A 144,179-nucleotide genomic window follows, 5' to 3' on the forward strand; every position below is an offset into this window, starting at 1 on the left:
TGAAGTGTTGCTTCTGTAGCCTATTTTTAGGCATATTTTGTATGACTTTGTATGTGGGATGATAGTATGTTCAGGACGCTAATATGATTCACTTTTGACAATCAGTGTAACAATTGCACAGTGGTAGGGTGTTATTACTAGTAGTTAGGTTACTCCTAGATGGTGCACCAGTAACTCTGATGTTTAGTTTATTTTGGTGCAAATGAATGACAGGGAACATTTAGACAGTGACATGTCAGAACATGCCCTCATAGCCAATGGACATTGTTCAGGCTCAACTGACATTTGCCTTTAGCCCATAGAAAGCCCGGGCATGTGTCACAAGATGCAGCTTGGCCTATGGACCCTTCAGTAGCCACTATAGTGATTATTCATAAAATACTGATTTGACCTCTCCCTGAGGCAGACTGTGGTCATGATGGAGAAGATACAACCGGAAGTGGAGGAGGTAATGGCGGCCATATGTGTGACCTGCGTGTGCCGTGCGCTCACCTGATGCTGGTTGTAGTTGTTTCTCTGCTGAAGGAAGGCGCCCTGCTGCGGGTGCATCTGGGGGCTGACCGGGGACCTGCGGCTCTGGGGCGGCGGGGGCACGTTCATCTGCGGGGAGAAAGGGCCACTGAAGCCCTGCACGTTAATCCCGGGACACGGATTAGCTGATACCGGCGAGAAACTCTGGAAGAAGGCCGGGTTTATGGAGGAGGGAATGCCGGGGTAGAAGCTGTTGGAGTCTGAATCTGTGCTGGGCATCTGGTTCATGGTGTGCACGGGGTTGATGGGTGCGGGCGGGGGAGAGGAGCTGGTTTGGACCGACCACGGGGTACCGAAACCAGGAAGGGAAGGTGAGGTGGACCCCCCACTGGCGCTCTGCATCTCTTGGGTGGGGTTAGGGAAAGCGGCGCTGAGACCCCCGGATAACATGCTGGCAGTGCTGCTGCCATTGCTGTTGTGGTGGGCGATGGGGGAGTCCATTTGGATCGTTTTTACGGAAGTGGGCGATGGCGACGCAGCATCAGTTTGAGTCTCTTCCAGGGAAGAGTCAGCGCAGAGCCGGGTGTCTGTCTTCTCCAGCGGGGGGCTCAGACCAGGCTGCAGATGGATTTTATGACTGTGCTGAAGGTCACTGATAGACAGCGTCGTGTAAAAAGGCTCGGTGAAAGTAGTCCTTTGGTTCAGGAGGTTGTACACGGACGTGAACGCGCACAGCTGACTGTCAGGGCTGTGGCGGTGGTCCGGTCGTTTCTCGGTGGGTTTAGAGCCGCTGTCGCTGTCCTTCTCGTCGTTAGACGGGGGTGAGTGTGTACTGGTCACCCCAACAGGCTCATCCTGCATGTTTCGCGGATGCGCAGCAGCTGACACAGACAGCGGGGGCGCAGCTGAAGGGCGAACCGGGACAGAGCGTCGACGGTTCCTCCGGTTCCGCTGTGGTCGATATACACTATGTTAAGTCAGTGAATGTATTTCGACAGCGTTTGAAGAGCTCTTTGACAGTGCTCGCCTTTGAATAGTCAGTAGACAGAGAGGAGGGGGTCTGGCCTAGGCTAACACACGGCTCGTTCCTGTCGTCGTGTAGGCTTTGCTGGGTGATTTTTACGCGTCTATCTAAAGTCCTAGTGGATCGGGCCTGGTAGCAGCCTATAGCCTAGCTCCTGAGTTCCATCGGTGTCCGGTCCGGCCGTGCTACCCCCTCCTCTGTCACCTCCCGGCTGCGCTGCTGCGGCACTGGATTAAAGCTCCACGACGCCGCCTACGTCATGACCGCATCACGCTTCGGTGCGCGCGCCTCCAGCTCGAGCTGCATAGAGGACCGCATTGTTTACGTCATGTTTTCATTATTCATAAAGTGCAGAAGGCCTCCGCCCTCTTCAGGACCTGGTCCACACTGGCACTGGTCTACCCACAGAACACCAGCTTATTCACAGCTCTCATTATTATTATTATTATTATTATTAAGTGCGCTTCCTGGTTAGGGCAATATGGCAACTCTGCTCCCCCTAAATTTCATCTCAAACCAGAGAGAGAGATTCAAATGAAGACAATATAATAAGTTTGGTGAGTAAACCTGGCAGGGAATAATGGACAATATACACTAGGTGTAGAGAAGGACATGAGAGAAATATTCCCCCCTGATGCTTAGACACTCATGGTGGTGAAAATAAAAATCTCACCTACCCCCATCTCCACCCACTTTTCTACACTAATATGTGTTTATTACATTTTCTTTACTATGGGTCATATAAGATTAAACACAAAACTTAAACACAACAATAATAAATGTGAATCCACTTCTGGCTAGAGTGAACTGGTGAATGGACCTTTTAAAATTATTCAGCCATTTATCAATATTGCAGTTTACAACAAATAGGATGTTATAATACTAAAAACTACAGAAAATAGGCCTCTATATGTCCTCTCTAAAGCTGGGATGTTTGGGCACGATTGTCCACACTGGTGTTTGTGCTCTTTGCGATGCCTGTTGGAGTATGTCCCAGGCAGGAGAAAGGACATATTGATGATTGATGTGTCAATCATCAATATGTAAGAGGTCAGACGTGTGTCAACTACTACTGTAACTATTCACTCAGAGGCTTCTAAATGTTCAGATATTAAAATCTTTTTAAGCCTCTGTTTCACTTATGAACTTGAATCTTCAAATCACCAGTAATGCCACCTTTTCTTGGACTAAAAATGTAACAAATACATGATCATAGTTAATGCAGATGATACAGAAATAACAAAGGTGTTGTCATGTTATTATAACTGTCAGATTTGGGATGGGTGGCAAGCCAAAAAATCATGAAGTTTTTTAAAGCTGAGACCATGATTTTTGATTCAAATTGGGTTCTATATTTGTCAAAAATATTGCCAATATTGCATAGGAAAGTACAATGTTATCGATCGAAAACTGGCCCTTGGGGAGCTTCTGGGAGTATGACATTCTAATCTGAAGACGACTAATGGGTGATCAGGTTAAACATCTGTAAATTAACATTAACACTATGACTGAATATTCCCCCATCTCCATTAAATATTCTTACTTTGTGTTGTCATGTCAGTTGAAGCGCAGTAATAGGAGCTGCACATACAAACTTCATTCATTTCATTTATTTATTTGTTTGAGCCAGGTACAACAAAAATTCAAAAACAATAACAAAAACAGGGATATGTACATGAACATATTTGAGACCTGGTGCTCTAAAGGAGTAAGGTGAAGTTTAAACTTGCATATCATCTGAACTGTACAATCAAATATATATTCCTTCCAATAACATAAATTGTCAAAACATGTTGATGTTTTCTCCAAATAATTTTGCTCAAGTTGTTATATAGAAAGTCAATTTCTAAAGCTCTCTTGTAACCAGCAGGGTAGAAGTATCTCATTTGTACATCTGTATTCAGGCCAAAGTGCTGTGCGTCTGCTCCATCGTCACTTTACGCACAGACCCTGTGGCTAAATTTAGTTTTCTCTGTCAGCTCGTGTCAGGAGCAATGAGTCCTCCTCTTCTGAACCAAGGCTGACGAGAAATACAGACACTTAATCTACTTTAATGGTCACCAGCAACACTAGTATCATATGCTCCAAATACCCCAGAGAAAGTCTGATATACTGTAATGAGTTTGTTTTGGAAATGACAACAATGTGACGACATACATACTTTTACTTATGACACAACGGTCCAGAATGTCATTAAACAGCTATGCTACTAACCCAGCTCTAAATAGGCATTAAAATAAACTGCCCAAAAGTACTTTAAATTATTCACTTAATGGAAAAAGATAAATTTTTTTGTGCCATTGATAGATAATTTTACATGTCAAATCATATCTATTCAAATACACACAGCCTACAATATTCTTAATTCAGATAATTTTATATGATACCTACATTTCGCAGTGCATACAGTAAGGAAAGGAAGTGAGAGTTAATTGTCAGTGTGGGGAAATTGTCCTCCACCCTGTCAGGAGCAGCGGACAGGTCAGGAGCAGTGCAGCGCCTAGGGACCCTATCCATTTCTTGAGGATTTTACCTATTGGGCATTTTTTGGGTTGATGGTGGAAACTGGAGTGTCCGGAGGAAAGCCACTGAAGAAACATGCAAACTCCTCACAAAGAATATACACATTACTACATTACTACTTTTGAGTTATTAGGAGTATATCTTCACCATCCAAAATAATGTACTCCCTCGGTGCACAAGGTTCACGTATATGAGTGCATTTGGAGTCAGAGGCCATTTGTTAACACAGATAGTCTCTCTTTAGCTGGGGCTATATAAATGACTGGTCTCTTTTGGTGCGTGGAGTGTGCTCCTATAATGACTTAGACAGATACTACCGGAGCAGAGCAATGTGCCTGATCAAGCGGCCATCTGCTCGCTGCTAATGATGATGATGGCTTATCTCAGCACTATGGCTCCGCTGCTTTACGCCCTGCATTGTCACCTCCACAATAGTGCTACGCAATCAAAGTGCTACAGGAAATGCCCTAGAAGTGTCCTTGCAATGCTTATTTTAGTACATGGTTTTATTTGAGCTGTGTGCTAGAGTGTGCTAACATTTCAATTAAAAGGTTGAGTACATGATATTGGTTTCAACATATGAATGTATAAATAATAATAAAAACACTATTTTAAAACTTTACAGGAAATGTCCAAATTTGTCCCATTTATGCATTTTTAAATAAAACATGTGTATAGTTCAAAGTACATATGTGGTAATAATGAATATGTTAAAATTCAATCAACTGTAAAAAAAAAAAAGTAAATAAATAAATATAGCATTGTTCAATTATTTTCGACCCTTTGTAGTTTGTCCAAATACCAGCTGTGTTTGGGAGGGGTCAACTCTAATACAAGCAAGATTTTTATTACCATCATACCTTTACCACTTAATAGTGTTATTGGTACTAAAATTAAAATCTGAAAATATCTACAGTATATCCATCTATACAAATATTATTTATCTGTTCAAATAGACATGCATTTTTGTACATTGCTTGTGCCCATTGGACATGCCTACAGCATTACACTACCTTAAGAGAGATCAATGGCAGAACTGGCCCAGCTGTCCAGATTTCACTGTACTTTAGCCAGCTCCTGGAGGTAAAAGGACACCCCCTTGCAGTGTCCCTGATCATATGCTCCCAGATGGGCCAGTCCCACCAGTGAGGGGGCAGGTGTGGTGGTAGTGGTGGTTGGAGCTCCAGTGATTAGCCTGGGCCCACTAAGTGCTGGAGGCTGCCAGCTGCTGGTGTCTAGTGATGCAGGGGGGAGGGGGTCGTCCAGGGACAGTGGGGTGAGGAGACTGAGGTCCTGTCTGTGGCTTCCAGCTGCAGCATGCAGTAGTGATGTATCAATCCAATCGGTCCAATCAGAGAGAAATTATGGAGCACTGAGTTTGTACTTTCAAGCATGTCCAACTACATTATAAATAGGACTACAGAATTTGGCAAACATACTGAACTGAGTTTTTTCTGACAAGCATTTGATTCAATTTGTGATTCAAGTTTTATTAATAGGATCACATTCAAAGCGTCCAGAAGAAGTAACAAAAAAAAACTGAAATACGAACTAATAAACTAATACAAGAATCACATTTCAGAACGTGTTTGTGCAGAATTAAACTACAGGGTTACAGATTTTCTACATAATATTTTGTTGCTTGTGGAGGAAATGATGGTAATTCAAAAATTGCAGCCTTTGCGATTTGCTCATTAAGTCAATTCAAACTGTGATTTTGATTTGATTGCAATTAATCTCAAAGCCCCTGTTGTTGTCCAATAATATTTTGTCTTTCCTAGCTCTTTGTGCTTTCTCGTATTAACAGGATCATTTAAAAAGCACCTGAATGATGCCTCCATATCAGGTTTCACTTCTGTTTTGTTTCTGAATACAACTAAGCTGAACAAACCAGGGTGACTGGCCAGGAAAGTCAAAACCAAACCCAGACTAAACAAAATGCTCACAAAGGGACTAATCACAATCTTCAGCCTATTCATTTATGTTACTATAATTATTACAACATCACACACAATATGGTAACGAAGCTAGATTTTCACTTAAAACCAATCGATTGCTATTATCTTGTAAATGAATGTTTCAGTTTCGTCTTGTACCTCTGTTGTCGCATTTCTAAAACACAACAACAAGACATGCATTCAGATAAAGCTGCAACAATTAATGGCAATGATTGTGACTATTTTAAGAAATGTTAGTTGTTATTTGGTCTAAAATACATGCCAAAATACAGTTTATGACAAAAATCAACAAAAAGCTATTTCTAAAAGTAGTCTGTTTTTTTAAAAAAACACAAAAATGTTGATTGCAGTCCTTCCTATTATGTTGTCATAGTGAAAAATAGTCAAATAGAAATTCTTTGGGCACTTGTACATCTCACAGTTTGAACATTTTCCATCAGTTTTGCATCATCTTGTTATGCCTTGTACAGAGCCAATGGCAGCTGCACGTGAAGCTGTATGTGTAGTGTTTGATGAGGGCTTGACAGTGTGTGCGTCATAGGGCAGGGCACTGATCAGATCATCCTGTCTAACAAACCTATCAATCAAGAGGACGCACCTCTATTTGGGGACACATGGGGAGAGGGCCATCCCGTAATCTGCTTTAATCAAACAGGAAGTGTGCCACTCATCACCGAGTCAGGTTTCATACCTCTATAAACCCAGACAATGAGAGAGACAGAGAGAAATCTGATTTGAATGGCAGCTTCGAGAAGACTATACATATATATTATACCAGATGCCCTTTCTCTACAAATTCTATCCAAATCTGCCTACTGCACTGCTAGATGGTGGATCATTGAGTAGCAACTCAATGAATGACAATGGTTCACCCTAATACATTTCTGTGCACCAAATGAGGCGAAATTCATTTTTGCTGAAAATATTCTGGGGAAGCATTAGAATTCATTTGCTTGATGATAGGTGGGTTCTTTTTTTAATTTAATCAATCGCTGCTGTTTGGTCGTGATGTATGTAATGGGCCACTAACAGGGCTAACAGGTATATTAAGCTTTTCCCAAATCCCGTAGGAAGAAGGGCAATAACGTCTTTCCCCTTGATAAAATTCACCAAACATTCTCTTTGCTCCGGCTTTAAATCCTCGATCTCGGGAATCGTTGCCAACACAGAATATATGGCTCTTCGCTGATTGGCTGGTGCCCGGACTCGCACTTCCGGGGTTCTTGCAAACCATCTAGTGTATTTTGATTCCTGACCTAGTCACTGGAGAGAAATGAAATTGAGTGGAGGCACTAGGTGGCGCCAGCCTGGCTAACCTAGACCTCACTGGCCTTTGCCACTCACAAAGATTAATAAAAAAAAAAACATAATACTTGAAGAAATCAAACACTAAAACCAAAAGGTACAGATGTATAGTATAGACTTAACATTTTTTCCCAACAGGCCCTGAAGTCGAACTGTTTGTAACAAGTTTAATAAGTCGAGTCTTAAAGCGCCCATATTACATAAAATTGACTCTTGTGAGCTTATGCTGTTACCTCTTCAAAAACATATCCAGAGTTGTGTTTTGTTTCATTTACATTGAGTAATCCTTTATTTACATCTTAAAAGCTCAAAATGCTCTGTTCCACCTTGTGATGTCACGAAGCTACAGTTTTCAAGTTAACAGTTCCTTTTACCTTTAGTTCAGTAGAGACTGACAATTACGGGGCTAAAATTATTCAAATGATTCTAGTGAAGGTGTGAAGGTGTTATTTAAAAACACAACACTTACCACATGACATCACAAGGTGGAGTGTTTTCTGTTTGAGAGAAGAACTCTTAGTCTAAACATGTAGGATTTGTGTGTTAAACATGTGTGGATAAAAAAAAAAAAAAAAAAAAAACACAACTCCAAGTATGTTTTCAATGAGGAAACACTATAGCATCTGAAAATAGCGTGATAAATATATAAATATTGAAAAATATATTCCTGCACACAACACATGACTGTATACTGCTTTTACCGAAGTTTGGAGTCACCCGTGTGCAGTGCTAACAGCAGCTGATGGTCCTGATGCCCTGTAGGCCGGAGGTGTCTTTCTTTGTGTTAGTAAATTGTGCTTTTGTTGTGACTCTGTGGGCAGTGAATGGCTCATTGTGTGTGTGACTGATAAAGCTCTGTGCAAACACCATCTCACTCCCACACACTAATATGGCCGAGGTGTCACATACAAACCCCTATTAGGACGAGCTTATCTTGTATCTTAATTAGACCCACGATGCTGCTGCTATTGCTTCATCAATATAATGAGCTCGGCAGTTTATGATCTGTTTTATTTTGCCAGTATCAGAGAGAGGCACGTTTGCATTTTATGGTCCTCTGCAGAAGGCTGGATGCTCTGATTAGTTTCCTCATCAAAATTGGAGGACATTGGCCCATTCACATGCAAACCCAGTCTGCTTAATCATTTTGTGTAAGTCAATGTGCATTCTTCTCTCTGTACTTTATTAATTTACCTTCAAAAGACTTATTTGGATATATTTATACATTTCATATTTACATGCAAATCTTAGACTTAAACTTAGCCTTAGACAACAAAATATATAATATAATAGCAAGAGACTGGTGTCAAATATAGTAAGACATAATTATACAATCATTTGTACATGTAAAAATAAAGTATAGAAGTATAGTAATACAAAATATATACAAGAGGTGGATAAGGAGAAACAATGCAAAAAATGAAACAGTGACTGACATGACAAATCTGTGCTTAGCAACTTGAGCCATTGCAAAAGCTTCAGACAGCTTAGTCAGACATCTGTCCCTAAAGACATAAGCACCTTCTTTTGGAAGGAGTGGAAGTGTGGTCTACAAGTCTATCAGGCCATACGTGGGCTGCATATGCATAAGTATACGTTTTGCTCTTAACACAAACAAGCCAGTAGAATTAGAATAAAGAGCATTCATTAAGCAGTAGTGCCGCAAGACTTCATCTTTTCTGTTTCTGTTCTTGCTGCACCTCACCTGAAAATGTAACAGACCACATTTTCCAATTTTAGACTTTGTTCTACTTAAAAAAATTACATCTTTTTGGAGATTTTTTTGTTTTAGTATTCATGTTGACATTTGGTTAAATAAAAGAGATGAGATAAGCATCAGTTTCTCTTTGAGAGTAAACACTACTGTGTTGTTTTGCTTTCGTTACATTCAGCTCTCAACCTCCTGATCAAGGCTCTTGTCTCTAATCCTGTTCCTGCAGTTTCCCTGGAGGGCTCTCCACAGTCTACAGCACATCTGTCCCTTCTCTCGCTACCATCTCACAAAATGTCATCCTCACTTGACCTAAGAGAAAGTAGAGATAAACAAGGACGGTTTTAAAAAGGACTAAACCAGGTTTAAACCAGGTCTAAAATAGGTCTAAGACCAAACCAGGTCTAAACCAAAACTAAATCAAGTGTGAACCAGGAACAAACCAATTTTATATCAGATTCAAACCAATAAAAAAAAAAAAAAAAAAATTGGACTAAACTAAATTTAAGCCACGTCTAAACCAGGACTAAGCAGGTTAAACTAGGATTGAAAAAAGAAAAAATTATATTGAAACAGGACCATTATGTCCAAGATGTATGTGAGGAATGAACCAGAACTATACCACCCAGATAAATGTATAGTTAGAGCTTAACTGTATTAAATCAGAGAAACCAATGATCCACTACATTTGACAGACCACAACACCAAAGCAGATCTCAAAGAAAACTCTAAGTGAGCACACCTTGATATCTGAATAGATACTGCAGCAGAAGCCAGACATTTGTTGAAACAGTAAACATCCACATGTATGGTGCAGATAATAGCCCTGGGTCTTCTGCTTTCCAATAGACAATTATTTGCACACAAATACAGTGAACACCAAACAAACATGCCCAGACCACAATGTGTGTGTGTGTGTGTGTGTGTGTGTCAGGGGCAGCAGGCAGACGCGATGCACTAAGCCCTCTGTTTGAAGGGAAAATTACAGGCCTACACAATGTAAGAAATTTAAATGATTTTTGGGCAATTTGGAAAAATATTTGGAATAATATAATATATTATAAGTGGTCATTTTAATTTAGTTCTGTCTTCTATGGTTTAGTCTTGGTTTAGTTCCATTTAGTCCTGACCTAGTCTTGTTTTGAGTGGTTTAGTTCTGGCTTTCTCAGACCAGAATCCATAATTGAAACTGAATTGCCCAGCTGTCAAGTTTAGTTCAGTGAAGAGTTATCTAAATATGCAAATTGTGTTTTTGTAATATTGAAAAACCTTACTAATACATTTGTATTACAAGGACAAAAGGTCAGCCTGTCTCTGTAGACTATATGACATTACTGCAGGTAATGTGATTATCATTTGTGTTCTGTACAGAGACATAAAGAGACTTCCAGCTGGGGTCAGAGGTCACTGAGGACAGGTGTCTGTGTGAAACCAGCACATGGGGGAGGGCAACCAGCAAAATTCGCCCAAAATTTGCCCAATTCTTATTATATCTAATTATTAAATATATCTAATTATATGAGAATATTGTAGTAATGTCCTGAGTTTTCTCTTTTTAATCTAATCCTGTTTTCTTTCTATGATTCCTTTTCATTTGGAATTTTAATTAAATATTAAATCACCATGATGTTCCAGGGCTTTGTTGGCTCCATTGATTTGACTTGTTTGAACAGTGAATTGCAAAGATCATGTAGTGCACAGCTGTGGATAAAGGAGGCCTAACATATGTGGCTAACTCAAAAGGCTCAGGGATGTTAGGTTTAATTTAGTTATGTTTGGTCGGAAAGACAATGTTTTATTTTACTGTTATTGACCTAAAATTTATTTTTATTACCGTGAGTTTCTGACGTTGGAGTATTGATTTTTTGCAATAAAAACTCATTTGTGGCTGTATTTGTCATGGGGATCAAGTGAAATGTTACCCATTCCTGCCACCTAGTGGAAGAAATCAGATCATAGTATTACTCTCATTCAGAACAGAACAAAATGTGTATATTCTCTTCTGGCTTATTATTTACGGTGCAAGTGAGATAAGCAAACATGACAGAGTTTTATACGGCCTCTATACAGAAAAAAAACTTTCACTTCCACCAGTCCACCAAGTCGACCGCTTTTTCTGGACAATTTTAAAAATCTTGTACTGTTCTGTGTTTAAATCTCTTTTCCCTTCATCTATAAGTGAACCTAACACTCCATCATAAAAAAAATATTATGATAAGAGTTAAAAAATGACCAATATAACAAAATGATGCATAGTTTATTATCGTGATATAATAAGATAAATATTATAATATAGTCAAACTGAACTAGCACTCAATGTTATAAATGCAATGCCAATATAAAAATGAATTTGAACACCATCAGTGCTTAATTCTCTGTGTCCTGACCCATGTTGGAAATCATCATCTTGTATTCCTCCTCTGCAGCCTGCCTCTGCTCTGAGAAAACACTGGGGCACAGAAGCAGATTTGAGGTGTCCTGAAGACCTTTAAAATGACCAAACAAAAACACTCCACATGCTGATGATGAGTGTGACGCTTCGCTGTAGGACTTAATGTATGAGTCAGGTAGATAATGTTGTCAGAGATCCTGCTAAATGACTACTACTGTGTACATTAGACTTGTACATTTTGCAAAACTAATTGTGTATTTGAGTAAATTGATTTCATTGAAAAGTGTTTAAAGCATGGAAACACAGAATTGACGATGGTTTAATTCAGAGTAAATCAAGAGCATCAGTATTGTAGTTACCTAAAAGGCCCCCAGCCAAATGCACTTATAATAACAGCCACCAGGGAGCAGCATTTTTCTTCTGACTTCCACAAGTTGCATGATATTGCCATTCCAGACACAGCACTTGGACCAAAATGGGCAATTTCTTGCATTTTTGTATTCATATTAAAGTCATTGAAACATTTTCTTTATATTGCATTTAATTTATTCGTCTTGTATTCTAATAAACCCTGATTTATGAGCACTGTGCTTCCTTGGGGCCTGGTGTGTTGGACGATAATAGACCATTTCATATCAGTGTGTTTGTGCGGCTCTGTCTGGAATGGGATGTTGTTGCTGGACGGTTTAGAAATGTTTTACGGTCTGTTCCTGTAAAACGTCTCTTGGGACTCTCTCAAATCCTCTTCGCAGACATGGGACGCTCAGTGTTTTGGCAGGAACTCCCTCTGACATGCACAGAACAAATCTAATAAAGGCTAAAAACCACTTTGGGCTTTCAAGGTTGGCCCATGATCCTCCTGTTGCATTTTGAAAGATCATGGGTGAACACACTAATGCTTGGAAAACAGCTTAAATGTGCTCATATCAATGTTAGGAAGTGGAAGGTAAATCTAAAGAAGAAATAATGGGAAATTATACTGAAAAATTATGCAGACATTTCTGTATCCAACAAAATACTTACAACTAATAGGCTTCATACTTCATATAAATGGGTGTCACACAGGTGGAGCTTGGACTATGTCTCTCAGCTGGCCTCAGAACGCCTCAGGATCTCCCTGAAGGTGGTGTGTGTGGAAAGGAAGTGAGTGCTGAGCTGGCATGCTTCCTAAAGAGAAAGAGACTGTATGGATGGATGAATGGCTGGATGGATGGATGGATGTTTTTCATTTAAAACTGAAAAACAAAAATTGTAACAGATGCAACATGATTATTGTAGATAAAGAAAATGATAAAAGAAAATGAATATGTAAACCTGAAGTTATTAACATAAAGTTTGACAAAAAAAATGGCCAAATGGTTCAAAAATCTTTTGCATCTCCATCATCTGCAGTAGAGTGATGAAAGTATGTTTACCCCCCACCCTGCCTGAAGCTCCTGTGGTCTAAAGTTTCAGTAAAAAGCTCTGCACAGACTTCTGCGTAAAAGGGAAACTGCTCTCCCTGGGGATTGTGGGTAAATTCATGGTCACTGCTGCTCTCTAATTGGTTAATTGGAGGAAGTAAGAGGCTGATATGGCATTCGCCTCTCACTCATGTCTTCTTCATAGGTCTGGTTTCAATTGTGGATACGGGATTTTTTATGTCCTTGTCACATCAAAACAGACAAAACCATGATTTGCAAGTCTTCCCCTTCCTAACCCCAACATCCTGCTTTACCACTATCAATCCATCGCACTGTCTCATTTATATTATCTAATTAGGTCTTTTATTTTAATATAAAATCGCACAAAATTTAATAATAACAAGTAATTATAGAGAGCAGGGAGGGAGATTTGGAGACTTGCTAAACAAATCTAACTCTACCAGCTGGAATCTTCATACAGTCTTTTTTGTCTATCAGAGAAACCAGTGACTCCTTCTGCGCTTATCTCAAGTGCAGGCTAACAGCTGTGTGCACTGAAGGCCTTGGGGTAAAATAGTGGTAGAATTAGCTCACACAGGTTGACTTCCTCTCCTCCATCCTGCCTCCCTCATTCTTTCCCTTGAACCCTCGCCTCCTGTGGGTCCTCCCTATAGCTCAGCCAGGATGCCTTCACTGTCACTCAGAGATAACGGCACTCCTCCCAGATGAGCATTTGTGAAGAAGAGGACTGTCAAAAAACTGTGGGAAAATGGAGCTCAAGATTCTAGATTAAATATGAGTTAAATGGCAGGTTAAAGGCTGGTATTGTGTGTTCAGAGACAGACCTTCTCGCTGGTAAGGAAAGGCGGATTCATTCATGGGATAACTTTTTCTGGATTTTAGCTTAAATGGCTTTACAAATCTAAAGTAAGAAACAAGAAGAGAGACCTGTTCCATTGGGAGATGTGAAACATTCCCCCACCTCTCCTACAATATAAGTGACATCTTCATTTTCAACATGTTTATTATGTATCGCCTACACACACACGCACACAGACACGCACACAAACGAAACATGACGCTGTAAAATATGACACTGCAGCTGAGACTCACTCACACAATAACTGCACAATAGGGACAAAATGTTAGGTAATAGACGAAACATGAACCAGATTGATGAGACAAGGTTTGTTCAAGTCGACATGATTCTACACAGTCTGTTATTTGAGTGATGAGTTATGCGTAGGTTTCAGCTTCTTGCTCACAGGCCTATATCCTGAGGACTTTTGCCCATTGTTTGTGTGTTGCTGTGGTGATGTTGCTTGATTTTCCTCTCCCTGAAATGAAATAGATCCACATTTTGTTCCTTGATTGGCTTGTAAACCAGATTCTGACAGTGTCCATGGAGTGTGATTTGCATTGTCCAGCCCAGTGCAAATTCTTGCTCTAGTTCCAGTAATGGTCTGCACATATAAACACACATGTTACCAGAAGGGACTCGGTAGACTTTGTTTAGTTCATCAGATGTGAACAGTCTTTCACACTGTGTTTACCAGTGCTACGTAAACACTGACATCACACAAATGCAACAGATACATCCAATTACCATAATGTTTGCGTTAATGGTGCGCACACTCCATAACTGTGGCTTAACCAGAGGCAGATGTTGCTAATATATGTATATTAAGAAAATACAAGTTTCTATTTGGATTCATTGTTTTGTGTTTTGGAGCCTCAGCTGAGAGTCTTCTCTTAACTTTACAGTAAAAGTGTGTTAGGTAACATTTCTGATGGAAGATCCATCTACTTATGTCCAAGGGGCACAGGTGGAACCAAGTCGTTGTTTTGCAAGTCTCAAATAAATCTCAAGTCTTTGAACTCAAATCAAGTCAAGTTCCAAATTAAATACAGGCAAGTCCAAGTCGAGTCTCGAGTCACTGGCCCATAAGTCCAAGTCAAGTCCAAGTCATCTGCTTTGAGCTTCAAGTCATTTCAAGTCTTTAAACCAAATATATCTTAAATTTTTGCAATTTATATGAATTTTAAACAAAATTGTACTTAAAAACTATGGTATATTTTTGAGTATTTATTTAAGAGTTGTAGAAATGCAAATTTTTCCTTTTTAAATGTCTTGACAAGACCTTAGTGTGAATCATTACGGTCAGAATAGAAAGAATTCAGACTTAACAGTGCTAAATAACAGTTATGTTGTTAGGTAGTCTCCACTGAAATGGAAGGATCATGTTTTTGTAGTTTTTGTTTTACTGCATATTACTGTGTTGTACTGTATGTTACTGTAGTACATTTGAGGATACCACATCACAATACCTCAGTTACATCCAAAGTAACAAACAGAGAAGTGGGAGGGACATGTTCCAGTTTGTTCCTGTAAAATTGCATTTATCAGCTGTAAAGAGAAAAGTATTTTCTAAAAATATATTTTTTCAGGAGAAGGATCTCAAGTCTTCTCAATTCACAGGCCTCAAGTCACAATTCACTGACTTTCAAGTCCAAGTTGAGTCCCAAGTCTTAGTCCATTTTATCAAGTCAAGTCTCAAGTCTCAAAAATAGTGCCTCAAGTCTAACTCGAGTCCAAGTCACGACTTGCAAGTCCACACCTCTGCCAAGGGGATGTGTTTGCTTTGCCTGGAATATTCAACAACATAATTATTAAATGTATATATAGCATTTATTTAATTAAGGGTATTTCTCAAAAAAAAACAAAAAAAAAAAAAACAGACAGGGGTACCTCTCTATAGATCTGATCTGAAGCTTGACCTGGTGTGTCCTGCTGGCCTAAATGCCAGCCTATGTAACATTATAAGCAAAAAATAACCTCTCCATAAAACAAGCACCTACCAAAATCTTATATAGTGTTTTTTCAACAGACAATGTGATGTCAAGTCAGAACAATCAGATATTGACATTAAATCTACTTATTATTCAGTTAAATTTAATTAATAAATGCTTTTATGACACTATAAAAATGTATTTGTCAAAAATTATAGCAGTTAAAAACAGAAGTATAATTATTATTTTATGAGAGCATTACCTTACATGATAGTAACATACAACCCCCTCGTTGATCCCCTGCTGTGCCTCTCCACTGGCAGCATGTGGAGCGGGCAGGTGAACCACAGGGTGTAACTGAGGAGATAAAGGCTGCTAATTTGTGCCAGTGTAAAGGCTTTGATCCCTCCCTCTTTTTGTGTCAAACGCCTCATAGGGATTAGCTCTTATATTCATCTGAACAAAAACTGTCCCTCGCGGAGATACATTTTCCACTCTGAATCTTGTAGCTGGGTCACTCTTTGTCTATGTACATGTCCCGAGAGTGGATGCCTTTCTCACAGTTTGTCCTAATAGCGGCTATTTTAATCCCGTAGATGGGGAAACAATCAACCCACACCACTTACCACACATGGGCCAGGGCACGCTAATAGTTAAGAACAATGTGCAGCATTATACAAACACTAATGGCACCGGGAGGGACCTAGACCGCTTCTGCTGACTTACAATGCAGAAAGTGTCTTGCTCTGATTCATCCTGTACATAAATGCAGACAAGTAAAGTTATGAGAAAAAAAAAAAAGCTGAGAGGAGAATGAATGACCTTGATTTTATCCGTGGTGGACGCTAGATGACGCTGTTGCACTAACACTGCGAGAAGGTGACGCTCCAGGCCTTTTCTGACAGTTTGTGCTTGGGTTGAAACGTGCTTATTTATCCTTTATAAATTGCTTAACCTTGTAGCATTTAGATATTTTTTTAAACTGGCAGCAGACTTAAGTTTGCTGTGTCTTGAGCAAGTTTTCATACACGTGGTCCTATTTATTAAACTATTATAATCTATCAGATCAATGCAAAAACAGATGTAGGCTACATTAAAAACACACACAGGCCTAATCCGATGTCAGTCTTTAATAAATACAGTTTACTTGAATGCCACATCAATGCAGAGCCAACTGCAGAAGGTACACCCTAAAGGAAAATCTGCTAATTACCAAAAATTAGTAAAGCTTTTCTTTCCTTTGCCTTTTGTTCAACGTGCATTTTACGCACTAATCACCAAAACGTGTTGCGTTCAAACCAACGTCACCTGTCCGTTCTTATCCTGCAGTAGCCATATCAAATAACACACGAGCTTCTTAGCAGATTGGGGGGGGGGGTGTGTGAAAGTGGTGCATGTGAATGTCCCCCACCTGGAGAGAGAAAGGCGCAGGAAACGGCAGCATCCTTCTTTAGTGCGCATGCAGATTTTCCTCCCTGACCCCCTCCACTCCCTGCCATAAAAGTGGGGGTGCAATTCCGTCTGCATTCAAGTCAGTGGGCTCTTATCTCCTCTCAATATTTGCTTTCTCTGTGCTTCAAGACAATACTACAATGTCTCAGGGGATTTCCCATACAATTCTTTCCTAAACAAGGCCACATTAAACGCACGCTTCTCGCTTCTTCCTTCCTATTATGATTTCGCTGCACAACCAGGTATCAAGGCCGTGATAAAACTTGCCATAACATACATCTAGCCTGCAGGGTTGCGTGACTGTAACAGGGCGATGCATGCTACCCTAAGTGATAATTTCAAGGGCGCATCATAGGAAAAAAAAAGTATTCGGGGATTACCCTAATGCAGCGTAAATATGTGTACTTGCCTTACTCGTATTGTGGTATCTAGGAAAAGAAAGCGCCAGTGACTGCATTGACTTGAGGTTTTGTGTTGAAAGACAAAAAAGTGGGCTGGTTCAGCGCACTGGAGGCTTTCCTCGACTGAAGTAGAAACAAGAAGTAGCCCAGTAGAAGTTTGGGATCCAATCAAGAGCGGGTTTCAATAGCGAGCGCCTCGGCAGGGGAGGGACGCAACGCCAGCAGCACTCCAGCTAGGATCCCCTCTCACACTCACGCTCACACACACTCGCCTGCCCACTAGTGACCAGTTATATCCGCGTGAAAACTGCAAAGACGCACCAGAGCCGTATCCCGAATGATAGGCAGCGACAATAGAGCGACGCGCAAGTGAGAGAACTACTGGACGTAACGAGAGGACGACTTCTGTTTTGTTTTACGCATTCGTCTCTTACTTTTACGCACTTTTCTTGGTTGATTTTGAAGTGTTTTTGTTTTTTTTTACTTGAAAAGGAAGCGGCATCCCTCCTCGGAACATCCACAGTGGAAGGTAAGCTCTCACATGTAACGCACAAACATACAATTTAACTTTATTAAAAAACTACGGCAACACAGTGAAGACATTATCTGACATTTCTGAAAACTGTACACTTCAGATGAGTGATTAAAAGGTTTTGTTTCCCCATAGAGCAACTTTTCAAAGCGTTTCATAGGCTTAAGTTTATAGCGTAATAATTGCACAGTGGCGGATTGGCTTTGAATTTTCTGCCAAAAACTGAACCATGCGAGAAGAGGAGCAGAAGAGGATGAGGCTTTTGTGGTTTTTGTCAAGCTCTGGAAAGTTTTAAATGCTTTTCAATCACGTTTCAACTCGCATGACGTTATGTATTTTGGCTGAATTTTATGTTTTTGGTTCTATTTCCAACCACGCTTGAGATATTAGTACGATTTTTTTCATATTAAAGTCGTGTGCGCTACTGTAATGTATTTTTTTAGCCAAGTTGGCATGCGTCCTGTGCGCACCTGTAATAGCGCTCATTAGACGTGACTTTCCAAATTGTTTTCATACATGTCTTGTGTAATCACGCCTTTTTCAGATATTGATTGCTTGTATATGATTCTTCTAGATTATGTATAAGGAGTATTAGTTGTCAGGACAGTTTGTATTTCGGTAGGAGAGCAGTGGAACCGGGACTAAGTGTTCAGACTCCAGCTGTGAATGGCAAATTCCCTTTCAAACGCTCAACATAAGTAACTCCCATGTTATCTCACTCAATATTTCCCACAAGTATAATGAGTGAAAAAAAACTTGTGTACACAGTAGTACAGATTACATGGTAATACACTCATACCTCTTACAAATAAGTGTTATTTACTCACTTTAGAAACATACTGACACCAGCTATTGACCACTGCAGTGACTTAAAGCAACATATACAGTAGAACCTAAAATTCCTCATGCATTTCCAGCTCGAAAACCCAATGACAATCCTATGCTTCTAAACTATATATATATATATATATATATATATATATATATATATATATATATATATATATATATATATATATATATATATATATATAATATTGAACTTAACACAGACAGGCCTCTTAAGTGATGATTTCAGAGGTTTATGTCCAACTATGGAGAGCAGTTGCAGGCACCTGTGACAGAGGCAGGGGTGTATATGAGTGGAGTGTCCTTGACTTCACCACACTGGTTAAAGTGATCAGAGTGAGATAGATGCGCTTTGGCTCATTTTGGGAGTTGGTGTTTTTTAATGAAAGACATGCTCAGCCTTTTGAGGGATCTGGAATAACTGTATTTAGCAAAGCCACACATCACACTGCAGCCGCTTTCCCAGGAGAATGAATCATGAACAACAACAACAAAAAAACAAGGAAAAAGTCTCAGAAAATGGGAAGCGTTGCATACCGTAACTAAACCGTCATTTGCATATGAAAACTCCAAGCTGAAAGAATACAGCTCTGTGTGGCTGTAGCCTTTCCGCGTCCCCACCAATGTCACTGACAAGACTGGAGCTGAGTGCAGTGTGCAGTATCACTGTCCAAACTGGAGCTTATCTCAACCAGTGGGCAGGTATTACTGGTGGGACTTTTGTTATTTTTGTTTTGATTTGGTTATGGGAGTTTGAAAGCTGGTTTAGTTCATCTTTAGATCTAGTTTAAACCTTGGTTAGTTCAATTCTGGTTTGGAACAAGTTTAATCCTCCTGACTTAATACGAGATCCTGTTTGTTTCAGTTGTGGTTTTGATTAGTCTGAGGTTTTTCCTCCTTTAGATCTAATTTTACCCAGAATGCGTTTTGGTTTAGATGTTTATTTTTAACTTCTCTATTTCACCTCTGCATCACTTGTTTTATCTCGGTGTTGGAATCATTTGAACAGACCACGTAATGATTATAAAAAATAGCAGTGTATTTTCTTAGTTTAAAACGTGATCTCGTGTCTAAAAAGTTGCCTCTTGCGTTTCAAATTCTTCCCTCATACAACCTCCCTCATTATACAGGACACCTCACAAACATCCTATCCCCAAATGGGACTGTTTCTTTCCCACCAGCCGGGACAGCCCATCCCAGTGCCTTCTTCTCTCCCTGTGCCCCTGATGACGGGCAGTGGGTGGGTGACTTTCCCATGGGCCATTTGCTTTTCCTAATCTATAATCTCCCCCAGCGACCACAATGGACCAGCGCATAAGTCAGGAACGCCCCCCGCACTGTTTTTTAAAAAAGGAGCAGTTTTCAGAAGCAGGAAGCGAATCGGACTTGACCCTTGCTCTTGGGTTACATTTACAACACAATTAGTGGTCAATTCAGATTCATTAGTTTAGCTTTACATTGACAAGATTAGATTCCAGTTTGGAGGTCCTCAAGTGACCCGCATTTGAAAGAGACAACGAGACAGTGTAGTGGAGGCACGCACAGCAGCGGGGAGAATGGAAAGTGGACAATTGTTTTAAGTGATTTTCATTAAAGGCGCGCTCTGCCAAATTTAAACACATAATATTATTAAACAAAGCGCTCATGTTCTGTACTTGTTCTGTAGTTATATAATGTCAGGTTGTTTCTAATGGACTGTTTAACCTGGGGCAAGTTCTTTCTTTCTTTTACTTACTTTTATCAACTAAACAAGACATATTTGTTTTTTTCTGGTAACATAATGTAGATCTTTATTTTACATTTTGCTAATCATAATCTTCAACACTGATCTAAAATGGCTTCAGAAACAGGTCCATCCTGTTCAAAAGTGGAGATCTGAGAGAGCTGGCCTAGAGTGAAGTTTTAAGCATTTGGATTTTCCTTGACCTGTTTTTATAGTTAAAAATGGCTATGTGACATTTCCTGAATTTTATTAATAATTGCAAGTAAGTAAAAAGATGCAGGTAGACATAGGTGATAGGTGTAAAATTTTTTTTGAACACTTAAATGCAGGACAATGCTCAATTAGTCAAACATATGTATATTGAAATACAAGTTTGTCCAAGTTATTGATGAGGGAACACCAATGTAGCATGGTTAAAAGCTCATAAAAGTTCATTTTATATATGTCTGACATTGTTAAAAATAAAACTTTTCTACATTTTAGTTCATTTCTTTGACAGTTTTGAAATAAAACATCATATGTTGCCATTACCAAACCAGCCAGCCATTAACAGCAATCTTGAGTCTCTTTAATATGGGCACATTTGGCTTTTAACTTTAAATAAGTACTTATTATAGTACTTAGACTCTAATAGCTCTCTTATTTGCTCTTACAACTTCCAGAATAGCAAAATAAGGCACCCTTGCTTTCAGTGATTCAATGATAATAAGATATAGAAACCAGTTGACCAACAGAAGCTTGCATGGCATTTCTACTACTACCACCAGTTCATTCTTGCTGTCAGAGTAAATGCAGCCTCACATCTTTCAGAAATACTAGGAAGGTAGAAGTTCCAATTGAGTGGCAAAGGAAACTGGCCTTTTTCTTCCATTGTGCATCTTGTGCCAGTTTTCCTGCTAGTGCTGAGACTGTGAATGATGTTGTGGATGGCCAGGAGACAGATAATTTAAACTCACATACTCTCATATATGAACATACCAGATACAAAGCCTTCAACATTTGGCTGCTAGCCCTTTACCACTGCTCCTACCAACGCATTAATGGCCTGTTTTAGCCATCCAAGAGCACCAAAACCTGCCCCAAACAAGTCCAAGTAGTCCTATATCTTTCCATATCATGATCCCAGTTTTATCTACAAAGTGTTAGACTAAATGTTGGCTCAGGAAGTGACAGCAGTGATTGAGAGCAATAAGGAAGCCCCTATCATAAATCGTCACACAGGAGTTAAGATTTCTTGGCGTCTGGTCCGGAGGAATCTCTCTGTATTTGTGTTGAAATTAAACTGTCTTTGATGCGTCTGTGTTGTTGCTAATGAGCACCATGTGGCGGTCTTACAGGAGTCTTATGGGTTTTGACAAGGAGCTGAAGAAGAGAGAAGAGAGAGTGGAGGAAGGAGAGGTCAGGGGAGATTTATGCACACACGCGAACAGATCAAGAGAAGCTTTATAGTACATGATCTGTGTTTTCACTGATAAACACCTCCATAAATTGAATTATATAGTGTATTTTGAAGAAATATTTCAATACTAGTATCGGATATCGACACAGAAATGGAAAAATTTGCTGGATTGGATATCGGTTTCCAAATATCGTTGCAGCGATATCCTGGTTGGACAAATAAATTGATGCAATAAGATTATTTACTGGTTGTAGTTGTCTCAGAAAGTTTAATAATGTTTGAACTTTTATTTACAAAAACTGTTCTGCAGTTACTTGAGAGATAAATAACAGCTACATAACACATTTGGATCACTTCTGTCTTATTTTTATTTTGTTTAATGGAGATAAATGCTGCTTCCAGTCTCTCTAATGTTGGGCATTGGCAGATACTTAAAGCAATAGTACTGGAATCGGTATCAGAACTGGAAAAGTCGGTGCGTCCCTAGTTTAGAAGGTTGCATCTGGGAGAGCGTCTGGTGTAAAAGTTACAAAAAACATGTGAATATCTGCACACTGAAGAGACCCAGCTCACAAAGATCAATAACAATAGTTCGTGTTTGCATGTTCTGTGTGGGGAATGTGTAGCGTGGAAAAGTGGTTGACAACGTGCAAGCTGTGTTGGCTGAACAGCTTTTGAGGCTAGCGATATCTTAAATACGGGATTTATTTCATATGTAACAAAATGTGGTATTCATTTAGTCATAATATTATTTTATAGAAACCAAATTCAAGACCTGGTTTGGTTTGGATTGCCTTTGTTTAGTAATATTCCTATACCTATGTAAGAAACCACCAAGCAACTCTTAATTATCTGCAGTTAACAATATTTGAAAAGGCTTTTGTGCAATATTGTGTAATTGTGTGGTTTATTAAGACTCCCTGGACTCACGCTGTTTGTTTATTTCTTGGTCTCTTCCAAAAAGCACATATTGCTAGTTTGATTTTTGTGGGTGGGATCCAGAAGATGTACCGATAGTGCGCAGTGATAGCTTTGGCTTAGCACTTGGTTTCCCATTAGCCATGTAATCACTTGGAAAGCAGACAGGGTCAAAACTGTTATAGTCAAACATCACTTGAAAGAAAGCCATGACTTCATTATAATGGGCGAAGCTGATTAGTTCACTGTTGGACATTAAAACAGCATTTAGAAAAACATTCACCAGTGCTTTTCCATTGTAATCAACTATAGGCAACATAAAGTTTCCCACCAATGAGTAAAAGTGATACGAAAACCTTTGCACGTATAAATAAACAACGTTGACACCATTTTTGCGGGTGACCTTGCCTTTAAATTATCCCTCCTCAAATTGCCGCTGTACATTCCTGCTCTTTCTAATTAAACATGGGCTTTATTTGTTCCATATGCGGCGTTTTGAAGTGTTATTTTGGTAAAGGAGCGGTACGCTATGAGAGTCAGGGACGTATGTAAAAAAAGCAGGGCCAGCGTGTGACCATGTTGACTGTGTGCAGCTCTGTGAAACCGCAGCAACCCGGGACAGCGGCTCTAACAGGCACATGTCATCTGTGAGTGGTGCATTGTGGGATATGGGAGCGTGTGGGAGAGATACAGAGCAGTGTCATGTGGTGTGGATGAGAGGGCACGGTAAAGGTTTAGAGCTGTAAATCAAACGTGAGTATATGGTTGGTTTTGAATGCTTCTCATGATAAATATTGGACTGCATTTAGGAAACATGGGAAAAGACAAGTTCATCAAAATACATTAGAAAATCTTAGTAGTGTGCAGAACCAGGCTACACAAACCACGATTTCTGTAGCCGTTAAAGTTGAAGGATCTCAGCTGTGCTTAAGCAGTAATTTCAGTCATCATTATATGGTCATAGGCCAACCCCAAGTATTATTTTGTTAACACGTTATTACACTGTTGTTATTTAATCCTAAATATCGTTTGCCTTTTTTGTATCTATCTTTCCAAACTTCTTTGATTGCATACTTCTTTGATATCCATTTACCTCTCCATGGTTTTTTTTTTTCCACAAGAAATCTGACTTTGCATATCATAAAAAACTTTTAGTCCCTACCTACAATTAGATATGATTATTCAGTTAATCAGAAAAACTAAGGATGCACCAATCCGATACTGGTATTGGATATCGGCACTAATATTGAAAAATTTGCTGAAACAGATATCGGCTTCCAAATATCAGTTTTAGCCGATATCCCGGTTGGAGATATAAATTGATGTTATAAACTATTACTGATCCTAGTTGGCCCAGAAAGTCTCATAATTTTATTTATACAAAGTTTTTCTGTATTTTCTTGAGGGATAAATAACAGCTGCTCAACACATGGATCAGTTTTGTCTTATTTCATTTCTGTTTTAAGGAAATAAATACATTCTTTTACTTGATGCACTGGTATCGGTTGATATTGAGTATTGCCAAATATTTTAATAGTATCGGAATCGGTATTGGCATCGAAAAAGCTACATTGGTGCATTCAAGACTTGAACTTTCATCAATTGCCAGTCTTGGTTTACATATTATCATTAAGGAACAACAGGAAAAAGCATCAAGACACTCCACAAAAACATAGATTTTTTCCCCTTGTTTTTGTTGGTGTAAGTGATTGCGTATTGCTATCCAAAACTATAACACAAACCTTTGAAAGACTTGTGATGATTTGTTTGTATAAACGAGTAAAAGCTGATTTTGATCTTGATTAGAGGTGGTTCTGTCGTGACCCGCAGACGTGCTAAGCTAACTGTTACTGTCTGCGTAATGTGGAGTGGCACCAGCGCGGGGCGGGGCTCTCCGTGTCTACAAAGTGTTTAAGAGATGTGGGAATGACAAACAGCCCTGAACGCACCACCTCAGAGCTGTCCCCAGTATTAATAGACATGTCTTTGTTCAGGGTGACACGCTTGTGAAGTGGAATGAGACAAGTCAGAGTGATAAGGATCTTCTCTCTCTGTGTGAGTCAAAACCTCAAAGTGGCTCAAAGTAGCTCAGGCTTTCCTCTAGTGTTGTGAAGTGTGGCAGCGCAATTGGACGCACACACAAATGGACACACAAAAACACAAGCCTCTCCAGACTACTGTGTTAACTATAGCCACAAACATGTAGTTTCTCATGATTTTATATACTGGCAAGTTTGTGCTGATCCAAAGCCAGAATTGCAATTACGAGGACATACCAGATAAATTAACAAAGTTTTGATGGATTGATCCCTGCCATGTGCATTCTGCTGTCGGGTTGTTAAGCAAAATGCCCCTGTATCCAGAATATTAAAGTTGCTCTGTTTGCCACTGTTATTGGGTTTTGCTTTTGACCTGGCAACAGGAGGGATCAAACTCTCCATCAGAAATGTTACATAGTTAAACCTTTAAACCTAATTTGCAGTAATGCACTCTAGCATTGTGTTCTGTAGTTGTGTCTTTGGGCAAAGCACTTCAACCACCACACCTCCAGTGTCTGTGTGCATTGTTGCGAGAGCCTGATGTGAGTCTGAAGGGTGAATACAGCAAGAAAACTACAACAAATAGATAAAATTATTGTATTTTCAGTTGTTCTGCTCGGGCTAGTAAATGAATAAATTACTCTATGTTTAATCACACAGCTCTGGTTTTACTCAGTGGCACTGTTTTAGGATGTCCTGAGAGCCAAAGGGGCTAGGCTGTGTGTGTGTAGGTGTGTGTGTGCGTGTGTATGTGTGGACAAGTGTGAAGGAGAAAAGAGATTACTTGTTGCTGAGAAAACGTGATAATGGACAGACAAAAGGGGCTAAGCACAGAGCAGCAGCAGCGGAGGGGTCGTTAAGAGGACACCAGAGCTCCAAAGCTCCAAACGGCAGTAAAGTATCAGGCTAATCTGCCATCATTACGCTGATTAAATCACGGGGGATTTGCCGTTCCCATCAGCTACAATCAATGAGCTGAAATCAATAGACAGTGGATCCGTGAGAGCCATGGTCAGGGCTGAAGGCCAGATTAGAAGACTAACACTTCCACAATAAAAGTGAATGACACAGATTTGAGGATTTTGAAATCAAATGCTGTGGTCTCTAATGTCTTTTCCTTCACACATGTGTGTTTTAATCTAATCCTTGCTCCGGCCTGGATGTGGCCTGCCTGCGGTTCTCATCCACTCTGCTCTTAGTCGCTCACAGCAGCACAGATGGAGAGCGTGTTCCCAGACACGTTTAATGTACTGTTAATCACTGCAACAGGGAGCTTTAAGGTGAAAGCTCTTTGAGGAAGTGGTATTGTAAAAAGCGTTCAAATCCACTAGGAAACAATTATATTTGCCAGCTGCTGTTTCAGATGATTTCACATTTCTTAACATGGTCCAAAATAGTGATAATTTGAAAATTATAGTTTTTTTTATTTTATTTTCTGGATAAACTGTGGTGGCAGTAACAAGGTTATCTAGGGTGAATATTTAGATGCAGTGAAGAACAGGTGACTGTTTAGAAAAAGCCAGTAAGAGTAGGATTAGATTGTACCCTAAATATAATATAAACTATGCTATTATTAATTATGCAATCAAAATGAAAAGCAATATATGACAGGTATGAATTGACAAGGTCATAATTTCTCTTCTGAGAATTTTGCCCAGTGATTCTCAAGTGAACAAGAAATCTGAAACATTTGAGTGGACCCCAACATTGACCAGCTGTATTGTTGTGTGTCCTCAGAATGAGGCAGTGCAGAGGCTGGAGCTGGGTGCTGCCGGTGCTGTTGGTTCTGGGAGCAGTAGGACAGAAGCTGCCCACGCGGGATGAGGGCCTGTTCCAGATGCAGATCAGGGACAAGTCCCTGTTCCACGACTCATCTGTGATCCCTGATGGAGCGGAAATCAGTGGATACCTGTTCAGGGACACGCCCAAAAGGTGACATTCTACTCTATACCATCTATACTTCTATGTCCTGCGCCAAGTATTTAGGATTATCTTAGATATACAAATGATAAGAAGAACTAGGGCACAAAAAATTATTACTATTACCCTGGAGGATTTGATCTGGTAAAAAGCAAAAGAAACAAACAGACAAAAAAACATACACATAAAAGATGATTTGCCTTGGCCATTTGGGCAAACTGCTGATGCAATTTATACAATTCTGTCTGTGATTTCAAAGGTAGTCAATGTAAAAGCTAATTCATGTAGCAGTTTTACTTTTGTGGTTATTCAATCCCAGCTCAAGGATACTGATAAACTTGCTGATCGGCACTTACTGTAAAAACAGCAATGTAACACGAGCCGTGCGTTGATGCAGAAAGCTGAATAATTGATGAGAAAGTAGTCGTGGTAACAGAGTGTCTGTCAGCTCCAGGCCAAGGTCAGCAGCAGTGCTCCTATTTAGCTAATGTATTACTTAGTTTAGTATTAAACTATGATGCATTTTGCTGACTTCTGACTGTATTTGTTTATGTAGGTACTATTTTGTGGTGGAAGAGGACAACACTCCCCTGTCTGTGACCGTGACTCCATGTGATGCGCCCTTGGAGTGGAAGCTGGTGCTGCAGGAGCTGCCAGAAGAGGCCAGTGGAGAGGCATCAGGTACAAGTACATTTCAAGATATGAGCCACCACAAATACCTCAAATCTACAGTTTGAACAATACAGGCTGACTCAGAAAAAAATTAAAACTAACAATCTTGCCCTGTCAAGTCATGCTCTCCCATAGACTGTAAAGAAGTGGAGTGAGTGTAGGGTCAGCTCCAGCCAAATGAAGCTCATGATGTTAGCATTTATAGGGGCCAATTTGTTGCTCAGTTAATTATTAGGAATAGGTATATATTCATGGACAAAATAGTGAAATAAAAACACCACGGAGATGTAGAGTGGGTTAGTATGAACATTTTAAGACCAAAATGCCAAAGCTCACTGCAACAGTTACAGAGTGAGGGATCACAGTTTTTCATTTTAAAGTCAATTGAAGCCAGAGTCAATGGAGCTGCAAGGTCCCCCATGGTCACTTTCTTTTTGGAAAGCGGCGGCTAGCGTGTCCATTTATATATAGGCTACAGTGTAAATAAGATTTTTAGATCAGCTCAATACTAATTTGTCATTATTACATCTTAAGTTAAAGTCAAAAGTTTGTCTAAGTAACTGTCAAGTAGGATTTCAGTGGAGTTTAACCAGAACCTAAACTTACGCACCGCATTTTGAGAAGCAGTGGTGTAATGACATGTCAGGAGCATGTAGCCACTGCCCCCACACGCGCTCAGTTACCCCAGAGTGATGTTAGGCCTGGCGTTTCCATAGGTTTTAATTAAGTCAGTCGTAGTGTCTGCTCCGACCACTTATGAAGTCTGCCCAAGTCGCCCTCACGCCTATAATTTAGAAAAGAGCTTCAGTCATTGAATCAAAGCATTGCTCCCTTTAGTTAAGCTGTCTTTGTCTTCCTCAGGTACATCCAGTTCTAATTCCTCTCTTCCTTTTTTCTTACATCTTTTCCACTGAATGCCTGTGTCCTCTTTTTTCACCACATCAGAAACTTTATCCATCTGGTGTGTGTCCTTTTAGCTCTGCAAATTCCTGAGGTCCAACACTGAGGTTCCAACATAAGAGTGCTTATATTTGAATGTGAATATGAGGGCACCTGTGTCTCTCTCTGCTCCTGTCAGATCAAATATAACAGATGATTTATTGGGCTGTTAACACCTCTAAAGAAACAGAGACACATAATGATAACTTGGAGCACGGCACGTGCTAACCTGTAGGCCTGGCATTAAAAGTTAAGCTAGCTAACTCCTTCCTGCTTTTTGAGCTCTGTGACTGTGTGTCTCTTTAGGGAGCTGATCTTGGGGCTTTAATTTTCAGTACACCACAGTGCACACTCTGGTTGACAAACATAATATTATGACTTCTTTCCGAGGCTGGTGTAAGAGCAGAAACTGTCTCTCATATGGAGGAGGGACAAGGCGTCTCTGTGTAGCCCTACCGTGAATACTGGCCTGTGATCTTTGGGGATATTTGCATTGAAAACATGGCTGCCATGTGAAGGGCTAATCGTCCATAAGGCTTACAGAGCTTCACCCTGACCTTCAGCATCAACACATTAGCCACTTAAAGTGTCGACACTCAAGACAATATACATACACTCCCGAAAACATTTCTATCACAAGGATCACATTTAAGACTGTTTATAGAAAACAGTACAAAATCTTACATTTCACCCAAATATTTTTTCTCTCACAGGAGGTGGTTTGTGTGACATCTGAGTCATTTGTTTCAAATTCTTGCAAACACAACTAATGACTACAAAGGTTGTGAACTCTATCAAAGAGTCAACACATCACACTTAAGACTACTTCTTGTGCTTTGATAAAAAAGCGTGCCCAGTCACTTATGGTACACACTACAAAGTAGAAACAAAGACTTTTGTGTAACTTCCACTGGATATAAAATAACAAATAAAACAGAACAACATTTTTATGTAATAAAAAGCTACTATAAATTAAATTTTGCAGTCCCAGCCTAACTTTGTTGTCCCTGTGTGTTGCAGGTGAGCCTGAGCCGCTGGACCAGCAGAAGCAGCAGGTGACCGTGGATGAGGGCACAGAGCTCTTCACGTACAAAGGGAACGATGTGGAGTCATATGTGGCCACCAGCTCCCCCTCGGGCCTGTACCAACTGGAGATCCTCTCTACTGAGAAGGACAGCAACTTCAAAGTGTACGCAACCACCACTCCTGAATCGGACCAGCCGTACCCCGAGCTGCCCTACGACCCCCGTGTGGATGTTACCGCTCTGGGACGTACCACTGTGACCTTAGCCTGGAAACCCACCCCGACTGGCTTCCTCATGGGACAACCTGTCCAGTACTGTGTCGTCATCAACAAGGAGCATAACTTTAAGAGCATGTGCGCCGCAGAAGCTAAAATTAGCGCTGATGATGCATTTATGTTAGCTCCCAAACCAGGAAGAGATTTCAGTCCGTTTGACTTTGCACATTTTGGTTTCCCTTCGAACGGATTTGGGAAAGACAGAGGACTGACTAGTAACAAGATCTCCCGTGCGTACACAGTGAAGCCAAAACAATCCGACATCCAAAAAGTGTGCATCGGAAATAAGAACATTTTCACTGTTGCGGACCTAAAGCCAGACACACAATACTATTTTGACGTCTTTGCTGTCAACTCAGCTACCAATACTAGTACAGCATATGTCGGAACCTTTGCCAGAACCAAAGAAGAAGCACGCCAGAAGACAGTCGAGCTGAAAGATGGTAAAGTTACGGATGTTTTTATCAAAAGAAAGGGCAGCAAGTTCCTTCGCTTTGCCCCTGTGTCGTCCCACCAGAGGGTTACACTGTTTGTCCACGCTTGTCTAGACACTGTACAAGTTCAAGTGAGGCGAGACGGGAAACTTCTGCTGTCCCAAAACGTGGAAGGGGTTCGGCAGTTTCAGCTCAGAGGAAAGCCTAAAGCAAAGTATCTGATCAGACTTAGAGGCAGCAGGAAGGGTGCATCAACTCTTAAAGTACTGGCCACTACAAAACCAAGCAGCAAGCAACCGTTCCCCTCACTCCCAGAAGACACGAGGATCAAGGCTTTTGACAAACTGCGCACCTGCTCCTCCGCAACGGTGGCCTGGCTCGGCACTCAGGACAGGAACAAATACTGCATCTATCGGAAAGAGGTAGCCGAAAATTACGGAGAGGAGCAGAGGAGGAGGGAGCAGAACCAGTGCGCTGGGCCAGAAACGCGTAGGAAGTCCGAAAAAGTCCTATGCAAGTATTTCCATAGTCCGAACTTGCAGAAGGCGGTCACCACGGAAACCATTACTGGACTAGAACCGGGCAAGACCTACCTGCTGGACGTTTACGTAGTGGCACATAGCGGCCACTCGGTCAAATATCAAAGCAAACTGGTGAAAACACGGAAGTACTGCTAAAATGACTCTGCAAAGATAAATCTATTATAAATATATTAAATAAGTTTATTTAACTCAAAGTGATATTCTACTAAGGAGTGTATACAGACTTGACTACTCACACAGCTGATGGGCCTGTGGCAGTGACTATATTGTGTATATTTATGTTTACAATGGGACAGTGGCGTTGTTGGTCTGGGTGGAACATACAAAGACGCTATGTGTGACCAGACTTGTTGTAATGACATCACGTTGCCACCGGGGGACTTCAAAACGGAGATCATTTTTCACCGACGTGTTTCTTTGTTTGCTGCATGACATACGCTTTTGTCCGTCATACCTGAAGGGAGATACAGTAGCTACCTGCGTTGTATAGACCTCGCAACACACTTTCATGTTTTAGGTGGAATTTAAATTATTTTGTACTTTTTATTTTTGTCTGTTTTTATTGATGATAACAATGATATTCCAGTTTTTTGGAGACATTCCCCTGTCGTATCTCAGCCCACATGTAAATGTTTTTTTCTGTGCTGGAGATGTTATTATATCGCTGTGTGTGTGTGCGTCACGTGTACAGAGCTGTCCTGCCAATACTCATGTACATAAACACTAAATATAGAACAAGTAATCCCTGTGTCACTTTGGGTGTCGTATTCTTTTAACCTTACCAAGATGGCTGCCAGCGAAAAGAGTGCTCGGCTTAGCATTGTGTTTATGGGTTTAGACACCGAAATAAGAGTTGCATAAGTGAAACTCAAACCTCGCACCAGAACTGGATCTTTAAAAATGGTTAGTGGGTGTAATTTAACTTCTTGGAAACATATTTAAATGTATTTTTAAATCTGGCTTATGTGCTACAAATGGAAAACAGTATTATTTTGGCGTTGGGTACATGTGGAACTGGTTTAGATGCCTAAACAAGGACAAATCAATGCATCTGCTTTAAGAGGAACGTTATCTTATCTGCAAATGCTTATAATGTTTGCTGGTATTAGAAGTACATTTACCTCTTACCTCAACGTAAAGCCCATATGTTTTCTTTCAATTGTTTCAACATAAAGGGGCACTATAATGTGTTTTGAATCTTGCCCGTTGTACTTTTCTGTGATCAAGTACAAAGGAATGGACCGGTCATTGCATTGGCATTTTGTTCTAATGTACTGATACAAAGAGATAGTGATATTATTTGATATATTTTATTTTCAATCTGTGCATATATGCATTGCACAAGTCACATTGTGTCCATATTAAAGTAGTAATGCTGTAAAATGGAACAATAAAACGAAACAACAAAACATTCTCCATCATATCTAACTTTGTTCAGCAAAACATTGTCATATCAGTGCGGCTGCTTGTTAAGTGGTTAGTCCTGATTTATATTTTTAAATATTCACGGCACCAGGGTTAAATTTTTTCAAAGAAAAATAAGTGGTTTCAGGAAAAGCAACTTCAAGAGTTTACCATGTCGAATGGTGCGTCTATACTTATTTTGGTTTGGTCCTGGTTTGAGACAGGTTTAGTCCTGATGTAGACTTGTTCCTGCCCTGCAGTCCTGGTCTAGTCCAGGTTCAGTTCCAGGCATATTCCCAGTATATTCCCAATATACTTCAAATGTGGTGTGTGGTGGGCAAGTTAGAACGCACTTAATATGCCACGGTCACATGAGACAAATTGTCATTCAGTGAAAAAGAAAAATCTAAATATATATCTTTAAAAATAGTCATCAAATCTTAAATTATGATTTAAAGTAGTTTTGTTTTGCAAATACTGGTGTTGGCAATGCAAATTCCATTTAGTTCATGGTTAAAATCACTACAGCGTTTCTTGTGACTATTTCCAACCTCCTCAGAATAGACTCGGGATCTGGGATAATGGGTGGCTTGGAGCCCTGTTTAACCGTTAGGGCCAGTTAACCACATGTACGACGAGACACAATCCAGATCCACTTGGGCACACGTCCGCACACATACACATTAAGAGTAGTTTCAGGTGAATGGGAATGTTCACTCTGTTGTGGCCAAAGAAAGCAGTTTGTGAATGGTCGCATTTCAATCTTGACCCGGATCTTGGAAAGTTACAGTCCATATTCACCACCAAAACTCACTGTCAATCAAATGGGATATACAAGGAGGGCCCACCTGGTTTGGATTAACCTGCTGTTGCCCTGGAATAATATGGAGAAGCTTCAGGAGAGTCATGGATATGCCCGTAAACCGTCACCAATAAACCCAAATGTTACGACCCCATTCTGAAAAAGGACACTGTGTAAAACCCAGGGCTCTGCAAATCTTATGAGCAGATAACGTTCACATAAGAATATCACTTTTACTGTACCTGAATTTTTACACCAGTTCCATTTGAGAACATTGAAAATGAAATAATTTGATTATCCAGCCAAATAATTTACAGTAAATATAAGATGACATTCAAATGAACTGACTGCTGACACGGTGGGTGAGTGGTTAGTTTTCTTGCCTCACATCAAGAAGGCCCTGGGTTTGATTCCCAATGTTTTCGACTTCGGTACATAATTTGTTGATAGTGTTCTGATTTCAATTACCAATGCAACATGCAACTTAAATGTACAGTATGTGTTGTCCACAGTATGATAACTAAAGATAAATAGGTTTAAAGCCTTACTGTGGCAATAAGCAGATGGTTAGTACAGCTTTAAGACAATCCTCTATTCCAGACCAAGCTCTGAAACTGAGTTTACATGGAACAATGCATTCTTACTGTATTTTACACAGTGTCCTGAATAGTTTATTGAAAAAGTAATTTAAGGAATCTTTTTGTTGATAACATATTAAACAATTTCCTAAAGCAGAATAACAAATGTGGAGTTTACTTTAAAATGTCCTACATGTGTGAATGAGGCCTGCCTTTTGGAAATCCTCCGGTCAACTCCACTTGGTTCTGCATGGAAAGAAACATCACAGACACACGCATTTTGGCCAAGTTCATTCACTAAAACACATGCAAACATCCGCGTACAGAGAAGCCAGTATTCCAGCACTAACCATCTGCAGGGCTCTCTATGTTTATCCTGTGCGTGGTAATGAACGTGGGGCTTTGAAGTCTTAGTTTTGTATACATATGTGTGTATGGCGAGTGGAGACAGACGTGTAGCGCGCCGGTAAGTGGTGCAAGTAATCACAGAAGCGCACGGAAGAGCTGGCTCCAGCTCCTGGTTGGGTTGGTCTGACTACTGCCACTAGATTAGACTTGAGCGCAGGATGAGCAAGTGGTTTTTTGAAACTCAATATGATGCAAAGGAATGCTGTTTATAACGGCTCAATTTCAACTGACACAGAAGACGAAATGCTAACTTCACTCATCAGACAAAGTGGTTAAAATAGTCCCTTATGCTGCACAATGATATGGAAGAATAGAACTGAGCCTACACTCACCATGCTGAGCTATAATCTACTTATGAGAACACAGACTAAACAAAATGTGCATGAATAAGGGTCAAACATGTCTATAATACCTCTATTATAGGATTTGTGCCTTTTGCCCTTAATGGATGATAGAGACAGTACAGAGAGGGGGAAGGGTATGCACCATCACACATTCAGACTGTGTATTTCAAGTGTATGCATAAATGCACTGCCAGCTACAAATGTATGTTCTATTTGACATGACAGACGTAAGATGCATAACAGCAGGATGATGTAAGATCCTAGTGCTGCCACAGCTGCCCTGGGGCAGACTGACAGAAGCAAGATGGCCAATCTGCACCATCTGCCCTCTGACCACCACCAATTACTCACTCACATCATATTCATACTAGGTGAAGTGAGTCAATTGTCTTGCCTAAGGACATGACAGTATGCAGTGGTCTCCCATCCCAGTAAATCTAAAAAAGCTTTTCTGTTCACACTACATGCACATGTTTACACAACATAAGCACATCCACAACATGAGATGAACACAACAGTTCAGACTGTAATAAATACCTTTAGTGTAATTTCGTAATAACAGTCATTTCACACTCTGGCCCTAAGCCACCACCCTATGGTGGAAATACAAGTTCAATGTCATCACTGTCACACCAGGAAACCTGTTGAAAGTTGAAATTAAGAGATCTTGCGTGACAAAATGGTTAATTATATAATGACCACTCGCACAGTAAACAGTAGTTCTTAAATACAGATCAACATGACCTCTGCTGTCAATCAGCATGCTCTGTTCTGCCAAAGTGTCACTCAAACCATCACACCCTAAAAACATGAAGTACAACCTGCCCCTAAGTACTAAAAAGAAAATCTCAGCCCCGTTTTAAAAAGGCATGAATACACTTGCCTGCAATTTCATTCAGAGAGGGTGACATTGATTTAAGATATAGATTGATATATGAACACATGGAAGCATCCACAAAAGATTAGGCTCACTTGTCAGCTTACGCGCTGTTAAATCCTGGGGCACTAAACGCTGTGAAACAGCTTCGAGGAAAATAAGTCACTTTAATTCAGCAGTGACATTTCAGTGCTAGGGAATAACTTTGGTGGCACATTATCAACAGATACACATATAGCTCTGTGAAATATGCTGTTGAAAGGAACAGTATGTTCAGATAATATACTAAATGAACTAGCATGCATCTGACATTTACAAATATAACCTGTGTCAGGGTGTTAAAAGTTGAATGATTTGGGGTATATTTTTGTACACCTTATGGTTGTATGTCATATAGGTTTCTTAGTCTCTTTTTTAACTTTGCGTTGTTTGTCCATTTGTTTGAAATTCATTTGAATAAAAGTGGAGTTTATATTGAATGTGTGCTCTAAATGTAACAAAATTCTTATCTAACTGTTGTAGTTTTTCATGGTCACACCCCTGCCAAAAGCAAACACCACCCAGTTTCAAATCCTGGTTGTGGTTTTATTCTTGCATGGATGGATTTCATAAGGTTTTTAATGTGAAATGAAGCTGTACTAGTCACCAAATGTAACAAGACAACTTCACTTGGATATATGTCTCTTGTGTCTATTGAGTTTATCAGCAGGACATGCACTCCTGTCTAGGGACTGGACAACACATAATAATATCACTAATTGTGAAAAAAAACAAAAAAACAAAACATTCTTATCATGATAATTGTCAACACAGATAACTATCATTTTAAAATCATACAGGAAAACAAACAAACAACTACTTGTCAGGATGTTCTCTTCTAGATCATTGTACTTTTTACTAAGAACAAATCTATAATAGTTGTTTAAATACCAAATTATTCATAAGAGAAAATATTTACTTACATTTTCAAATGATCAAAAGTTTTAACAATCATGACTTGGGGATTTCTTGAAATTGAAATTAGAAATTTTGTGAAATGCAACTCCCTTTGGTTTATTCGTTCAGCCTAGAAACTGAATTTTGGATTGCAGTCTATAGACCCTGATGCCTGTGTATTGTTACAGTCAGTAATGTTTTTACTGGAGTTTATCTCTTTATTTATGCTGGGGAGAAGAAACTGCCATTCTGACAGATGGACTATTCACCCTGGTTCATGTTAACAAACCACGGACAAGGATTAGAAGCCATTATTTAAATGTAGTGTTGTGTTGTGCTGCTCCAACGCCAAACCCTGCTTCTTCTAAATTATGATTTTTTTGCTCTTAACACTCTCTTTAACACTCATACACACGGACAGAGTCTTGCCCCCCACCTGGGACATGGAGGAGTTGCCTGACATAAATAAGTGAATCCAGCGCATTGACTTGAGGCATGGATCATGGTGAAGGCTTTGGTCCAAAACCAGCTACATATTTGTGATTTAGCTGCAGGATCGGCAGGAACGAGAGGCTGATGTCCAAAACCACTGCGTTCCCAGGAAAGGGTGGAGAGCCAGGCAGCAGTGGATCAGCCCAGCGTCAGACGATTGGTGTTAGGATAAGTCTGTGAAGAATTCAAGAGAGCTGCAGTGATCCTGAATATGAGGTTCATTTAGACCACAGTATAATTTAGTATAAGGTCATGGGATTAAAGGCAGATCTAGAAAATATTAAATCCATGATTTAAGAAGCTGAGGGTCAATAGATGTGGGTTTGTGTGTGCGGTGGGTAGTGGTGTATTACATTTAGGCTGTTGCCATTTAGTTTTTTTTTTTACTCTTATTTGGTCATGTTAAAGGTACAGTATGTGACTTGTGGGAGGTGGCACATAAACTGCATGTTTTTTGGAAATACTAAGTTAAAACCACATTCTCAAAGTGTTGTCGGCCTGTAATGAGTGGAGCCCTTTAAACAAGACTAAAACTATAGCTGTTATACCTACATAATTCAGATGTAGATGCAGCTAAGTGAGGCAATTTGAGCTATAAAAAACTGTAATTCAAAATACATAAAAATCATTCAGAGACAGACCACAACAGGATCCAGACAGCCGTGGCCCTATATTACACAAAACTGAGCTTTTATCCATGTTATAATGCTGCTACCTCCTCAAACACACACCTGGAGTTGTGTTTTATTTCATTCACACACATTTGTTATTTGTGTAGTTTGTTTCAGACAAGAACCTAAAATATGAAGTGTGTTAAACATGTGTAAATGTAACAAAACACAACTTTGGCTATGTTTGTGATAAGGAAACAACATTTTAACAGATCTGAAAATAGCGTAATATAAATTCCACTAATAGTTATTATTTAAGTCTATGGGAAGAAATGTATAGGGAATTTACTATACCAGAACCTCAAACCACTCTTAAAACATGAAAAACACTTCCTGGAATATTACCTCATGATGTTTTCAAAAGGAACAGACCAGAGAAGATGTTGAGTTATAACAGGCAGTAATGAACTCTATTGTTTTCGAAGCTCACTGCAATCAGTTAGCAAGAGTATACGGATAGAGCAGGTCATTTAAAGGTGCATTGTGTACATTTTCTGGTCAAGGATCAATCATATGCTTTTCTCCAAGGAGATATTATTGCTTTCTCTACAATGTGTCACAGTGTGGTATTTAATAGGAAAGTAACAGTAACTGAAATATCATGATATCGTATCATCAAAGTTCTCACAATAATATCGTGGACCATCACAATATATCGAATCACAAATCTCTTTGTTTAAATTAAGAGTTATGGTCCAGCATTAGCTAAAAAAAAACCCAGAGGGAACTACATAGACCATGATCCTTTGCTCTGTTTCAATGTAAACTATAATAGAAAATAGAAATAACAGTTCTAAGCACTTTTAAGGCTTAGTACTTTGGATTAAGTCTTGTCAAGGCATTTTAAGAGGAAAAAGTGACATTCACAGTTTTGTTAGCCTCCACAAAATATCGCAATAAGTATCGTATCGCGAGATGTATATCATGAAAATATCGAAACGAGAGATTTGGATATTGTTACACTGTGAGCCTCCCCACCATATCATGAGCTTCCCCACACTATCGAAATAAATACCTTGAGGTTCATACCATGACAATATCGGATCGTGAGACTTGGATATCATTATACCCCTAGTATTTAACCTTTCTATCTCCATGGAGACAAGTACCCCTTTTTTTCTGGGTATTTTTTAGGGATAAAACTACCTGTTATCTAAAAATGTAAGGTAGAGCTGTTTAATGTCATACTGTGGAACATTCCAGGCAGAGCAATAACATATCCACACAAACGAACGGGACGGACCCCCAACCAAAAAGTAACTTGAATCCATTTATTTAAAATGGGGGGAATTGAAAGAGGTTCCCTGGCTGTCCAACCTGTTCCAAGTTTGTATGTGTTTTAGCAGGAAAGTGTGATTCCAATTTACACATTGCAAGGTGTAATCTGTTTTTTCAATAAAAAGTAAAATTAAAAAAAAAAAAAATAAAAAAAATAGGGGAGAATTTTCTAATGTGTGTTTCTAATGCCTTGACATTAGAGCTGTGCAAAAATGTTGAAATATTGTATCATTTACTTTGATGATACAGTATCGATATCGTGGGCTTTTCTTATTTTGTGTAAGAGCTACAGTTGTGTTGACATTTTCACTGTTTGAGTAAAATGGGTGTTTTTCATTTTAACTTTGCAGACTTTGCACAGACTTTGCACAGACTTTGCACACTTTGCACAGACTTTGCACAGACTTTGCACAGACTTTGCACAGACTTTGCACAGACTTAGTGGACTTAGGATGATTTAGCCTTTGTTTTTCACTGAGCTGTATCGAATCATATTGAACTGAAAGTGCACTGTATCGAAAAATGTATTGTATCGTGGTCTATGTATCGAGATATGTATCATATCGACCACTTCTTAATGATACCCAGCCCTACTTGACGTCATACTTTTTCATGGACTAATGTGAAAATAACCATCTCAGTACAATTTTAGCATCTGTGCTGCTCTATATAAAGCCTGGTGTTTATGCGTTGACTTGCACTTTGCCTCGGCCTCTTTGGGGTGGTCCGTGCCCTCTCTCTCCTCCTCAAATCACAGTGAATGTTTGTAATTTCTCACGCGTCATCTGTACATTCATTCCCAAAACTGTGCAGACTGCCTCCCCTTTAGCTCCTGCGTTGTGACCTGGGCTTGTCAAATAAAAACAGCAGTTATTCCGTGACCTCGGCGCTCCAGGAAATAGTCGGGTCCATGCAGCGACAGCCTTGAAATAGGGAGCTGTGGTGAGGGGACTGCGGGGGTTTTGTTGAAACATGAAACAAAAGGTGGTCTGGCCTCTCCATCCACAGTATCAGGTTTGGAGAATTCAGAAAAATGCGCCGTTGCTTGGAAAAATCTTGTATGAGACCATCTGTATATTTGCCAAGCTGAGGTTTCCCCCCAGTGAAAATATTTACTTTGAAAAAAAAATCTCTGAAGTATTTATTTCAATGTCTGTTCCATCGGCGTGTCCTCCGTGTGGTTTGGGCTGTACTTGGTCCTTGTAGACTTCACTGGCAGAGCAGACAGGAGTGATTCCATAGCAGGGTATAGTCAGCTTCACTGTAAGGGCGATAATTCTACTGTCACTGTTTGGCAAAAGTCTAACCAAGTGCAGATTTATCTTCATAGTTATTCAATCCTCAAATGTTCAAATGTCAAAAATCAGCCTTGCCAAATGTCTGACCTCACTCAAGACCTCAAGATTTTTTTTTACTTAAGTAATGTTATTGCATTGCTACAGGGAAACATTGCACTTTGGGGATTTTTTTTTTTTATGCCAGGTGCCCTTCCTGTCACGGACACATACTGTATAACAGAGCAATGTGTAAAGTCAATATTCACAGACACAGTGGGAACTGAACCAACCAACCTCCTATTTGTTGGTAGTCTGGTTAACCCCAAAACCACGGTCAACGTCACTTCTTACTAAGAGATGTCCAAGTTACATTCATGAAATTCAAGATATTTTATTGGTTTAAGCCACGACTCAATATCCTATTCAATTGCACAGGACTTAGCATTACAGACTGTTGCATAATTTTAAATGATTTACTTCACAGGACAGTGCAGCCCCAGTGTGGTAGATATTCACAGGGTGATGTTATGCTACATTTCAATTATAAGACTTGTTAACTGGAGCTATAATGATCCCAAAGCAAACAATGGTTATATTAGTTCAACAGTCTTTAGTTAAAGATGGTATGTTTTGTGTTCTGTCTGTGGTTTCTGCAGGTGTGGCAGGTCAGAGCTGCTTTGAGTGAATGCTGAGTGAAAGTGAATGGTGTGAGGTCTTCAGGGGGGGTCATGACCTTTAATGGTCTTGCCCTGACTGGCCAGAACTCTGACAGAGAGGTCAACACTGATCCACATGGACCAAAGACTGGGACCCAAGACTTAAGACATAAGACCAGGACTGGAAAAGACTGTGTGTAGGGCAAGAGTCAAAGCTTTGGATATAAAGAGCCCCTAGAGCTGGATCAGACTTGTCATCTGTTAAGTCTCACCAATGTCACCAGTGAAAAAGGATAGAAAAGGTGTAGCATCCTATAAGCCTTTAATGGACTGTTGACCCTAGAGCATTAAGAAGTCCAGAGATGGTTCATTCAGAAAAGATTTATTCCATCAACGCTGCTTGGTTGCTTATAAATACTGTTACATTGTGGATGTTGTATTTGTAGGATATAACGCACTATATAGACAACCCCAATCTGATATCTAAAAGCTAATTACTCTTTTCTATTGTAAACAAATAATCACAAAGTATGCAAACTGCAGCATAATCATTAACTTCACTCTTCTGAACTGGCTGTCATTGAGGCTTGGTGTCAGGTCAAGCTGTGAACAGAAAAGCTGGCTCGGCTAATTCATCACCATACAATAGATCAACCAGTCCTGAGTAATTACAGACCATTGAGGAGGTTTTCCATGTGGCTCGCATTACCATGGTGACTGGTGTGATTGACATCTATCTCTCTAATGAAGTGAATAAGCAGAAACAAGTGCCTTAAAGTACAGATGGATGAGAGCATGCCTATGTTTCCTCAGCCCTATGTTCCCTCTGAAAGGACTCTGAATTATCCCTTTAATGCGGTATAAAAATAAAAATAACTCGAGTTTAATTTTGAGAAAAATCTTACAAATAAGGGAACATAGGACGACCCCAAATGGGTGACTGGTTACTAATCCAAGTTACTAATCAAGCCTTATTTCTTCAAAGAGATTCTGTATGATTCTGTACTTTTAACTGAGCTATCATAAAGGTGTACACAGTTTCTGTAAAAGGTTACAGTATATTCATTATAGACTTTTATTCAAAAATAAACATTGGATGAATGGCATCTATTGGCCTGGCCAGACATGAGCTCTCTGTATTACAGAGGATCTCTGTCTGGTCTCTCAGATTTGTATATCCAGCACACCTGTCTTCAAGTAACTACAGGTTTATGATGCTTCACAGAATTTACATTGCACAAGTACTTCTTTTCAGGACAGACCCTATGGAAATGGCACTGATGTCACTAGTGAAAGACTAATTATGTTGCTCCGCTCACATCAATAGTCTTGCCAAAGCTAATGTCTGGAGAGGAGTCAGGAAACACTGGCACAGACAGACAAATGCACCAGCCCATTGACTTTCAGCTAAACATGTACATCATAATTCATTCTCCACTGTAATCCTCAAAACGACAGCTGTGCCCTCAGCCAATCAGAGCCCAGCCCAACACGCAAACAGGAAGTGATGGGCATAAACACCGACTAAAGACACAGTAAACAAAACCAAGCAAACACTAGTGCAAGGCTGATTAAAGGGGAGAGACATTTTCTGAAGAGGTGTTCGAATACACAAAGTACACAAACAGACAGTGATGAGACATGATCTAATCTCACGGCGCTGAGTGAAAGTCAACAAATCAAGGTGAGGCCAGATGGAGACGACAGGATGTAGGCTAATGTTAGGTCTGAGTTGCTCACTTCAATTGACTCCAAACATGTTCATTACATGGGTGTTTTTCCATGTCGTGAGAATAGCGCAGGCAATCACCTTCTGACAAACAGCTGCCTTCTAAGAAGTCTTTAACATTTCAGTGTTTCTGCACAGTGTAACAATGACAAATTCTCTGACTGGATGATAAAAGCTCACCAAGTTTGTTCAATAAATGAAGTGATGCAAGTGCCTAATACAGTCTCTAACTTTTCACACCAAGTAGCCTACCTGTTATATAGGGCCTCCCTAGGTCGACAAAGTCTAGTCTAACAAAAACACTACACTAAAACAGATTTAAACCTGTGCTAAAATAACTTCATATTTGCCAGATCTGCAAAATACCAATCTTTAATGCCCTAGACCTGTGCTCTTACTGTTTTGAAAAGGGTATTGCAATCACAAATTAACCTGGGCTGCCAGTCTAAACCATACACTTGCAGAGGACACATATAATGTTTCTCAGTATATAAAAAGGCCATGCCTCATACGCAGACTCAGAACCTCCTGAATTAACTCAGAGATGATTGGCTGCAGGCACTGGGGTTTAGGTAACGAGGATTCAAATCACTGTGAGTCCATTTAGGTTTAAACCAACTGGATTTCAGCACTGGAGCTGGCAACCCAGACTCACGTGAGGCTCATTCTGTGTTCTGATTGGATAATTATCTTTAGAAAAAAAACATAAAAGAATAATCAAATCAGCATTAGAAATGTTATCAGCAACACTGACCTAATATAATAAAACATCCACTCAGAGCAATATGATCACAAGTGAGTATCCCATCTAGGTACTTTGTATTTGAAAAACACACAATGAATTACTAATGTACTTCAGCAGCCGGTGTGTTGCACTGAGCTGGTCCAGAGCCTGTTCTGTGAGGCTGCACATTTGAATGTTGGTAAACTGTGGTTTAGCCCTGGCCTGGTGCAGTCACAGGGTCAGTGTGTGCACATGTTGTTGACACAGAGTGGTTTTGAATCAAATATCCGATAAATCAAACGCAGCTCAGCAACAAACAGAGCTCTGTGATAATCCGTGTATGGTCCAGTCTTCTTTTCAATTTTGAGTCAAATAAAAAACTAACCTCAAACTATTAAATATAACTGTATATACCACTTTATTGTAGCTTATATATTGTTTTCCCATTAGTAACATGTTATCCACAATACATGCACTGACCTTTGTTTGTTAATTCAAGTATTTCTGTAAATAAACGTAAATTTAAAAAATAACTACAGGGCATGAGAGTGCTTTACCTTAGTGCCTTCCTTGAAAACTCAGTGTTTGAGGTTACTGGAGTTCCAGACAAGGAAGATACATCCATGGACTTGTATTTTGAGAGCCACACCTTGCAGGGGGCAGGGCTGAAACAAAAACATAGCATTCAGTACCACACATTAGTTTGGGCTACTGGAAATAAAGGCAATCCCACCAGTTCAACAAGACCTTTTACGTGCATTTGCCTGCTTGAGAACTGGAGCCACAACTTCACTGAGAAGTGCTCAAGCAGGAGTTGGCAGCCCATGAGTTGTAGTCAGCTCCATACAATAAAAATAGCTTATAGGTTTCAGGTTTATTATTTTTTACATATCATAGACTACGCACTGATTTAGGAAGCTAATACAAAATGCTAAAAAGCCACATTATTTGCATGATATTGTGTATTTGCAGTGACAGTGAGTGGCTACTACTATCGCATTAGTCCCAGTCCAGCGGTGCCAGCTGAGCAGCTCTGACAGGCAGCGTGGCAGAGAGTGTTGCTTCTGGTAACAAACTTTGGACCAATCAGAGCGCAGCTTGTTTTCCTGCAGCAGAAGACACAGAAGTTGAACCTGGATCTCTCCACGAAGAATCCGCGCTTTAAATCAAACTGTCAATGCGGCATTACTTCTGCTAACACACGCGACAACCAATTTATGTCAATGTAGGAGGCAGATCTCAGAAATGACAATGTTGGGTATGTACGTGCCAGACAGATTTTCCCTCAAATCGTCTAAGGTCCAGGATGGAATCGGTCTTTACACAGCGAGGCGGGTGAAAAAGGTTTGTTTTTCCTCTGATCGGACATTTCTTTAGTTTTAGCACGTCTAAAACTTTGCCTAACCCCAGATTCTTTCACTTTGATGCGTTTAATCCGCTATAGTCCTCCTGGTTGTTGTCAGAAACATGAGAGAGAGAGCCCCGGGCAGCTCTGACGTGAAGTGCCACGTAGCTACAGTATGGGCTCGTGCTCCATAACAAAGCTGCTCACGTCGGAGGAAGGGTCGCGCGACTGTCTCGTGCGCAGCGTAGTGGCTACATTTTACACGCTTAACTGTTTCAGCGTATTGTGTCTGTCTTTACCTGTGGAGTACAATGCAGATGACAGTCCTTTAAAAGTCTGTGGCAATCCCAGGAGAGTATTTTTATTAATGCATCAAAATGATTAAGCATCTTATTACAACTTCTCTTAACTAGATGTCACATGTGCTGCCGTCAACTTCAGTGATAAGACAGCAGCACGACTAGAATACAACAGAGTTAGGCCACGCCCCCTGACTCTAGGAACTCCTGGAAGTACAATGGGAAAAATAGAGCGATTTATTTTCATTTTTATAGCAAGCACACTTCTGTGGCTGTCCAGTTTATAGCAGTGTAAATCTTACACATACTGTAGTTTGTTGTAGCTTACAGTTTGTTAACCCTAATCCTTGGGAAAGTGTTTGACATGTAACATATTGTTCATTTATTTAGGGAGAAAAGTTTGGTCCATTTGCTGGAGAGAAGAAGCTGCCGAGTGAGCTGGATGAGAGCTCAGACACAAGGCTTATGTGGGAGGTAATTGCACACATCCTAGAATAAATGCTTTTTTTGTCTCTCTTGTTGAACAGACATAAGACAGTGTATGAAAGTTGGACCTGTTGCACTATGACTAAAAGTTAAAGTCCTTTATTTAGGCACCGGGGACATGCTGACATGTTTTGACTACAAAGTGGTCTTCTGGGAAAACACCAAGTATGAAAGCTGGTTTGAAAATGCCAAGCTAATTTGATTCACAGTATCCACCTTATTGAGGAACTTGCCACAGGCGGGTTCTACTCCTCCTGATTTTGAGGAGCTCCTTGGAAATGAGATGGCAAAACATCTCAAGGACCTTATCCTCTAAAAATATAAATTAGAAATTTGTGTGATTCTGCATACGACAGATCATATTATACAGATTACGTAGTCGTTTTCAAGCCACCAACAACATGGGCATTGTTTTAGCCGGCAAGACTTCTCTCTATACATCCATTCAAATGGATTGGTGTCCGGCTTAAACTGGCATTGCCAACATGAACAGAAGTGCAGGTCAGTCTAACGTGGCAGAACAAGATGGAAATGTTTTGATATTTTTACTACAATAAATAACAGTTTACTGTAGCTCCAACCACTTTGGCAACAAAGGCATTTTTCCTAAAATAAATGCTAGTCCAACCTGAAAATTATGCTATTCTAGTCTTTGTGCTACCCCCAAACCCTGTAAAATGAGAGGTTAATATTAGTTAGGGCATCTGATCTAAAATGTTAGGGTTAGGCCCCATTCAGGATGCACAATAATAGTGTATAATTCATGCTTGCACATCAAAAGGCAAGCGATGAAAGCATGGAGTGTTTTAGGTAAGGGGTTTGAAAACAACAATAATTTCTATGCCTCATTTTTGAGAAGAGAGAGAAACGGATATGACTTGTTATTGAGGCAGGGTGTAGTTGCCCTGTGAATGTATGACAACTCTACCACTGAGCCACCCAACGTTCCAGGTTATCTGATGAATACAATCAATTTCTTGGGTTAATTTTCTGAAATGAGGCATCTTTGTTCATACAAAGGCCAGATTGGAGAAAGAAAAGTGAAAGAAACACCGCCCCATCCATGCAACCCCTTTATTTGAAAGATAGAGTAAGATGCAGAACAAATGCACATATAAATAGCTGGAGACATGTCTTATTCCAAAGGCTGTGATGTAGTTATCTGTAGCTGCCACATTGTAAGGCTGTGCTCAGTCCACATGATGAGGTGCTAATGTGTAGAAGCCAGACACTTTGATGTATCAGGACAAAGGCAGCGAGTGGGTAAGCTGATACTCCTCTGTTTTCTCCCAGGTCCGCGGCAGCAAAGGAGATGTTCTGTATATTTTGGACGCCAGTAATCCGCGTTATGCCAACTGGCTGAGGTTCGTCCACCAGGCGCCTTCTCAAGAGCAGAAGAACTTGGCAGCAATTCAGGTATATTTTCTTTTCGCTGGACAATGACTCCCTAAATGAGCGGCAAATTGTCCTGAAAGGGAAAAGACATCTTCATTTTAGAAAGGGTTGATTCTCTGGGATTCAATACAAGTGTTTACAAGCCAGAGCAAGGGACTGCATGCCCTGTATTTCTCCAATCAAAGTACAGCTGCATGCATACACTGCACTCTGACTAGGATTGATGAGGCTTTCGTAAACAGCAAACAAATATTTGTTTCCCAATGTTTTGATCCACTATGTTTAAAAAAAATAAAGTCAAAACAACTTGTTGAGCAATGAGATGTAATAGAAACAAATTACTTGTCAACAAGGCATTTTCTAATCTGTCTGGAACAGAAGTGATGTGTTTATCTATAATGTTAGCAGCTTTTGAGTAGTCAACAAATACAAATACACTAAAATAAGATGACGTTTTTGATTTGCATTGTGGAGTTGTTGTAGAGCTCTTGAGCTACGCTGACACGTGGTACAGGTACAGCTATTATTCCTTTGGGTTTTTTTTCGAATGGGAGGGACCCTATTAATTAACCAAAATTATTGCCAAACGAAGGGACCAAAAATATTTAGTTTGTTATATCTTCATGGGTTTGTTTTAGGGATTCTCTTTTATTTTTCACAGACACTACATTGACAAGCTTTACGTAAACAACAGTATCCAGACCCGTACTAACCAAACAGCACTAACTAGCTCTAAATCTGAGTTTAAGCCCTAACCATAACACTCTGACATCCACCCTCACATCTCGTCTCTGTGAAATGTCACCTCTGTCCCTTCCAAACATAAATAGGATTATTCTTTTCAAAGCGGATGAAAAATATAGCTGCAGAAATGAAGTGAAGATGAACATTTGGGGTCTGAAGGCAAAGTCGCTGCTATTCATTTGAAACTGTCCTCTGTGATTGGTCGTTTAGGGGTCGTCCGTGCGTTTTTAAGCTCTGCCTTCTATCAACTTTGACATTTATTGTGCGGCTTTCCTCTTCGTAATCATTATTTATGTATATTTAGAATCCCATTGCTAAAACACTAGCACTGGGTTGATTTTATTAGCATGACCCAGAAGACGCCAAAGTTAACGATAACATTTTTAAGCGGTTTGAGCTTTTGACCCCTGACCTCAATCAGCCTTGGTTAACTGTTGTTTTTTGGATCTAATGAGTTCAACATTGGGCCAAACTAAACAGTAACTTATTGTTGATGTCCTTAAAATGGATTCAGTGTTTCAGCAATCAGACATAATGATTTGCCATTATGCATAAATATATTAGCAAAAGGCTGAATAGTTTATAGTTGTATGATCCAAAAATACCAAGGCTTTTTAAAGTAAATCGTGTGCTTTGTTGTTTTACTGCCAAAAATACTAAAAAGCTACAACCTCTTTTTTTTTAAACCATCTATATTATTATACTATAATAATATACATATGCATTTGAATAATACTTACGGCGCCATGCATGTATCTATGATGTGGGTTTTACTGCTGTAGCTATAGATGCATAATCCAGTCGGTCAGACAGTTCAAAGAGTCTAATGAGAAAGCTGATGTCTTTAAATGGGCTCCTTGTGTTCAGCCATACGTTGCTCTTAGCATTAACTCGTGTAATAATATCTTTTAAATGAGGCAGATAGCATAAGCTAACAGTTGCTAATGTACTCTCTGCCCCCTTACTGGCACGCCACACAGCACACTAGTCATTATTGTTTTACACAGCAACTGAAGTGACTTTCCTGCTCTGAAAAAAGTTTTACCTTGCTAGAAAAGAAAAAGAACAACTAACAAACTAGATATAAACTGATTTTTTTTTTCATGGCTGTTGATTAGCCTGATTCATCAGCCATTTTCACTTCGTGGAAACTGTCTGAACTCGCAACGGTCTACTTGGACGGTAGGCAGGTACTTTTTTATTTAACCAATTGCTGCTATTTGGTCGTGATGTATGTAATGCACCTCTAACGGGGCTAACTGGTATATTAAGCTTTTCCCAAATCTTGTAGGAAGAAGGGCAATGATGTATTTCCCCTTGATAAAATTCAACAAACACTCTTTTTGTTCCGGCTTTAAATCCTCGTTCTCAGGAATCGTTACCAACACAGAAATGTACGGCTTCGTCTATGTCCATCTTGACTGCTTTGTTTACTGTTGTGCTGTACCACAAAAGGGACCCAGACAGGCGCTTGAGTTTGACGTCATGGCTTCACAGCTCTTCTCTGATTGGCCAGTGCGTGGTTTACAACTTCTGGGGTTCTTACAAACCGTCTAGTGTATTTCGATTCTTGACCTAGTCACTGGAGAGAAATGAAATTGCGCAGAGGCACTAGCCTGGCTAGATATTAATACTGATTGTTTAGAATCCAGAGGAAACCAATTCTTACCTAAAAACTGCAAATATCAATGTGATACATTTCTAAAAAGTAGCAAAATTGAATCTAATGCTATTATCTATTCATGTTTAATACATTTGTGCATTTGTTTTTTGTTGTGTCTTAGGATGGAGAGAACATCTTCTACCTGGCTGTGGATGACATAGAGACAGACACGGAGCTCCTGATTGGCTTCTTGGACAGTGACATGGAGGAGGAGGAGGAGGAGGAGGAGGAAGAGGACACTAAGGATGAAGATGAGAACAGCAAAGAACCCAAACATTTGGTTGAGATGGGTACAAAACAATTTTTTCATGTAGTTATGAACTGAACCTAGTTTTGGTCTGTTTTTTAATTCTAATATGTAAATTGAGTTAAACTTGACTTAGAACTTGTTTTTGATGTTTATATTAGTCAATTATCACCACAAGATCAACATACTATGTGGATATATGTCCTACTCTCTCAAAAACTCTTACAGGAATAAAACACCTGTCTGTTGGTCAATGTGGAAAAAAAAAAAAAAAAGAAAATCTTGATACGTTTTCCCATAGGCCCAACATAAAAATAGTTGTTCATGAAAATCCTAAAATGGCTTGTAATCTTAGAGTTGCTACAGTCAGTGCCTGTTCATAACACAGCCACAGAAATTATTTCCATGTTTGATCTGTGGCTTCATTATGACCCACTCTTTTCAGAACTGGTCATAAAGAAGGAGGACCACCCCTGCTTGCTGTGTGAGAGCAGTTTTCCCAGTGAGGAGATTTTGGCGGCGCACCTCCAAAGCCTGCACCAGAGGCCCAGCACGGAGGAGAAGGAGTTCAAATGTAGAAACTGTGGCAAAAAATTCCCCATCAAACAAGCTCTGCAGCGCCAGTAAGTTTACAACTCCATCACTCACTTAAAACCATTGTCGTATAACGTTTCTTTGACTGCGCGCCATTGCCTTGTCCTTTAAACGTCAGAAAATTGGTCCAATATTATTCATCCAGACATAATCCATGGTTTAGTTAAATAGTTTAGTCTCCAAAGTACAAAATGTTGACATGTTAGCGTCAGATAGCTAATAGGTTTTGACTTGAAATTCTGCTTTAGTGTTTTGCATTGCTCCGAATCGCTGGATCCCTCAAGCGACTCCAAAGCACATGAGTGTTCGCTCTGCCATAACACTTTCAGCTCCGAGTCCAGGTAAGCGGGCAATAATTAGGTCAGTGCAATTTAATAAAAATATAATAGTTTTAATTAATATGTTTCTTTGCTTTCTGTAGTTATGAGCAACATAAAGAAGCCTGTAAAGGAGACGCCAGGTTTATTTGTAAAGCAGAAAGCTGTGGGAAAAGATTCAAAAGCAAAGATGCCCTGAAGAAACATAAAGGAAATGTCCACTCAGGTAAATATATCACAGAGGCAATACCCAGACCGTTATGTTTACATTTTGTGTATAGCGGCCAATTGCGCAAGTCATTAAAAAAAATCAGGGTTTAAATTTTGTGCTGAACTTCCAAATTGTCTTCAAGGAAATATTTAGTTTAGCACATTTTTTTTTTACAACAAAAATGCACTGTGTTACCATAGAAAAAGCTCAAATCAACAATACCAGTTTAAACAGGACTAATATTGGTTCAAGATAAGCTATACATTAACTACAGTGTATATTTAGCTTTGCCTAACAGTACCTTTTTCAGTGCGCACCAATGCCACCATAACATTTCAGACTGAATATTTTTGAATGAGAGTGCCATCTGGTCCATGTCACAGGGGTAGAACACTTCTCCATACAGCTCATATCGCACTTATATTCCCACACAGGCCATTTTCCTCCTCCCTCAAACATCACATGGAGTTAATAGTCCATTAGCAGAATCAGCTCTGGAGGAAGTGCAGCACAGGGCTCATCGGGGATCATTTAAAATCACAGCCATGTTGAGACACTTGTCTAATTACTCGGGCTTCATAACTGCTGACCTGAGTGCTCTGGGCGGCTCACTCGCTCACATAATTGGTCTTCCACTGCCGTTCTGTATCAGATATAGGGCAGAGGGGAAATGTGAGGGCTGAGTTTAGATTTAACTCAAGATTAAGAGGCGAGTTTTGGACATAAACAAAACTGAGACCTATACTATTGTCATACCAAATCTTACTCAGTATACTGACTTAGAACTATCTTAAATTGAATAATATAATAATTACTTCAATACAGGCAATAAGGGTATGACCAGGGGGTATCCAGTTTAGCAGAAACTTTAATTCAAGTTTAACTTATTCCTTAAAGCTCACACAAGGCTTTTCCAGACAGGCTCAAATCCAGTTTCCATTGTAACTTCATGAGATGAGCTTGCTTTTTTATATATATAAATATATATCTGCTTAATTTGCCAAACCAGGCATATGAACTTTTGTTTTTCTGGGACAGACTCTGCACCAGAACAAAATCCAGGGTAAACTACGACAAAACCAAGGCTAAATCAGTACTGAACTTGCACTAAACCAGACCTAAACAGAGAATGAACTGAAGCACAGTCAGCAACAGTAGTTGCCAATGACTGAACCAGAACTACACCAGAAATCATAAACAAACCAAAACTTTGACTACAGCACAAGTAAACATTCTCAACCAGGGCCACCACTCACTCAGAACTAACCGTAATCTGAGTACCACAATAAAAAGCCTGTGTACCTCCAGTGGTAACAGCAACACAGTTTTAGAGGCACAAGAACAGAGCATAGACCAGTGTATGTTTTACCAGTGTGGTCAGGACTGGGCTGTGTGGGTGTACCAAACAGGAAGTGCATCAGACTGACAGATGTGGGTCATGTGACTCAGATTGGGCAGGGGGGTGGGTGTTTAAAACCTCTCACAATGGTGATCAAAAAAAAAAAAAAAAAAAGTTTCGGTTGATGAGTAAAACCTTTGCTGTTTCTTTGTAGCGACATAATGACTTCACAGATCATCATTGTTTTATTATGAGCCTCTGTGAAGCTCTTTGTTCTCTCCTCAACACGTTTTATTGTTTTGTCCAGTCCACTTACAGAAGGGATGAAAGTCTTTTCATAGAAAGCGATTTGCAAGGCTCTACAAATAAAGTTGGATCAGTACGGATATTATTTTCTGAAAATTCTCAGTACAGAAATTATTAAAAGACTCTTTCAGCATTTTCACACCAAAATAATAATATTGTACTAAACTATTTATCAAGTTAATTAAGTTAAGATTTCAAGCTGCTATTGGTGGTTTTCAGATTCTTTCAGATACGATTGATTACATTGTACTTTCAGTAAAACATTTTTAAAAGTATATTCACCAATGTTTAACCTGATCATTTCTATTATTAAGTAGACCTTAGCACACCACTCGCTATACTGCAAAAAAAAGCATTTTTACAATATTCTTTTTACCTTCCTCCATCTGTACTAAATGTTATTGCCGTACAGAATGCTGTGAAATTATCTGAAACCCAGCAATATTGTCTTATTATCAAATTACATACCTTACATACAGTCACTAGTAGCCCAATAAAAATACAGTGTACTAAAACATAGCCTTATTTGTTTTTTTCATAGTTATTGTACATTTCTTTGTGTGTATTTCCAGGCAGTGCACGGCGGAAACTGACTTGCACCATATGTAACAGAAAGTGCTCGTCTTCTCTGAACCTCCAGGAGCATCGGAAGGTAAAGCTCTCCTCAGACAGTAGACTCAGGATTTAAACAGATTAAACCATTTCACTGCTAAGTATCTCTCTACTTTCTGGCGCTTATTCTGGAGTTTTCTATACCCCATGTGAATATGACAGCTGGACAGACTTCTATATAACGTGTTACATAAAGTGGAAAAAGCTAACACTGCAGTTTTGTTACATTCACATACTATCTTAGCAATGAATCGTGTATAACATTTTCCAATGCGCTATTTAAGCAGGTCCAAGGATGAAAAGTCCAAATAAGTAAAATATAGGCATGCTTTGAATCCCAAAAGAAATAGTATATACAGTAATAGTAGCAGAAGTACATTTAGTAGCAGTAGCAGTAGGATTTGCTGTACTAATAAAAGACACAATACTAGAAGCAGTCGTAATAGTATTTGTCATAATGCTAGCAGCTGAATATGATTGTTTTTTGAAGTAGCAGTAGTTTTAGCTGAGTACAAGTTTTGAGTACTTGTACCGCCTCTGGGTAGTAGCATTAGTTGGTCTTGACCCTTGTAATAAGACAGTGATAAATCCTCTTATAATGAATTAACTTGTCCCTTGATGTTGTTCATTAATTTTCGCTGGTCAGCATCCATCATGCAGATTAATTAAGAGGTGCTCATTTGTTTCTGTCAAATTAATGAATTACTGAGCTATTTGGGAACATCTACATTTTTTATGACACATAGAAAAGACAAAGTTCACCTGGGTTTGGAGTTGGCAGCCATTTTAGTTATTTTTTTGCAATTAATATTCTACCAAAACTATAACCACTACTCCTACTACTAGTCTCACATAATATTATTGTGAATTATATTGTAAGTAAGGCTGTAACAATATCCAAATCTCTCAGTACGATATTATCACGATATGCATCTCGCTTTACGATATATTTTGGAGAGGATAATATAATTGCAGATAGGGCACTTTTTTGCTTTTAAAATACCTTGACAAGATATTGGTGTGAATTATTTCCATCATAATCCCAAGAATTAAAGTAAAATACATATTTCTTTGTGTTGTGTGCGCTGAAATGAATCATGGGATATGTAGTTCACCATGTTTATAAGGTGTTGCTACTATAAAACCACGCATTTAAGCAAAGAAACTTGTAATTCTATATATTGTGACAGCCCACGATATTATTGTGAGACTTTTGACGATACAATATTACAATATTTTGGTTATTGTTACTCTGGTTGGTTATTCCTAATTGTAAGTTACTGTTTCTATATTTTTCCCTAAGACAGGACAGCTGAAAACATGTCAAAGCTTGATATTTTAAACTCCTACTCTTATATATGTACAAATAGCTGAGAAGAGAAAAGAACACCCCATAACATTTTTATCATATATACTTTAAAATATACAGCTCTCTCAATTTTGTAACCACTGAGACTGTCGATAAAGTTGTCCAAGATTATTACAATAACAGGTTAGTTACACAGAGTACACAGTGGAATAATCACGCACTCCTCACAAAGACAGCGTCGCCAAAGAAGCTTAGCTCTGCCATTATCGTCATTTAGCTGAACACGCTTTTGCATTAGCCACTGTGACAAGAGGGAGCTGCCGAATTAGCATATGCTATTGAAGCTGTTCATCTGGGAGCCATTCATTGTACAATTATTATTAGGTTTGAAAGTTTTCATCACTTTAATTGCTTTTCTGCCTTTAGCTGTCAATGTAGAGAAACGGACAAGCTCTACTTCCTGTTAACCATTATGAGCACAATGTTAACCCATCAGTGTTGAGATTGTTGTGTGTTTTTTTTCCCTCACTCCAGATACATGAGATATTTGAGTGCCATGACTGTGACAAGAAGTTTATCTCCACCAATCAGCTCAAACGCCACATGATCACGCATTCAGGTGAGAAAAGTACCGTTACTTTAGGATCTATATATTACAAATTGGGCTGGGTACTGCTTAAAGGTACCAATAGAGTACTGAATAAAAAGGTTAAGTATTTAATAAACCAAAAACTGCTACCAAAGTGTCACCACAATTGACAAAAAAACACACTCTTATTCTGTTATGCAGATCTAGATAATTACAACAATACAATTTTCATACACATTACAGGAATATTTATGAAAAAAGTACAGTTCAAGTTCTAGTACCAAAATCAGGTATCATTCAAGTATTGGCACACAAAAGTAACTGAAAGGTAACCAGCCCTAATTATATAAACATTTTAAGCTGAATTATGTTTGTGATCCTACAGAAAAGCGTCCGTACACATGTGAGGTGTGTAATCGCTCGTTCAAACGACTGGACCAGGTCACAGCGCATAAGATCATTCACAGTGAAGACAAACCATACAAGTGTAAACTGTGTGGGAAGGAGTTCGCTCATCGAAACGTCTACAAGAATCACAAGAAGGTGAGTCAATATGCAATTTAACTGGAGGCTTATGGGTAATTTATTGTTATTGAGGATATCTGTTCAATCGTATCAGCTGGACGTCTTTGAACAAGTCTGTACATTGCAAGTGTTACTGCAGATTCACCGTTGTTTTTCTTATGCAGCACTGATTTGGTGACAGCTCATTAAGTAGCAAAATGGTCTATTCTGTGGTAAAACTCGGTCAAAAAAATGCCCTAAGAGACCACGTATAAACAAGAATTAAAAAGTTAGTTAGTTAGTTAGTTCAAGATGCATTATGCAACTTTTCCAGAGGAGTTTCCACCATCTTTTTGTCTACATGGAGATTTGATTGCATTGCCTAGAATGTTACACAGTATGGCATTAAACTTGATCTTGATCTCTATGGCGTCAAATAGGTAAATTATAATAAAATCTACTTTTGGATTAGGTAAATTATAAATTAGATTTTAGGGAGAGGTAACCCAGCTCACACAAAAAAAAGTTTGACCTATAAAAATACATGTAATTTAATAAATCCAAACGTTTGAAGTCCTGCTGGGGAACATTCGAGGTAAAGCATTAACATTTCACTAAGACAAGCAGGTAATGGACCACCAGAAAAGTTACACAGCGCTCCTTTAAAGAGTGACTTATTCACTCATTGGCCATTGTTCATTATGTCTTGGCAGTAGTTCAGTCCTTCAGGCCTGTGTGTGTGGTGGTCTCTGAGGTCTCTGTGCCGGTGTTTACTTTGGGGATTGAGGTGTCATTCAGACAGATAGGAGCGCGGGGCTGGAGGGGGACACAAAAACAGAAGCACTTTGAACCCTGGGCCCCTGGAGCTGCCCGTCTTCATCAAGTCAACAAACACAAACTCATGTGAAGACCTTAATCCTCTCTCCTCCTCCTCACACAGAGCTAAGAAATGCCACTAGGGTACAGCTCCACTTACACTTCATAAACACGCTGATTTTGTTTTTTTCCCTCTTCTTGCTTTTTATTGCTACATCTATCTCACTCTCTTTCTCTCTCTACCTCTTCGTCTCTCCCTCTCTTTTTCTCTATCCCTTGTTCCCTTTATTTCTCCCCAACTTTCTCTTTTGTTCTCTTTCACATTCCTCTTTCTGTCTTTTTTGCTTTTTGCTTTACATCATTCTCTCTCTCACTCCCTGTCTTATCTCTCACTCTTCCTCTGCCTCTCTCTTTTCTCTCTCTTCCGCTTTCTTTTTCTCAATTTCTCCATCTCTCTCACTCCCTTGCTCTCTCTCTCGACTGATCTTACCCCGCCTTCTCTCCCTCTTTCTCTTTCTTTTACACCCTTTCTCTCTGTTCCTCGACTGATCTCACTCTCTTTCTCTTTCTCCCTCTTTCCCTTCCTCTCTCTCTCTCCCTTTCTCTCTCTGTACCCTCTGTCTCTCTCCCTCTCTTCCAGACACACTCAGAGGAGCGGCCCTTTCAGTGTGAGGAGTGCAAAGCCTTATTCAGGACCCCGTTTTCGCTGCAGCGTCACCTACTCATCCACAATAGTAAGTATATCAAGTGTCGTTGAGCTGGAGAGGTTACTTAAGCAAATCCAACATTTCTGTGGCCAAGTGTGTTGTCAGGTTGTCATTTTGAAGACAAATAAATAAGATTGTAAAAAAAATAATTATCATAAAAACTCTGCAAACTAACTAACTAAACTAACTCCATCTTGTACTCTGGTACTCAAACAGTGTCTTAGTTTCAGTTTAGGCATACATTTGCAGTTCATTATGATAAAATGTATAATATACACTTAAACTAACCAATATTGTTTTGTTTAATCCAACTATTAGGTAGGCTAGAGATTGACCAATATGGGTTTTGTCATGCCTGATGCTGACACTGATTGTTTAGAATCCTGAGCAACTGATGGCCGATGAGCTCTGCCGATATTTTTGGAGCAATATGTTGTTATTTTTCTCAAATTATGTCATTTAAATTTACTATAAAACCACCCACAGTCCTTTTTAAACCTCAAATCTATGAGATAGCGCTGTCACAATTTGTGCAGTTGTCTTATCGTACTAAAATTATCAAATAAAGCTTTATGGTATTCTTTAGGCAGTTGATCAGCCAAAACAAAATCAACATGTGCTGGAAATTTAAGGCCGGTAGCAGATATCTAAAACAGGCAGTATTTCTGCTTGAGGTGTTTCGGTACATTTACAGACGTTTCCATTAAAGCCTACAGGAAAACAGTCATAGTCTTAGGAAACCAAACATGCCTTATCACCAGCTGTTTCCAGTTTCTGCGTCTCTCCCCAGTTTGAGATTAGATAATGTTGGGGTGTTACTCTGATACTATACACTTTTTGTTCAAAAAACAGCTCCCAATATAAATACAGGTACAATATATGAAATTATATTGATTTTGGCTGGAATATTACAAACTGGGAAGTTCGTTTCGGCTTGATGCTATCTGATATTTGAACAATTATTTGTAAATACAGAAGTAAGTACATCTGGAAGGATTTAGACATACGGCCAACTGAGCAATGGCCAATTTCTCCTCGAAGAAACGCAACATAAAACTAAAAGAAGATGTCACCAAACTTGTCAAGTTTTGGTACATTAAATCCTACATTCCATATTGGGTTATGAGAATGATAGAAAATCAGATGCTAATCAATACTAAAACTATTATCAGAACTAGACTCATTTGAGCCGGTATCAGTACTAAAAAAGTTTTATTCACAGGACAGAAATGAACCTCTTTTAAATGGCTTTAGAAAGTATAATGATTTAACGTTGAAAATGACATTCTATTGTTTTTATTTTATGATTGTGGTATTAAAACTGGTTTTGAGGATCTGTCTGTTCCTTACTATTGAAATCAAGTTTGAAATTTTACTATTGTGACAACACTAGTCCATACTGCTCATTATAGAAATAGATTTTCAAATAGAGTTTCTATCAAAAACTCATCTTGGTCATAGCGTCCTGGGAAATGCCTTAAACTCCAGACAAGTTGTATAACATTTCATACGTGATAATTTTACAGTGATTGATTTATTGTTCTCTCCCTGTTATTACACGCATTATTCCTCTAAATGCATGCCCTCAATAACCCCAAATATTAGACGACAATGCGCTTTTATTTGCTCTGTTTTATCTGCACGCACTGCCCTAATCCTTTGTCCAGATGCATGCACTTTTCCCCTCAGACATGCTGAAGGACGATGGATAAAATACATTTTCTAAGCATGTTCGTTCACTGATAGTCTCTAATCTGTGCATATTTACAATAACCCCAGATATCCCATAATCCCTTTCCTGTGTCAACCTCCCACTGGGCTGATGCAGAGTGCTGCCCATGCGTTCTGCTTGGTGGCTGTGTGCTGCTGGCCCTGAACATAATAAATAGTGGGGAGACAGAAGTATAAGAGAGATAACAAAAAGGGTTGTAAAAGCTCGAGGCATTTCCTGTCCTTGTCTCAGGAGGCACGCAATCTAATACCAGGATTTGGATAAAGTATCAACACATGCACTGAATGTGGGACGGGAGGCTCTGGTTTCAATGAGAAGGAATAATGCCGCTGAATTAGAGACAACGTGAGGACAACTAGAAGTCATTAAGTTCAAACTGGCCTAAATTACATGTAACAATCCAACAGTGGCGCTCAGATATTGATTTAGCGTTTCCAGCTACTTTGGAATTAGTTTTAATCAGGTCTTCAATGGTTTAATGTTTATTCCACTGCTACTTTCACCTGATTATGGTTTAGTCCAGATTTAGATGGACATTTTGGCTCGTAACAGTTTTATTCCCACTTGCACTTCGCCAAATGGATTCATACTTTAAAGATGTCCGTCAAATACTTTTCTTCATGGAGATAGAGACCAAACCAGACCAAATTACAGGTTAGATCTGCGGCAAGTAGGGATGTAACAATAACCGAAATATCGTGATATCGTTTCGTCAGAGTTCTCACAGTAATACCCTGGACCATCACAATATATCAAATTACAAGTCTCTTTGCTTAAATTAAGAGTTATGGTGTAGCAACAGCTAAAAAGACAGAGGGAACTACATAGACCATGATCCTTTGCTCCATTTCAGTGCAGACTACATGAAGAAGTTCAGTTCCAAGCACTTTTATGTCTTAGCCCTTTGGATTAAGTCTTGTCAAGGCATTTTTTAGAGGAAAAAGAAGCATATTAACAGTTTTAGTTGTTTAGCCTCCACAAAATATTGCAATAAATATCGTACCGTGAGATGTATATTGTGAAAATATTGTACTGAAATATTTGGATATTGTTACATCCCTAATTGTGACCCTTTCCACCATATTGTGAGCTTTCCCATGATATCGCAATAAATATCGCACCGTGAGGTTCATACCGTGATGATATCGTATCGTTAGACTTGGATATGGTTACACCCCTAGTGTCCAGGCAACCCAGCTCACAGTAAGAATGCCTGTTTTTCTAAGTATTTTTGATCAATAAAACCACCTGTAATTCAATAAACGTAAGGTAGATCTGTTTAATGTCATATTACAGAACATTCTATGCAAAGCAATGATATATCCATAGGAACAAGAAGGTGATGGGACCCCCAAGGTTCTACCTGCTATGGTCGCATACTTTTGTCCTGATGTTGGTGGCCAAAATCAAATAAGGAACAAATCTGAAAAATATTAAAATATAAAATGGTGCAAAACGATAAAAGTTACTTATGCCTATCAAAACATGACAAAAAGCATTGACTTGAAACTTTCGAGAGGAAAAAATCACAAAAATGGGCAAACCAAAAGATCCATGTGACCTGCTGGAGAGATCATTTTGGGACATTTTATACTTTAATAGTAATTAATGCTCTTGCTTGTCTTGTAGCAAAGTCAAGGTTTGTTTTAAATGGAAAACTCATTAGGCTGCTGTAACTCTAGACTAAAGTTTTTCGACTACTTGCAGTTTTCAGTGTTGTGCTCTTACATTATGTGGGGATGACAGAACAGGCTCATGTTTGATACTAGGACAACATCCAGCTCCTCAGACCCAGTGAGAAGTGTGTCGAGTGAGGACAGGGACCGCATTCATTATTCTCAAGTGAATGTTTCCAGTTAATGTAAAGACAATGGACCCGTCTCTCAGCGCTGTTCACTTTATTGAGCTGACCATCACCGGCCTTGGTAATAGGAGCCTGTACCCAAACACACACATGCGGTCTGGGCTCTGTACAAACTGAATGATCTGTATAGAATGGAAACAACCACTCGAAAACCTGAGCCGCTGCTGTATAGAACCAGGAGAAGAAAAGGAAGAGAGAGATTCATCTGACATCTGAAGAGTTTTGTAAAATAAACTGACCTTGTTTTTTGTACTGAATTTGGTTACTGCGGTGGGGATGGTAGACAGAGTTTTGGCCATGTTTTGTAAGATCATAAGTTGAATAAATACTCTTATACTAAATGTTTTATTTAAAAAATGTGTGTGGTATATGTTATCACACTAAAATTTCATGCTTGATTTCATGAGGCCTACTAAGGACATTAAGTATTAAAAACATTACCATGTACTTTTATAGAGCAAAACCTTAAAATGGTTTTGTAAAATGTACTACTTTTGTATTTTTTCCAGTCATACTTCAGATGAGTATCTAGGTTTTGTACTAGTCACTGATTAGTAATGGTTCTCTTGACAACCTTTGTGCAAATTATATTGAATATTTTATGTTGGGTTGTAACATCACTATGTTTTTGATTCATTAAGGACTTTGCAGCTCCATATATTCACCATCACAAAGTATGAGTTAAAGATCCTAAGTTTTATGAGTGATTATCCTATTTTTCTGGATGTTTTTCCTTCTTGATACAAAATAAAACTTTATACAGATTTTTCTTCAATAGATTTGTTGATATTACCAACATGACAAGGCAGTTTGTTTCGCCCAAGTTTTCAGCATTCACACAATAAAGGAACAACTTGTGCTTAAAAACTGGACTGGCCCATTGTAAAGCCTTTTGTCCGGCGAATTGAAAAACTCTGCTTGGCCACACAACTGTCTGGTTCAAATTGGGTCCCCACTTGCTGTGCGTGATGACCGTTCTTTTACAGATACAACAAAAGACTGGCAAAAGGCCTCCGAATGGCTTCTTTTTATTTTCCTTTACAATGGTGTGTTTTTTGCTGCAGGTGAGCGGACATTTAAGTGTGACCAGTGCGACGCCACATTTAAGAGGAAGGACACTCTGAATGTTCATATCCAGGTGGTGCATGATGGACACAAGAAGTACAAGTGTGACCTGTGCGAGAAGGCCTTTGTCACGCCATCGGTGCTCAAGAGCCACAAGAAGGTGAGCTACAATGACAGCGGCATTATGGAAAATTAGAAAAGATTTCTAACTGCTGATTGGAGAGATTTAGTTCAGAATTCCCAGAAATTGAAGTGAAGAAATAAATGAGGCACTTTTCACTATGCATAACAATTATACTACTGTAAAAAAAATATATACAGGCAAACCTCATGTCTTCATATTGACAGTGGAACTTAATGATACGTACATCGTGGACATTAGCCACTTTGTAACAGAACTAATATAGTAAATATCCACACATTCATTTATTCAGCAGTTCAGAGTCAGCAAGTTTTATATGCAGCTATGGTAACACATCTACCCACTAACCACTCTGCCGTACTTGTCATGCAATCAAATCTTCATTGTTTTCTACTTTGGCTCCCTGGTACCAGCTACTAACCCTAATGTACAAAACAGATTTTGGAGACCTGGCAGGCCCATCCATCTTGCTGCTGCTGCCCATGGAGACCTGGATTCAGCTCCAGTGTTGATTAGAAATGGCATTTAGTCCATTATCTCCGCAGGGTTTCAAAGTCTAAAACTGATCTGGGTTCAGATTATGGGGCTTAAATTTGACAACATTCTTTGGTGAGTCTGGATCAAGATTGAAACCAAACAGGTTTTTGGCACAGAGCAAAAGGAAATGTCCCGTAGGTTGTCCCAGAACAGTAGGGCTGAATACAGGCATCTGAACTGTCCCGCTGCTAACAGGGGAACAGAGGGCTGCTGGAACCGCGATCAAAGTCAGGTTTCTGAGGAGACCAAAACTCACTCACTGAGAAAAACTGGTTAAAATACACACAAAATGGTGGATCATATTGTTATATCAGGCAGAAAGTTGTCAACAAAAAAGTGATGGTTCCACTGTATGGCATTAAACCTAAATCTGACTTACTCTGTATTTATTTTTAACAAAACAACAACTTTGCAAAGATTATTCTTATTGTGAGTTAAGGTCACTTCTCAACAGATCTGAACTGACTATAACTTGTCTTGTTGGTGTCACTTGCTTGTCTCCATGGAGATGTCATTGTTTTGCAGGGAATGTTCCCCAGTATCACATTAAACTGTTTAATGTCATAGAAAAACATCTCAAATATCTTATTTTTGGGTGAAGTTGTGTCAAGAGGCAGGTGTTGTGTTGGAGTGTTGCACTATTATGACTTGCGTACCATTTTGTAGTAGTCACTTTTTTAATTTGCTAACCTGTAATTTCAATAGTATATCTAATTAATTTTATTACCAGACTGAAAGCGAGACTGATTTATTGTGTCATGTCTCCAAAGCCGGTTGGAGGAGTCCCTGTTTAGTAGTTTCTTGTTTGTGAGTCTACTGTACTATCTGAATGTGTGGGCATGCATGTACTTGTAGTTTATAGGCATCTTTGAGTAAATAAAATGTATTATTATTATTATTTTATTATATTATCCCCTTCTGTCATTGCCACTACAGAAGGATGTGCCCCTCATAATGACTGAGGTGTTATTTGATTAATAATAGTTTTATGTATAAAAACATTTTGATTATTCTAAACACCTTGCCTCAATAAATTTCTCTCTGCCTTTTGACACATTGTGTTCTCAAATGACCAGTGGCTGTTACTGTAAAAAGTCCATCTGTGGTCCAAAATAAGTCACCAAACAACTTTCACCTGCACAACAAAAGGTTTGAGTGGGCTCAGGCCAAGGCAGAATGATAGACCACTGCTCCTGACCCAACTGCACTTAAAGATGGTTCGATGAAAGGGATAATGTACATTTTAATCTTAAGTATATCTTAAGTATATTTAATCTACTATGATTACTGTGCATGTTAACATACAACACATAATTTGGGAATTTAAGCCTCTCTATGCAATCCTATAGACAAAAAAGAAGCTTAAATTTGCCATGTTGTTATTACACTTGAAGACAGTAGAACAGGGGTCTCCAACCTGTAGCTCGGGAGTTACCAGTAGCTCTCCACCCCCTTCCAAGTAGCTCACCAAGGGATTTCTGAATTCTATGTATTGTGGATAAAAAGTAAAATTTGATTAATCACCATTGTAAATGTATAATTTTGATGCCTAACTTGAGGCACCGATAAATGGATAATGGTTTATGTTTTATAAGCATCTAACTGTTCCTCATCTAAGGCTTGTCATGGCTCTTATATTTACTCAGCTTCTTTGCGACTGCTGAAATTGGTAGCTCTCTGGCAATTTGTTTTGTAAAGGTAGCTCACAGGAGAAAAAAGGTTAGAGACCCCTGCACTAGAAAAATATGCATCCATCTTACTGTGAGTGGGCTTGCATCTATTCTCCACAAACCTGACTTTTACTTAACCCAGAGGAGGGCTACCACCTGCTTGTCTCCATGGGAATGTTTTTCCTTTGGCTATAATCTTCCACAGTCTGACATAAAACATATCTATCACCATGGAGAATATTCTGAAGTATAGTTTTAAGTTTCTATTTCCAATGATTCATGCAAATGGTGTGCCACCTCAAGAAAGTGACCCGGTGTTACTTTTACTGGGACTTAACCCGGAATAAACCAGGATTAAACTATGATTAGAACAGGGCCAAACCAAGTCTATATCTGGACTACACTGGGCTCAAACCAGGACAAGTCTGAAAATACTCTGCAAACATCAGGAGAAAATCAAAATGAAATGAAAATTAATGAAATGAAAGAAAAATTCCCACCGTTTAGTTTATTTAGTTCAGCGTGTATTACTGTGTCAGTAGACTGGACATAAGTTTGTGAGACAGCTGCCTTTGTGAGGAGACTGTAGAGGTGTCAGAGGGGCACCCAAGGGCCATGGGGGCCTATAGAGGAGCTGCTCTGTATTGTTATACTGCTGTTGAAACTGTCGCTCCCAGTTTGAATTTTCCATACTCACATGTACTGTTCAGCATGTGTCAGGAGGAGAGAGGGGGAGAGAGTGGATTGACCTGGTGGGACTAAACATTTTTCTTCAGTAGTGTAGATGAGAAGAAGAAATAGATGTAGATAGATAAATAGATAAATAAAACAATTTAATGATAACGATTAATTTATACATTTTGTCAGGTCTCAAACAGCACCAGAGTTAGTAAGCTGAATTTAAACCAAGGCCTCAAACCCATGTGCACGATATATATTTTTACTTACATACATTTTTACGTCTGTTTTACATATTTTTTGATTGCAAGTTGAGTTTAATTAAAAGCCAGAACATTTTTTACTCTAATTCAAGGAAAAGAGTTAGGTTGGACAAAGGAATACATTCTGCATGAGTAAGCCTATCTGCTAGGTTTTGATGCTTTTTCTGTAAAATACCAGAAGGATTTTTTTAAATCATGAAGTAAAAGAGATGTAGTTCTTTCATTTGTGCTCCATACATGAACAGAAAGACAGATATGCACTTTGGCCTTGTGTGATTCTTTATGGGAGTATGGACGATAAAGTAGAAGAAGAAAGATGAGGAGATGAAGGTCTGAGAAGGTCCTCTGGGATTTGTCGTCTGCTCTTTGATCCTGCCTTCACTCCACCATCATGTCAACATCTCCATACACCGCACACTGGAGTACTGGTGCATTGTGGGAGAATATGGAAATGAGGTCAAGAGGGCAGTGGTATCTATGCTTTGAATCTTTGAAGAGGTTATGTTTGACAGTTTAACAGCACAAATCAATTGGTCTATTCCTGGCAGGGTTGGATATGAGAAAGTGCAGCTTTGAAGAAAATGAAAATAAATATAAAAAAAAAAAATGAGACCGCTGTAAGTTTCTGATGAGTATGCCATATAATGTGTGTTAAATTCCTTTGATAACAACTAACGCCAATATGAAAAAAACTCACACGGACACAGACACTCCAATTAAAAATGTAGGTTAGTCCATTTATCAACTAATTTATCAATATTCTTTAGTTGAGAATTACAACATGATTTGAATAATTTGACACTTATGTATTTTTATTGGACCTTTTTTAAACCGGGAAGGTTCTGCTTACAATCTCACAGTCTCTTTTGTAGGGTCCTAGCCCAATTTTGCAGCTTTTCTATTGTTTGGTGTCAGAAAAACAAATGTAATCAGTGTCAGTTTCAGCTGAAAAATGTATCGATATTGTCTACTATACTATATTTACTTACCCTGTTTGCATCAAAAATAAATCCTGATAGTATTTTTAGAGAAGCAGTCCTATCCAGCCATTCAATAGCAGGCATCAAATTCAATAAAAGTTCAATTTAACTCTGAGTGCGTACAAATGTTTCTGAGCTTGTGCATAACAATAAGCACATGTGTTGCATCATTGCAGACTCACACAGGAGAGAAGGAGAAGATCTGCCCGTACTGTGGACAGAAGTTCGCCAGCAACGGCACTCTGAGGGTCCACATCCGCAGCCACACAGGTCAGTGCTCACAGTGCAAACATACAACATGACATGATGACGTTTACTGATAAAACCTGGAGGTGTTCATCTGACGGTTATTACATACATAAGATTAATGCCGCGTATAATAATTGTTGTCATTATGTCGTTATGTGGTTATGCTTTTAACCACATATGACACAACATTTAAGACTGTGAACTCACTGAACCAAAAATTGTCAACGCATTGTCAGTTATTAAAGACTTTTAAAGCATTTTTTTAAAATTCAAAGGGATGTACCATAAACAAGAATTAGTTTATGTCATGGACTCCAGTAATCAAAGATGAAAATGAATAGGTTAAATCCAATGACTGTTTTCCTGTTGGTTCTTCATTGTAATGCGCTCTATAAGCTCAGTGCCCTGGGGTAGACTGACAGAAGCAAGGGTGCCAATTTGCGGCATCTGTCCCTCTTATCACCAGTCACTCATGTACACACCTCATTAAAAATGATAAAGTGGCTGAAGTGTTTTGCCTAAGGACACAAAGACAGAACTTGGTCCAAGAACTTACAATCCATTTACAAATACACAAGTTACAACATTTAAATCATATCTAACACAAAAACAGCATCATTACATAATCAAGTACGTTGTAAGTTACTTATTCTAATTATATTTGACCAGTGCATGCTGCTCTACACAACACACCCACTGCCCTGCGCCTGACTTCCTCTGTGCAAACGTACAGCACTATTATAAGGTTAAGAAAATTCCTGTGTTGCCATTTTCCCCGCGTGCTTCACTTTCTGTGTACACCGCCACAAAAAATAGACCTCTGGATGTTCATTAAAGAGCCTTAAACGGGATGGCTACACATTCTTGTCCGTTTCCTAACCAACAGACTGGAGCAGGCCTGGCACGACCACACACACTCTTTCATTCACTCGGACCTCTCTGCCTCCCCCAGCTTCCTCCCCTCTCTCTCCACAATGGACATTTAAAAGTCGTATTCTTTTATTGTCATTTCATGCAGGAAAAGGCCGTCTACGTTTTCACACTGCTAATGCTCGCCTAAATGTGACACAGAATTGTACCGTGAAATTCAATTACCATACTGTCCCTACTGTTAATACAGCACAGATGTCAGATAAACTAGATTCCCATCATAATACATTAAACTAAAATATAGACTCCATTTTGCTGTAGTTGCCCATTTAATATTATGAGGACTGGATACATTAGACATACTGTTTTATTTCACAAAATAATGTCATGGTTCTTTAACTGTAAGCATTGTACGAACGACTCACGTCTCTATTATAACTATATTAAAAAGTATATGCACACACGCAGCATCTGTTTAAAACTTAGGGAATTGTGTCTTAACTCAAATAAGGATCTTCCCAGGACAATATGAATCATAATGTATGTATACAGACAGTCTTTACAATATGGTTGTCACTCACAAACAAAGAAGATTAGACAGAAAGAGCTCTTGACAGCTTGTCTTGTAGCATCATTTTCAAATTTTTTGCCTGTCCATGTTCCATCCCAGGCTTTTAAACTCAAATCTAAACTTGTATTCACTCCTGACGTGTCCACTTAAGTTTGTATTTAGAGATTGTCCACACGTCTCTTAAAATACTCGGACAAAGCGAAGGAAAGTGAAAAGTATTGTACGCAGTGGACATGAGGCCACAGTGGTGAATAGTTTATACGGGTGTAGCTTTTGCCCGCAGGGAATCCTCTCTTCCAGGTGTCTGTATGAGAGTGGTGGCATGACGGTGGGCCTTTGACAAGCTCCCATTGTAACCTATTGAGTTTGTGTGTGTCTGTATACATGTATATGTGTGTGCAGGGCAAACCGTCCCATACCAGCAAGGGCCTGATTGTATTTATATAGAATAAACAAAGGAGAGGAATGCAGGGGGAGGTGTGGGAGCGGACTCAACACCTCCAAAGAAAAGAAAAGAAGTACAAAAAATGCAGAAAAGACCACTCCAAGAAAGCATCCAGCCACATGACCCTTGACCCTGACTGGCTGTAAATCTGTCCCCTGCTTCTATAGACTGGGGTTTGTGAGTTTGTTGTGTTTTTGTGTGAGGGAGAGGGAGGGAGAGGGGGAAGTAAGCTTTAGGTTTAAAAGTGTTGGTGGTTCCCCTGAGCAACATGGCTGACCAGACGCATCGCAAACACACAGAAGTGGGTTTGTGACAGACGACATGATATAGTATTTGTTAAGTGTAAACTAAGACTATCAATTCATACTAACTAAGGCGACTGTACGTTTATATGATGACGGAACAGAAGATGCAAAAGTGGTGTCGCATCTTCACTTTTTATTCCGCATTTAGATGGGTGTTTTCAAGAAGGAAATCTACGTGCATACAGTGCGGCCAAAAGTGTATGGAATTCGATTGGGTACGCATGCCATGTTTCTGTGTACTGTATGTATGTGACATAAGCGCATACGTGACGTGAGCAGATCTGACCAGAGTTTTGCATCTTGGGCAGTGTAAATGGAAACGCTACAGCATAGCGTATTCAACTTTTCCGTTTTTAAGACCCAAAAACACTCACTGTCACAGTCGAAACAAAATGCACTTCCGATAAAATATTTTGAAGTTTTTACCCGCAAGCGTTCACGTGTAAACAGGCCCTAAAAGGAAGATGGCACTCTATAGCTTAATAAAAATAGATTCCGGTATGAACAATTATCATATCAATAATGCATTAAAATATATATTATTAAATGCTGATTGTACTAATTAGAAAGCAGACACACATTTTCAAAAATATTTATTGCAATAGTCCTATCGTTAACCGTCTCTTTCCCCATGCACTTAAATCCTTCCACATTTTATTTATTACTTTTCCTATACATTGAGCTTTCATGTCTTGTTATTTTGTGTGTGTGTGTGTCTGTGTGTGTGAAATGTATGTGTTATACAACAAATTGTATGTAATGAATTTGAGGAGACCCCAGGAAGAATAGCTACTGATATTTCAGTAGCTAATGGGGATCTTAATAAACTATACTATGCATTTCTAACCTAAATAAGAAGAGACATTTTACCTAAACTCAGGCCAAAATGGGAAAACAGAAGTAGATTTATATGAGAAAAAGACATGCGCAATACAAGCGCACAAGCACTAAACCTCAATCAAATATGGACTATGTAATATAATAGACCAAAATAAACACCATGTAGGGATAAGGTTTTGTTGGTAGCCCACACTGGGATTGGCAGGGGTGTTCAACACTGCCACCTTGCCACCTTGCACTCCAGATGTGACCATTTGACCAATGAAACTTTAGACTGTGACCTTATCGACCATGTATGTGGCCAGTTGACCCAAAGCTGTCAGTTCTCCAGACGAGACACAACCTAGAACCGCAATGAAACCCTAACCTGAGAGCACACAGAAGCAGACGTAGGCCCGGGTCAAACCAGGACTAAAACAGGACACAACTGAAAAGGTAAAACTGCACAGTGAAGTTTAATCAAAAAATTGAACAAGATTTGCAGCAGACTAAACAATTAGAGATTAAATGTCCTATTTGCAAAAGGTAATGGAATAATGTCAGCTGTATTCATCCAAGTAACTTCTTTAATTCATGAGAATTTGAAGAAGAACTAAAAAAGCTTTCTTTTGCTGTGGAGTGTACGTCGACCACTGACGGATTACAGTAGTATATCATTCAGGCTTTCTGAACTGCTTGGACAGCATTAATACTTTGCTTACCCTAATATATGTGTCCAGAAAGCATGTTGAAACTGATAAACTAATTTACTATATTTATGTACAAAGACTTGACCTAAGGGCTAACAGATGAAGCTGTGTAAATTAGACTAAAAACAATAGTTTCCAACGTTTAAGAATTATAATCTCAATTTATCTAGGTTTGGAGCTGATATAACAGATCTAAGACCTTTACACAAATTAATCTTATTCAGTTATTTCAAGTATTTACAGCTATTCTCTGACATCATCTTTTAACAATGAGCTTTACTACAGCGCTGATGTAAGTAAAAGTCTAGCAGGATTGTGTTTTTTCAGCGGGTCATCTCTTAAAGCAGCCCACCAGCCGAGCAGACAGACCTTAAAATCAGCAGCTTTTCTGGACCCACAGCAGGAAAGCCTTGTGCTGTTTGTCTTCCTGCTTCACAGGAACAGCTCTGCATTGATTATTTACCTGCTAAACACAGAGGACTTTGTGAGCAGTCCTTGGAGATTTCCTTCCCCTATCACTTTACCAATACAAACTGGGCTACATTTGGTGAGAAGTTAGCGTTAAAAGTACTGCTGCTACAGTATTAAGTAGCTGCCAGGACGCAAAAAATATATTTAGCTTATAATTACATTGTGGTAGAACATTATGTCGCGCTCAAATGTATTAACTGAGCTTCGAAGTGGCGCAAAATTAGCTGTCATGATCTCAGAGATGGCATATATTATGGGCTGTCAGGGACTTTGACAACATAGCACTGATGATTGATGGTTCTCTCATCTCCAAGTGACTTGCCTTGGCCATGTTTTAGTCAAGCGTACTTTGTGTTAAGAGTGGAGTGGATTTTCCCCCCTTTTTGGCTGCCATATTGGTGCGGTAAATAAGAGAAGTGGGCTGTTGAGGATTATTTGTGCCAAGGGAAAGGCTGACAGCAGCGGAGTGCTCTGACTTCATCCACGTGTCATGTTTGGGTACTGAGCTGGGCCCATGTGTATATAGTGTTGTATATGATGCTCTATGGACAAAATGTACTTGAGTAACTCTGTATCTTAAAGTGCATATGGCAGATTTTCATATTTTTCCAATTATTACTTATCTGCTTTTGTAAATATTGATCATAGTTTTATGTCAGTGAAGTGGCAGCTTGTGAAAAAAAGTGTAGAAAAAAGTACAAAAACACAAGAAGAAGTAGTGCTGAGTTCTAAAACTTAAAACCTCTACCTACAGTATGTCATCAACACCAAATTCAGTCCATTGTAATAAATAAAGGTGTTCATTTATTTTAAGCAAGGCCAGGTCTTTTTAGTAGTTGGATTGGAAACCTCTGGGAAAACCAGGTGCCACAGTGCAGGGCAACAGTGGCAAAACTGTTGTTGTGTCCTTAGGCAAGACTCTTCACCCACATTGTCTAGTATGAATGTGGTGCACGAGTGTGTTTAGTGTTGGTGGTGGTCAGAGGGGCCAGTGGTGCAGATTGGGAGCCTTGCTTCCATCAGTCTACCCCAAGGCAACTGTGACTACCACTACAGAAGGTGATGTGAATGAATAATGCAATATAATGGGCTTTGGGTATTATTTAAAGGTGCTATATAAATCCAGAGGTTAATTAATGGTTCATATCTTAATTTGTATTAGTGCAATCATAAATATTGGACAGTTTAGACAAGTTTTGGCCTTTGAATTGATGTATTTTTATCATAATATATGATGAGTGATGAAATGAGTGATGTTAGTAGTTGATTTGATTTGAGTAGTTGTAGTTGTGGCATTACTGTTGGCATTGGGTAAGTTTTATCCTTGTTTGACAGTGTGTATGACAACATTTTACTTAAGATGTAAATGTAAGGTGATGTTTTATACTTTTAATTAGTTACTACTTGAATATTTGTACATTGACTTACTATGTGCAGCTATTAAATACATCTTGAAACCGCATGTCGCTGAAATACATAAATTAAATTCAAAGTCATAGGCAACACACTTTCCTCGTTAATTTAACAAGCAGAAACAGGAGACAGAATAAAACAAATGGACTACTGATGGAGAGTGCTAACTTTATACAGCTGTTTGTTTTGGCCCCGGCTGAAGCCACTGCTCTGAGTTTGGAGACGCAAGCCGGAGTGGAAAGAGACACAGAGACACAGAGACTAGGCTTTAGTAAGTATTAAGAAAATACAAGATACTCGAGACAAAATGGGAAGGACAGCCAAAAATTTTACTTGAGTGTTGCGGTTGAATGATTTTTGGAAAAATATGTAACAGCAATTTTTCTGACAAGCATTTACCATAGCAAATTGTGATTAATGTTGCAAAATCAGAGTTTTAAACAAATTTTAAACATATCCAAGAGCATTGTAAAAGACTGAAAAATAAAATGATAAACCAACACAAGAAACACTTTTAGAACCCCTCAGAGGTCCAAACTTCATGATGTTTTACACATAACAAGACTCCATAAAGATCGGATATTTCAAATCTTCTATGGAGTATGGATTCTTCAAAATATCATTCAATTAGGTATCATTAGCAATTTAATTTGTCACAGAAATTACTAAAATATTATTTACTATTAGTACTTATTACTTTCTGTCGCCACTACTATATTGTAGTATTTTGTTTGCCTTCACCTTTACTTTAAATTCACAAAATGCAGAAGTAATAATAAATGGCCTTACATTTGCTTTGACCCCGGTCACAGACTAATGGTTATTGGCGGTGTCAGTATGGTATTAATATTAAGTCATATAAATGATATAGCCATAGGCCAAAACTGTGCTCTGTGTTTCTTCACACATAGAACAGAGGTTAGTGTGGACAGCAAGTACATCTGCCTTAATACTTAACCCTTCTTTAACTTGTGTCCCATTGTAGTATAACTGAGAACACGTAATGGCATTTTCCTAATGTTATTATTTATTGGAGGAATTTAAGGGAACAACCTTGAATTCTTGCAATATATCCTTCAACAAAGCAAATCAACCAAAATTAATGCCTGTTTAAAGTCACTATTAACTCAACAGTTGAAAATTTTAAAATGTATTCCAAAAGTATGACTGAAACGGGTCAAAATGAGCTTCCTTGGCAGAGTGGCTGGGCACTCTCTTAGACATAAGGTGAGGAGCTCAGTTACACAGGAGGAGCTCTGTGTAGGGCCGCTGCTCCTTCACGCCGAGAGACGCAACTGAGATGACTCGGGCATCTGTTCCGCGTCCCTGGGAAGGTGCCCCGGGCATGTTCCACAGGGAGGAGGCTCTGGTGAAGACCCAGGACATGCTGGAAGGACTATGTCTCTCAGCTAGCCTGGGAACACCTCGAGGTTTCCCTGGAAAAGCTGGAGAAATTGCAAGTTGAAAGGGAATTTTGAAATTGAAAATGAAAAGAATAAAATGTTATATTAATATGCAAGTATTGATATAAATTAACTGCCTAACCAGGCATCTGAAATCTGCTTTATGTATTATTTTTCCATTACAAAATTGTTAATTAAATTTTTCCCAGCAACAAACTGAAACACCATGCCATTGTCTCACATACTTGAGACACATGTTCCAGTATAATTAATCTATTTTCTGACAGTTTCTGTTTCAAAAGCAAAAGTTTGTTTGATGTAACAGAAGACAGGCTTCTCATGAACATGTGGAGGAATCACTGAGTTCTTTCATGCACATTTTGTTTGTCCTCGCTGTTGTCATGGTTACAATCTTGTGAAGTGAAATCAACATCTGCAGAGTCATTTTGCATAATGACCTCTTTGGATTTTCTAGACTATGAGAAGGTGTGAACAAAAAAAGATGTAGATGTATATTAAGTAGAAGCAGTCAGAGAACACTGACCTCTACCAACACACTGGTCCAATCTTGCAAAAACTACTTTTAACCTCTTCTAATGCAAAAACTTCAAAAATCCACCCAACTCAGCAGAATATGTGTGAATTTATAAGTTTTTTTTTTGTTAATTCCTAAATATAATGTGACAGAGAAATTGCACTGCCGTATCACTGACAATGCCAGGTCAGTCTTTGTTATCTGGCTTACATCATTTCCCTGCAACATTTGGGATTTGAATCTGAGACGATTGCTTGAGGAAGCACATAAATCTACCTGGGACCTTTGTTATAATGAAAACATCAAGTGTAAAAATTGCTTTGAGTGTCCCCATGGCTCATCAAAGTGACTTCTTATCATAGCCCACACGATCAGGTTACCTCTGCGGCGCCTCCTGGCACGTGGGGCAGGGCAGAGAGAACTGTATCAGGCCACCATCGGCATCCACACTGGAGGAAGCTGGAAATTAATATATGATGGACAGCGCTAATGCCTTTCAGACTGGGGCCCTAAGCTACAAAGGCGACAAAGCTAGCCCATCTGCTAACCAGACTTATACATACGCACACAACTATACCACTGCAGTGCCAAACGGATCGATTAGCAGGCCAGGAGGGGGGCAGGGGCAGACACCCGGGGGGTCAAAAAGATGGTGTATGGTTTCAACACATGCTAAATCAGTTAGCATCTCTCCTCCACGCACATAAAGCCCTACATAATCCCCAAACAATCTGGACCAATCTGCGGAGTAAGTGGAAGGTTTCCAGTTACAGTAACACCCAGACACCAGACCAATGCAAGCTGAGCAGGAATGTAGCCCTTAGATTAGCAATAGTATTTATTTGTGTCCAATTTCAGATGTTAATACCAGAGTTATTCTTGGTAATATTGTCCCATGGAAAAGACAGGGAATGCTTGTTTAAGTGGGAGATATGATATGTGCAAGTATAGCTCTGGTTTGAAGGCCCCACCACACGTTCTGGAAAACCTGGTGAAGATGGAATGTAGTAGCTATTGAGTTTTCCAGTCATAGTATCCTTGGAAAACAGAAAAAGTCAAAATGCATGTTCTGCAAAATAATACATCCATTGAGAGTGCAACTTTTTAAATATACAGTACAGTGCTTGCTTAGTTTTAGGTAACTTATCCCAAAAATTATAGCAAATATAACAATCATTCCCATTTTCCAAGTAACTGTGCTTTTGTTGACCGCCACCATAAGTTGATTCATATTTTTCCCCTATTTTGAGGCCATTTTGTTTGTAATTGTATTTGGAGAAACTTCTGATCTTAGGATAAGGTTTTTGCATTCCAGTTTCCATCTCAGCCCTATTGTCAGCAGCCTTTTCTAACTTTTATGACCACATCGTTGGGACCGCAGCTGCAAGGTTACAGCGTAATATGTCACGCCGATTGGACACACTTTGTAACTCTTTATACAATGGAAACATCTCAAGCCTAACCAGCTTTGTCCGTAATATAAACTATTCAAGTATTTGCGCCATAAGTGGTAGATCAACCTGCTTCTTCTTTACCCCCGATCTCATGCTCTTTCTTCATTGTGCAAAAAGTAAAAAACTTCTGAAACTAATCAATAATATAAAAAGGCTGAGTGCAGGAGAGCTTGAGTGTCCACAGAGGTAAAAGTAATTGTAGCCATTTTTGAAAATCCTGTCTAATGTGTTTGAAAATCCTTGAAATTGATCTCTCAAAACAGTGGAAAGTGTGTCTTTGACTGTGGAATGCCAGACAGGGCCTGTTGCAGAGTTTTGTGAAGGTTAAGTGGGTGAACTGGTGCACACTTATTGGGAGGGCGTGGTTGTGGGAGCAGTGTATGAGCTGACAATACCCAGCCCATGGAGCAGACCTGATCCAAACCTCAAAGTCCACCCTGGCACTGAGCTCTCTGGTCCCTGTTAATGCTAATGCCTTCACCAGCACAGCCCGAGGCTAGCCTTGGTCCTTAACCTGACACCACACATGCTACATCAGACAGAGGATTTACTCTAAACACACATCTGGGATTCAGATCTCCCTGTTTGTCAACAAAACGGTCTTCCTGGAGGCTACAAAAGCACACATGAGGATTTGGGGACTGTCCTGTGCACCAGCCCCTGGTCCAGTGTGATCAGCGCGCATATGTTCTGTTAACCCTTTGTGTTGTGTAGGGAGGTCAGACTTTATTACCCAGCGTTACCGCAGCCCACATTGTGCCCCATGAAGCCCTCTGCTGCTGCTTTATGGAGGGATATGGAGGTTTATGATTGGGCTTAGAGACCCCGACATGTGCATCTGCAGCCTGACAGCTGTCAGCAAGTTTTTTGTTGTATAAAACAGCAGTGAATACAAAGAATATAGAGTTAATTCAAGAAATTTAACTGTTCAAAACTCACTAATCAGAAAACATATCTGACTAAAGAGTGATTATCAGCATTACAATAAGGGCCTTTTCCAGGCTTTGTTAGGTCAAATGTTACAGAATTCTGCATGAGATACTGAATTTTACATTGGTTGATAGTAAGCTATAAACACTTTAATTTGATTGATAGTAAGCTATAAACACTAAGCATATCAATGATTTCATATAAATAAATTATTAAACTTGATGAATGAGAAATGTAATAAATACAGGTCAGGCATGTCTAGCTGCGAAACAATAGTGTTTACATCTCTTGCACCACGTCCATCTGCCCAAGCTGTGTGCCTTTCACTTGGCCAGCAGGCTTTCATTTGATACAGGAAATTTTCTGTTGCATTGAATCACAAGGATTATTAGTCATTGATGGTTTAAACTGAAATTACACTGGTGATTTGTTAATGTAACCCAATGCTCCACTTATGCAGTTGTGTTCATTGAGCTATGGTGATTTAACGGCTGTGATATTCCCTGTGTGCTTGTTCTGATTTAATACGCATCTTTGCTCTGTGAATCCCAGGGAAACACAGCTAATTACCCTTCTTACTTAAAGGGCCAAAACATCTCCCCCATCAATAACACTTTGAGCTTATCTGTTCAGCAATCAGGCTCGGAAGACAGATTAGACTTTTATGAGATAGATGTGTGTTAGATAACTGCAACGTAACTAATGTCTGTGTTTAGACTATGTTTATTTCTATCTGTCATCAAATAGACTAACAGAGGCAACATAACTAACAAAACTAAAGCTGACCATGTGATGAATGCCATACACCAAAGCAAATTATACTATTAGACCAGACAGGTAATACAAAATGGACAGCCACACCCTTCCAAAGCTCCACATGTGACACACTACATTTAGAGAAATGTTTACCTTTTTTGAGCTTTTAACTGTATTTGTTTTTGATCAAAAACATTTTCCTTCATTGATGCATGTTTCATTATTCCTGTTTACAAGGTTGTCTTGCTCTGACCCTCAGATATCACTTACTATTTCAATTTTCCCTGGATAGTTGCATCACAGGTAGAAATCCGGACTTGTCCTATGCAATCTTTTAGTCCATTAACCATCTCCGGAATTGTACTTCTAAGGATTTCTCTGGTCAATTTGTATTCACAATGGGCGCATGGCTCTTGTTGCATTGCCTGAAGGCTTTTTTGTTGGTTCATTCCCACTGCTGACAGTGGAGGCGCTCCAATGCCTAAATACATAATTGGAAATAGAGGTGCAGTTTTTGAGATGCATTTTTCCAAATGTAAATATTACGTTCAGTAAAAAACGGGAAATACATCATGTCATTTTTGGATCAAATGTTTCCTTCACGGAAGTAAATTCCACTGACACGATGACTTGCATGTTCTACCACAATCAAATAATCTTACCAACTACTTTATATTGACCTGTATTTTTTGTTATTTGAAAATATAATTATGGTCCAGTTACATCACTTTCCTTATGTAAGATAAGCTATCGAGTATGGTGCTCCTATCGGCACAATGCATCAGGACTGGTAAACAGGTCCATATGTCCATACTGTGTTTGATTGGCAGCCTGTCACTCCCTCTTTGTTGTCTGGCCCTGTGCTCTGATAGGATCTGGAGGAGCTTGGCTGGACTACGTTTGATCCATGTGGGATAAGGTACGCTGCAGTGGTGTGCTCTTAAACTCTACTAGAAGCCAGGCCTCTCCAGTCAGAAATAATACTGGGCAGTAGCAATCTTCAATCTGGGTTTGATCAGAAAACAAAAGGAGAAAGCGTTCTAACCATCTGTGAACCAGGATGTAACACTTTGTTGCATAGCTCACATGCTAATTTTCACATATTTGCTTTTGTCTTCCACCTGACCAAGAGGGGTAGTTATTCACCCTCTGGCAAAATGTCTTCTGAATCTTTTCTGAATGTGTGTAACATTTATGACCAAATGTCTAATATCGTATGGGGTATGTGCTAACTTCTTTCTTCTGTGTGTGTTGTTTAGGTGAGCGGCCATATCAGTGTCCCTACTGTGATAAAGCGTTTAGCAAGAATGATGGGCTGAAGATGCACATCCGAACTCACACTCGGGTAAGCTCTCTTGGTGTTGTTTTTCTTCTTCAGTTTTTACACACACACACACAATCCTCCATGTAACAGTCAAACTATGTAGAGTGCATGGTCAAAAGAACTGAACTCAAATTCACACCAGATTCTCTTCGAAGCAGATTATAAACCTTGGTACTCTCAACCCTCTTCCAGTATTGTGCAAGTACACACTGAGAGCTAGTATAAGAGGACTTCAAGTTTAGTCTGACAGCATACATGAAAAATGTAAAATGTTGCATCTGTTAGGGCATCTGATCTCATCAGTCATTTGTTTATTTATTAGGATTCCCATTAGCTGTACACTCGGGTCTTTCTGGGGTATTAGTCATTACTGCACGCAAGGTGATAGATGCAACATTTTAGTGCCCACTTGGGACACACCGATCCAGCTTTATCTCTTCCAATACTGATGTCGACACTTTGCTATATCTGCTGCTATGTCTGCTGATACCTGATATATACCAATACCAGTGCACTGACTGAACATATAATTTATTTTCTTTCAATACAAATGGTGTATGGTTGAAAATTCCCCAAATGTGTTTTGTAACTGTTATTTATTATTTAAAGTAACTACAGAACAGCTTTAAAAAAAAAAACAAGTTGAATGATGGAATGTATTTTGGACCAGCTTTGACCAGTAAATTGTCTTAGTACACCAATTTATAGATCAAAATGAGATCGACAGAATCGATATCTTGGAATTTTGCAATAAAAAATAGCGCCAGCCGGGAGACATGCATCCAGATCCATGGAGAACATAAATAATAAGAAACACACCTTATAGAAAGAGTATCAAAGATGACATTTAAGCTGAAATCAAATGACACAAGTGTTGAAACAATTAGCACCTCACAGCAGACATATCATCAGCATATGGACCCATTACAGAAACTACACTTTAAACCCTCCCATGTCCGGTCTGTCATGAGGTAAGTGTGGCATTTGACACCAGGTCCAGCCACAAAGAAAGTGAAAATAATGTATATTAAAACTCAGATTTCTGTATGTGCAACTACATACAACTGTAAATGAGGTTATAGGTGTACTAGCCAAAGGGAGGAGACAGGAAATAGTAGATCTTTGCTGAGGTCATTTCCTGCGTTCAGACTCCACTCTTTTCACTCCTTGACCCTCTCTGGCCCTCGATCAGACCCACACTCTCCAGACCTCTTTCATACATCTGGACACGTACTTCCTGATGATAAATTTGACTTTTTATGTATTTCCACCAGATTTCCATCACCAGTTAATTCAGCCGTGACGGTGATAGTGGAGTCCTGTCAGCAGCGCTCATTTAAGAGATTTGTCCATTTGTAAAGCTGTCCAGATCGCAGTACCTCACCTCAGTACATTGTGTTAGTAATATAGTACAAGCAGGCAGGTATAATTGAAGTAGTGGGCTCCTGATTAAATGAGCTGAAGTTGGGGTCCCTGTGTTCCTGATCTGTCCTTTCTGAAATATGGGCTGAACAGTGACAAACAGCAGAGCCCAGTGAAGTCACTGTATTCAAACTAATGACATTTGGATTTGGACATGCATAATGTACACATGATTCACATATGCTGCTGACTTTATGGAGTCATACTTATTTAGACATTGCATCTTTGTTTTAAAATTACACAGAAGAGCATATTTTGTGTACTTTCTATAATGGGTTGCCTTTAAAAAGATTTTGGATACAACAGAAATGATGAAACCTTTTCCTTTCATAATGGAAGAGTTAGTTTTGAATTGTTTTTAAGATTTTATACCACAAGAAAAAGAACCTAGGATTGTCTACTGTGTGATTCTTTAGCATTATACTTTGATCTTATAAAGGTTCTTTGTTTTAAAATAGTTTAAAATGGTAAAATACCAGACTTCTTCATCCACATTGCTTCTGCTTAAACATTTTCAACCTAACCTTACTGCTCTAAAAAGCAATATTAATTTGAATTTGTAAGCCCATCCAAATGTAAGTGGGGGTAGGGCATGATAGATTATCCCAGTCTCTACTTAACCTAATTGTTTTACATTTACAGGCATATAATTATCATTAGTAGTATTTTGTTTGGGAAAAGCTCTCATAACCACTCAGAAACACACTTTAAATGATTGAAATGATGAAATAGTTTGGGCTTTCCACCATTATTTAGTTGTCAAATCTTTATTTTATTTTTTTTAATTTTTTTTAGAACGCATTTACCTTAACGGATGGACAGAATAATAGTGATGGTTAGGAAAACTGATCATTAAACAGTAATTAACCAATGCAAACCTATTTAGGCAGCGTTTGCAGGGTAATAACTTTGGCAGATCAGACAAATGGTAAAATGATTTGTTGTGGAAACCCTAAAAGAAAAAAAAGTTGAAAGCAAAGTTGAGTTTTTGCTATCACCTGCACTACATAGCTAATTTCATCCACATTTTTCTTGCGTTAAGGACTACTAGAGTTATGTGGAAGTGGAGTGCTCTTAAACATGTTCTGCCTGTTATCTCTGACAGCTCTCGTGGAGTTGGGGTGATGCTCGTTAATTGAAGCCGGGCGTTTAGTCACGCTAATTAGCCACTTTACCTTGTCACAGATGCATGTCTTTGGGCAGTGGGAGGGGCCCTGACCGTGGAAATTGATGGACGGCCTGAGGATCCATCCCGAGACCTTTCTGGACAGGTGGATTCCACATCAATTATTAACTTAAAATATTGACATAAAGGTTTAGTTTAATTCAAAAAGGTGAATCTGAATCACATTCATAGCAGTGGATTGTCATTAATACTGTGGGTGTTTTGGCTCAATAAAAATCCAACAAAACACTTTATTGTGTATTATTGTAGCCACAGCTGCCCTGGGGTGGACTGATAGAAGCAGTGCTGCGAATCTGTGCAATTGGCCCTTCCCTTCACGACCAACACTCATGGTCACACCATATTTGACACAAACAAACCTTATTCATACTAGGCAATGTGGGTGAAATGTCTTGCTTAAGGACACAACAGCATTTTACACTAGAGCCACTGCTGCCCTCCTGTGGTCTCCCATGAACTTGCTTAGCTCGCGAGACGAGACGAGGCGAGATCGGGTACTTGCATGTGATGGGATTTTTTAAAATGCCATGAAAGGCATAAAGTTATTTGGACTGGGAAGAGGACGCAGACAGTCAGGTTGAATGAGCACAGATGACTTTTGAAGTGACTGCTCGAGGTTTTTAATCTAGACTTTATGGTATATTTTTCCACACTTGATACTGTGGAATGCCAGGCCCACTCCACATGAATACAGAATTGGCCAAACCGCCCCAGTGTGACTCAGTAACACACAAACTTGGACAAGGACAGTGGTCTCGGTGAATGACCCTATTAAACCGTAAGTTGTCCATAGAACGAAATGTTTTCTAAGTTGCTTGTTCTGAACCCACTGAAGCCTGTAAACCCGCACAATGGACTCTGGCTGTCATGCTGCTTTACAAATGCGAGCAAATTTAACAAGACACACCAATGACGTGCTCCAGAGGAAGAAAGAAAAACAAACATCTACGGCGCATTTATAGAAGGAGTCTTTGTGGAGACTGGTCAATATTGAGAGAAAAGGCCAGGTCAGAGGTTGTGGTTGAGCAGATGCTGAAAGAGAAAAGGTCAGCAGGTACAGATGTTCGATGTTACCAGGGTCACTATGATGCATTCTGGGTACGCAGCATCAACTCAATCCATCCATGTGCATTTTGACCCCTGACCCCTAGCTTCTGCTGTTTTTCCCTTCGTCATATGGAGCTGTTCTCAATGGGAAGAAAAAGAGAGAAAATAACCCATTTGAAGATAGGTTAAGAGGAGGATTTTCAAAACGTCATGGCATTCATCCTCAAAATAGTCTGATTATAGACCACGAAGATATTTCTAAGCTCTGCTCCAGTATAATGACTGGACTAAACCTAAAAAAGGTTAAGGTATTTCTTTAAGAGACTAGAGCACACATTTGAATAAAATGAACCATGACTTACCTCAGTCTGAGAACCACTGGGGCTTTAGTGACGTATAAAACCAGATAATCACACCACATCCAGCAATGTCTCTGACTGGATGAAATGTACAGATTTATTGCAGTTGTTTCCATATGGTTCATATCTAACAAAATACCTTTTAAAATGTCTGTCTAAAATGTGTCAAGTTTATAATTTAAATAAATGAATGGATATTTTATAGAGATGTAACATTAACCGAAATATCGTGATATCGTATCGTCAAAGTTCTCACAATAATATCGCGGACCATCACAATATATATCGAATTACAAGTCTCTTTGCTTAAATTAAGAGTTATGGTGCGACAATAGCTTAAAAAAGACAGAGGCAACTACATAGACCATGATCCTTTGCTCCATTTCAGTGTGGACTATAATATATAATAGAAATAACAGTTGTAAGCACTTTTAAGTCTTAGTTCTTTGGGTTAAGTCTTGTAAAGGCATTGTAAGAGGAAAAAGTAGTGTATTAACAGTTTTGTTTGTCTCTACAAAATATCGCAATAAATATTGTAGCGAGAGATGTATATAATGAAAATATCGTACAGAGAGATTTGGAAATTGTTACATCCATAATCATGAGCCTCCCCTCCATATCATGAGCTTTCCCATGATATCCCAATAAATATCGTACTGTGAGGTTCATACCGTGACGATATCGTATCATGAAACTTGATATCATTAAACCCCTAATATTTTAGCTTTGATGGTCAGATGAAGCCTTTCGTGATTCGTAGATGATAATTGTTCTATTAACAATAAGCAATAAAGCATATAACTGCATTCAACAGTTTCTAAGTAAGTTTTTATTTATACAGCACTTTTCACAGACGTGTCACAAAGACTTAACACTAGCCTATACAATAAATGGGACTACTACAAAATGTGCACATGCCAACACAACATGTCAACACTAATTCTGAAAGCTACTTTAGAAAATCTGCATTGAGTTGTTTTGTAATGAACCTTAGATTTCGCATTAGCCTTGCTCTCCCTCCTCAGGCCTCTCTCACTTTTGCTGCTGTTGTTATTGTGGCACAAACAGTTGCATACTGAACCCACATTTCCTCTGAACCTGATCTTTACCTCTTTGTATCTCGTGTCACTGGGCGCTCCTGGCCCCGCCCCCTTGATAGCTCCTTTCCCAGGACCCTTTACTTCCTGCATTCACCCCGTTCCCATGACAACTAAGCTTTAAATGGCCCAAGCCTTTCGCTATCAGCCAGATTTGTCAAAAACAGCTTCCCAGAGAGAGACTGACACTGGGAATGGCCTGCCCATATCTTCACTCATGAGTTCTTTTTACTGACTGTAGGATGCACCTCTGTTTTCCATCCACGTACAGGACTAGAGTGACATATTCAGATTCACTTTGAGGCAATTTCACAAAGTCTAATTTCATTTAAACCCTCTTTTAATTGCTTTATTAATGTTTGTCCCCTCATCACAAGCTTATTCAGAGCTGTATTTTGATGATTCACACATTAACCTGTAATGTTATTCAAGGCTTGAGTGCTCAGAAATTTTTATTTTTTTTTAAGTCATTGAACCCATTTCTATTCTTAAGCTATTTTAGGTCAGTATTGCGGTTTACGGCGGGCAAACTCATGTTCTATGTATGTTATGGTTTAATAATAATACCTGAAAAAATCCAAAGGAAAAATAATGATACTTTTTTGTGTAGCCCTTTTACTATTGTGAACAGTTTTATTCTTTTAAAGATTTCAGGCCCACATTACTACAGTAAAGAGTCAATGCAACTGGTGACAATTGTGTTGAATTTGCACATCTCCAGTAAGTTGCATAGTTTCTTACACATGTCTCTCATATGACGAAGTGCTGGCCTGACACTTCACTCCTCTCTCAGAGTTTTTCACAGACTTTTTCCTCTTGGTTTTGGGACACTCCTCAGTTTTCCATGCACACGGGACATAAGTGGTTTTGGTGCACGCCCGCAGTTAGATAGTGTCTTTGACTGACATGTGGCGGGGCCTCCGATGGCACAGAGGAAATGTTCCTGGGTAAACTGATGAGGTGTGGAGGCTCAGTACTGATACTCTACAGCCCCAGCGTGCAGCGCTCTGATACACGTTCAAAGGCCTTCTCTCTGCCCTGTTTTTCTTACTCTTTTGAGGGATCCATGTGTTTTTGATGGCCCCTACGCTGGTCATTTCCTCCCAACTGCAGGGGCTGTACAATCTGTCATTCCAGCGCTGGATAACCCCGCACAGACAACACCAGGGCGTGAAGAGAATTTAGTTGTACTTTTTCAACTTTCCATTCCTCTGTCAAAGACTTGTCAGGATATTTATTTTGTATGCTACACTTTATATGCTGTTTTTTTATGGCTCAAGTATTTTTGTGGCTCACAAGGATGCCTAAGTATATTACTTAGTACAGAGGGACAGCTCATGATGGATGGCTGAGATAAAAGTCAGAAAAGCCAGACCAGGTTGGTTTGGACGTGTATAGAGGGATGGAGAATGTATTGGCATAAGGTTAGTGTTGTGAGAGGGGAAAGGGATAGGAGTAGATAGGAATAGAGTTACAAAAATCGTGCATCTAAAACATCCAAAGACCTTGTTAATATTGAGTATTCCTTTACAGTATCTTGATGGACGATAAAACAGAATGAATACATATACTTGACTGTAGTACCGGCTCTCTTCTTTCTGATAACCCACTCTCACTTTTATACAATGTAGTAAACCACAAAGTCCATTTCATTTTCATGAACAAATTAATGACTTGTTATTTCATTGTGTGTTTGCAGGAGAAGCCGTACAAATGCACCGAATGTAACAAAGCCTTCAGCCAAAAGCGAGGCCTGGACGAGCACATGAGGACGCACACCGGAGAGAAGCCCTTCCAGTGTGATGTGAGTCACACAAACAGACACTCATCTGACACTGACATTTACACTCCGCTCCAGCCCTTTATTCTTCCCATGTGTATGTGGTCATGTTTAAACACTGTTACAAAACTATTACACTATTTCTACGACAAAACAAGGTCTCTTCTTGGTTTATCTTTCTACATGATGATGACAAGTTATTTTCTTAAACAGCCTATACTAATGCTATTTTTGATCTAGGTTATAATGTTGTTTCCTCATCACAAACATGCTTGAAGTTTTGTTTCACACATGTTTAACACCCAAACCTTGCATATTTAGACTGTGTTGCTCTCTCAAATGGAAAACACTCTTGTGATGTTATATGGTAATACAGGAAGTAGATTGCTGTGTTTTAAACTCCATACACATTCACTAGAATGATTTGGATGATATAAACCCTGAAATTGCCAATCTTTACTGTACCAAAGTGAAGAAGTAGCTGTTAACTTGAAAACTACCAATACATGACATCACAAGGTGGAAAAGGACATTTTTAACACTGGGGGTGTAGACATCCTAATAATCCAGGACTACTAAAAGCAATTCTGGATATGTTTTTGATGAGGAAATAACATTCAAAAATGGCTTAAAGCTTACAAGAATCCATTTTGTGTCATATAGAACCTTTAAATTTAATCTGTGAATATGTTTTGTCACATCGCCACAGTTTTCCTGTATTGCTTATAGTCTATATGTGTGGCGGCCCTGGCACTGGTCCAGAGACAGATTATAATCTGACTTCTCCAGAGACAGGAGTGATCTGCTCTGTATAAACACAGTGAGAGAATCTCAGCCTGACATTACCACAGTCTTATTACGCTGCACCAGTCCTCATCAACACTTATCATCCCATCAAACTCACTCATAATAAGAACATTGCTTTCTTAATTCACAAAGCCAAGTACAGATTGGAGTTAATTGGAAGTTTACTTTGCAGATAATTATGATGTAAGATGCTCTGAAGGAACTCTATTTTCTGTATTTTAGGCCTGTCCCTGTCAGTTTAGATAACAGTTTAGAAGGTCACAGACAGAACTTCGCCTAATGTTATTGGCTAGACATAGATACACAGCGGTGTGCACAGTTTTAGGCTGATGAAATTTGGTAAGTATACAACCAATCAGCAAAAAGCATTACAATCAAGCCCACTCATTTTGATAAGCACTACATTGCGGTTTGTGGGTACAATAATTATATTTAGTCATTCATTCTAGAAAAAACGTGGATAAAGGTTTCACAGATGCGGTTATATAAGTGTTCTTCTCTTGTCCTACCAAGTTTTACCACAAGTCGTGCAGTAGTAGTAGCAGCAGTAGTAGTAGTAGCACTAGTAGTAGCATTAGTAGTAGTAGTGCTGTGGATTTTTACATCAGATGCCCTTCCTGACAACCCTGCATTTGCTCAAACTACTGTTCAGTGACTTGGGCCCTTTTTGTGTCTTCCTTGTCTTTTCATATTTTCTTTCTTTTTTGGAGCCAACACTGAGCAAGTTTGCAGTTTTTCTAACATGAAAAAATAATCACTGAATCTTGCTATTTTTGTCTGTCTATACAACAGCCTTGTTTCTGCCAAAGTCTCCACCACACTCCGGCAAACGTAATTCAGACGAATGCTGGCTGCTCTCCTCCATCACTCTTCGTATTAACACTAAATGTGATAGAACATTCATATTGGCTTTATGCTGTGCCATGTCTTTGAGCTTCCACCCAGGGAAAAACACCCAGCTGTCGTCAACACCACAACATTGCTCTCATCCATCTCTTCGCGATTGTTAGTCCAGAAAGTGTCTCACAATGACATCCAAATTTCATCTGGATCCTCTTTGCTTGTTCATGTAAATAATTCTTCACTATTAAAAAGAAATGAAAAAACATGTGGATTTTATTTTTACATGGAGACAAAAAGCCATCGGAGCAGTTGCCAGATGAGCTAGAGGGCCCTGAATGCATCGTCTGTCAAAACAGCATTAAACATTTTGTAGACTTCTATCAAGACCAGACCAGTCCATCCAGGGCTGGAGTTGGATTTGAGGCTGTGGGGCTTGCATTTTTACATTTCTAAATATTTTACTGCTCCACATTTGTAGCTTGTTTGAAAGGATTTGAATCAAAGAAGTCTCCTCATTCATAGCTTCCACCTTTGGCTTGAACGCACATGTAAATGACGTCTCTGGATGTGATTCACGGGACCGGAGCAGTTCGCAGATGGGGCGAGGAGGAATCACGCTGGGTCTCTACGCCAGTTAGACTACGGTTGTGCACGGGCCAGTCCAGGATTAGCATGATGGATAGAGGCCCGGACAGTCATTTGTACAGCGCAAAATGACTCGTTTATGATGGATCTTACATCGTCTGCCTTCCCCTCTCACTGCGCGTGGAAAAAAGGCTGATTTTAGACGCTGAAGTGCACCAAGTGTGACTAAGACTTTGGACTTCACTTCAGTACGTGTCTCGAACAGAAGAGATAAGGGTTTAGAACATGAAGTGGAAAAGAATGAGCGCAGGATCACAAGCCAAGAAATGTCCAAATGTAAGGGGAGTTTTACAGCTGTGTTACCTGAACATGTGTTTTCTCATGCACCCAACCTCACAGCCTTCACTCCAACCAGACTTGATGTATTCCTGTGTCATATTTGTAGGGTTTGGAGCACTTTGAAGCTTTCCCATTCATTTTGGGAGAGGTAAACTGCAGACCTACACTACACATCAACCATTCACTTTTATAATTCATTTAAAGGCAATGTAGGCAATGATTGAAAAAGGCATACATTTGGCTTTGGACAATAAATGCTGAAGACTCAAGAGAACACAATAATATCATATTATAACACAGAAATGATCTGTCCATTCCACTCAGAGACCAGGTTGGCCAGTGGAAGGAACATCTTGCCTACTTACCCGGGGAGCAAGAAAGCAAGTGCTTAGACATGAAAGTAGAGAGTTAACTTACATTTTGTTTTCACATTATATTTTCCTGTTTGTATTGCTTCTGTTCTCTTTTTTAATACTGAAACCTTTTTGTGCCAATCTCAAGCCTGGATAAAAAAGAGAGCAGACTTCAGAGGTCTGCATGATCAATTTTACATAATGCCCTCTTTAAACATTACCTAAAAATAGGCACAGACATTAGATTTATAATGTTTTATTCTGTCTCTGCAGGTGTGCGACTTGTCCTTCAGTCTAAAGAAGATGCTGAGTCGACACAAACTCACTCACAACCCGAACCGTCCCATGGCCGAGTGTCAGCTGTGCCACAAGAAGTTCACCAGGAACGACTACCTCAAAGTGCACATGGAGAACGTCCACGGGGAGACGGAGAGCTAGGCTCATACTTCAGTGCAAACACGCCCGATGCCAAAGATAAAGTTCACTCTCATACTTCATACGTGGCCTATATACACAGTATGGAGATGGATAGATAGCACAGACGCAGCTATTATAAATACATGGAAAGCATTAGGCTAAACATAGTCAGCCAGTCCATTTGTCATTCCTCTTGTAATGTTTAGAGTCACAGAGAATTTAAACCAGAATGATATTAGAAAAATCCACTTTATCTAGAGTCGCTCAGTCTGGAGCAGGGCAGAGCAGACTGTGCAGAAATCTTTTTAAATATACCTCTGCCAAGGCCTTATCTTGCCATGAATAAGAAAGTACTTAAACAACAGGAAAACTGTAAACTTCAAAAACTTTAACCACCAAATACTTTGACTACATGTCCAGCGTTCTGTATTCTGACCTGTAGATAAACATTTGCTCAGTCTTGCACATCGAGCTCATGCCTTTTGTTAACAATGTCATCAAATGTTATATTCAGTGTTGCTGTTTATTAAACTATTTACTGTAAAAACATATATCAACAGACCAAAACTGTACTGTAATTTACAACCAAAAACTGTTTAGTGCTACTTTTTCATTTTTATACTCTTTATATGTATAACCTTGAAGCATTTATACTTCAAAAGAACATTCATTTATAAAATACATACTGTTCAGAGAATGAATCAAAGCCGTGTGTGACTTAAGGATCACGTCACAAAATATGCAAAAAAAATAAATAAAATAAAATCAAGTCTTATTTAACCCATGTTAGGAATGGGACTAATGCAAAGACAAAAAGTGGATTAGAATTTACTTTTGTCTTCCTTTACATTTGTTGAAAACTATGATAAATAAGCTGCGGTAGATTTCTGCTACCAATAAATGAATAAATGTTTAAAATAGTTTAGGTACTAAATATTTGAGGTACAGATAGCGAAAGATATGGCCAAATGCTGGTGAAAGTGGGGTCTGCCTGCATGTTCAGTATTTCATTACGGAGCCTAAACCTAAACCTAACCTTAACCTGATAGTGAAATAATATATAGGTCAAAAATAAACATTTGCTAAAAAATGTGAAAAAAAGAACACTGAGCTCTGCCCCGTAACAAAATGCCAAACATTTAGGAAGTCCCACTGAAACTAGACAAAGTTTGGCTGCTGCGAACTATGCAAACAAATGAGATTTTATAGGAATGTATTCATTACATTGACTCCATCTTTATTTTATGTGTGGATTATGTTGCTGCTATTCCAAAAACGTTGACAACCCAGTCATTTAAAAATGTTTACTTAAACCAAAGAGTCACTTAAGTTAAAAAATAAAAAGTGTTTAAAAGACCCATGCTGAATTGAAGGTGCACATTGTCACTTTTCTGGTGTTGGGTTCATCACCTCTTTTTGTCTCTATGCAAATGTTATTGCTTTACCTTGAATGTTCCACGGTACAGCATTAAACTAATCCATGGACACAAGCAGCTGAAGCTAGTAGACCAAGTTACTAGTGAGATCTGTGGAAAGGCGAGTTAGTTCACAGTAAGAATGTTGTTCAAGGGAATATTCACCATTAAAATCATCTGTAATTGAAAAAAAGTTTAATGCTATACTGTGGAACATTCCAGACTAAGCAAAAACCCTCCACCGGAAAAGTTACACAGTACACCTTTAACCTGCACCATACCATAGGATAACTAATTTTAGCTGAAAAAGTTTATAATTTACGTTTTCAATTCTGATGTGCCTTCAGGTTGTACAATTGTTGTTACAAAGTGTTTTTATGTTTGTTTTTTCAGCACTTCAAATGTGCCTGTTACATATTGTTCTTTTTAATGGTGCTAAGTCTGTTATTATCGCTGTGTCCACCAGTTAAGTTCAGGACAATCACCAAAGTACTGTTATTTGTGTAATGGCTTATTAAATATGTTTTGTAGAAGCCAGTGTTTTTTTATGCAGTATTCATCCTGTATTATTAGACCAAACCTGATTTGTTCCATTTTCTCTGTCCTGTTCCTTCATTAAAACAACGCTCCCTTTGTTTACGGCCGACTGTGAATTGTCACTTTACACTTTTGTATTTGGAAATATATAAAACCTCGTCACCTCATTTCCTCCTGTGTTTTCTGATGATGTGTTTGTGAACTGTTGACGTTGGATTGATTAGAGCTACCCCCTCCTCACTGCTAATTTGAGTCTCTATTCTATGGCCGGCTGGGAGTGTCATAATTAAGAACTTTTTCTAACCACAAAATGTATTTCCTCTCTGATGGTTTTCGTGGTTGGAGGTGGTCGCTGGTTGTCTCGGTGGTTTGTGGTGTTTAAGCAGTGAGACTTTCAAATGGTGTAGTAAAGCATGCAACTTGTTTAAAGGTCCTATATTACACAAGGTTGACTCTAGTGAACTTTTAGCCATGTTAGAATTTTGTTACCTCATCAAAAACAAACCTGGAGTTGTGTTTCAGTCTCAAAATATTGTGTTCCACCTTGTGATGTTATGTAGCTTTAGTTTTCAATTTAATGTGTAAAATCCCTCAGTCGTCCAGGTAGAATCCATGGCAAAAGGAGAAGTTCAGTTTGTCAACTGGACAAAAGTTTATTTGGCTCATTCAAGCTGCTTCTTCAGTTCTGGTCAGATGCTGGTGGACACTTCCTTATATCTGTCTGAAGGGAGGAGCTAACTACAATGAAACTACTCTGAAACTAAGACATGAGACCCCACACTCGGTACAAGATCAATAGGCCTAGCTAACTAACAAACTCTAAACAAGTAGATGTGGTAGTTTCAGAGTAATTTCATTGTAGTTAGCTCCTCCCTTCATGCAAATATAAGGAAGTGTCCACCAGCCTCTGACCAGAACTGAAGAAGCTGCTTGGATGAGCTGTAAAACGTACTCGACCAAATAAACTTTTGTCTAGATGACAAATTGAACTTCTCCTTTTGCCTTTTTAAGTTAACAGCTACTTTTTATCTTCAGTAGAATAACAGGGCACAAATCATCTAAATGATTCTAGCAAAGGTATACGGAGTTTAAAAACACAATGGGGCACTTCCTGTATTACCGTGACATCGCAATATGGGACAGAGTGTTTTCTGTTTGAGAGAAAAACACAGCCTAAATATGCAGGGTTTTTGTGTTAAACATGTGTGAATCACACAAAACACAACTACGCGTATGTTTTTGATGACAACATTCTAAACCAGATTAGAAAATGGCGTCATATGGGCCCTTTAATTCTGCATAGTTGGTCAACTGTTCAACTTTTGAGTCAAATTGTGCATGGCTTTGGCTTGAGCAAATATGTCAGTGGGTCTTTCCTCAAAATGTTCTGAGTTTTTACAGCAATTAACCAATTAGTGCTTTTATATAGAGCTAAATGAAAAGCTACAGTCTGCAGCAGAACTTTGGGCCTATAAAATTTAATGACATCCACATTTGATATAATTGTAGTGCCAGAACGGATTGCCATATATGGAAAACGCAGGGTCAGATCAGGGTAGCTCCAACCACACAAAACATAAAAGAGCCTTATCTTTCATACAGAGCTCTGTGATCCCCCAGCTCTGTTCAATCTATCAGGCATTACACATTTGATCTGTTTTTCATTTTGCCATTTCCCATTAAATAGATTTACAGGCTATATTTGATAAATCATCACTAACTTGAGGTTACTTTGCTACTTGATATAATTGGCCAAAATTCCAGTATGTGCTAATGCAGTACTGTACTGCTTCTCAATCTATGGTATGAGAGCCCAGAGTGGTACAGTGTGTTGATGTGCTGATTGCTAAGTCCAGTTTAATCCAACATGAGTCTTTTGGATTCTGGAAGCCTTTTTGTGCTAGTTGCTGGTTGGGAATCACTGAAAGAATATAGAATGTATTTTCAATTTTAGAATGTACTTTCAACGTGTTTTTTATTTTACTTATATGTAATGAAAACCTCACACACAGTTTATGTTTTGTTTAATGTGATAGTAAGTGACTTTCTGAAGGTGGAAAGTCAACTACCAGTACATGATCCTATTGAAATAAAACATTAAAATCATACTTGGGAACGTTCTCCTCAGAGACTGAATTTTATGCCACATTACAGCCACGGAAACAAGCAGTACGATGCAAAATTAGGGTGACCAGACGTCCCTATTTACCCGGGATAGTCACAGTTTTGAGCCCTGTGTCTCCTGTCCCAACAGAATTACATAAAACTAGTGATTTGTCCAAGAAATGCCCCAGGTGTCCCTATTTTTGACCATTTTGATCTAAACCAGGTCTAAACCAGGACAAAAAAAGGACTGTCACAATTTTTGACTGATCAGATCCTCGCCAACAGTAAAGAGGAGCATAAATTGTCATTTGTTTCCTCAAAATACACAAAACCATGTTTGCAAATGACTATAAAGCAAAAAAATAAAAATGCTGCAACAGAAGTCCCTCGGGTTATGACTGAGAATGAATGAGAATGTACAATGATACACACTTTTTCACAGTTTTATTTATACCAACCATCCCAGCCTGGGTGTGTCCCAGTTTAGAATATTTAAAATCTGGTGACCCTGTGCAAGATGCAAACCCACTCAGACTAAGGACACATGTTTTTCAGTAGCCTACAATAAAAACATCCATAATGAAAAAACATGCTTTTATTCTAGTTATTTTTGGCTAAAACATTACATACTGTGACTTTAACAAAACAACTGTTTCAAGAAATATTACGTAACCTGAAGTTCCAGGTATCCAAAAGCCTGTTAACCCCACTATAATGCCTGATATGTCCAATTTCAGTCTTTTTATACCACTATATTTTATGGTGGAAATTGTAGGCTATCTCCATCTCAAGTATCCATTCTCCTCACTGACTCTGTCCTTATGGCTGTAATCTGTCCTGCTCCTGTCTCTTTAGTGGCGAGACTTTCAAGGACATTTTGACGCGCTCCCAAAACACAGTGGCATTTTTACTGCCTCTTGTAAACAGTAGCAGTGGTTGGGATTTCCACTGGCGGAATATTACAGTCAGTCGCCCGCGTGCCCAAAGCGTCTCGTGGTATTCTACCTCTCTGCTTCTTATTTCTGCTCCATACGTCACTGTCTTCGCCTGTCACCATCCTTCCACTCTCTCCATTTTTACCCCATTGCCTCATGGGATTTTCCAGCTGACCCGTTACAGCAGTGATCTTGTCTGCCACATCAGTCATGTAGTTGCCTCCTCTCCGACCGCCATCTTGAGTATATGGAGCCAAAAAGTACTAGCCTATGTGTTTCTAATTGCATGTTTTTACTGGAAGCTGTGGTTTCCTGAGTTACTTCCTCCGGACTGGACCCTGGCCGTACAAATCCACAAACCAGGACAAAACCAGACCAGAGTCCTGCCCAGAAGCCCCAGTGTTTGAGAAACCACTGTTATGTTTGGAATGACTGGGCACGCTTGTGTTACCTGTGACCGAAGAAACAACAGGTACGTTTTACTTTTGAGGAATTTGTTAAGAGATGATTTTAAAGGCTCACTTTTATTTGAAGATATTCATTTTAAGTTTAGCACGTGCTTGTATTGTGATGCAGTGGATCTATCATGATTTAAGGATGACTTAGGAAATCTCAATTTAAAGGTGCACTGAGTAACTTTTCAGAGGTAGGATCCACCGCCTGCTTGTCTCTGTGATGTTATTATTTTGTCTGGACTATTCCACAGTATGTCATTAACTATATCAATCTTGCATTCATTCAATTAAAGGTGTTTTTATTGCTCAAAAATACCTTGAAATACATGCATTCTTACTATGAGCAGGGTCGCCTCTCCGTAGATCTGGCCCATAAATTAGCTAGTTTGTTTTTATGGAAATAGGCCAAGTGTACTACTATATTGTTACAGGTAGTGAGTGGATTCTCCACCAGAAAAGTTACACAGTGCACCTTTAACTTTTGTAGTTAATGTTTTTTCTGTAGTCACTGCTGTTGTGTGTGTGTGTTTTTATGATAATAATTGTGTTCAGAGCAAAAGTGCACAATAAAAGAACCCAAGCCTAATAGAAAGGACTGTTTCCGGAAGGGCATCTGGTATAAATCATCTTCTGTGTAGTCCTAAACATCTGCAGACAATGAAGTAGACTTGCCGTCAACTCATGAGGACAAACGCTGAAAATAAAATATATTATTTTTCCTATTTCTGCTACTACTATTTCCAAAAATATTGACACAAAGTCCAAGATGGAAGAGATTGTTAAAAGATACTAGAATACTTTGTCTATTGTGTACGAAAATATAAAACCTCAAATATTGCATCCAAAAAGTAGTTGTTGTGGTGTTTGTGAATGTTTGAGCCACATCACCATGGGAACAAAATGCACCTTAAAGTCTTGGAAAAAGCAGAGAGGTCACATGTTTGACACCGGGCCACAGGGCTCAGGCAAAGACCTGTGGAGCAGAGGACAGACAGAGCCCAGAAACAAGATGGTTCTAATTTAACACAGACGCCACTCCAGGCTACAGCGTATCAGGCAGGTAGACTGGGATTATTTCATTAAGAGGAAATTGGGAGAGGAACTATCAGTAAAGCCTCTGGGACGCCCCGCCCCCACTCACTCACAGATGGGAAGGAAATGTTCTGGGGCTATAGTTTTATAAAGACAAATTTGAGCTATTATGATAAAACGCACTTACATTTTTAAAGGCAGACACTGGTTAGAATCATCATCATTCAGAATCTGCAGCTGACACATCTGCTGGAAAGTTGGAAGACATCGCTGAAAACTTTATGGAGACCACTATCCGATCCAATCCATTTTATTTATACAGTATAGCACATTTCACAAACAAACAGTTTCCAAAGTGCTGCAAAAATACATACTAATGACAACAATAACAATACAATGACAAAATGTTGAAATTTATTCATACTAGCCTTAAAACAATAAAACCGATAAAATAAAATAAGAGTAAAACCATAGAATAGCACTATACTCCAGTCACTCTAACAAAGCCAGTATAGTTAGCGCTTTATAAAATACATACTGTACCTAAAGGCATCACTGTTGTAAAGCTTCATTTTGGAGTCTCTGAACACCCCAAAGTAGTGAATGGGAAATTATTTTGTTGTTTTGAGGATTCTCTGGACTTCTGTTTCCCATGTGGAAAAAACATGGAACTATATTAAGATCTGGAAGATGAACCCAAGATGGCGTTGTGTTGTTTTCAGTGGCCTGTGCTCATTGCTGCAAAGTGCCAAATACGTTTTTTCTTCTGCATTATGCTGCGTTCTATTGTGCTCAGGACTTGAGGAAAACCAACCTCCACCTCGAGAAAGTGCAAAGGAACGGCAAATTGAATCTGAAACACAAACTCGGGCTGGTAGAGTCGGTTGGAATTACATCACAGCAAAAATGGCAGCGCACACAGTAAATGGGGAGAGTTGTTTTTTTGTCATTTTGAAATGTTAAGTTGTGTATGTGTAGAGAAAGTGTCTTCTAAAAACTGTAGTGACATTTAGACTTTTTTCTGAACATGGATTAGTCAAACTGCCATAATTGAGTCATCAACAGCTAACATTAGCTAACGGACTCTATTTATTAGCAGGAGTTAGCAATATGTTACATTAAACTTTCTTGAGCATCCATATTTTCCCCAACTGCTGCAGTGGATTTACAAGGGATGTCGGGAGAACTGGCTCGGATTTATCGACTACCGACATTCAGTCTTCCAGAAGGTAGAAGTAGGTGCAGTTCTGAACAATCTGAGCCCTTGATGCTGGAGTGGAGTCAGCGTGGGCTCAGAGTTGGGCTAGGCTAAGGTTTACAAAACTAACTTTTTGGATCTTTGATGATTTAAAAAAAATGCTTGGTCTCCACAAAACCTTTGAACTCTTAATATTTGAATTTTTTGAAGTGTACGGGAAAAATAAATGCAAAATTGACTTCCATACTGAAGCACGTTATCACTGTTCCACTGTTCTATTAGAAAATGTAAAAAAAAAAAAAAATATAGTATATATAAAATGTATATATATATATATATATATATATATATATATATATATATATATATATATATATATATATATATATAAATAAATAATATATATATATATGTGTATAGTCAGTGTTGGGGAGTAACAGATTACATGTACCAGGGTTACGTAATCAGAGTACAAATCATGAGTAACTGTATTCAGTTACAGTTATTGTTTTAACGAGAGGTAATTGGACTACTACTACTATTAGGCTACCTATTGAAATAAGTGGATTACACAGTGGTATTTTTCCTGTTTTCACATTTTGGGCTATATCCCTTTTTTTTTTTTTCCAGTCATTGCTTGACACTAAACCAGATCCAAACCAGGTCTAAACCAGGTCTAAACCAGGACTAAAACTAGGTCTAAACCAGGTCTGAACCAGGACTAAACCAGGACTAAAACCAGGTCTAAACCAGGTCTAAACCAAGACTAAACCAGGACTAAACCAGGTCTGAACCAGGTCCAAACCAGGTCTAAACCAGGACTAAACCAGGACTAAAACCAGGTCTAAATCAGGTCTAAAACAGGACTTAATTGGACTAAATCATGCTGCATGGACTGTGTTTCCTCTTGTTCTATCAATATTTTTACTTTGGTTAAGTAAAGACTCGTTGTTTTTTTTAAATTATCTTTTAGCAGATGAAACATCTTATGTGAAGATTTCCTCGTCTTTGCTTCTCTACAGCTTATTTTAAGTAATTTAATGGATTCCGTTACAAACTACATTTTGGGTTATGTAATCTGTAATTTGTAGGGGAATACATTTTAAAAGTAACCTTCCCAACACTGTATATAGTTAAAGCTAAAATTTAGGCATTAGCCCTATATTAGCCCACAGCTCTTGCTCCACTTTAAAAACCACTGGTTAGAAATAAAGAAGTAATAAGTCACAACATTTTTATATTGAAATATTTGAGTAGCGCTCCACATCCACCCTACAACGACCATCTTGTATGAATCTTCCAGGTTTCATTACATTTCCATGATGCAAACCTATAAGTAGCCAAAAGTGAACTTCATCCGCTAATTCCAATAAACACATGCTGATCTTTGCTAACCGTGGCGCAGTGGAGGCGGAATGGTGTGAGATGGTTTGGAGGCAGGTCTGTCGTCAGCGCCCCCTGTCTGCTGTCACTGGGGCCTCATTAAAAAGTGCACGGCTGTCCTCACCCCATGTGTCTTCTGCATGGGGCCCTGTACAGTCTATTATAGCCTACAGTGTGATACAGTGGGACAGGCCTCATAGGAAAGACTAGACCACAAGAGCTGCTGTGTGCTGATTGTGTAAATATCAGGCAATTTGTCAAGGCGCTGTTCCTTCTTCTCATGTTGCTGAGTTGGTAGAAGCAGATTGCTTTGTGTACAATGTATCATGTCTAACCTATTCAAATGAAGGGGGGGCATTAAAGTTGTGTATGTATACATTTCAATCAGAATACAAAATGAAGTGGACATTATTTTTCTTTGTTTGTGGTCAAGCAGTGAAATTATTCTTAGAGAGAATAATGGGTTATAATATCCATGCCATATTTTGAGTCGCACTTTTTTTCAATGGTTTGGATGTTTCCTGCGACTTATACTCCGGTGTGATTTATATATAAAAATTTTCAGACTGACAGCCGCGAGAGGCCCTAGGCTTGTGTGTCAGTATCTAGTACTACTATTACTCCTGTACCACTGTCAATTCGCACTGTACTGCGCATGCCTCTTGTAGAAAAAGCCACTGTCTTGCTGCAAATAGTGAAATATGGAGCAAAACAAAACAGTAATCGAGGAGCTGAAAGAAAGTTTGGAGTGAGTGAGAAACTTGTGAGGGACTGCCAAAAAGCAGGGATGGAGAACACAGCTTCACGGCATTCGGGCAGGTGTGCCATGAAACTTTCTTGGAAGTCACTGGATGATTCGACAAAGTCTGGACTTCAATGACAATCGAAATCAGAAGTCAAAGAGGAAGCAGTGCTCCATTTGCCTCATGGATCTACGGTTTATCTCCGGAGTTTGCGCAGAAGTGACACCGAGGATGAAGAATTCAATGTATTTAGTGATTTGGAGTGAGTTTGGTAAACTTATGTTCTGTTGTTTATGGTATAATTATTTGAATAACTGTTAATATGTTACGTTAATAGATTAACGCTTATTCAGCCTGTTCTCTACTCTGTTGTTATTACTATGCCTTTCAAGATAAAATGTCACTTCCTGGTCTCTGATTTTATAAAATACATTTCCCCAAAAACTGCGACTTATAATCCAGTGCAACTAGTCCGGAAAATACGGTATGCGTGTAGGTTATAAACCCTGACATGAGAATCATTAGGATATTTAAAGCTCTCATATTATGCAAAATGAGCTTTAAGCCATGTTATAATGTTGTTACCTCATCAAAAACATACCTGGAGTTGTGCTTTGTTTTGTTCACACTTGTTTGAGTAATCCTGCAATATTACTCTGTCTGCATTTCTAAAGCTCAAAATGCTGTGTTCCACCTTGTGATGTTTTGAAGCGGGAGTCATCAAGGTAACAGCTTCCTTTTACCTTTAGTTCAGCAGAGATTTGCAATAGGCTATAGTCACACTTACGTCACAAACCAGGAAGACTTTTGGAAAGACGCGATTACAACTTCAGGTGTAGTTACCGACACTGGGCTCACCTAACATGGATCTGTTAAAACTGACTGTGATAAAACCCATTGAAGTAAATGTGGTCAGCTGTAAAATGAAGATGGCATACGTGCTGTGTGTATGTGTGTATGTGCTGTTTGGAATCATCTTGCATTTGGCGCCTCATCTCTTTTAATTGCATGTACCCAGTGCACTCGGAGTTATGTGTCAGTGGGAAAATGATGAAAACTGAAGTATGGTTGTAATTGTTGATTAGCCGAACATAACGGAACTCTACAAGGACATGGAGATGAAGAAAACTGGGCCTGGGAAGTTGTCATCGCATCTTTCCAAATGTCTTTCTGGTTTGTGACGTAAGCGTGAACAGAGCCTATTCCAGGGCTAAAATGATCCAAATGATTTAAAAAAACATTTAAAACCCAGTGGAGCAGTTCCTGTAATACCACATGACATCACAAGGTGTAACAAAGTGTCTTCCGTTTGAGAGAAGAACTCAGCCTAAATATGCAGGATTTGTGTGTGACACAAAACAGGTTTATTTATTATAACATAGATCAGAAAAGAGCTTATTATTAGGCCCTTTAAGTTGTAAACTGTCACGGTGGGAAAACTTATGTCATTTGAATCACTACGTAACTTATTATGACTTGAATCGCGCTCATATTCGGTCTCTTCCCTCCGAGAGCCCGTCCGTCAGACTGTCTACAGATTTATTGTGAGGTGAGTGGTGCTGACAGAGGAGAGTCGAACGCTCTAGCCAAAACAAATGTGCAAATGTGCAGAGTGATGCGCCTTTCTTCTCTTCTCTCTCCAGTCTGCTGCCTCTGTGCCCCGCCCACTCAGATCCTATTGTGTGCCGATCCTCCTCATAATGTTTCAGAGCAATAACACTATAGAGTCCTGCTGGGCCCCGGGGTCAGGGACAGCGAAGGGGCCGGAGGTGAGGACACACACGGAGCCAGGCGATCCACACCAGCGAGCAGCGATGAGAGGAGATGTTTGGACACCTCAGAGGACAATGGAACTCATAATGTTTACTGCCAAGGTACTTTAGAGCTGGTATTAGACACAGGGAGTTGACTTTGAGGTATGGGTTTGAGTAATATTATAGCAAACACACATTTGATTTTGGTTTAACTTAAACTCCCTGCACCCAATTTTATTTATCTGCGAACAAGAGAGAAATAGAGTGATTGACAAGAGAGAAAGACAGCTAGAGTACACAAGAGAGAGAGACAGAGGGAAAGAAGAAGAAAAAAAAGCAATCTATTTATTTTGCCACAGACATATTGTATAAACAGCTGTTGTGGTTAAAATAAGTTCACTGTGTGCTGCCAACCTGTAATACGAGAAAATGTTGTTTTTGTTTACATCCGGCTTTTCCCCACATGCGCAGTGGCTGATAGGCAAAAAGTCAGTCGGGCCACTTGTTTGTGTTGACAGTTGCGTTGGGTATGTCTGTCATGAGATAGCTCGTCTTATTTTGAAGTAGGTTGCATTTAATTGGTTTGACATGACTTCATCATTTTACTCTAAGTCACTGAATGCTGAGGATCAAAAGTGTTACTTTGAAAAGTTAAAACTTGCCAGTAACTGTTGACGATGTTGATGTTGACTTGTTAACACAGACGCTATTTGCCTACGAAAATGGCCAGTGTGGTGTCATCATGTTATCGTGATTATAAAGCATTTTATTGCTTGATCATTGTTATTAAAGGAACAGTCTGGAATTTTGGACATAGGATCTCATTTCCTAGTGAGCCAGAGTGTTGGAGACGTGTGGAGACACATTTTTAAATATTCCATCCAGTCCTTGTATTTGTAGAGGTCGCTGGTGCTAGGTTAGTGCATGTCAATGGCCATAGTTGTCCTGCCACTAAAAACAGCCTTACCCACTCCACAAAATACCCAAGGGAAAATAATTATTATGCCAGACTGTCGATGTAAATGTCTGTGTTGATAGAATAATGTTTGAAATAAAATTAACCTTGCATTGCATGAATCATCACATGTTGAGGGACTATTTTCTCAGCAGCAGTGGAATTTTACTTTGCAGGTAAGATAGTTTCTAGGGGATATCAATCCGCCACTGCCAAGCTTTCTATCAGTAAGTACAACTCACTGCTGCTGCTCAGACATAAATCCTTCCAATGCAAGGTTGGTTTTACTTCTAAAATTATTCTATTGACACAGACATTTACAGTTTGGCATAATAATAGATTTGCGTCGGGTGTTTTGTGGAGTGGGTAAGACTGTATTTAGTGGCAGGATAACTATGGCCATTGACATGCACTAGCCTAGCACTAGCGACCTCTACAAATACAAAGACTGGATGGAATATTTAAAAAAGTGTCTCCACACGTCTCCAACACTCTGACAAACTAGGAAATGAGGTTCTATGTCCAAACTTCTGGACTGTCCCTCTCTGTCACAACTCTAAAAGTTGTGAAAAAATGTATAAACTCATCATAGTGAATAATTAGTTTTTTCATGCATGCATAAGGTAAGATTTGGACCTCTGCTAATCTTTTTCAAATGATCTACTTTTGTTTTTTGTTTTTTCACAACCTGTCACCCTGGAAGCCTACCTAGTCCATGTCACACCATATTGCGTTTTTAAATAGCAAAACAGATCAGAATTTACCAAAGGTCTCCTGTTTCTTTCAAAATGACATTTGGATCCCTGTTTCTCCACTTGATTAATGGTAAGGTCATGGCAACAAAACAGATGGGACCTGTAATAAAGCTCCAAACTTTGTCCAAAAGTTTGTCTGGAAGTGACTTGTTGCCACCAAAGACTCATTAAAGGTAAACCTAACATTCCTGTACCATAAACAAACTCCTAAAACAGTCCCGCTGGAAAATTCATTTTGCATAAAGGTGAAAAGTGTCTCTTTACGAGCTCATGAAAAGCTCAGACGCACTTCATACAGGAACACGACTGGCAATGACAAGTTCAGAGTCCGTTGTGGAGCTGTGCGTTCAATTAGCCAGGAGCAGATGAGTTCAACTTGCACAGAGAACACTGCGAGGGTTCACATGATTATATACTGCGAGTTGGCTTGTCAAAATCACTCTGTACATTTGATAAAGACCAATGTTGACAAAACTATGCTGGCCACGGCTCCTGTTCTATGTATTCTTCTCAAAGTAAGTGCTCATTACTGTGTGGCATCTGAAGTTATTTTCCAGTGCAAACAAAACATTTGATAGAAAACACGCCAAAAAGAAGAAAAAAAAAGGAAGAAAAAGTACCCAGTGCCATTCGCCTGGTTGGCCTCTGTTTTGAATTGAGTGCCATGTTTGAAATGAACCCCTGTGTGACATTTAGGGGCCTGTTTCCTGTCACTGCAGTGGGACAAGACACACGGAGATACCAGCTTTCATGTGCTCATTTCAGATCCGCTCCAGTGATCACTCCCCGACCCCCCTGCTCTGTCTACCTCTGTCTCTCTGTCTGTCTCTGTAGCCTCTCGTCTCTCTCTATAGTTCTCACTCTCTCTCTTTTTCTCTGTTGTCCTCTTGTCTCTCTAGCTATCTCTCTTTCATTCTCTCTGTCTGTCTGTTGCTTCTTGTTTCTATCAATCTCTCTTTCTTTCTCTCTATCGCTGTCTCATCTACTTCTCTGTTGCTCTCTTGTCTGGCTCTATCGCTCTATTGTTCTCTCTATCTATACATCTCTCTGTCACTTTTTGTACCTCTATCTATCTTTCTTTTGTTCACTCTATTTCTTTCTGTTGCTCTCATTTCTTTATTTATCTCTCTTTCGTTCTCCCTCTCTCTGTCTATCTCTCTTTTGTTCTGACAATTTTTTTCTCTTGCGCTCATCTCTATTAATTTCTCTTTCGTTCTCTTTCTGTCTATCTCTCTTGAGTTCTCTCTCTGTCTCTCTCTATCGCTTCTTGTTCCTCTCTACCTCTCTTTCGTTCTCTCTCTCTGTCGATCTCTGTTGCTTCTTGTATCTCTCTATCTCTCTTTCATTCTCTCTCTTTGTCTATCTCTCTTTTGTTCTCTCTCTCTGTCTCTCTCTCTTTAGTTCTCTCTGTGTTGCGTCTTGTATCTCTCTTTCGTTCTCTCTCTCTCTCTATCTCTCTTTCTCTCTCTCTCTCTCTCTCTATCTTCTCTCTCTCTCTCTCTCTTTGTCTCTCTTTAGTTCTCTCTGTCTATCTTGCTTTTTCTCTCTCTCTCTGTCTGTCTTTAGTTCTCTCTCTCTGTCTATCTCTCTGTTGCGGCTTGTATCTCTCTTTAGTTCTCTGTCTATCTCTCTTTTTGTCTCTCTTTAGTTCTCTCTCTATGTCTGTCTCTCTGTCGCTTCTTGTCTCTGTCTATCTAGCTCTCCCTTGTTCTCTCTATTTGTCTCTCTGTTGCTCTCTTGTCTCTCTCTATCTATCTCTCTTTCATTCTGTCTATATATCTCAGTTCAGTTAAATTAATTTTGGGAAGCCCAAAATCACAGCAGCAGTCGCAAGATCACTGATTTAACCCAAAGAAAGTTAGAAAATCCAACAGAGAAGCAAACAAACATCGTCAATAACACATTAACTAACATTCGTAGAAGTCAAGCAAATGGAGAACTGTCCAAGAACATCCCCTGTCCTCAAACCTTCTTTCTGTGCATGGAAAAACTCATAAAACACAGGAAAAGTGAAACCTCGAGAAGAACCACAGTGAAGGAGAGATCCACTCACACAGGCTGCATCCATTTGCGAAAAATCTCTCTGTTGCTCTTTTTCTTTGATCTCCCTCTATCTCTATGTATTTTTCTCTCTCTCTGTGTTGTTCTTACACTATCTCTGTAGCTTTTTTCTTTCTTCTTTTCCCATCTCTCTCTCTCTACCTAGTTCTCTCTATCTCTGTAGCGCTCTTTCTTTCTTCTCTTTCTCCTCTCTCTCACTTCTACACACACACACACACACACACACACATATGCCAGGGTGGTACATGCAAAAGGTCGCTGGCCCTCACACAAACAGAGTGTCAGTGTTTGGGCCCTTCAGAACGTGTGAGGAGGGATGGCCTCTCTGTCTGACTTGATGTGAATTAGCCACGCTGAACCGACAAAGACCACACATGCACACACACACACACACACATCTACAGGGCACATACCAGTTTAAGGACGTGAACTGACTGAGAAGTGAGCACGACGTCAGCCCAGGGGAGAGACTGCTGCCAGAGAGAACCATGCAGCTCTCCCCAACAAACCCATTTATCTTGTATAAGAAGTTATTCACCATTTCACTGCATAAGGGGTTAGTGATTTCATATTTATCTTATTGATGTAATCCCTCAATCATCCAAGGCACCAGTTCTTTCCAAATGAATATAATATAAAGCAATTGTTTGTGAAAGGGCCCCAGGTTACTTTGCACTGAGAAAGTTGGGCTCTGTGAGTGTTAAGAATCACAATCACGTGGGTTTGAGACTTCTGGATTTGAGTCCAAGCAACTATTAAAATCTTTCCATATTTGTCAAAAAAGTCGCCATATCATATACACTATTGTCTGATCCTTGTTGCTTCCTCATCATAGACATACCTGGAGTTGTGTTTTGTTTCATTCGCATAACACATGGGCAATACAGGAAGTGCTCCACTGTGTTATTAAAGTCTATACACCTTCATTAGAATCATTTGGACAATTTCAACCCTAGCATTTCCAATCTCTACTAAAGGTTAACTTGAAGACTACCACTGCATTACAGAGGTGTGGACTTGCATATCGTGACTTGGACTCGAGTCAGACTTGAGTCACTGTTTTTAGGACTTGAGACTTGACTTGATAAAATGGACTAAGACTTGGGACTCGACTTGAACTTGAAGGTCAGTGACTTGGGACTTGACTCAGACTTGAGGCCTTTGACTTGAGAAGCACTTTTAAATCTGAATTCTTTCTGTCCTGAGCATAATGATTCAAGACATTTGTTAGATCTTGTCAAGACATTAAAAAAAAACAAAAAACATTTCTACAACTCTTACATACTCTGTAAATACTTAATATATAAATACACTTTGATGTTTTAAGTACAATTTATCTTAAAAGTCATAAATTGCAAAAATCTAAGCTATATTTGGTACGTTGGTTTAAAAACTTGAAATGACTTGAAGCTCACAGCACTTGGACGACTTGGACTTCTGGGCCAGGGACTCGAACTTGATATGGACTTGCCTGTGTTTTGACTTGAGGTCTAAGAATTGAGACTTACTTGAGACTGGCAAAACAACGGCTTGGTCCCACCTCTGCTAGATGACATCTCTAGGTAAAACAGAGCATTTTGAGCTTTGGAGATGAGTCTATTTTGTGCAATATAGGATTTTTAACAGGTCCTGCAAAACACTGACACAAATTATTAAATACTAAAAATAATTTCAGGTAAAAGTTGCTGTGTTGCAACTATACAATGACACAATCATAGAATCTTCTTTTAATATATAATAAAATAAACACAATACAGTTACACACAAGTATAATTCAGCCAACACTAAACCTGTATAAATAAGCTGATCAAACAGTTGATTCATTAAAATTATTTGCAGGTGGGAGCATTATAACGACCCCATCTATCTTTTACAGGAAGTTACTGGTCAAACAAACCAAATAAGTGCATTGTTTCCTGAGGTTGAATGTGTCCTTAAGCCCCGCCTCTCCCCCCTCAGTATATAAACATACTGTGTCCATAATGTCGTCGCTTCCACAGAGACAGTAGCACTGCAGAGGACCAAGGCCGGGCTACATGTTCATACATTAAAGTTTCATCTGCCTGTCAACAAAAGCAGCCAGCGCAGTTTGCATTGAAAATTGATGTGCACACAATATTTGGATCTAAAAATGGCCGCTCCTTTGTGTAGCCTGTAATAATAGCTGATGATAACATTGAAAATAGTTGGTTGCAGCCAAAGTCCAAAAGTCCGTTTACATAGGCATCTGTCCAGGATTAAACTAAATAATGAGGTGAGAATTTTTCCGGGTGAAATTCAATAAAGTGAGTAGATTTTGGCCTGTATCAGCATGTGTGGGAATGACTTTGTGTGATTACTGCCAGAATCTCCGCAATCATTTTAACAAGGAAGTGTCACTTGATAGGACCAATGAGGGTTGACCTTTGAACTCCGTTGGATATGAAACGCACCAATCATTTTGTCAGGAAGGATTTGAGTATTTATGTCAAAACTAAAGATACTGTGAAAAAGACTTTAAGTAAAACCAGATCATTAGAAACTGCAGAGGGCCATAGCTCACCAGGATAGGGACACGTTTAGTGATTGTATTCAGTTCAGTGTCATGTTTACATTTGCGAAGTCCCATGTGTTGCACCTCATAATTCTTCATTATTCGTTTCTTCACAGACACATCAGCAAAACTCTGGTATTGTTCAATTACAGATGAAGAGAGAGATGAGAAGCTTTTTGTTTTCTTTTCAATATATTGTTTGTTTGGTTTCCATTTTTTCAATTAAAAAAACAGCCTTATATCTAGAGAGTTCAAATAAGAAATCAGTTCTTTGAAGTTTGAGGTTGAGTGCTCTGTTTAATATGATCTATAAAAGGTTCCCAAATTTTTGGAAATTTATCTCGCTCGTCCAACAGATTGTACAGAATCTTTTCAAGATACAAACAAGACATCATATTTTTTTAATTGCTTATGGAAAGGGGGAGGTGTTGTGGTCTTTGCGATAATCATTCCAAACATAATGGTTTGCTGAAATGCCTGGGAGCGTGTTAATGTTTGATCCGAATACCCAAGCACCACAGTCAGAACATCAGGCAGTATAATTTTCTTGTATACTTATATATACGTATTCTTGTACTTTATATGTTTTTGAGTACAGGACACCTAAAAAATAAATGACCCAATGAACCATTACTCACTTTACACCTGTCACACAATGGTGAGATAGAAGGGAAAAGTCTATACAAGCTTTTTATTTTCTATACACATTTATATTCTACAATCTTCTATTAACTTCTCAAGTTCCAATGGGGTTCAGACACAGGAAAATTAACCAATCAGAGCACAGTCCATCCGTATTAGCGACTTAAGCAAGAACTGTCTGAAATCAAACAAATAGATGATAAATGGTGGTTTAGTGTCTTGCCCACGGACATGACAGCATTCTGTAGGAGCAGGAATTGCACCGCCAACCTGTGGGTTACCGGATCTGACCGTTTTACCAAGTGATGTTTATGTTGAGAGCAGGATTCGAACTGGTAACCTCCAGATCAGTGGACAAACACGAGCAACTGAGCTACTGTCGCCAATAACAATAGTAAAAAAAAGAAAAAACACAGGATTTTGCAGAGTCAGTGGGCAATGCAGTGTTGATCAAAGGTGAGAGGAGTTACTAATAATGAATATGACTCCATGGCGTGTGTTAGAACTGCATAACACATGGCTTCTTGTTGTTTAATGCGTACATATTCCATTGATTTTAGTACCTGTACCTGAATATAGTTACTCAAAATTTGCATTCTGACTACATATTCTTGGTGTATTATTCAGTTATTTCCCAACACTGTGAACAATATGCATCCATGTAACCTGCTCATAAAACAATAAACAACACAGTGAAATGGCTCTGCTCCTAAATGTTGCATAACTGCTGTCAGCTGCACTGCTCGTGTCACGGTTAAACACACAGAGGGCACACATGTTCAGCTCACCCCTCTCTCTCCTCTCCGCTCCTGTCATCTGAAGTTATGATTTACTCCGCCCCGTGTCACTGTTCACTTGTGCTGGAGCTGATAAAATAAGGAGGAGCACATACCTGTCCCCCATCCCCACGCTGTCCGGGACACTTCAGCCTTGATCTCATAACTCCTCCTGGACGTGCTGTCATCCTGAAGAATGAGAGAGCCCAGGTCGAGTTATGGTCCAGCCTTCATGTCAACATAAATATCAGGCTTGTTATAAATAAAACTATCTGCACCGGCCAATCAGGAAGAGGGCACGGTAAAAGGCTGCTACAGAAATGACAGGAGGCATAAAGAGGAAATAGGCTTAGTCTGGTGATACAGTACAAGTTGTAAAGAAAGAGACTGGGGTTTGAAGTGAAGATATGAGCCTATGCACTTATAAGGAGATAGCTTTTCTTGTGTCTAATAGATGACAACATGGGGTGTTCAAGTACCTTATTAAATCACAAGGACTACTTCAATAACACAATTACAATTGCATGGGTTGCCATATTGTGACAAATCCAAGAAAACAAAACCCATGGGAGACATGCAAGTGGCAGCCCCCTTCTAAAATGTTACAGAGTGCACCTATTGTGTTTGTGTCTGCTATAGTTATCTATCTAATCTATGACACCCGTGGATCATTATGTTATTATTTGCACATTTTAAAACTGCAATATTCACCTAAAACAATAAAAGAAACAAATCTGTTGACTTTCGTGATAGAAAACCCAGTGCCCAGTGGGAGCTGGCATCGCTGTTATCGTCATCACAACAAAGAGTCGGCACCTTCGATGAAAAACTGCAGACGGCACTAGGGAGCAGTGATGTCATTTGTACAAAAATGACCACAATCCTGCTGAATCCCTAGCCTGATTCATCAGTCGGTTTCACTTCATGGAAACCATCTGACCTTGCAGCATTAGGATTTGTTCACTCGATGGTAGGTGGGTACATTTTAATTTAACCAATCGCAGCTATTTGATCGTGACGTATGTAATGTGCCAAATCCCATAGGAAGAAGGGCAATAACTTTTCCCTTGATAAAATTCACCAAACATTCTCTTTGTTCCGGCTTTAAATCCTCAATGTCGAGAATCGTTGCCAACACAGAATGTATGGCTTCGTCTACATCCATCTTGACAGCCCCCAGACAGGTGCTTGAGTTTGACGTCATGGCTTCACAGCTCTTCACTGATTGGCCGGTGTGCGGTCTACAACTTCCAGGGTTCTTGCAAACTGTCTAGTGTATTCTAATCTGAGAGGAAGCACTAGGTGGTGCCAGCCTGGCTAGCTGAATCCTGCACATATCAACAATTCAGAAAATAAAATTGGAGAATGATGTAAGAAGAAAGCAGTGGGTGTGTGCTGGTGGTGGTGAAAACGGGGTTGATCAGCAATGTGGCGTCTTGAAAATAACTGAAAAAAGATTTCTCAAACATGCACAAATTCCTCCAAATACAGAGATGAGTAAACTGTGAGAGGAAACAACTATAACTTGATTAAAAGCTCTACAAAGTTGATTTTACGTAACAGATCTGCTTTAAGGTTAAAAATATATATGAAATGTTGTATTCATGTGTGGAAAGATTTAATAAGGATGACAGAAAAATCAAACTAAAAATGTCACAATGTCACCCCAGGAATTGCACATGCAGTAAGCAGATGTTTTGTAGTAAACATCATGTATTCCCCATATCAAAGCTCAGTGGTGTAAGTTATGTATTCAGTGTTATAATACTACGTCAGTGCTTTGAATGTACATTTTTCCTGTAGCGACGGTATTTAAAAACCTAAGCAAAGTACACCATATTTATCAAGAATGATGTTGACTTCTTTGAACTACACAACCCTCACTGACCCATTCTCTGAAAACATGAACAAAACTATGGTACAATGAGATGAAATGTACACAAAAGAGAATTTACAGCACAATATCTTCACCATAAAGCAGTCAGAAAATATATTTTACAGTGTAAGTAAAGCCGCGGAGGGTAGAGGAGGTCAAGATCAGGTCTGGTGTTTCTGCTCATACCAGATTTATTAGAAGTAATCCATCCACTCGGCAACTATAGTTCTGAAAATCCTACCTATTACCTTAAATCCTCAAAAGTGCCCATTTGAAATAAGCCTGTATCATATTAGACCTTGTGAATCTGCTCATGTTTCAGACACACTTTACCTCTGCGTCCTTGAATCACTCTTTGATGTAGTAGTATACGCTTTGTTTATGTAGGACTTTTCAGCTTGTCTCCCCTGTTCTGTATATTTAACCTGGGCACCAAACCATCACAGTAGCTGCTCTCACTTCGGAAGTCGGTGTAAACCAGGTACTTCATTTACTAAGAATATTTTTTTGACAGAAGTGGGTAGTATTTCAGTTGTTCTTGTTGTTTTTGTTACTTTTCCCACAGTGCAAAGTCAACCAGCTTTCAGTCGAAAATATGAAATGGTTTAAACATTTGTGTGAAGCCTGTTATGTCCAGATAGTTACACTTAAAATTACTTTTATTTGAGTAAACAATTGTCTAAATACACTTTCCCAATTTACTCTTAGTTCAGTAATGGACCTGTACTACTTTGAAGTACTCTTACTTGAGTAAAATCTAGACGGCCAGGTAATTTGGCTAGGTGGTCCAACGGTATACCACCATTGTATCTCTTGGCAAGAAACTTCAAACCACAACTTGAGTAAGTGTTATGAAAGTGTATATGTTACAAACCTAAAAAACATGCACCGAGGACTAAAGGTGGAAATTAGCTCTAGTGCTACAACTCGGCACAGTGGATCTCTTCTGTTCTGGTTACTATAGACTGTGCACTGTCCCTGTCTCAACAATAAACTAATACTAACTAATTATGGTAACAACAGAAAGGACATAAAAACAAACAGAAACGTTCTTACAACTAATGCGAGAAGTAGCATTTGTATGAAGAAGAAAGTCTTGCAGCACGATCATTTTCTTGTGGTGTTACTTAAATTTGAAAAACTCTTCAGTCAAAACTTTCACTTTAACTTGATTTATGACTTGATATATTTTGCTCGCCTTTTCCTCTTTTCCCTCCATCCATCCATTCATCCCCCATCCATCATCTAACTCTTATCTCAGTGGAGGCACCTGTCTAAGCAGACTTCCCCCTCCCCAGACACTTCCCATAGCTCTACCGAGACCTCTGTGCTCTCCTTTCCTCCTCCAAACTCACCCCAGCCCCAGCCCTCTCGCTCCACTGGGCTCTGTGTAAGACCCATTGTGCGGAGCTCGGTTTAGATCCTTACAGTAAATAGTCCCTCCTCTCTCGGCCCATTAGGCAGAGGGGCTGTTTGTTTTGCCTCTCGATGGCAGTGCAGGTGCAGGGTCCCGGTTTAGACCTCGGGGCAGTGGACTACCAAACACAGGGGTCCCGCTGGAGAGGGTAATAGACCTCCAGCTAACAGCCATCACGCATCATTTAAAAAGCATTTGTACTGGAACTGTTCTAATGGTCACTACATGTGCCCCCAATTGCCTTACATCATAATAGCAGCATTTACTTGTCATCCTATAAACATCAATGGAACAGGGAAATAAATCTGCGGTTTTCAAGGTTAGTTTTTACAAGTTTGTATGTTTTGTACCTGCAACTCTTGCTTAATATAAAAAATGTGTAGATATGATGTGTTAATAACTTGACTTTTTTATTTGCAAATACCTGAAGATCTTTGTTAAACTAAATATGCTCAGTTTTTTAACTATTTACCAAAGTAACCGTACTCTGTAACTACACAGTAACTATTGCAGTGTAAGGAATTCATTATCATGCTTATTATTATTATTATTCAGAAATGGTATTTTCAATGAACCTTTCCAATTGCTGTGTTTTTATTTTTGTATAATACTAAGGCAATTTAAAGGTGCACTAAGTAACTTAAAAAAACACATTCCTACTGTGAGTGGGTCGCTTCTCTAAAGATCTGACCTGTAACTCAAATTGATGGCAACCCTGATTGTGTCTTTGGTGATTTAAGAACTTAAAAGCCATACATTGAAACATTCCAGGCCAAAGCAATAACATCCCCCGTGAGAAATAATGCACCTTGTTCATCTAAAGATCACAGATTTGAGTTAATTGTGAGAGCTGGTCTAAACAGAGTGAACAAAGCAATAATGTCTTCAATTAGGATCTTTGCTTGCTTTGAAACTGGCTGTATTTAAAAGCAAAGCATGTTCACTATCATTCAACTTTTCCTATTAACTTAATAAGGATACTGTACTTTGATAAATGGCGTGACTGGTTTTCATGTCCACCTTCTGAAGCTGATCGATGGTGCAGCTGGGGTCATTAAGCAGAGCCGTCCCGCTTCAACCCAAATTTAAAATAGAAACAGAAACAGTGCACCATGTGAGGAGGGCCAGCTGCAAGTCACTTAAAGGCCACTTGTGTCATTATAAACAACAGTTCTCCCAGAGTTCAACACGCCATCGCTAACATAACCAAACCTCCAAATCCTGTTTCTGTTTAGCATGTATGACGCTTGATAAGACAACACCTGTTACATATTTTAATCCTTTCTCTTCAAGGGCTTCGGTAGCGCTGCCTTTTGCTCTGTGCGTCTCTGGAAGTCATAAGCTTCCTAATCTCTGGTTTATGGGTACGTCACTAAGTTTTCATAACATATTGTAAGGGGAGATGTGGCCGGGCCGGATGGGGTGTTGTTATGGTAACTGGATGCGCTGGTTGGGTTGATGTTTGGGGCTGCGGACGCGTATAGGCCCGGGTCACCTCTGTAGCAGCGTTTGATTCTCCGGGCCTTTGTTCTCCAATCACAAACGTGTTTCAGGTTGAGTTTCATTAAAAGCATGTCCTGAAATGTGATCCATCTCTTTGTACACCGCCGAACGGGAACAGTGTGGAGGCTAAATGGAAGCAGATAGAGTCACAGTCAACAGTGTACCAGGCTTCATGTGGTACTATATACAGTTAGGGCTGTCACGATACAAAACATGATAAATAAACAGGCTCAGTATTTATTTATATTTGACCTATAAGATGACACATTATATATACTTACAGATACTAACTACTAAGTGTTTCATTGCGCTACTTTTATTTATTTATTACAGGCCAAGTTTATTACAAGTCAAAAGTTTTAGAACACCCTAATTTTCCCAGTTATTTATTACAGTTCAAGTCATGTAAGTCCAATGAAGAGCTTGAAATGGTAAAAAGGTAAGTACTGAAAAGACAGAGGTAAAAAAAAAAAAGATAAAAGATAAAGATAACAAAACACAAGTCCAAGCTCTGCCAAAACCATCTCAGGAAAAAAGAACAAGATGGTAAAATTGAAAACATGAAGTGTCCAGCACAGTGTCAGCACAGTTCAGACTTAAACCCCATCAAGCTGGTTTTGGGATAATGGGACAGAAGAGTGAAAGCCAAGCAACCACACTTCTGCAATAGACTTGGGAAGAACTTTCTGAAGAATATTTGATCTCTATTGTAAAAAGAATGTCACAAGTGTGTTCAGCTGTTATATCTGCCAAATGTTTCCATTTTCATGAATCAAACATTTAGAATATGTTTTGTCAACAGTGAACAGTAAACACTAAAAAAAAAAGTGTGATGTTCTAAAACTTTTGATACTTAGTATATATATGGTTTAAAGCAGGGGTCTCCAACCTGTAACTCAGGAACTACCCGAAGCTCTCCGTCCCTTTCCAAGTAGCTCGCAAAAGGATTTCTGAACTATACGTATCAGCTCAAAATGAATTGGTCAAACTTGATGAACTGCCATTGTAAATGTATAATTTTGATGCCTAAATTTGTGCACTAATAAATAGATAAAGGTTAATGTTTTATAGGTATCAAACTGTTCCCGATATAAGGCTTTTCTTGTAACTGCTAAAAAAATTTAGCTCTTTTGAATTTTCTTTTTGTAAAGTAGCTCACCAGAGGAAAAAGGCCGGAGACCCCTGGCTTAAAGTGTTTACTGGGATTATCCTGCTTTATGGTTATTGTGTCAGTGATGTAAAGTATTTTGAATATTATCATTTATCATATTATTGTGATACTTTTGGTAGCCATATATCTTCTAAATTTGTTCTAGTGACAGGCTTACAGTATGGTTTGACTGCTGCAGTAGTGGTCTATAAGCCTGCACTATATGGATTCACATTTTCCATGACATATTTTAACTGCAGTTGTATTTGGCAGAGTAGTGTTAATTTTATGGTCAATAGTCTAATTAGCAGGTCTGAGGTGCTGGCAAACTAACAGACACATTACAAGCTTCATGCCAGAGTATAAGATGAAAACTGTAAAGTGACTAGTGCCAGTGAAAATAATGTCTCAGAAGTCCCTTGTTGTTTCCCCCTCTGCATTTAAAAAGAACATATTTTAAAATAAGTGGAAATGTAAATGTTGAACCCTTTCCATGCAGCTAACAAGTTTGTGGAAGTAACTTTTAAATTGCTCCCCAAAACTTTACAAACATCAAATCCAATACCAAGGGAACCCACCAGGTAAACCCATAGCACCTATTAAGTTTGTCTCTCACAAACCTGTTTGTATGTAATCAGGACTGTTGAAAGAAATGTGGAATTTTTTTGGTAGGAAAGCTCACTTGGACCTCCTTCTAATAGAAATTAATAGGCAGAGGTTTCAATTCTGGGCCCCTAAGACCCTTGAACCCAGGGACAACAGACCCCTTTGTTCCCCCGTCAACTCCCCTGTATGCAACATTGTTCCTTGTAGTAAAAACATACTTTCAGGTACAAAAATGACTACACAAAACCTGTAAACATATCACCCTTCAGCCTAAGACAGGACAGTGTTCATTGCAACAAGCTCCGTGGATTAAGTGAGGTGTTGCTGTTTGCACCAGTTGAAATGAACCCAGTCAATGGTGCACAATGAGCAGCTGCCTTACAGTGTGTAATGGATCTGCAGTCTGAAACATCATCACCTCATATCAATACAACAAACTGCTCATGTGACATAACGACCTCATCCAGCCTTAAGACATGTAGTATTAACCGAAATTTGTCTCACTGTAGGGACACGCCTTTGCCTCTAACTGCGCTTGTTTCTGAGATTAGAAAAGCCAAATATCTAACACAAATAACAACAACAACAGGAAGAAGTGGGCGAGTATTTATCTCATTGTGGTAACTAAAATCTATGTATGCACTTTACACATGGCCGGGTATGTTGAGAAACGAGTATTTCCCACTCTCTGTTTTCCAAAATAACATCGGGCTCATAGCATCATTTTCAAAAAAGTTTTAGTTTACATCAACCTGCATAAATACGCCATCGATCGCCGTCATAACTACACCAAGCCTCTGGGCCGCACCTGGATTAGATTTAAACCTGTAGCATTTATTTCATTACAGTTGTAAGTATTACTCAAAAAATACCTTGAAAAACGTGCATGACTGAGCGGGCTCGCCTCTCCACAAATCTGTTAAAGAAGTGGCAAAATTGCTGACCTCCGAGCTCATTTGTCTCTTGTCATCGATGTGATACATCAGCTGTGTCTGCAAATACAGATACATGAAAAGTGTTTGCACCAGAAGAAATGCAACTGCTGCTCTGAAAGCTCCATGATCATCATCAGAGCAAAAAGTAAACATTGGTCATACTTTTGTCGCATCAGCTCCTAAAACTCAGTTTATCTCACTTTACAGGCAAATGTCAAACCGTAGTTTTGCAGAATCTCCACTCCAGCCAGAGTTTTTAGAAAGATTTGTTTTCAGGGGAGAATTCACCATTTGCAAGTAAAAGATGGGTACAAACGAAGGGAGATGTCTAAATTTTTTAAAAATACCCGTGTATATGTAAAAGGGGCCTTAAAGTAACCTGCCTACCTTATGGGGACAAAATCAGTTCCCCATAACAGAAATCCTATTAGATCAACAGCATGGTTTGAAGTTCAAATATGAGTTGAAATAGGTAAAAGTAAGGATTTTGGTGATGTTTATGATGACCAAAATGATGAGGCTCACCTCAGTAGTTACAGAGAAAGGGGTGACAATTTTTCAACGTATAGTTAAGAGTTGGAGCCGGAACCGCCCCCATGAACACTTCCTCTTTGAAATGCAGTGGCTAGTGGGTTAACTATGTCCATTTAAACATACATATGATTTCCACACAAAGCTAATTACTTATTCTAATTTAAGACGCCCTTAAACACTCACAAAAACAGTGATTGGGAAACATAAGTGTTGTCCACCCATACTAACCTTTCCTGAAATAGAATATTACAAATCCATCTCTATCAAAGCTCCAGTTAAAAGTTATCTCTCCTCATCTCATTTGAATGTAGACAGTAAAGATTTCATAGTTTACATACATTTATAGTTCCACAGGATGTCCCACTCTGACCACTGTTCTTGAAACTCCGAGGTTAAACTCCTGTGACCTTCCTCCAAAGAACAAACAAGGTGCTAAAGACTTGGCAGGAGAACATGACACGAGCGCCAAATTACTACCATTGCGATCTCTTCCAAATCCCACCTATTGAGGAAAAGCCGTGCGTAGAGTGCGTTCATTATCGTAGTCTCCTCTTTCACATTATTACAGCGTCAGGGCTCCAGGGAGAGATACAGAGCACAAATGTCTATGCAGCACAGGCAGGAGAAGGCTTCCAGATGTGACATGTCAGCATCACCGACACCCAAGGACCAGCCCGGATCCAGAGGTGTGGACAGGAGCAGCCCTGACTGACAGCTCCTCAGTGGGAAGGAGGAGATCACTCAAGAGAGGGCCAGAGGAAAATAATCAGGCTTCAATGGGACTGTGTGTGTCCAGGGACGAGGGGGATGGGTAAGGGGGCTCATTCAGGAAGATGGAGGGGTTGATTTGACATGTTTTTACCTGGTTACAAATATCATCTTGATGTTTAGAGCCTGTTAGGTAGCATAGATTGTATAAAGAAGTGGATGAAGGGAGGGTAACATTAACCATAGTCAGTGTTGGGGAGTAGCGGATTACATGTACCAGAGTTATGTAATCAGAGTACAAATTATAGCAACTATATTCAGTTACAGTTACTGTTTTAATGAGTGGTAATTGGATTACAGTTACTTTCTTGAAATAAATGGATTGCATGGTGGTATTTTCCTGTTTTCACATTTTGGGCTATATCCCTTTTTTTTCTTTTTTTTCCCGGTAATTCCACTCATTGCCGGAGACTAAACCAGGTCCAAACCAGGTCTACACCAGGACTAAACCAGGTCTAAACCAGGTCTAAAACCAGGTCTAAACCAGGACTAAAGCAGGACTAAAACCAGGTCTAAACTGGGACTAAACCAGGACTAAAACCTATAAACCAGGTCTAAACCAGGTCTAAACCAGGTCTAAAACCAGGTCTTAACCAGGTCTAAACCAGGTCTAAACCAGGACTAAACCAGAACTAAACCAGGACTAAACTAAGACTAAACCAGGATTATAACCAGGACTAAACCAGGACTAAAATCAGGACTAAAACTAGAACTAAACCAGGACAAAAACCAGAACTAAACCAGGAATAAACCAGGACTAAAATCAGGAGTAAAACCAGGTCTAAACCAGTACTAAACCAGGACTGTCTTGACCTACTCTAAGGGGAGGCTCACATTCACCCAATTTGGAAACCCCTGGAGTAGAGCATTTTGAGCTTTGTAAATGTAGACAGACTAGTAATAAAGGATTACTCAAACACGTGAATGAAAGCAAAACACAACTCCGGGTTTGTTTTTGTTGCGGTAATAACATTCTAACATCACTAACATAGGGCCCACCTTCTAAGCATCTGTTAAGGTGCATTCAGACTTGCCCTGGTTTAGTCCTGATGTTGACTCAGTTTTGGTATGTTGTTCAAAAGCAGTGCGTGTGCATACCTCCAGAACTGTGGTCCATCTGGATAAGTTGTACACCCAGAAGTCCAGCTGCTGATTTCTTTTTGTCTGAGGAACAGGTCCCCTCAGTCCACACACCCGGCACAGTGCTCACAGCGCAGAGGCAGCAGACTAACACAGCCATACACACACACATACACACACACACACACACGCTGGTCACATACAGGCTGCTGATAGTGAGGCGATTAGGGCACAAAGTCACCCTCAGTGGGCCATATGTGGACCAGATGCAGCTGGCCCCTCTCTCTCCTTCAAAGAAACAATTAGACACAATTATCGCAACATATAAATGAATTTCATCCATGATTAAAATGTTTGGGGCACGGGGCAGGGCTGGACGCAGAGCCAGGTGGTTGTAATCTCGGCGCAGTCTCAGAGGGTCCAGACTGAAAGAGAATGAGAGAAAGCTGTTTATTCAGGCACTTGTGGGTCTGGTCAAGTGCTCCTCGTTTGCCACCAGCGAAGGCATCTGTCCCCTAATACCACTATAATGAAGGCCATTGACTTTAATAGAGTAGTGTTTCAGAGCGGGCAGTAATTAGAGCTGCTTTGCTTTGCTTTGCTTTGCTTTGCTTTGCTCTGGTCTGGGAGGTGGGTGAGACTTTGCAAATAAACAGAGGCACGAGCGGGCATCTGAAGTCTGTAATCCTCACAGAGAGACAGGAACACAAGCCATGCATTCACAGAGTATAAGGGGTGCGAGGATGATAGGTGGCTGCAGCCCGTTTAGAAGGGAGGAGAGAAGAAGTGATCTGATCAGAGAGGAAAGAGGAGTTAGAGGCACAGAGAGAGGAGAAAAAGGGAAGAGATCAAGTAAAAATATGTAAGAATTTGAAACAGAAGTCATTTTCTTCATTAGCTTTATGGTAATTTGTAAAGATATGGCAGTGATGGTGGCTGAACGGCTCGCACAAAGGTTTTGGGTTTGATCCCCTTGCTGCCTGGACGTTCCTGTGCAGAGTTTGTATGTTATCACTTAGTCCTTGTGGGTTCTAGGACTAAGGGATAACACTCCAGATTGATCCATCAACCCAAAACATGCAGCATAGGTAAAATCTTCCAGCAAAGGTAGTTCTGATCAAGCCAAGCTCAAGGTCATAATGACAATAGGTGACAATAAAGATGACAATAACAAGCATGGACACAAGCAAGTGGCACACACTCCACCAAAAATTTACATAATTCACCTTTTTAATATAACTGTGAATATAAGTGTTAATTGGGGCTATGGGACATTCAGATGCATCTAGCAGAGGTGGGAACAAGTCGTTATTTTGCAAGTCTCAAATAAGTCTCAAGTCCCAGTCAGGTCCCAAGTCAAATACAGGCAAGTCCAAGTCTCATCTCGAGTCACTGGCCCATAAATCCAAGTCATCTGCTTTGAGCTTCAAGTCATTTCAAGACTTTAAACCAAAGTACCAAGTACAGCTTAGATTTTTGCAATTTAAATGACTTAAGATAAATTGTACTTTAAAAAAATCATAGTATATTTATATATGAGTATTTATAGAGCATATAAGAGTTAATTTTTGACAAGATCTTATTATGAATCATTACAGTCAGAACAGAAAGAATTCAGATTTAAAAATGCTTCTCAAGTCTTCTCAAGTCACAGGCCTCAAGTCTGAATCAAGTCCCAAGTCACTGACCTTCAAATCCAAGTCAAGGCCCAAGTCTTAATCCATTTTATCAAGTCAAGTCTCAAGTCCTAAAAATAGTGACTCAAGTCTGACTCCAGTCCAAGTCACGACTTGCAAGTCCCCACCTCTGGTATCTAGTAATTAACATTAGCACACAAAAATGACTAGAATATTGCTAATAATGCTAATAAAATGCTAAAAATGCAATCACACATATAACCACACTTAAACACAAATAAACACACTGAAAATCTGGTACTTGGTGAAAATACTTTCATTTCAACATAGTGGACCAAAACACTGAAACATCCCAAGCTAGCCAACGTTGGAGGATAATAAAACATCCAAACACATGGCACGGCTGTTTCTTATCTACTTCAGTTGAATGCCTCTCCTGTGCTGCTCCTAGAGTGATTGGACAGCGCTGTTACAAGTAAATATCCATAAATAAAAAAATAAAAAAAATGCGTCTTGAACTCATCATACTCATCAGTACGTTTAACCCTTTCAGTTGCATTTCTCATTGACTTTATTGAAGTGTGGGTGAAGTGTGTTGCTCAAGGAAAACATAACAACATGACCTTGAATTACCATACTTCAAGTAAAGCAAGACAACTCAAATTTTTGGCATTTTCAAGATAAAGTTTATCTAAAAGTTAGTCTTCAAGTGATGAATGTAGTATTTAAGTGTCTCCTGAAATGTGACGATTTAGATTGAGTACAGTTTGACAAAAATATTGTAAGTTGTTCTCATACGCCTCTCTATCACATAAAAGGGCCATAATTTATCCATTGTTGAACGACTTTGTGGCATACTTTATATTGTCTTCATTTGCCATTCGCCGGCTTGGGTCAGATGCCATAAATTCTGCCTACAGCCTGTAAACTATTGGCTGTAGCATCAGATAATTCAACTTCCCATGCGCCTGGTTAGGTACATCCTGATAATTTATGTGTTTACTGCTTAGATTAGAAACATCCATCTTGTCTTCCTCCCAGCATGCTTTGCGTCAGGTGGTGTAATGTTGATGTATGAAGTGTGAAGAGGAGGCTTGTTCCAGGGATGGTTTTATCTTCAGCTGAGGAGGAGCCGGCGGGACGTCCCATGTGCGTTCTGATGAAAGCACAGGGCCACCTTGTACCAGCGGGGAACATCCATCAAGTGACAGGGCGTTGAGTGGACAACAGGGGGAGCAGTGGGGTCAAAGATTCTACAGTCTAAACTCATAAACATCTCACACGTAGCAACAAAGATCCTAAAATATAACTTAACGGACCAGACAGAGGACAGAATGAACTTGAGGAAAAAACGCCAGTGTTAAATCTCAGAAGAAGCAGCAGAGTTACAGTTTTGACGTGTACACCAGTGTTATCAACTTCTTTATATTTTAAATGCAAAACTAGTATTCACAGCGTTATTTCATAGTACATGGTCACATTTTTATATAGCAATTTTCCATCTTCAAGGCACTCAAAGTACTTTACATTTAGGGGTGTGCAAAAATATCGAAACATCAATATATCGTATCATTTAATGTGATAATATCGATATATCGCCAAGAGTATTTTTTGGTATATTTTACTAAATTATTTTGTAGCAGCGCTACAGTTTTGTCGCTTGTTCAGAGTAAGGAAACTCTTTTACACGACACATTTGACATATTCACTGTTTTGATGATTAAAATGGATGTCTTTTTATATTAAAAAGACGTCCATTTCTGCCCTGGAATTGCTGATCTCTACTAAATAAAAGGTAAAAGGAGCTGTTAACTTGAAAACTACCACTTCGTGACGTCACAACAGAACAGAGCATTATGAGTTTTGATGTAGACAGACTAAGAAGGATTACTCAAAATGTGTGAATGAAGCAAAACACAATGCCAGGTATATTTTTGAGCAGATAAAAATCCAATCCAACTTTATTTGTACAGCATATTTTATAAACAAGACAGTTTCCAAAGTGCTTCACACAGCAATGTAAAACATTTTATTTAAAAAAAATCAGCAGAATTACGTTTCAACCATGAGGAAACTAACAGAATCAATAAATAAGGAAATGAAAATAAACAGGAATTTGAAAAGGTTTAACAAAGACTTTTAGTGTCACAGTCATGATTTATCCATTATTTTTTATTGAACTGTATCAAATCGATTTGAAATATATCATATCATATCATATCAAAAGTGCACTGTATCAAGGTATTTATCGTATCGTGGCCTATGTATCGACATATGTATCGTATCAGTAACTTCTTAATGATACCCAGCCCTGTTTACAGCAAAGAACCACTCACCCACTCGGACATACAATACATTCAAACACCAATGTACGCAGACACTGGGGAAGAGGTGGGTTAAGTGTCTTGCCCAAGGACACAACAGCAATATTCAGTTACACTCTATCAACTGAGCTACTGATATTCCAACCCAAATGGCCGCTCAAAGCACGTAAAAAGTATGTGTCCCAAAGTACAGCATCGTTTTGATTACAATTTCAAATCAAATTTTTAATCCAGAATATGCATTTTATTTGGATTAGGGGTAAAACATGATTCCATTTACAGCTCTTGTTGAAACCATTGTGTGAGATGTGCAGCTTCCAATATCAAAAATATAATATTAACTGCAGAAAACAACACACAATTGAAACTTCTGTGTCTGTTTTAAAGTCTCTGTCTCCTTAAATGTGGAAATCCTTCTGAGGTTCTGAGGGTGACCCTGCAAACGGCTACAGACAGACGACAGCCAGATCCAGCGCACGGTTAAAACATTATTTCCCAAACAACAGCACTATTAAACTATAAAGGCATTGGGTCTGGATAATTCCTGGCACATGGCGCAAAGACAATCCTCTAACAAAACAAAGACTTTGAGAAGAAACAACCAAGGATTTTCTCATTTGCTTTTTTCAATCTTCGCCAACTTTGAAGTGGCTCTTGAGGTCGAGTCATCAGCGTGTAGCACATTTTCACAAGCACCAGTGGTTCTATTTTTACTGCGCAACCCCGTCTTTAACAAATAAAAACAAATGCAGCAACCATTTGGAGCCAATTGCCCCAAACATTCAGATCTTTCAATGAGGTCTGTCCTGCAGGCTTTTCGAACATTCAGACATCATTTCTCAGAGTTTCATGATTGCTTCCACGCAGACTTCTATGGATCCAGCTGGGGATTGTAAAAATAAACGAAAAAAGTGCAGATTAGACTTTTTAAATGAGTTTCTTTTCATGTTTTCTGTGTCCGACCTGGTGGTTCTACGGGAATACAGGGAAGCGGGCAGGAACGCTAATTGAACAGAGACATGGAGAGCCGGACCGGGTGCCTTCCAGATGTGTTGTAGATCCAGATGTTTGTGTGGAAGGTGTTGAGTAGAGTGTGAGGTGTTGGAGTGGGACACCTGCAAAGAGCTGCACCACCGCAGAGGCACAAGTCATCTATAGGAGAGGGGTTTCTATGGCTCACAATTAAAAAGCAACATCCACATAGATTTACATGATAAGAGAAGTCTCAAATTTGAATTGCCTTTGCCCCAAAAACGATGTCTTGTCCCAGTCTACAGCAGGTGAAAGAACTGTATGGGGGTGCCTAATCATTTAGTTTTAGCACTGAAACTTTGCGGCTATAATAGGCTTTGCCCAGGAGCACGCTAGTTAGCTCACTGTGCCTCAAAAAAAAAAAAAAAAAAAAAAACTGGGATACCCCTGGTTTGTGGTGGCTGGTAATAATAAAATTGTGAAGTGAGTGTGTAATTAAAGAAAACTGTTATGCACTCAGCCCATTCACGACTTACATGAGTCAGTCTAGTCACATTGTCTTTGTGTTTTGGTTATTTTTAAGCAGGATTTCTGTATTTTACCTAAAAAACTGACAATGTATGCCTCTCTTTACTGTTGGCAGGTTTCAAATTGGTTAAAAATAGGGACACCAGAGACATTTCTTATATAAAACTGGGACAAATCACTGCTTGGACAGGAGACACGGCTCAAAACTGGGACTGTCCCAGGGAAATAGGGACGTCAGGTCACTCTAACCTACCAGCCATTTTATCAAAATTGTAAAACATAAATAAACAACCTATTAAAATAAAGACTACCCAATTATTTTGATAAGTGAATATCTCAGTTTGTGGCATTATTGTAATATTTATTATACCTAAAAATTTGCATTACGATTGAGACGCCAACATCTCTGTGTCCTCTACTGAAGTATTCTTTTATGTGTGTACTTTTTAACATCCTACAGCTCCCTGTTCACTGGCTTATCTTTAAATAAGTATTCATTTCAGCATGACAAAAACACAGGGATAAAATTGGACAGGAAGTAGTGATGATAACAGTGAGGTTGCCGGGTGCTATTATGTTCAGAGTCGCTTGCTAATAATGGCTCTCACACATATAAGCACTCTCGCAGCAGTACAAATATACACTGAGGCTAGGTAACTTTTTTTCAGTGTGTGTGTGTGTGTGTGTGTGTGTGTGTGTGTGTGTGTGTGTGTGTGTGTGTGTGTGTGTGTGTGTGTGTGTGTGTGCGTGTGTGTGTATGTGAGAGAGAGAGACACTGCTCTTCTCAGGTCTGAGTGCAGTTGAACAGTCGGGTTGGGTCAGCAGATCCGGTGTCAAGGCAGTTTAAGGAGAGGAAGAACGTGAAGTGTCCCTCCTCTGTGTCCTGCAGCATCACAGCAGCGTCCAGGAAAAACCAGGTGAACATAACAGGAACAGCCTCGTTCTTACTCCGTTCTGGTGTTTCAGTTGATGATGAAATGAAATGGGTGCCAACATTACAGCAGAGCTATAAATGAAAGGGTATCCTGATTTTCCTCCTGCTCTACCATGTTCAGTGCATACTCTTGTGTCCTTGGGCAAGACACCTAATGCACATTTCCAACTCCAGAATGACACCTGCATCTCTGCCAATCTTCCCCAGGGCAGCTCACCACATCCGAGTGTGGCGGAGGCGTGAATGGATAAAGCCCCAAACTGACATGCAACTTTGAGTAGTGACAAAAGCGCTATATAAAACCAATGCTTTGTTATTCAAGTTGATCACATTTCTGTGGCGCTCCCCAAAGCTCTGTGAGTTTCCAGCGCCCATATTAGATTATTTTTTTATTTTCTGATCTATGTTATAATGTTTGTTTCCTTATCAAAAACATACCTGCAGTTTTATTTTATTTAAACATGTTTAAACCATAGACTGTATATATATATATATATATATATATATATATATATATATATATATATATATATATATATATATATATATATATATATATATATATATATATATATAATATAAAGTAAATAACGTGCAAGCCACCACATTCCAAATCTTCCGGCTCCTACTAACTTTGGCTCCCTTTGACTTACATTGGAATATTGTCCAATATTATCTGTGTAACTGCTGCTGTGAGCCTCATCATTTTGTTCTTAAAATGTTCATATTAACCTGCTCTACATGATCCTGGTGTGTTTTTTTTTTCACTATTTTGTCCATCAAGAAAATCCTATTCATAATATAGAGCCTGGCTCCAATTTGGCCCCTGTAACAATAAGCACCGCAAGCTTCATTTGAGTGACGCTGAATGCCATGGGTGACGTCACACTCGCATAGTCCACTTTTTTATACAGTTTATGGATTAAACACACAAACCTCATTTTTATCTAATAAACAGCAAACTCTCTGTTCCAACTTGTGGGCTAATACAGGCTGTTACTGTGTTTTTAAAGTCCATTAACCTTCAGAGGATCAGCCCTATGTTCTGTTGTTCTGTCATTTCTAAGATTTTTATTATTTCTAAGATGAAACTCAAAATTTATGCTGCATTTAAAGGGACGATTCAGAGTAATTAAACCTAGGGTCCTTTGACTACCAAATTGGGAGAAATGAGGATAAAATCAGATGCAAATTGATGATAAAGGAGAACATAGGGCCTAAAGAAAAAAAAAAAAAAAAACCTTAAGGCTGAGGTAACATAGGGCTGAGGGAACAAAGACACGCTCCCACCTTCACTAGAATCATGTATCTTATTTCAGTCCTGGAATTGCCAATCTGTACTGAACGTAAAAAGTAGCTGTTAACTTGAAAACTACATTTTCATGACATCAAGGAAGGACAGAGCATTTTGAGCTTTGGAGATGTAGACAGACTAATAATAATGTGTTACTCAAACATGTGTGAATGAAACAAAACACAACACCAGGTATGTTTTTGATGAGGTGGCAACATTCTGACAAGTCTTAAAGCACAAGAGTCCATTTTGCGTAATGTAAGAACTTTAATGGAGATGTTCTGGTGCCAGTAGAAGTCACTGCAGTTTAAACCTGGCCTGGGAACAATACACCAAATCCACCCAACATGCTCCTCTGCCTCACTGAGTGCTAATGGGCTGCTGCTAAGGCTATTAACCTTGCACTGGCCAACCGACTTCACAGGACCTGAACAACCACAGAGCTGTGTGCAAGGTGCTGCGAGAAATAAAACAGATATTCAAAATGGTGGAAACTAAAAGGACTTCCATGCCAATACTACACAACACCACGGAGAGAAGTATACAACTTTAAAGAGTGTGAAATACTGGGCTTATTTAGATCATTACATGTAAACTTTAACAGATGATGAAAGAAGAGGAGTCTGTAGGATAAACGTGGCACAAATGAAAGAATACAACAGTTGTTAGTGCTTATAGTTATTGCGTAGGTTTGAGTAGGTTTTCAGCTGTTTAAAGGGCTTATATTGCACTTTTTTATTCATGTTATAATATTGTTGCTTTATCAAAAACATATCTGGAGTTGTGTTTTGTTTCATTCACACATGTTTAACACACAAACCCTGCATTCTTTTCTCAAACTAAAAACGCTCTGTTCCTTCTTGTGGTGTTATTTAAAGCTCTATGGTGTTTTTAAACTCTGTGCATCTTCACTAGAATCATTTCGATAATTTCAGACCTGGATTTGGCTAACTTTGAAGCTACAGTTATCGTTTCATCCTCATTGAAATAGCTTCACGCCTCTGTGTACTGGCCAGCAGATAAAAGAAGATAAAAAAGGTCAAACTTAAGCTGTGTTTATATGATGATGGTTTGAACAGAAGAAGCAAAAGTGGCGGCTGCCTCTTCACTTTTTATTCCGCATTTAGACAAGCGTTTTTGGGAGGAAATCTGCGTGCATACGGTGGCGCAAAAGTGTGTGAAATTTGATTGGGTATGCATTAATGCAACAAGGGCATCTTTGGAAGTTTTCACGCTGCACATTTTCATCTGTTACTCCTTCCGCAAAGTTGTCCCACCATCGACTGGTTCTCCCAGGTCTCGTCCATGTCCATCTGGCTCGCCTGCGACGGACTGGTGCATCCAAAATTTGACAGAGGTAATTGCAGATCCTTCTCTGTTCACTAATAGTATCTCTGCATATTCTGTACATTTGTTGATATGCCTCCTGCCTTCTGAAAGTTTTTTAGAGCTGCCAGAGCAACTTGAAGGTCGACGCATGGAAATGATCAGACATGTTTGTTTCTGTGTTCTGTATGCATGTGATGTAAATGCGTACACGACGTGAGCACATCTGACCAGAGTTTTGCGTCTTGGACCAGAAACGCTACAGTGGAGTGTATTCAACTTTTCCACTCAGGAGGGTGGTTTCAGATTTTTGCATTTTTAAGCCCCAAAAACGCCGTCACCGTCTAAACGAAAGGCACTTCCAATAAAATATTTTAGTTGTTTTTACCCGCAAGAGTTCTCATGTAAACAGGCCTTCAAATATATATATTTTAAAAACAGCATCTTATTCTGGTGTACTGCAAAGTAAAGCAGTTCAATTTAGGCAAAAGCTTAGCAGTTGACCTTTAAACTACCACGAAATGACATCAAAAGTATTTTCAGCTTTGGAGATGCAGACCACCTAATAATACTGAAGTACTTGAACATATGTGAATGAAACAATGTTTTTGTTTCTCCAATGGTGTGCGCTATATGAAATTATTAATATGAAAATTCTTTGTATTTGACTGTTGGCTGCAGTTCTTTAATAACACTGTGGTCAGGGGGAAAAACAAGTGGAGCTGGTTACAAGCTTTAGTGGGAAGAATGTTGTTTTTATGCTTTCCAGAACAAATCTAATTTTACTTTTATATTAATTCAAAAACAACTCCAAAACCACATGACTGAAGCCGCAGACAGTGGCATCGTAACAGGTCCAGTGCAGTTCTTGTAACTCCACACAAACACCACACAAACTCCACACAAAGCATCACAAAGAGCAGTTTTCATGTTGAAACAAAACCAGAATTGTACTTTTGTCGATCCCCCTGCAGTCACGTTTTTACAGCCAATCATTTGTAAGGCACTTGAGTATGTGTGTGTATTGAATTACAGTGACTTGGGCCGGAAAAAGCTGAGGCAATGGTTTAGAGCAACAATAAACATGCAGCCCAACAGGTGTCACTGGGATACTAAAGACAAACATACAAATAGATGGAAGACAGATGTGGAATGCTCCTGTCTACAAATACAATGTACAGAAGAACGCACGCACTGATAGAGAATGATGGTCCATATTGGTGTTTTTGTTCTGCAAATTTAAAAATGTCCTGCACACTTTACTCGCACTTTACATTACAGCACTTTAATGAACATGAACAGACTGTATAAAGACGTGGACTGTGACTTCACCCACAGTATTCAGCTCCAGTGAAACGAAGCTGAAGAGGACAGCAGTTATAGTCGCAAATTTGGAGCTAGTTCCATATTGAGAATAAGAATTTAGTCCACTAAGGTTCATTTGGTCTTCGGATAATTTATGTTATGAGGTTCTGTTTTCAGACCAAAAGTTTGTTGTTTGTTCATACCTGACATCAGGGAAACAGGGAGGGCGTTCAGTACATGTAAAAAGGAACATAGGACAGAATGCGAGAAGGAAAGTGAAGGTGTGTAAACCAAGCAGAACAACTCAAATCAGCCATCTCTGACCACTGTAAAAGAAAGAACCACAGTATGGACTGGGACTGAGAAAACATAATTGGAACAGAGGACAACAAACATCGTTGCTGGATTAAAGTGGCAATCAAAATTCGGAAACATGCCCACGGGACTATAAATCAGGATGAGGGGGCTTTTTTACTCTCACACACCTGGGATACTGTCCTGAGGGAATGGGACTGCAGATGGCGCTGTTCTCCTGTCTCCACCGGTAAGAAATAAGTGCCAAAACCTGTTTAAATCAGCTGACCAGACATGTCGCAGCAACATGACAGCAACATGACTAGGAAGACCACTAGTGAGCATTTGAAACTATCAGGTATGAAAACACTTGGTCTGAAAAAAGAACCTAATAACAATTTATTTACAGACAAAAAAGCTAAATAAAAATCCCATTAGAGCGGTAGTTTTTCTATGTATCTAGGTATGTCCATTTATATCTACAGTCTATGGTTTGGAAATCAAAAGTGTTTTTTCACAGTCTACTGGTTTATGGTATGGAGAAATCATATTGCCCTAAAGTAGAAGTACTGTTCTATTTCCACAAGTTAAGTCATAATTACAGGTATTTTTATTGCAAAATCCTTGATGCCATGCTGTGGAACATTCCAGGCAAAGCAATAACATCATGGCGATAATCAGGGGGTGTTTACTAACTACCAAAATTAATCACTTTTAGTTAATGCTTTTTCCATCCTACCATGCTATAACTGTGTGGAACTAAGTACTATTCCAAAAATGGTCAATCGCTTTGCACTGAAATGAAAATGACCATAGATAATGTCTGCTTTGTTTTTTCTCTGTTGATTTATCTCTCTTTGTTCAGTGTTGATTGTCTTCCTTCGCACAGTTCTGTATGTTTCATTTTATCAGACTGGGCTGTGGCAAAAGACGTTCAATGAGATGTGACAGCTCCAGTGAATCATCGCATTACACAATAAAGTCTCAGACAGAGCTCCAATCACAAACAGAGCCCAGCAGCCATCTATAAAGCACACCTAAAACACAAGATTTTACCTCAGACACAAGATTTCACCTCAGACTCAAGATTTCACCTCAGACAGACAGAACCAGACTACATGACCCAGAGACATGTGCACTTTAAGAACTACATGCCACAATTTATTATGTTGGGATGAGGAAATAAAGAATGGGACAAGTCTAAAACAACTATTACACAAAATTGGGATACTGTAAATTATTGTAAATTACGCCAATTTTCTTCTTGTACAATTCAAAACTTTGTCTGATCATATCGTTTTTCAAAGGGTGGAAAAAATCTTTATCAAGATTATTTTGGTCAATATACTGAAATCACAGTTATTCAGATGATTATTTTTTTTGTTACACAACGCATTTATTCAGCATTTCTCTCTCAAAAAAACACTTTGTTATTGATAATTTACGCAAAACGTTCAAATTGAAAATAAAAATAGACTGCAAATATGTACCTTAGAGCGCTGTTTGTTTACTGGAGAAAATAAGTGCTGCGATATGCGTTGAGTTTATGGATATAAAAACAGCCAGAGATGTGAGGACAGGAGGAGCAGTGAGAACAGGAGGAGACAAAGCTGCAAAACTTTTGTCTCTACAGTCCTTATTGAAGTCAGCGCAGATTCATTGTGTGTTTTAGAGCAGAGTTTATTCACTGTTTTCCTCATATGAGCAACATCAGCGCACCTGACAGGGCTCGTATAGTGAAGTCGTGCATGTGCGTTTACATGAGCAACTGTGCCGCGAGTTTGCCCACCTCCTCCAACTGAACCAACAGTGCGCTCAACTCCAATATGAGTTTGGAGATCATTTGGCACACACAATTTGATTAATTGCACGACCTTTATACCTACAAATCACTTGTAAATGTTTATTAACCATTAACTAATTATTTACTAAAAACTGTAATTATTAGTGCATGAATAGTTAATGATTAATACACATTTGTAAATTATTTGTAGATGATGAACTGATTTCCATAACATTTCTAATTAAAGATTTATGAATGTTTTATAAAGTAAAAATAACACATTTTGTCCACGTTTGTAAAGTATTATTAAAAGTATTTCTCTTATTGTCATGCTCTACCGATATTATCACTGATAATAATGTACAGTGGATTTGATCAAGGAGGGATCTTATATTATATAGACTGAAGTAAAATATGTTTGGCTTTTGAATACATTTTATACAAAGAGTAAACTGTAAGCCTAAGATCACTTTTTAAAATCGCACTTGTCTGTTTTTGCAAATGAACTATTCACTTGTCAATGGGTCATTTTTAGTACGATTAGTGCTACTGTATTTTTGAATCACATTTGAGTCCTTATTTATTTTCTAGAATATAAATTTAACATGCAAATACAACACTGCAAAATATCAAGACCGTGTGCCATGAACGCTAAAGACTGGTTTTCTTTAAAAACATCCTCACTAGGATATCGTCAAAAGTCATTACATTCTGTTTTTATTTATATTGGCTCAACTTTATTTGGACTTTAATTTGTATATTTGGGGAAACAGAGACACACGGAGCTCAGAGGAAGGAGGATGCTTTCATGTCACATAAACAAGAGCATAATGTGGCCCGGAGGCTTGGGCCGGTTATAAACTAAAGGGAGCTAAAAGCAGCTAGAGTTACTGTCATAAAACAAAATATCTGGTTTCAAATAAGAGCAAGGGGCACACTCACAAGTTAATGGGCAAAATGAAAGGTTCCCATGGATTTCAGATAAATGTTCATTCATTTCTGTTTTTCACCAAACCTTGTCTAAAGTAATGGTTGGTTAGGTTCACCTGGATAGTGGTTAGAAAAAGGACAACATATTCTAGTATGGACTTTATCTCTTTAAATATTCACAACACCTCGAGCTAGGCACTGCTGACCAAGATCCAAACTGACCAAAACCCTAAAGTCTCAGTGCATTTTAACAGAAGGACTGGTCAGGTAGGGTCAGCAGATCTGTGTCAGGGCAGTTTGAGGAGAGGAAGAACCAAAAGTGTCCCTCCTCTGTGTCCTGCAGCATCACAGCAGCGTCAAGGAAAGATGGACTGGGAAAGATGGACTGGCGTGGGTAGTATTGTGTTTTAGTTTTAGTTTTTCCTCGAGTGATGCAGAAGAGAAGGAGCCACTTTCTGTATGAATGTTCATGTATGTTAGTTTTAAGCCTGTTGTGTGCACCAGGCTTAAAGTTTTAAGCCTCGTTCTTATGAGACATTCCCTCACAGTATTTCCTCTGGAAGGTTTTCTACTACATTTGCTGCTACATACTATACGATGTAAAAGGACCATTACATTTTATAATTTGTTGAAAAAGACATATTTAGCTTTTCTTTAGTATCTATGTATAATCCATGACACAGATAACTTGTTTATACTATATTCATTTTAAATTATAATGTTCTACTAAAGCAACAACGGATCAAAGCCACAGAACTGCAAAAAACACGCTGTCCATTCTGCTGAAGTGCTTTTAAAGTCAAAATTTTGCACATACAGGAAGTCTCTTTTATTTCAACATTTTGTAAGATTAAATTCATAGTCAGGGATTTTTTGTAACACATCAATCTTTGGATAGTTACAGTTAACAAGAGAAGCCAAAAAGGAAGGGAGGATCTGCGTAGTCAACTATACTGTGGTCACTCAGCCCGAGAAGTGAATCCACAACCTTGCTACTTTTGACCGCTCTCTATTTTCTTTCATAATTCCTGCTGTACGACGTCACACTTTGGGATAGTTTTGTCTTTTTTTTTTTTCTTAAATGCCACTCAGCCTGCCTTCCTTCCGGGTGAGATTTCTGTGGTGGACATTACTCTGATGAGGTCATCTCTGGTTTACTGAGACAAAGTGAACACTGTATTCTGAGAGCCTGTGGTGAGAGCATCGCTGACCCACAAACCACTGTAAACCACCAGCATAACTGCACCAGAACTTCAAATCACCCAATACGGCGAAAACCAAAATAAGGGAGGAATTGTAGCTCATCGGTGATAGCTGGAAATACCCAAAGACCCAAACATGCCAAGTTTAACAGATTGTATGGTGAATATGACGTACACTTCACTGGTTTCGACTGCACCATTGGTCTGTGAGATGTGGGTTGATTCTTATAAAAGCAGTGTGTTTTTAAATGGTAAATACTTTATTCGATCTACTGCAGTGATAAAACTCCTCCTAAAACTCTTTAAGGTCCTACATTACACAAAATTGACTCTTCTGAGCTTAAAGCCTCACTCTTTGTAATTAACTGGACATTGGCGATTGCTCCTCAGGCTGAAAAAACTATATATTATCAAACATTTTAACCTTTATTATGTAATCCAAATGTCCTGGCCGGTCTCATCATGTTCCATTTAAAGTGGTATCTCAAGTTATTACAGTGGAGCTGATAAAACCGTCTGCTCATAATGTGTGTCTTTGTAGTCGGCTGGTCCGTCCAGGCCAGAGCAAGTGCCTGACCTCTGAAGGACACATGCAGGATTTAAAGGTTCACTATGTAACTTTGATTGAGAGGCTGTCACCTGCTTGTTTCTATGGAGATGTCACTGCTTTGGAACTTTCAACAGTATGATATTAAACAGATCTACCTTACATTTATTCAATTACAGACAAGGGTGTAGGTTTGAATAGGGACGGTGGGGACATGTCACAACCAATATTTGGGGAAGAGAAAATAGTCCCTACCCATATTTGCCATTTTATTTTAATAAACAAAAGTATAAATTTATTCCGATTAGTTCACATTTTGTTTATTAGACTTTCTGAGATGTATTCAGTGATATGACGACAGGGTGCTATTTCATTGGCTGCAACAGAGTGTGTTGTGGTGGTGCCAGGAGTCAAAACTAAACTAAACTAAACTAAACTAACTAACTAAGCAGAACAGTGCCTGCACCTGAAGATGGCGGCTTGAGCAGGCGTGAGGGAAGACGCTGCGCACCAAACTTTAAAAATATCTTTTCGAAAGGAACTTACTTGGCTTCATCTTCAATTAAACTTGTCTTATAATGAGTCACAGCGGAAAAAGAGCGACTATCACCACAAGTGCACCTCCAAACAGAGCCCTACTCGTGCACTGTTAGCAACCCGACTCTATTGACAATATTCTATGGAAAAATGTACGGCCATGACCTCACAAATATCTCATCACCAACAAGCAAAGGGAAATCTGCTTCAAACTTCTTCATCGCTGTTATCCGTTAAAGAATCATCTTAAAGCAACAGACACAAACTGTACGTTTTGCAAACTGAAAAATTAAACCACCTCTCACTTATTTTGGATGTGCCCAGACTCTGTGTGTTTTTGGAAAAAAATTCAAAAAACAAAGCTGAGACCAAAACCTTCGCCCTTGATTACAGATGGTTTTATAGCTCAAAAATACTTAGAAAAACAAGCATTCTGACTGTGAGCGGTGAGTTATGAGTTACCTCTCCACAGATATGACCTGTAACTTGGCCTGGTTTGGTCTCCATGAAAATAGAAAGTTTAATATCATACTGTGAAAGATTCCAGACAAAGCAAGAACATCTCCAAGGAGAAACAAATTTAACAAACTCCCACCAGAAAAGTTAATCAAGTTTGATTATCAACCTTTTCATAGTCAATTCAGTCTCAATAAAACCGCAAAATCATAGACACACATAAATTAAGCTGATTTTTACTAAGATGAGTCATGTATCAACAAACCCTAAATCATTTGTGACATTTTATAGTTTGACATAATTGGGTATTGCAAATTAACGTTGGCTATAAATGTTGTAGTTAGATGTAATTGGAAAATTGTTCAATAAAACATTTTTCAGTGTAGTAAAGGCAAAAAAAAAACAAAAAACAGCGCAGCTCAGAAACAATTTTTCATCCAAATCCCATCTGTCAACATTCATAATAATAATTTCTGGGTGTAATGTGCCATATTAAATTGCTCATAAGCTTACAGTGTTACCTCATGACTTCACTAAGAGCAAAACAAGGGAGGGAGAGTGGAGAGTGACACGCAAAGACTGGATCAGCGCATGTTTGCGTTAGACTTAAGTTCAACAAGCAATAAAAAATGTCATTATTGCACATGTGGCTTACGTTACAATCTGATGGCCGACTAAACTGTGCCCATGGCGTAACTCAAAATGACACTTTGGAATATACATAAACGTGTCCATAAAACTTTAAGACTGATTTGCAATTATAGAAGTAGCTATTTCCTTCATAGACGTCATTGATAATTTGAGTTTTCACGTCTCGCTGGTGGTGGCACTGGTTCTGTGTGGGGTCTGTAATGAAGCGTGTATTTCAGGACAATAATTACACACTGTGGGCTTTCCATGCAGCATCACGTGGGGATTTCCCTGTTTACCGAGCCGGCTGCATCTTCAGGTGTTTTGCTCTGAGGAGTCTAGGGTAACCACAAATGTAAGATAATGGAGTTTTGTTGTCGTTTTGGAGTATTGTTACTTCATGTGTATGTCCGGTTGTCATCGAATAACAGCAAAACACACTACAACATTTCTAGTGGAGGGTCTGTCACCCGCTTATCCCCATAGAAATACAAACAAAAACTAAATATGCTACATTACAATTCAGATTTGTGGAGAGTCGGCCCTATTCACAGAAGAAATGACTGTATTTTTTAATAATATAAACACCTGTAATTAATAATTTAATTTCATTTAATGTCATACCATGGAACATGCCAAGAAAAGCCATAACATCTCCACTGAGACAAGTAGGTAGCGGACCTTCCACCAGAAAAGCTACGCTGTGCACCTATCATACTTTAATTTTTTCAGATGGAGAAGCTTAGTATTATTACCATATATTTTGTTTGTCTTGAATACTGATGACAATATTGGCAGTGTCATCAATTAGTATCAATGAGATCCATAATATAATGATTAAATACATATTAAATTATGACGTTAGAGCGGGGGTGGCCATATGCGGCCCTTTAATCTTTTTAATCTGGCCCGCCGAACTTGAACAAGAAAAAAAACAACAACAACAGCAACTACTACTACTACTACTACTACTACTATTACTATTACTATTTTCAGTATTTTAAAAGTCATTTCAATAAATACTAAACACTGTGGGATTTGAAAGACAGATATTTTGTTGTAATGCTTTGTAATGATTTTCAATTATGGGATGTTTCAATTACATGGGATATATTTTCTACATATCCCATCTTATTTTTTCTCTTATCAGGTGGATAACAAAAAAAAACTCTATCCATCTTCTCCTGGTTTGGCCCTTCTGTCAAATTTTAGAACCCTTTGTGGCCCTCGAGTCAAAAAGTTTGCCACCCCTGAGTTAGAGAAAACACCAAGTTATCAAAGATAATTTGTTCCGTCAGATTTTGAATTTCAAATACCGTTGAATTTCGCGCTTAGAATTTTTCAAAATCTGAAAAAAAGACGCTTGAATTATTTTTATGCTGAATTTTAGTTCAGCTGTCAAAATTGAGAGTGTAAAATTCGCAGAGAAAAATTACACAAAGCAAAGAGCCGAGGTGCCAAGGCAGAAGCAATCGATCCTGTGTGAGTGAGGAGAACAGAGACAGAACAGAGTTTCCTATTGGTCGTTTTCATCTGTGGGCGGGTTCACCACTTAACAAATAAAAGTGATGAGATTTTGTTGAGGCTAATTCTGACCAATCAGACTGGCTCACTGCTTGTTATTAAATTAGATTGGATCACTTTGGCTTGATTGCTTAGGCTTTGGCATCTTGGATCTTTCCTGCACATTTTTTTCACTGCAAATTTTACACTCTCATTTTGACTGTTGAATTTAAGGGCTTGAAAATATGTGTGCTAAATATTTAAAAGGTGATTTAAAAAAGATATATATATTGAATTTTAAACAGTTTGAAAATGTACTGCTTAAAATTTCAGGAACTAAAATTCAGAATAAAAATAATTCAAACATGTTTTGTCAGAGTTCAGAGAAATTCAGTCATATTTAAAATTCTAAATCTGATGGAACAAATTATCTTCCATAATCAGTCAGTCTGTTTTTCATTCCTGTTTTACACTGTCCTTGCAGCATTGTGTATTGTAGCTTTAAAATGACATTACTCAAAAAGAAATGAATCAAAAGTAACTACACAAGTGTGCCCACCCATCAGTGCTGCCATGACTCCAACATTCTCTTACAGGAACAGAAAATGGCACTTACAGATCTGGTCCCGCTGGAGGTCTTTCATGATAAACTTGAGAACCCCAAGAGAATAGTCCTGCCCCAGTCTTCAAAGAGTTTGTCTGAGACGGTACAGTAGTTTAGTTGTTTATGTTCCTACAGGAGGGTGAGTGGAGAAGGAGCTCTGGAGGTTCAGAAGGAGGACTCTAATCCAAGATGGCAGGATCAAACGGGCTGGACCCAGTGACGAGAGGGAAATAGATTGAGTTTCGTGCCGGAATAATTTAACACTTCTGTAACAGTTCATGTCAAACACATGGCCTGGCCAGAACCACACAGTACATGCTCTATATAACAGAGGGCTAAGGCATTAGAGGAGAAACCACAGCCAACTTCAGTTTGTTTGAAATTGTTGCTCAACATTGTTACTTCTAATTAAACTCTTACCAAAGATATGAGATAATTATGTAAGTTTTTTCTCTCATATGAATAAGACACAAACTTACAAATACAAATGTGTGAAATTCATTAAGGTTTCATTTCTTTCCATAGATGTGCTTGAGAAGTGGCCAGGTGTATCAAAGTCCATCCCTGTATCTGATGCCACCCAAAAACGTAAATAAATAAATCAAGTTTGCAGCTGTTTCCTTCCTGTAATGCAGATGGAGTATACCAGATCTTCAACACCAAGCGAAAATACAATGTTGATACAGTGACATCACGCAGCAAATCAAACTTAAAAGCATGTGTTGGGGGAAAAAAATCACAAAAATGCATAAAAAAGAACTTTGGGTATAGTATAGATCCACTGGTGTCATACCTGTGCTATGATCACTGTGGTTTACATTTCTCCTCTTCCTCTGATGACACAGCACACTCCACTCTCCACATGCCACACAAGACCGTTCACACTCAGGAACCCTGTTGAGTCACTGTGTTCAGGATTCAGCTCTGGCAGGACTTACAGTTTCCATCATTCCTGAGAAGCAGAAAGTGCAAAGTTACAGCTCATAGACATGACTTCATATGACACATTCATGTAACAGCCAAACCCTGAAGGCAACATTTCATCTCAGCGTCACCTTTGGTGTTTTTAGCGTCACCAGGGCTTTCATAGTGACAAAAGAAGGGAAACACGGGATATTTAGGGGAAGTGGGGTTTTAAATCTCACATGTGTGAAACAGAATCAGAAGTGAATAATCGCAAGTAAGTACAGAAAAATGGGCGGAGATAGGGGTTGCGTGAAAACTGTACTTTTCCAAGCACTCAAGCCTTGAATGCAGGTCAATACATGATTACTCAAACATGCTTCTGTTGTCTGTTTCTGATGATATCGGCCAAGATAACAAGGGCTGAGTCAGCTCTATGGGTGTGGCTGCCACAGCACAAAAATGCAATTTCTCATACTTGTAACGTAACTTATAACTTGGTTAAAAGCCCTTTATTTATCTTCTGTAAATTAATTGGAAAACATGTTGTTTTGGAAAATGTGTCCTTGTTCTTTTATGTTGTCCATTTCTTCATCAACAATCCCAAAATCTCTGGACTATAGTTCGATGCCTGGTGCCCAAACTTGTACTTCCGGGGTTTTTGCGAACTGTCTATTGTATTTTGATTCGTGACCTAGTTGCTGGAGAGAAATGAAATTGAGCAGAGGCAAGGTTATTTGGGCTTTTTTGATCAGAATGCTAGCTATTTAGCCACCAAGCATAAAAGCCAAGCATAAAATATGGTAACTTGGTAACATATGGTAACCCTCATATGAAGTAAGCAACTGTAACTGTTAAGCAAATCCATTCACTTTCACTCCATAGTACAATTTCCATGATGCAAAAAGAAATGCTGAAATGGCAGCCAGACGTTCACCTTCTCTTCGTTCTGATCGCATGTTTAAAGCTGAAGTCAGTACTGGAGATAAAGACAGTTCAAATTCCAACTGTAGAGCGGATCATGTCTCCCCTGCTTGCATCTACAGAGGACAGCGTCATGAGGGACTAGCAACAGAGCAGAGGCCAAAGCTGCAAGGAGCAGGTCGTGATCTAAAATTCCTCCTTTAAGCTCAGATCCATCGTGAATAAAGGTCCACATGGGCATTTGGAGACTTAACTATGTCGGAGTGTGCGTGTGTGTCGTACAGTAGATAAGAAAGGCCAGAGAAAGACGCAGGGGTATCCATTACTCACCAGAATCCTATGGAGAGAGGAGGAGGCCGCACCTGAATCCTGTTTAATGGTGAAAGTGGATGCACAGTCTCCTGCAGAGTAATGCTCTTTATGGCCACTGCTCACCTCTGATATATGGGACTAGAAGACAGTTGCCCGTGATGGAGGCGGAAGGATACAGAGGTGATTGGAGGGATTCTTGTAGGCGATAGGGCAGCTTTGAACTCAGGGTCAAGCGGCTGCTGTTTCGTGATTGAGTGCTGCACTGCCATTCCCGCAGGACTTATTTTTTTCATATGAACAATTGTGAGTATGTTGGATACAAATATATTCAGTATATAAGTTAAAAGAAAGCATGAATGAAGCAAAAGCAAAGGACATCTGCTTAACTTTTTACTGGTGACTGAACGCTCTTTCGCGTGATTCTTCGGAAATACAAAATTTAAACCATGTTTCAGAATAATTTCAGTTGAGATAAATATGTTTTATGCCATATGGTGAAACATTTTGTGCGAAATCAAAAAGACAAGGTGGGTTCCTCCTCCAGATCAAGTAAGAGTCAGGTGTGTGGAGATGCAAGTCCGCTGACAGTAAGGATACATCCAATCTGATCCACTTTATTTATATAGCACATTTTATAAACATGACAGTTTCCAAAGTGCTGCACAGAAAAATTTATACAATCATAAATAGTATATAATAATAATAATAATAATAATAATAATAATAATAATAATAATAATTAAAACAATATATTAAAAGTTCTTAATAGCTAAAATAAATAAATAAATAAATAAAATGAAATAAAAGACACAGAGGTACACACAACTCACACAAAATTAAAAGCCTGAGAGTAAAAGTGTGTCTTAAGATGAGACTTAAAACACTCCACTGGGGAGTCTTCTCTTGGCCACCACGAGCTGGAGCTAAATACATGTATTTCAAGTTGCATGCTTTTATTTTTGTCTTTTTTAACATTATTTAATTTAAAATATTTTCAGCACAGATAATAATGGAAAGGAATAGTCTTTCATTAACTTAAATTATACCTACACCTGTAATAACTAGAAAAGCACTCAGAGAGCGCAGACCTCCGCCAAGGACTACCCCCATTTTTTATATAAATTGCGATAAAATCAGTCTTCTGGATCAAATCCGGATCAGCCTTTGGAATATGAAAGAGGATCCCATTGTCCATCCCTGAGTCAAATTTCATGGGGTTTGGTCAATAATTAACCGAGATATTGAGAAACAAAATTTTTGGCCCCATTTACCACAATGTTAACTAAAATTTCAAAGTGATCCAGAATCCAGGATTTCTTCCGGATCACCCCCAAAATGAAATCAGTTCTTCCTTTTCACATTTCCAACAAATCCTGAAAATTTCATCAAAATCGGTCCATAACTTTTTGAGTTATGTTGCTAACAGACAAACAAACAAACAAACAAACACAAACAAACAGACAAACGCCGGCAAAAACATAACCTCCTTGGCGGAAGTAATTAAAGCATACATATAGACGTAGCAGTTTTAAAGTCAAAGTCAGTGTGGGTTGTGTGTATCTGAAACTGTGCAGGTCCAGGGTCACACTGGGCTGAGTGAGTGGTGCTCTGCTGCTCCTACAGGAGAGCCCCAGGATGAGACGTGTTCTGAGGCCAAGTGCAGGAGGAGATCAGAGCCCCACAGCTCACAGCAAGGTCACACCCGGAGAGTCAGCACAAATGTGACCTGAGTCAGAGGAAACAGGACGCTCTCAACAAACTTTACCTTCAGAACAGCTAAAGAAGCTAAATAAGATTTTAGCAGGGATCCAGGGAAAGTAGTCTAAATAATTTAAAGCCATATAGTGGAATATTGCAGGTGTCCCTTACAAGAGCAACCTTATGAAAATCAGGCTGCACAATTATCAGAATCATGAATAAGTTAGATGTAAAGGGCTAATATGTCCATGACGATCAACAGGTTATGAGTCAGGTTTGTGTTGAGGCAAGTTGGCAAAAGTAAGGTAGGACCAAGTCGTGGGACCAAGTCATTGTTTTGCAAGTCTCAAGTCTCGAGTTTTTGACCTCAAGTCCAAGTGAAGTACCAAGTTGAATACAGTCAAGTCCAAGTCGAGTCTCGAGTCACTGGCCCATAAGTTCAAGTCAAGTCCAAGTCGTCTGCTTTGAGCTTCAAGTTATTTCAAGTCTTTAAACCAAAGCAGATACAACTTAGATTTTTGCAATTTATATTAATTTTAAAATAAATTGTACTTAAAAAAAAAAAAATCTAAGTTTATTTATATTTGAGTATTTATAGAGCATATAAGTGTTGTAGAAATGTTTTATGTTTTTCCTTTTAAAATGTCTTGACAAGATCTTAGTGTGAATCATTACGAATCAAAAAAGTGCTTCTCAAGTCGTAGGCTTCAAGTCTGAGTCAAGTCCCAAGACACTGACCTTCAAGTCCAAGTCATGTAGCAAGTTTTAGTCCATTTTATCAAGTCCAGTTTCAAGTCCTAAAAATAGTGACTCAAGTCTGACTCCAGTCGAAGTCACGACTTGCAAGTCCCCACCTCTGCCAGCGATAAAAAACAGTAAAAAAAAAAAAATCTAAATCTAAAAATTTTGTTTAATTTATTGTGTGATAAGTTCTACAGTCAATGGGCAAAACAAACAAAAAGTTTGACTTACACTGGTTGCTGATAAGGTTGATACTGCAAACCTTATCCTGAAAAGTTCACTGTCCCATACGCTTGTGGGTTTAATAAAGCAAATTAATCACACAGCGGCGTTAGCTCCTAGCATTTCTGTTTGTTTGTTGTGGCCGTAATAAAAAAATATAAATTATGGAATACAGCACAAAGCATGCCTTTTTCCTTCAAAAAAATTCCAAATATTGACAAAGCAATAAACGAAACTTCAGCGACACCCAAACATCCTGAGGCCATTTCAGCTTTGTTTGCATGAGGGTTGAAGGCATGTTTTTTTGTCCAAGCGTCATATTGAGAAAGTCACTGTGTTAAATAATGCATGCTTGTTTATTTCATACCTACTTTGCATTAGCTTCACGAAAAAAAAAAAAAAAAAAGCACTGGCTGGTATTGAGGTCTGGGGGAGTGATAACTGGTGAGAACTCATTGCACAGTGATTCAGAGGTTGGCGCGCACACAGACGCACACTGCGCTGGTTGTTAGCGGTTATGATCTGTCAGAGAGGGCCCCTCCTTCACACAGGACTCAAACCACCACAGCCTTTTATTACTTTATTGCTTCCTCCTAGAGAAAAGCTCCACAAAGGCAGTGTCCCACCTCCCCTCCGCCTCCCCCACGGACCCCCTCCTGCTGGGAAGAACAGGCCCGCGCCGAGCTGGAGGCCTCCCCTGCTTATTTCTGAAGGACAGTGTGTGAATAGTTGGCCGCGTTCATCGTTATCCTGCCAATTAACACTCGTTTGTCTCCGGTGAATTCAATTAGAGGCATATTCATGAGTGACCAGCAGGGGAGGCGTGCATGGGGGAGGATGGGTCACCTCCCAGAGCCTCCGAGACCACTGTAGGTCAGCTGTTGTTCTGCTTCGACGTCAAGGAGTGTGCATGGGTTTATCTCAGAGGGAGGGGAGTTTACCGTAAGTGTACAGAATTAAATGTGAATCGAATTCTCATTACATCAAATGAAAAGGTCTTTTATGATTCAGTGGAGTTGCTAACATGTTTCAGTAACCCTTTATTATTGGTCTGTCTATATCTCCAAAGCTCAAAATGCTCAGCTCTAACTTGTGATGTCACAAAGCAGTAGTTTTCAAGTTAACAGATACCTTTTACCATTTGTTCAGTTTGGCAGTTCCAGAGCTGAAATGATCTAAATCCGGGGTCCCCAACTCCCCAACCTGGGCCGGGGACCAGTAATGGGCCATGGGTCGTTTGGTACTGGGCCATAAAAGCGCGACTCCCCCCTCCACACTCCTATGCGCCGCGTGGACTGCACCTCCTCTTACACGGATCACGTCTCTAAAACAGAACTAAAACCAGGACTAAACCATGTCTAAACCAGGTCTAAACCAGGTCTAAAACCAGGACTAAACCAGGTCTAAAACCAGGACTAAACCAGGTCTAAAACCAGGACTAAACCAGGACTAAACCAGGTCTAAACCAGGTCTAAACTAGGTATAAACCAGGTCTAAAACCAGGACTAAACTAGGTCTACACCAGGTCTAAAACCAGGACTAAAACTGGATTTAACCAGAACTAAACCAGGATTTAACCAGGACTAAACCAGGACTAAACCAGGTCTAAATTAGGTCTAAACCAGGTCTAAAACCAGGACTAAACCAGGACTAAAACTTGATTTAACCAGAACTAAACCAGGATTTAACCAGGACTAAACCAGGTCTAAAACCAGGACTAAACCAGGACTAAACCAGGACTAAACCAGGTCTAAACCAGGTCTAAACTAGGTCTAAACCAGGTCTAAAACCAGGACTAAACTAGGTCTAAACCAGGTCTAAAACCAGGACTAAAACTGGATTTAACCAGAACTAAACCAGGATTTAACCAGGACTAAACCAGGTCTAAATTAGGTCTAAACCAGGTCTAAAACCAGGACTAAACCAGGACTAAAACTTGATTTAACCAGAACTAAACCAGGATTTAACCAGGACTAAATCAGGACTAAACCAGGTCTAAACCAGGCCTAAACTAGGTCTAAACTAAGTTTAAAACTAGAACTATACCAGGATTAAAACAGGATTTAACCAGAACTAAATCAGGATTTAACCAGGACTAAACCAGGATTTAACCAGGACTAAAACAGGACTAAACCAGGACTTAACCAGGTGTAAACCAGGACTAAACCTGGTCTAAAAACAGGACTAAGCCAGGACTAAACCAGGACTAAACCAGGATTTAACCAGGACTAAGCCAGGACTTAACCAGGACTAAAACAGGACTAAACCAGGACTAAACCGTGCCACGCGCACACCGCCCGCCCCCGGTCCCCGAAACACTGTCAGACATAAAACCGGTCCGTGGCACATAAAAGGTTGGGGACCACTGATCTAAATGATTCTAGTAAAGGTGTTTGGAGTTTAAAAACACAGTGGAGCACTTCCTGTATTACCACATGTTTTCTGTTTGAGAGAAGAACTAAACACATCTCTGTACATGTTTTTGATGAGGAAACAACATTATAACAGATCAGAAAATAGTGTAATATGGAGTCTTTAAGTGATATTAGCACAGTTTTTAGTCTTGAGTTACACTGGTTTCATCCACGATACATTGGACTGCCACGCCCCCACCCCGTTTACTCCTCTCCATTGTGCCTACGTGATGTATGTGATATGTATTCTTTGTGATAGTTGGAGGCTTTTTTCCTCAACGGCCCGTGGAATAAAGGTGTGGTTCTGTGGTGGTTGTAGTCTATTTTTAACAGGACTTTATCACCTAACACCACTCACCACAGAAAATGAAGATCCATGAGAATGTGAGATGTGCAGTTAATGCTCACTTCAGGCTTTTTTCCCCCACAGCTCTTTCTTTTGTCTTACAAGATTTCAGTCTGTGGGGGATTTACTCATGGGGATAGATCCAAATCAAGATAGATAAAGAAAACAACCTTTTATTAAGTAACACAAGCAAGTTCAACTCCCAAATCGCTCATGTCTGGGATCTAGAACATACACTTCTTCAATACTTTATAAATGGCATGGTTTAAAACTAAATAAATAAATAAATCAAAACAAATGAGGAAAAAAGATAAGAAAAATATCACAAAATGAAAACAAGCCAAGCATTAAATGTTCTTAATCTGAGGTGAGAAATGTGTCACTGACAAAACAAATCTGACTGTACAATCTCGTTTGGTTGATCTTAGGACATGGCAGTGTGTGTGTGTGTGTGTGTGTGTGTGTGTGTGTGTGTGTGTGTGTGTGTGTGGGAGCGATCTCATTCTGTTGCCCAGTTTTCTGTGTGGAGTTTACAAGTTTGTCCTCATGCCTGAATGCACAAGAGGTCAAATTCTACAGCTAATAAAATTTACCTCAACCTCGAACCCTACTGCTATATAGTTTTGAGAGTTGCTGTGTGTTTTTTCTGGAATATCGTCATGATCTGTCTTTTAACCTGAAAACTATCATGACTTTATTCTAAACTATCATAAAAGCAAAACTAGAATAAAATGATGTGACAAAAATGACTATCATTTTGCGTAAGAGGATTCAGGATTGAAGACGATGACCAAGGCGTCTTCAAAACCAAAATGAAGACTAAAGCTGAGACATAATTCTCCTTGAATAAGAACACACTTTGTAACACATGACTGACCCTGATTACA

At 39.2% G+C, this 144,179-nt stretch overlaps 3 protein-coding genes across 3 annotated transcripts in view; 2 read left to right on the forward strand and 1 right to left on the reverse strand.

Moving 5' to 3' along the window:
• Positions 1-1,727, reverse strand: part of cpeb2 (cytoplasmic polyadenylation element binding protein 2) — a 16,545-nt gene extending 14,818 nt beyond the window's left edge. The window contains 1 exon segment of the mRNA XM_055165000.1: positions 493-1,727. Within this exon segment, the coding sequence (XP_055020975.1) occupies positions 493-1,332 (840 nt within the window). The 5' untranslated portion in view covers positions 1,333-1,727.
• Positions 1,728-17,712: 15,985 nt separating this feature from the next.
• ndnf (neuron-derived neurotrophic factor) lies at positions 17,713-32,106 on the forward strand. The gene is made up of 4 exons (XM_020918872.2): positions 17,713-17,959; positions 26,628-26,822; positions 27,367-27,491; positions 29,442-32,106. Exons 2-4 carry the CDS (start codon positions 26,629-26,631, stop codon positions 30,830-30,832), a joined length of 1,710 nt encoding a protein of 569 aa, XP_020774531.1. The 5' UTR covers positions 17,713-17,959; position 26,628; the 3' UTR covers positions 30,833-32,106.
• An 11,881-nt stretch (positions 32,107-43,987) lies between these two features.
• On the forward strand, positions 43,988-89,526 carry prdm5 (PR domain containing 5). Its single transcript, XM_020918901.2, has 16 exons — positions 43,988-44,217; positions 44,908-44,991; positions 46,297-46,419; positions 48,927-49,095; positions 49,498-49,675; positions 49,895-49,987; positions 50,068-50,189; positions 52,392-52,471; positions 54,275-54,359; positions 54,715-54,872; positions 56,290-56,383; positions 61,017-61,177; positions 65,464-65,557; positions 77,478-77,563; positions 84,353-84,457; positions 87,634-89,526. Exons 1-16 carry the CDS (start codon positions 44,119-44,121, stop codon positions 87,796-87,798), a joined length of 1,896 nt encoding a protein of 631 aa, XP_020774560.1. The 5' UTR covers positions 43,988-44,118; the 3' UTR covers positions 87,799-89,526.
• Positions 89,527-144,179: the final 54,653 nt, after the last annotated feature.

The sequence above is a fragment of the Boleophthalmus pectinirostris genome, unplaced genomic scaffold (genome assembly GCF_026225935.1).
Source record: "Boleophthalmus pectinirostris isolate CB_2022bp ecotype Guang Dong unplaced genomic scaffold, ASM2622593v1 HiC_scaffold_7, whole genome shotgun sequence".
Classification (NCBI taxonomy): Eukaryota; Metazoa; Chordata; class Actinopteri; order Gobiiformes; family Gobiidae; genus Boleophthalmus; species Boleophthalmus pectinirostris.

Bases quoted from the DNA above. Each gene is read 5' to 3' on its own strand.
- prdm5 (XM_020918901.2), top strand. From the start codon at position 44,119: ATGACAATGTTGGGTATGTACGTGCCAGACAGATTTTCCCTCAAATCG. The intron at 44,992-46,296 runs GTAATTGCACAC...GTTTTCTCCCAG, and splicing joins ACACAAGGCTTATGTGGGAG to GTCCGCGGCAGCAAAGGAGA. The intron at 54,873-56,289 runs GTGAGTCAATAT...CCTCTCTTCCAG, and splicing joins TCTACAAGAATCACAAGAAG to ACACACTCAGAGGAGCGGCC.
- ndnf (XM_020918872.2), top strand. From the start codon at position 26,629: ATGAGGCAGTGCAGAGGCTGGAGCTGGGTGCTGCCGGTGCTGTTGGTT. The intron at 26,823-27,366 runs GTGACATTCTAC...TTGTTTATGTAG, and splicing joins TTCAGGGACACGCCCAAAAG to GTACTATTTTGTGGTGGAAG. The intron at 27,492-29,441 runs GTACAAGTACAT...TGTGTGTTGCAG, and splicing joins GGCCAGTGGAGAGGCATCAG to GTGAGCCTGAGCCGCTGGAC.